The sequence below is a fragment of the Panulirus ornatus genome, chromosome 4 (assembly GCF_036320965.1).
Source record: "Panulirus ornatus isolate Po-2019 chromosome 4, ASM3632096v1, whole genome shotgun sequence".
Lineage (NCBI taxonomy): Eukaryota > Metazoa > Arthropoda > Malacostraca > Decapoda > Palinuridae > Panulirus > Panulirus ornatus.
In genome coordinates, this window is record NC_092227.1 from 91,474,125 (window position 1) to 91,583,939 (window position 109,815).

At 41.2% G+C, this 109,815-nt stretch overlaps 2 protein-coding genes across 3 annotated transcripts; one reads left to right on the forward strand and one right to left on the reverse strand.

Annotated features, from left to right (window-relative positions):
- Positions 1 to 15,250: 15,250 nt before the first annotated feature.
- LOC139746320 (DNA primase large subunit-like) lies at positions 15,251 to 26,931 on the reverse strand. The gene is made up of 4 exons (XM_071657457.1): positions 26,753 to 26,931; positions 24,953 to 25,117; positions 21,151 to 21,263; positions 15,251 to 16,136 (listed from the first exon to the last, which is right to left on the reverse strand). The coding sequence occupies exons 2-4, from the start codon at positions 25,101 to 25,103 to the stop codon at positions 15,867 to 15,869; spliced, it is 534 nt and encodes a 177-aa protein (XP_071513558.1). The 5' UTR covers positions 25,104 to 25,117; positions 26,753 to 26,931; the 3' UTR covers positions 15,251 to 15,866.
- Positions 26,932 to 27,071: 140 nt separating this feature from the next.
- Positions 27,072 to 86,804, forward strand: LOC139746325 (MICOS complex subunit Mic10-like). 2 transcript variants are annotated; one of them, XM_071657478.1, is made up of 5 exons: positions 27,072 to 27,183; positions 29,609 to 29,656; positions 30,141 to 30,250; positions 34,558 to 34,631; positions 85,874 to 86,804. In XM_071657478.1, exons 1-4 carry the CDS (start codon positions 27,108 to 27,110, stop codon positions 34,609 to 34,611), a joined length of 288 nt encoding a protein of 95 aa, XP_071513579.1. In that variant the 5' UTR covers positions 27,072 to 27,107; the 3' UTR covers positions 34,612 to 34,631; positions 85,874 to 86,804. The 2 variants fall into 2 exon arrangements, with proteins under 2 accessions (XP_071513579.1, XP_071513571.1); XM_071657470.1 differs by lacking the exon at positions 85,874 to 86,804 and having other exon boundaries at positions 34,558 to 34,879.
- The last annotated feature ends 23,011 nt before the right edge of the window (positions 86,805 to 109,815 follow it).

Sequence of the window (109,815 nt, forward strand, 5' to 3'; positions counted from 1 at the left end):
AGTTAGAAAGAGAAGAAGAGATAAAGAGTATTATATTTATAGGCATCTGATTTTTACAGAGGGAAAACAATGACGAATTGATGTGATGTATGATTTGCAGTAGACATAAGAGAGAAGGTAGGTCTAACTGAAAGGTTAGAGACAAGTATAACAAGAACTAGGGCAAATGCGAAGCAGTTTATGGTTGCAGAGCAGATACTTGCATTACAATATTATTAGGTAAGAATATTTACATAGCATGTTCATGAATGGCAGTTCAATTGAGAGATACTATAGCTAGAGCAAGTGGAGCTAGCGACTCTGGAGTTTGAACCTTTCAGTGAACCGAGGAGCTGCATCTGAACAATGGGAGAATAGGAGAGAGACCATATAGTGGATGAACGAGTCTTACAAGAAATGGAACTAGGAGCATGTCGGAAGTATATATATCGACAGTTTCAAATCTCTAGCTAGCGATTGCTTTTCTGTGATGAGAGTGTGGAAGTTTGTGAGGTTTCGAACTGAGTCAGAGGTGATAGAGTTGTGTCACACAACAGAGTGGATCGGTTTAGAGGGTAAATCATTTTTGACTCAAAACAGAGAGCAGAGATGTCTTAACATTGAAGTACACTTTACAGTGACAGGTCTTGTTGATATAGGAGGAATAGGTCTTGAGTGTTCGTACGTCTGGTACATGTAAAGCAGTGGAGAATTTTGGTCTTAGTATGGCACGGACTTGTGATACAAGAGTACCATGATAGGATTTCTATCTGATGATTGTTGCGAGTCCTACACGCATGGGTAACTTTCGTGATCATAGATCAACGATTGTGCTGTATATTGGGAGGTACGTGACATCGAAGGATTGGCTAGACATCTCATTCTTGAAAACACTACATGAGTTGACGTGTGAACAAATCAGTGGAGAGTACATACGGACAAAGAGGTCGTAGGGTGCGATTGTACAACACAATACAATGGTATAGAGGAGTATATAATGGAATTGGTACGGTATTATCAGCTGAGCCACATCTCTGATTAGACGAGTAGCTCTCTATAATTCCGTATTAACACGATGGGTATAGCATGTGTCTCAGAGACGACAGACTGCATAGCGTATGGCTGGAAGAATAGCTATAAACACTAGAGCGAGCGATAGGAATATGGATGTAAGGGTGAGAAGATAGGATGACACTAGCTGTGGTACATGTGGTGACGCTATGTAGGTACGACTCTCGAGGAGTGCTACTGGTATTTCAGAGGGAGTATAGATTTTGTCTGCGATCGACTAGATATTCACACATTGCTGATGATATGAGTGAGGATCATTAATGAATTTAGATAGAGTGGAGACGACGAGGTAGAGGAATTCGATGAACTGACGGCTGCAATTCATTGTAAGTGTGTTTGAATAGAGGAAATGAGTTATTAGGTTGTGTTAGTGTGGGTGTGGGTTATGGATCTCATATTGTAGGTGACTGTATTGGATGACCAGGAGGTGCTAATTCTAGGGGACAACCTGAGTGTGGCGAGAGACCTTGGTGAATTTTTGAACAGGGCTCTCTTGCGTGTAAGAGTCAGTACGGTAGACAGTTGATAGGGTGGGTCTCATACTTTGCGTTGACGTAGCTGGTGGAGGTGCAAGAGCGCATAAGATGTGTGGTTCGTGGTGTTTAGCGTCTCATACACACTGATAACTATCAGGATTAGGTGTATCTATAATGTGTTCATTACTGGCAATGAGCGTGGATGTGTCTTGAGACATGAGTGGATAATAGGGTTATGCAATGGGCAGACGGTATCTGGTATGATCTCTGCACTTTGTATAGCGTTAGGAACATGAGAGATTAGACAGGTTGAGGCTTCTCTGTGAGGAGTCGTGTAAGGGTAGACAGCTATAGGGACTGACGCGGACGTACGGGTTGGGAGTTATGGTATGGAGGCGTGCGCTGGAGGAGCATCATCTACACGTGATGTTCGATCATATTCTTAAGAGATGATCGACGCGTGGAACGTGTACACAACACTGAATGGATATTCATGAGATAGAGATTTAGGGGGCATGAGGATTACTTTTGGACACTGGGAGTGTTTTTTGGTGTGCGATGTATTTACATTGACACTAGCAAGGTAAGACTTGGGCCTGGATATACTACATTCATATGTTGGTATTGAGAGAGGGGGTACTTGAGTGCGTCTATGTATGTGAGGAGTGGGGCAACTTGACAGCATGTAATATACTGTGTGTCTCTAGATCTAAATGTGTAGCATGTCAGTTATTCGACATTGAGTATCGACGCACACGCAGGTTGGTTAATGAGCAAAGCAGTCTGAGAGAGAACTTAGAGGCACAGCTAGAGTTCTGTGGTTGCTGAATGTGTGGTGGGTTAGTGGGACAGATCTGTATACACAAACGGATAGAGGCAGCTCTGACACAGGTCTCAGTTGGGGGGATCTGGCGACATTGTGTATAGCTATAGATAGCGGGTGGTACATCGGGACTAAGACATGAACACGGTAGGTGTAGGGGGTGATAGTACAGTATTTGTAGTAGTCGCTCAATTCACTGGTATGTGGATTGGTAGAACTTATGAGAGTAGGTACAGCATAGTGTACGTCTACAGAGTGAGTGGTGGGGGAGAGCAGTATAGCTTAGCTTGCTGGTGACAGAGGTCTGGATATGTTGGTAGAGGGCTCTAGTAGTGATATTCTGTGGGTGGAGGAATAGGGGGGTAGGACTCACAGAGATGTCTGGATGGTTACATGCGTGTAGGGACAGCATTGAGATGTGTGATTTTATATGTGAGTGGTTATTGTAGCACGAGAGAGCATACGCAATACTACGGAGGGGTGACTTGCAATTGACATGATCTAGTGTAGAGTTGTGTCGATAGAGAATCGCGAGATATTTGTTACTTGACATCAGAGTATACTTATGTGGAGATGTACACACATGGAGATCAAGGGGATATAGAGTTTTGAATTAGGTAACCACTTGATGTGCGCAGTTACGAATGTTTCTCTTCTGGATAGTGATTCACTGCGTGTGGTCTGAGGAGGACTAAGAGACACTAGTAAGTGTCTAGGTCACTGATAGTATACATGTATCACGATGGTGACTTATCGAGGAGTAGTTCTAAGAGGGTAACTCATAGCAATGCTTAAATGCTGGAGCGGATTGGGGCGAGAGTCAGAGTAGAGGGTAGGTGTAGTTAGTATTATTTCAACAATGGTGACACAGTAGCAACTAGTGAGTGTGCAGTACACTATCTATGGTGCGAGATTATGATGGATAGTGGACACAGGATGATGACTAATATAGATACACTGCGGAGATTATAGACACAACAGATATGTGAGCACGTGGTGTGAAAGTATTTTACAGTGGCACGAACAAGTAGTGGTCAGTCTATCCGACACACTAACTTAGATGTTCGTGAGGTAGAGAGAGACGTCAGCTGGGACAAGAGCTATGGAGGAACAGTCTATTAGTAAGTATAAGAGAGGAAGTAAAATGAAGTCTGAGTGGAGAGCGCGAGTAGTGGAGGAGGTGTCAGGCAATGGCAATGAATACATTTCTTGTGAAACGTGTGTCATAGTGAGGAGATAGGAGATGTAGAATAACATACACTAGCGGACATGGGACACTCATCTTGGTATTGATTACTGAATTGCATTTATTTTGAGGTATAATACACATGATGAATGACAGTAGACACAGCATCCGACGTGTGAAGGGGGTCGGACGGTCATTGTGACACTTGAGTGGATGAGAAGACTATGAGGCTCAGTACACATGAGTACTATCAAGTGCGTGCTATTGATGTGGTTGAGACAGAGATGGGTACTTACTGACGTGTGGGCGAGTGGATGATCTCACATATGGACATGTAATTGGGATAGGAGTGATTTGAAAGATAGAAGGGGCTAGATTGTTAAAGAGGGTCTTTCTATTGTCTGAGGGGCACTCTCGCTACATGATAATTAGACGTAGTGGACAGGGATTAGAGCTGATAGCGTAGGATTCCTGCACAGAATTGACTGTACAGATACAGGGTATGTCTACAATATGACGGATCTTGATTTTTGTTTGTATCATCATCAATAATTCTCAGTACATTAAAAGAGATGTGACAGGGTGGAGACAGTTAAGAGATTCGGGACACGTGTCGAATGGAAGAGAGTTATCAACTTCAAGGATCGGATGGGATGCGTATCTATAGGTATATGAGTGATTTTTGACTAAAGTGACTAAGTCAGAGCATTGACTAGTAAGCTATGTTAGAGGAGAGGGTGTGTGTATGTTAGTGACTACACTGGTATAGTGTGGTGCTCATTAAGTGATATGTAATGGCGAGCACATGTAGTCGGAGGATAGTGTAGCGGGGAGCGGAGTGTATGTAAGTCGACTGTTTGGTGGCAGTGACCTTTAGTGCGACGGAGAGATCTAGTGGAGTGTATAGAGTATGGACTGGGACACAGAACTTATGTAGACTATATGACTGAGGCGTCGATGCAGAATAGCGTGAATTAGGATATATGTACATTAGTTGATCTCAATATTTGAATTGTGGGAGATGTTGTACACACTTGCTGACACGAGTAGGTCTAACAGCAGAACTACGGACAAAGTTAGATAAAAAGGACTGAGTGTCAGAATCCATGGACGTTGGTGCAAACAGAGAGATATTTATGTAGATGGTGATGTATCTTTATATGGGGGTGAAGGCACAAGCACACAGTAAGATATCCAGGAAGAGGAGTAACAGTATTGTTAGGCTGGAACAGTGGATAGTTGGGGACTATTACGTGACAGGGAATGATGGTTTGTGATGGGGAGATACAATGAGTACACATAGTGAGATAGTTGAATCGGTTTAGATGAAAGAGTCACATTATCAAGGAGCGTACACAGCTGAGAGAGAGAGTCGTAATGTCACCACTAACATTGGTGTACCATAACAATAATCTAACAATGGAAGCGGTTACATGTTACTGAAGTGGTTATAGTGCGGTCAGATCTATTGTCATGGGGGGGGGAGTGGTTAGACCACAGGGGAGTGTAATATGATATAGGGAGGTGGATATTATTAGGATGTAGTAAAAGAGAGAATTTAGAGGGATGATAAAAAATTATGAGATTAGACGTGTACTGATTTAAGGTTATCATCACTTGGATATATGAAGTGTACTATTATTAGATCAGTTAGAAGGACAGAGCAGCACAGAGTATTAGGATGAAGATAAATTAATCCATGATACTTCGACAAGCGTGATATGCACATCAAGTGGAGTGATATGGATAATACACTTTATTACACGAGTAGACAGTAGTCTATATACAGACATTCAGTGCACGACGAATGTACATTGATCATGTCTAGTTATCTAATTTGGAGAGAGTGCAAGGGAATCAGTAGGCGATGCAGAGGTGTGATGGTAGTGTGAGGGACACAGATAAGGAGACAACACAGCTATTAGTACAGAAGACAGCATGTTCGAACATTTACGACAGATAGGACTTGAAGCATCTAGACAGTTTGCAATGTCAGCTATAGATCATTTATGAGATTGACACACAAGGATGTAATTGGAGTTTAGGTAGTGGGGAGAGAGAGAGTATGTCATTTGTATGAAATGTATTTCAATGTGATCTCATGGTGAAACAGGAGACTGGACGTCAGTCTTGTCAGCGGGAGAGGTACATGGATTTTATAAAGTCATACGTGATGACACACATAGGACGGGAAAGCTGGTCTTTGTGACAGATGATATGAGTGGTCGTCTGGCATCTCTAGATGGTGAGTGGATTCGGGATCATAGTACAATCAACACAGGGGAAGTTGGTGGTTTGAGGATATCTTGGTGTGAGGACATTGCAGGTCTCCTGATGGAGTGTAGCAAGGTAGGAGGTAATGGGAGCGGACATAGGTGGGGTGTGTAACAAGGGGGTGGACATGGTGGGGTTTGATTGGTGTGTGAGACAGGTGAGGGTATCTACGATTGGAATGATGGAAGGATGGGCTAGGAGAAGAAGAGTGTGGGTGAGTGAGTAGCGAATAGTGATAGGTGGAGGCAAGGGTGAGAGGGTTAGATGGTGATATTTTGAGTGTTAAAACTAGAGGGGGAAAGGGGTGGTTGTTTGGAATAGGATTGTAATTAAGATGATGTAAGTGATGATGTGATGGAGGATGATGGAGAAGAGGGATCTCTGTGGGAGGAGTTGAGAGTTGGAGAGTGAGAGGGGTATGAAGATTGATGGCACATGGAGAGAGGTGGAATAGGATCGTGCGAGGGTATGAGCGGGTGGTAAGGCATTTTTGCAATGTGATATGTAAGTGTTGTGGGGGGGTTACTTAAATTTGAGAGTAGATGTAATAGTGGGTATGGTTGGGTGGGTGGTGGGGTTGTGGGGGGGGACACGGGTGAAGGGGGGGGGGGAATGGATCGTATAGAGTATAAGAGGTTATTAGGAGGTAGAGTTGTTGGAATATGAAGAGGGTGAGAGAGAGAAAGAGATGCGATAGGTAGGATGGGGGTGTGTGTATGACGAGAAGGAGAGTGGTGGTGATGAATCAGAGATGGATGGTAGATAGGGAGACAATGTGATGTGAAGAGGAATGGATGTCTGTGGGTATGTGGAGGTTGATAGGGCGGGTGGGATGATGGGTAAGCGAGGGGAATTTTGGGTGGTGATGAGTGGGGGACAGAAGGAGTTGTTTGAGTGGAGTGGAGTGAGGAGGATGGAAAGAAGAATTAGGGGCGTGCGTGTGGTGCGAACTGAGGGTAGAGAAAAGATTGGATATGGGGAGTTGTTCGGATGGAGAGAGTGGGACATGTGTATGAGAAATAGAGTGGGAGTTGGGGTGACAGGGATGTTGATAATAGTGGAAGTAGGAGAGGAGTGGGATAGTTGTTGATGTGAGGTATGATTTGAAAAGAAAGAGATAGTATAAGTGGAGGTGGAGTTTGTGAGAGAATTGGGGGGTGGAGAATTAGGAGTGGAAGAATTGATGAGGGGGGAGGATTGAATTAAATAGGAAAGGGGTGGTTAGAAATGGAAGGGGAAATATAGAACAAGGGTAGGAAGGTGTGAGTAGAGAGGAGGGTGTGAGATTGAGGGTCGGGAAAGGGGAGAGAGGGTGTAGTGAAGAGATATATGGGTGATGAAGTGGTAATTGAGATGAGGTGAGGAGTGTGATGTAGAGAGGGGGATAAAAGGAGTTGTATAGGAGTGAGGGGAGTGTTTATGATGAGGTGTAGAGGATGAATGAGATATTGTGGAGGATGTGGGTGATTATTAAATAGTTGGGAGAATATATGGGATGGTTAGTGATTTGTGAGAGGATGGGGAAGTTATTGGTTAGAGGGTTGATGTGTTTGACTGAGGAGGGAATGAGATGATATTAGGGATGAGGAGGTGTAGGGTTGGTGTGAGAATAGGTGGTTTATTGTTGGTGAATAGATGATGAAAGGGGGATGAGATGTTTTGAGATGAGAGAGTAGGATGGTGAATGTGGGGTAGGATGAGGTTTAAAATGGTATTTATAGGTGGAAGAGATTAGTAGATGGTGGTAAGAGAGGTGATGGATTTGGTGATAGAGAGGATAGTGTTGAAGTGAAGAGATTATTTTAGTGTAGTTATATAGATATGATGGGAGAGGAAATTTTATAGGAAGGAGAGTGGGAAGATGGGGGATGTGATAATTGGTTTTGATAAAGTGAGGAGAGTAAGAATAGGGAAGTGGTGTGAGAATGTGGGTAGGGAGTGTGGGGTAGGGAGGGTAAGAGTGATATGGTAAAATAATAGATGGGGTGTATTGTGAAATAGAAGTGAGAGGATAGGTGGTGGGAGATAGTTTTATGATATAGGGTAGAAAGTGTATGGAGATTTAATGAGGAAAGGGTAAAGGGTAGGATGATAGATTAATTTTATAAATGGGAAGGGAAAGATTTATGTAGTAAGTAGAGAGGGGGGTAAGATGAGGGGTGTATTATGTAATAGGTAGGATTATTATAAAATTTGGATGTAAGGATTTGGTGGGTGAGATAGAAAGAGGTTAAAGGAGAAGGGAAGAGGGGTGTTTGGGGTTTTGAATTTGTTGGAAGTAAAGAATGAAGAAAAAGGTTTAAAAATTGAAGTGGTAGGTGTGTTTTTATTGTTTTATTTTAGTGGATGTATTATGTGATTGATGAGGGTTAATTTGGAATGGATATTTAGTAGATGGGGTATTTTATTGGAGTGATGGAATGAAAATGATGTGTTGGGGTGTGGAATTTGGAATGATACTCTATTAGTGAAATGGTTGGTGAATGAATAGTGAAATGTTGGGGGGAAATATAGTATAGATAATTGGGTGTTCTGTAACAAAGCACAAATTGAGTAACTCTATGTTGGGAACGAAGGACATGATTGGTGAGAGGTGTGTGAATGTATGAGTTGGTAGTGGAAGATAATAGGTGGTAGGATCTGTAATTTTTTGGAAATAATTGAAAGATCCTATGGGTAGTGATGAATGGTTTTATTGTGAATATTTATGTAATGTGTATGTTGTGGTTGTGTAGTCTAGCAATTTGTTTATGATTATATAGGAATTTGGATAAGTGTAATATGGAATTTGGTTGGGGTATGATATTAATAGGATTTTTGTATTAAGATATGAATGATATTTAAATATATATTCTTATTGGATTCAATATTTGATTAAATGTGGGGATTAATTAACTCTGGTGTTGATGAGTGATAAAGGCTATAGCATGTTGGTTAAATTCGTCGAACAATACCTATAACAGATAACCTACGAAGACGGGTATCACATTAAATTGGTTGTGGGGTATATTGATATTTGACTGAAATGTATAAATAGGGAATTGGGTTTAATGTTTTTTATTGGTATTAATGATCTTGTATAGAGAAATAATCATATTCAATAATAATTACTGAAAATAATAAACGTGCCACAGGAAATTGTACCAAATCAGTTAAGAGTGAGGCCAACTGCAGCAAAGTCACAAGTCTAGAAAAGTTCTTTATAAAAAGTTGAAGTTTTGTTTTTGTTATATCTAAGATATGGATGGTGCATTATCACGAATATTTTTTATAGTATTAGAGGATTATTATACAATAATGATCAAAGTTTAATGTTCGTTATATTTTTTAGTTACGTTCAGCTATCGTAAAGGATAAGTCAGTTTGTATTTTTCATAATTACTTTTACCTTAGGGATATTTAAGGAGTTAGGGACAGAACCTAAATAAGAACCTACCCCTAGGGCTGAATTCTGGGAGTGGGAGGTGGGTTGATTAGAAAGGGTAATGAGTGGTGGGATGAAGAAGTAAGATTATTAGTGAAAGAGAAGAGAGAGGCATTTGGACGATTTTTGCAGGGAAAAAATGCAATTGAGTGGGAGATGTATAAAGGAAAAGAAAGAGACAGGAGGTCAAGAGAAAGGTGCAAGAGGTGAAAAAGAGGGCAAATGAGAGTTGGGGTGAGAGAGTATCATTAAATTTTAGGGAGAATAAAAAGATGTTTTGGAAGGAGGTAAATAAAGTGCGTAAGACAAGGGAGCAAATGGGAACTTCAGTGAAGGGCGCATATGGGGAGGTGATAACAAGTAGTGGTGATGTGAGAAGGAGATGGAGTGAGTATTTTGAAGGTCTGTTGAATGTGTTTGATGATAGAGTGGCAGATATAGGGTGTTTTGTCCGAGGTGGTGTGCAAAGTGAGAGGGTTAGGGAAAATGATTTGGTAAACAGAGAAGAGGTAGTAAAAGCTTTGCGGAAGATGAAAGCCGGCAAGGCAGCAGGTTTGGATGGTATTGCAGTGGAATTTATTAAAAAAGGGGGTGACTGTATTGTTGACTGGTTGGTAAGGTTATTTAATGCATGTATGATTCATGGTGAGGTGCCTGAGGATTGGTTGAATGCGTGCATAGTGCCACTGTACAAAGGCAAAGGGGATAAGAGTGAGTGCTCAAATTACAGAGGTATAAGTTTGTTGAGTATTCCTGGTAAATTATATGGGAGGGTATTGATTGAGAGGGTGAAGGCATGTACAGAGCACCAGATTGGGGAAGAGCAGTGTGGTTTCAGAAGTGGTAGAGGATGTGTGGATCAGGTGTTTGCTTTGAAGAATGTATGTGAGAAATACTTAGAAAAGCAAATGGATTTGTATGTATCATTTATGGATCTGGAGAAGGCATATGATAGAGTTGATAGAGATGCTCTGTGGAAGGTATTAAGAATATATGGTGTGGGAGGCAAGTTGTTAGAAGCAGTGAAAAGTTTTTATCGAGGATGTAAGGCATGTGTACGTGTAGGAAGAGAGGAAAGTAATTGGTTCTCAGTGAATGTAGGTTTGCGGCAGGGGTGTGTGATGTCTCCATGGTTGTTTAATTTGTTTATGGATGGGGTTGTTAGGGAGGTGAATGCAAGAGTTTTGGAAAGAGGGGCAAGTATGAAGTCTGTTGTGGATGAGAGAGCTTGGGAAGTGAGTCAGTTATTGTTCGCTGATGATACAGTGCTGGTAGCTGATTCATGTGAGAAACTGCAGAAGCTGGTGACTGAGTTTGGTAAAGTGTGTGAAAGAAGAAAGTTAAGAGTAAATGTTGAGGGTCAAGTCAATTGGGAGGTAAGTTTGAATGGAGAAAAACTGGAGGAAGTAAAGTGTTTTAGATATCTGGGAGTGGATCTGGCAGTGGATGGAACCATGGAAGCGGAAGTGAATCATAGGGTGGGGGAGGGGGCGAAAATTCTGGGAGCCTTGAAGAATGTGTGGAAGTCGAGAACATTATCTCGGAAAGCAAAAATGGGTATGTTTGAAGGAATAGTGGTTCCAACAATGTTGTATGGTTGCGAGGCGTGGGCTATGGATAGAGTTGTGCGCAGGAGGGTAGATGTGCTGGAAATGAGATGTTTGAGGACAATGTGTGGTGTGAGGTGGTTTGATCGAGTAAGTAATGTAAGGGTAAGAGAGATGTGTGGAAATAAAAAGAGCGTGGTTGAGAGAGCAGAAGAGGGTATTTTGAAATGGTTTGGGCACATGGAGAGAATGAGTGAGGAAAGATTGACCAAGAGGATATATGTGTCGGAGGTGGAGGGAACGAGGAGAAGTGGGAGACCAAGTTGGAGGTGGAAAGATGGAGTGAAAAAGATTTTGTGTGATCGGGGCCTGAACATGCAGGAGGGTGAAAGGAGGGCAAGGAATAGAGTGAATTGGATCGATGTGGTATACCGGGGTTGACGTGCTGTCAGTGGATTGAATCATGGCATGTGAAGCGTCTGGGGTAAACCATTGCAAGTTGTGTGGGGCCAGGATGTGGAAAGGGAGCTGTGGTTTTGCGCATTATTGCTACCTCACACACATGAGGGGGGGAGGGGGATGGTATTCCATGTGTGGCGAGGTGGCGATGGGAATGAATAAAGGCAGACAGTGTGAATTGTGTGCATGGGTATATATGTATGTGTCTGTGTGTGTATATATATGTGTACAGTGAGATGTATAGGTATGTATATTTGCATGTGTGGACATGTACGTATATACATTGTGTATGGGGGTGGGTTGGGCCATTTCTTTCGTCTGTTTCCTTGCGCTACCTCGCAAACGCGGGAGACAGCGACAAAGCAAAATAAATAAATAAATAACCTCTTTACTGAAGTCAAATGAGGTCAGTGGGACAGAACCTAAGGGAAAGGAAGCCTTAACCAATTAACATTCATCCCTGAGCTGGCACGACGCAGGGTTCAAATCAGTTTTGCTGCTGCATCCTACAGATACTGTTCTAGTCCCTACCTCTAAAGTAATTGCCCCTCTAAGGGACCCATTCAATTAAAAGCCTCTCAGAAAGGACAAAAAAATCAAAATGTGGGTAAAAGGGGATATGCTTGGATGAAAAGATGCGGGAAGGGAGGCATAGGTGGAGGAAAAGACATGACAGTCATGATAATATCAGCCATTTACTCAATAATTCTAATATTATTGTAAAATGCCAATTAAAAACTATAGAGAGAACTATCGAACCAACAATCTGAACTCTTCCAGTATTACTGTACATATACCACTAAAAAACAATCAACTAAACAAATGTTACGTAGGGATAAACAAACAGAAATATAATCCTAAAAGTACAAGTCTTTAACACTGGAAAAAATTATTATTCATTTATTATATTTCGTCGCTGTCTCCCGCATTAGCGAGGTAGTGCAAGGAAACAGACGAAAGAATGGCCCAACCCACCCACATACACATGTATATACATACACGTTCACACACGCACATATACATACCTATACATCTCAACGTATACAGATATATACACACAGACTTATTTTTTTTTTTTGCTTTGTCGCTGTCTCCCGCGTTTGTGAGGTAGCGGAAGGAAACAGACGAAAGAAATGGCCCAACCCACCCCCATACACATGTATATACATACACGTCCACACATGCAAATATACATACCTACACAGCTTTCCATGGTTTACCCCAGACGCTTCACATGCCCTGATTCAATCCACTGACAGCACTTCAACCCCGGTATACCACATCGATCCAATTCACTCTATTTCTTGCCCTCCTTTCACCCTCCTGCATGTTCAGGCCCCGATCACACAAAATCTTTTTCACTCCATCTTTCCACCTCCAATTTGGTCTCCCCTTCTCCTCGTTCCCTCCACCTCCGACACATATATCCTCTTGGTCAATCTTTCCTCACTCATTCTCTCCATGTGCCCAAACCATTTCAAAACACCCTCTTTTGCTCTCTCAACCACGCTCTTTTTATTCCCACACATCTCTCTTACCCTTACGTTACTTACTCGATCAAACCACCTCACACCACACATTGTCCTCAAACATCTCATTTCCAGCACATCCATCCTCCTGCGCACAACTCTATCCATAGCCCACGCCTCGCAACCATACAACATTGTTGGAACCACTATTCCTTCAAACATACCCATTTTTGCTTTCTAAGATAATGTTCTCGACTTCCACACATTCTTCAAGGCTCCCAGGATTTTCGCCCCCTCCCCCACCCTATGATTCACTTCCGCTTCCATGGTTCCATCCGCTGCCAAATCCACTCCCACACATCTAAAACACTTCACTTCCTCCAGTTTTTCTCCATTCAAACGTACCTCCCAATTGACTTGTCCTTCAACCCTACTGTACCTAATAACCTTGCTCTTATTCACATTTACTCTCAGCTTTCTTCTTTCACACACTTTACCAAACTCAGTCACCAGCTTCTGCGGTTTCTCACCCGAATCAGCCACCAGTGCTGTATCATCAGCGAACAACAACTGACTCACTTCCCAAGCTCTCTCAACCACAACAGACTGCATACTTGCCCCTCTTTCCAAAACTCTTGCATTTACCTCCCGAACAACCCCATCCATAAACAAATTAAACAACCATGGAGACATCACGCACCCCTGCCACAAACCTACATTCAACGAGAACCAATCACTTTCCTCTCTTCCTACTCGTACATGCCTTACATCCTTGATAAAAACTTTTCACTGCTTCTAACAACTTGCCTCCCACACCATATATTCTTAATACCTTCCACAGAGCATCTCTATCAACTCTATCATATGCCTTCTCCAGATCCATAAATGATACATACAAATCCATTTGCTTTTCTAAGTATTTCTCACATACATTCTTCAAAGCAAACACCTGATCCACACATCCTCTACCACTTCTGAAACCACACTGCTCTTCCCCAATCTGATGCTCTGTACATGCCTTCACCCTCTCAATCAATTCCCTCCCATATAATTTACCAGCAATACTCAAGAAACTTATACCTCTGTAATTCAAGCACTCACCTTTATCCCCTTTGCCTTTGTACAATGGCACTATACAAGCATTCCGCCAATCCTAAGGCATCTCACCATGAGTCATACATACATTAAATAACCTTACCAACCAGTCAATGACACAGTCACCCCTTTTTTTAATAAATTCCACTGCAATACCATCCAAACCCGCTGCCTTGCCAGCTTTCATCTTGTGCAAAGCTTTTACTATCTCTTCTCTGTTTACCAAATCATTCTCCCTAACCCTCTCACTTTGCACACCACCTCGTCCTAAACACCCTATATCTGCCACTCTGTCATCAAACACATTCAACAAACCTTCAAAATACTCACTCCATCTCCTTCTCACATCACCACTACTTGTTATTACCTCCCCATTAGCCCCCTTCACTGATGTTCCCATTTGTTCTCTTGTCTTACGCACTTTATTTACCTCCTTCCAAAACATCTTTTTATTCTCCCTAAAATTTAATGATACTCTCTCACCCCAACCCTCATTTGCCCTCTTTTTCACTTCTTGCACCTTTCTCTTGACCTCCTGCCTCTTTCTTCTATACATCTCCCACTCACTTGCATTATTTCCCTGCAAAAATCATCTAAATGCCTCTCTCTTCTATTTCACTAATAATCTCTCTTCTTCATCCCACCACTCACTACCCTTTCTAACATACCTAACTCCCATGCTTCCCATGCCACAAGCATCTTTTGCACAAGCCATCACTGTTATTCCCTAAATACATCCCATTCCTCCCCCATTCCCCTTACATCCTTCCTTCTCACCTTTTCCCATTCTGTACTAAGTCTCTCCTGGTACTTCCTCACACAAGTCTCCTTCCCAAGCTCACTTACTCTCACCACTCTCTTCACCCCAACATTCTCTCTTCTTCTCTGAAAACCTCTACATATCTTCACCTTCGCCTCCACAAGATAATGATCAGACATCTCTCCAGTTGCATCTCTCAGCACATTAACATCTAAAAGTCTCTCTTTCACGTGCCTATCAATTAACACGTAATCAAATAAGGCTCTCTGGCCATCTCTCCTACTTACATACATATACTTATTTATATCTCTCTTTTTAAACCAGGTATTCCCAATCACCAGTCCTTTTTCAGCGCAAAAATCTACAAGCTCTTCACCATTTCCATTTACAACACTGAACACCCCACTTACACCAATTATTCCCTCAACTGCCACATTACTCGCCTTTGCATTCACATCACCCACCACTATAACCTGGTCACGTGCATCAAAACTACTAACACACTCACTCAGCTGCTCCCAAAACACTTGCCTCTCATGATCTTTCTTCTCATGCCCAGGTGCATATGCACCAATAATCACCCATCTCTCTCCATCCACTTTCAGTTTTACCCATATCAATCTAGAGTTTACTTTCTTACACTCTATCACATACTCCCACCACTTCTGTTTCAGGAGTAGTGCTCCTCCTTCCCTTGCTCTTGTTCTGGAAAAAATACAATACAAATATAAGATATAATATGTTGGAAGAGGGTTTATATATAAAAGTACATCACGGAAATAACTAAATAAATAAAAAGAAAGGATATTGATCAATCAACAAGCCACCTGTCAGAACCAAGCTCACAGTAGCAGTTACTGATTAACTGTGGGGAGTCTGAATAAAAAGCACGCAGCTACAATCACCCTTGTGTTGTTCATAAAGACAGTGAAAGCTGGTGCCTCCTTAGCAGAACTGTGAGGGACGAGTCCTAATCCATGGACTCCCAAGGAATGTATTTCATGCTCATGTAGGACCACAGGAGAAAAACAATTATACTTTTTCATCTTTTTATGAGCTTGTGTTATAGTTAAGAATTAAGAAGGACAGGCCAAACAAGACAACAAACAAACATACACAGTTTTTTCTTATTATGGGCTACTACTGTTACAAGTGAGAGTTAATCATAAAACTGTAACTGAAATTAAACATGAAAAACATAAAACTTCAGCATAAATCTCTAAGTTTCAGAGCAATGTGAAAGGGGCATGGAAATAAACTACAAATAGTGACCCATGTTATATACTCAAATTGATACAAAGGATCATGTGCCAGAACTTTGAAAATAAAAAAAACACAATTCATTACTAACTGGTGTGAAATGAAGATTATTATTCAACATGAAGTTCTTAATGTCAGACCCATTCCTCGAACAGTGGATGAAGCGAGCACGAAATAAATCAGTTTCATGAGCAATGAACCAGCGTCGAAGATCTTCTGTACGACAGTATGCCAAGCGTAAGATAAAATGAGACACATGGTCACGTCTTCTTGCAGCCTCAACTTCATCCCTTTTACTGCTTGAGATCTTCTCCTATCGGGCAATATGAAAAAATATAAGAAAATAATACAGCATTCATGACCCTACAGCTTAATCAAAAGTTTGTTTATCCACTGAGTAAAATACTAAACACTAGTATTTGTTGTACAGACATGTTCTGCTATGAGGTTTCCTAGTATACAAATTTTCACATGCATGTTGTTCAAGAACAATGAGTAAAATGACAGATATGAAAGAATGAAAGTTTCAAAGCTGTATATGGCAGTAGCAAGCAATCATTCTGGAGAGCATTTGTTTTCTCACAAGTGGCAGGATTTTCCCATGCCAGGCAGTTTAACACAAGGTTGTAAAGTGACGATACAACCTACATTCACATATTCTAATATGATATATAACCTCCTCAAACCCCCTAAAACTAGGACAGGGAAGCACCCAAATGAATTTTGTGCTTGTGGTAAGAAGGAGGGAAGGACAAACATTAGTACCCAAAAGTAAAATTTGATGTTTTAAGGCACTCTGATACTAGTGAATGTTGGGATGATATAGTCACTAGTTTCTGACTTGCCCATTATATCATAGGACAATTTGTGAGTATGTAGATAAAGGTGAAGTTATGGAGAACAAAGAGTGAATGTTCATTGTCTTAACTGAAGATCAAAATCAATGTAACATCCTTACGAGTCTGATGGTTATTCAGCAGGGCTAAAAGTGTTTACCTTCATCTGGACAAATTCTTTAAACCTCTACCAAAGAATGGATAGTTCAGCATTCCTGGCCTTTCACCTGCCCTATCTCTCCTTGACAGTCTTGACATGCTGTATCCTTATCCAATTTGTATGAGTTATTATCATTTTCATGTAACCCAAGAACCCCTTTTATGGAGCTCCTGCAGCAACATTACAGCTGGTAGCAAGGAAATGATGGACTCCTTTGTAATAAGAAGTTCCTCAGCTAGATTTTCCTTCTTTCATCTGTAAATGAGAAAACCTTAAAAAGGTGACTTTTCAACTGTGATATAACCCAAGTACTTGGTCTTTTTATTACAAGCCCCTTTGGTCAGCCTTGAACCTAGATGCTTTATTGAGTACACAAAATAAGATACAATGCAAGTTAATCCAAACATGGTGCCAGTTGTTTTAGGTACAGTGCCAGGTGTTTTAATTGTGGTGGTGGTTGATTTAAATATGGTGATGGTTTTAGATAAGATGGCAGTTGTTGGTTGTTCTAGATATGGCACTGGCTGTTTGAGATACTGTGCAGCTCCAGCAGTCCTAGATATGGCACCAGTTATAGGTACAGTACCAGTTGTTCTAAGCTGGGTGTCATTTTCCCAGGTACTGTGCTGGATATTCTATGGAAGCCTGGAATTAATATCAGACACAGGAATACTTGGTTGCTATTTCCCATTTTTGTAAGGTAGCACCAGGAAGAGATGGAATATCAGCTTCATTTGCTCACTTTTGATCTGTCATAAACAATGCCCCTAGACACATTCCAACACCCACAGTTAAGCCCTCCAGACCAATTCCATGCGATGGTTCAACACCGATTACAATGCTCTAATCAACGCACAACTCTCATCCTCCTGAATGTGCAGAAAAAGGTACCTAAACACCTTCCTCCTCCTTCCAGGTCTTCCCTTCGCCTCACTCCTTCCACTTCTGCCACACAGACCTTTATCAGTCTTTCTTCATCCATCCTCTCAATATATTAAAACCATTTCATCACAACCTGGTTAGCTCTTTAAATCAGCCTGTACTTCTACACGTCACTCTCAGTGTCATTCCTTACATGATTAACCCTCTTCACAGCATAAATTGCCATCAGGTGTATCACTTCTAACATATCTGCCTTCTTCCTTTTTTTTGTATTCATGGCCCGAGACTAACATCCCTACAACACCAACAATACTACTACTATACCTTCAAACACTTCCATCTTCGCCCAAATAAACAATGACATGTCCTTCCACACATTCATCACTGTATCTAGGCCATTTGCCCCCTCTCCCTCCCTAACACTCATTTCAGCTTCTATTATAGATGCATTAAAAAAAAAAATACCTAAACAAGGTTCTGGAAACACCAAAAGACTCACTAATTTTTTTTTTTTATTTTGCTTTGTCGTTGTCTCCCGCATTTGCAAGGTAGCGCAAGGTAACAGAAGAAAGAAATAGCCCAACCCACCCCCATACACATGTATATACACACACGTCCACACACGCAAACATACACACCCATACATCTCAATGTACACATATATATACACACACAGACATACATATATACCCATGCACACAATTCACACTGTCTGCCTTTATTCATTCCCATCGCCACCTCGCCACACATGGAATACCATCCCCCTCCCCCTCATGTGTGCGAGGTAGCGCTAGGAAAAGATAACAAAGGCCCCATTCGTTCACACTCAGTCTCCAGCTGTCATGCAATAATGCCCGAAACCACAGCTCCCTTTCCACATCCAGGCCCCACACAATTTTCCATGGTTTACCCCAGACGCTTCACATGCCCTGATTCAATCCACTGACAGCACGTCAACCGCGGTATACCACATCGATCCAATTCACTCTATTCCTTGCCCACCTTTCACCCTCCTGCATGTTCAGGCCCCGATCACACAAAATCTTTTTCACTCCATCTTTCCACCTCCAATTAGGTCTCCCACTTCTCCTCGTTCCCTCCACCTCCGACACATATATCCTCTTGGTCAATCTATCCTCACTCATTCTCTCCATGTGCCCAAAACATTTCAAAACACCCTCTTCTGCTCTCTCAACCACGCTCTTTTTATTTCCACATCTCTCTTACCCTTACATTACTTACTCGATCAAACCACCTCACACCACACATTGTCCTCAAACATCTCATTTCCAGCACATCCATCCTCCTGCGCACAACTCTATCCATAGCCCACGCCTCGCAACCATACAACATTGTTGGAACCACTATTCCTTCAAACATACCCATTTTTGCATTCCGAGATAATGTTCTCGACTTCCACACATTCTTCAATGCTCCCAGGATTTTCGCCCCATCCGCCACCCTATGATTCACTTCCGCTTCCATGGTTCCATCCGCTGCCAGATCCGCTCCCAGATATCTAAAACACTTTACTTCCTCCAGTTTTTCTCCATTCAAACTTACCTCCCAATTGACTTGACCCTCAACCCTACTGTACCTAATAACCTTGCTCTTATTCACATTTACTCTTAACTTTCTTCTTTCACACACTTTACCAAACTCAGTCACCAGCTTCTGCAGTTTCTCACATGAATCAGCCACCAGCGCTGTATCATCAGCGAACAACAACTGACTCACTTCCCAAGCTCTCTCATCCACAACAGACTTCATACTTGCCCCTCTTTCCAAAACTCTTGCATTCACCTCCCTAACAACCCCACCCATAAACAAATAAACAACCATGGAGACATCACACACCACTGCCGCAAACCTACATTCACTGAGAACCAATCACTTTCCTCTCTTCCTACACATACACATGCCTTACATCCTCGATAAAAACTTTTCACTGCTTCTAACAACTTGCCTCCCACACCATATATTCTTAATACCTTCCACAGAGCATCTCTATCAACTTTGTCATATGCCTTCTCCAGATCCATAAATGCTACATACAAATCCATTTGCTTTTCTAAGTATTTCTCACATACATTCCTCAAAGCAAACACCTGATCCACACATCCTCTACCACTTCTGAAACCACACTGCTCTTCCCCAATCTGATGCTCTGTACATGCCTTCACCCTCTCAATCAATACCCTCCCATATAATTTACCAGGAATACTCAACAAACTTATATCTCTGTAATTTGAGCACTCACTCTTATCCCCTTTGCCTTTGTACAATGGCACTATGCACGCATTCAACCAATCCTCAGGCACCTCACCATGAGTCATACACACATTAAATAACCTTACCAACCAGTCAACAATACAGTCACCCCCTTTTTTAATAGATTCCACTGCAATACCATCCAAACCCGCTGCCTTGCCGGCTTTCATCTTCCGCAAAGCTTTTACTACCTCTTCTCTGATTACCAAATCATTTTCCCTAACCCTCTCACTTTGCACACCACCTCGACCAAGACACCCTATATCTGCCACTCTATCATCAAACACATTCAACAAACCTTCAAAATACTCACTCCATCTCCTTCTCACATCACCACTACTTGTTATCACCTCCCCATTTGCGCCCTTCACTGAAGTTCCCATTTGCTCCCTTGTCTTACGCACTTTATTTACCTCCTTCCAGAACATCTTTTTATTCTCCCTAAAATTTAATGATACTCTCTCACCCCAACTCTCATTTGCCCTCTTTTTCACCTCTTGCACCTTTCTCTTGACCTCCTGTCTCTTTCTTTTATACATCTCCCACTCAATTGCATTTTTTCCCTGCTAAAATCATCCAAATGCCTCTCTCTTCTCTTTCACTAATAATCTTACTTCTTCATCCCACCACTCACTACCCTTTCTAATCAACCCACCTCCCACGCTTCTCATGCCACAAGCATCTTTTGCGCAATCCATCACTGATTCCCTAAATACATCCAATTCCTCCCCCACTCCCCTTACTTCCATTGTTCTCACCTTTTTCCATTCTGTACTCAGTCTCTCCTGGTACTTCCTCACACAAGTCTCCTTCCCAAGCATGTTTTTTCCTTCATCTACAGCAGAAAGTTTCATGCAGAATCTTCCCTCAACTGTTTTATTTTCCAGCAAACAACTGTTAAAAGCTTCATCACAGTCTGGCAACTAAAAAACTTACAAAATTGATACAGGTGACACTTGCAGTGATGGGCAAAAAAATGTGAGAATAAAATTAAAGGTACTTTAAAAATATGCAAGAGAGAGATGGGGAAGCACATTTATAAAACTCTCCCCCTTTAACATACAAACAGTAATCACAAAGGTGGAGTAAAGATTTACCCTACAAATTGGAACTTAGTATCCTTAGCAATGTATGGATACAGACATACAAAAACATGCTTTTTCTATTTGTTTACTTACAGCACTGTGAACAAAGTTCTTGTTTTTTGCAAAATCATCATACAGCTTATTCATCCAATCATCAGAACTCTTCACTTGGCCACTGAGGTTCAAACGTTCAACAGTCCTCAAAACTGAAACAATATTTGAGCATATAAGATTATTAGTGAAAGAGAAGAGAGAGGCATTTGGACGATTTTTGCAGGAAAATAATGCAATTGAGTGGGAGATGTAAAAAAGAAAGAGACAAGAGGTCAAGAGAAAGGTGCAAGAGGTGAAAAAGAGGGCAAATGAGAGTTGGGGTGAGAGAGTATCATTAAATTTTAGGGAGAATAAAAAGATGTTCTGGAAGGAGGTAAATAAAGTGCGTAAGACAAGGGAGCAAATGGGAACTTCAGTGAAGGGCACAAATGGGGAGGTGATAACAAGTAGTGTTGATGTGAGAAGGAGATGGAGTGAGTATTTTGAAGGTTTGTTGAATGTGTTTGATGATAGAGTGGCAGATATATGGTGTTTTGGTCGAGGTGATGTGCAAAGTGAGAGGGTTAGGGAAAATGATTTGGTAAACAGAGAAGAGGTAGTAAAAGCTTTGCGGAAGATGAAAGCCGGCAAGGCAGCAGGTTTGGATGGTATTGCAGTGGAATTCGTTAAAAAAAGGGGGTGACTGTATTATTGACTGGTTGGTAAGGTTATTTAATGTGTGTATGACTCATGGTGAGGTGCCTGAGGATTGGCAGAATGCGCGCATAGTGCCATTGTACAAAGGCAAAGGGGATAAGAGTGAGTGCTCAAATTACAGAGGTATAAGTTTGTTGAGTATTCCTGGTAAATTATATGGGAAAGGTATTGACTGAGAGGGTGAAGGCATGTACAGAGCATCAGATTGGGGAAGAGCAGTGTGGTTTCAGAAGTGGTAGAGGATGTGTGGATCAGGTGTTTGCTTTGAGGAATGTATGTGAGAAATACTTAGAAAAGCAAATGCATTTGTATGTAGCATTTATGGATCTGGAGAAGGCATATGGTAGAGTGGATAGAGATGCTCTGTGGAAGGTATTAAGAACATATGGTGTGGGAGGCAAGTTGTTAGAAGCAGTGAAAAGTTTTTATCGAGGATGTAAGGCATGTGTACGTGTCAGAAGAGAGGAAAGTGATTGGTTCTCAGTGAATGTAGGTTTGCGGCAGGGGTGTGTGATGTCTCCATGGTTGTTTAATTTGTTTATGGATGGGGTTGTTAGGGAGGTGAATGCAAGAGTTTTGGAAAGAGGGGCAAGTATGAAGTCTGTTGTGGATGAGAGAGCTTGGGAAGTGAGTCAGTTGTTGTTCGCTGATGATACAGCGCTGGTAGCTGATTCATGTGAGAAACTGCAGAAGCTGGTGACTGAGTTTGGTAAAGTGTGTGAAAGAAGAAAGTTAAGAGTAAATGTGAATAAGAGCAAGGTTATTAGGTACAGTAGGGTTGAGGGTCAAGTCAATTGGGAGGAAAGTTTGAATGGAGAAAAACTGGAGGAAGTAAAGTGTTTTAGATATCTGGGAGTGGATCTGGCAGTGGATGGAACCATGGAAGCGGAAGTGGATCATAGGGTGGGGGAGGGGGGCGAAAATCCTGGGAGCCTTGAAGAATGTGTGGAAGTTGAGAACATTATCTCGGAAAGCAAAAATGGGTATGTTTGAAGGAATAGTGGTTCCAACAATGTTGTATGGTTGCGAGGCGTGGGCTATGGATAGAGTTGTGCGCAGGAGGATGGATGTGCTGGAAATGAGATGTTTGAGGACAATGTGTGGTGTGAGGTGGTTTGATCGAGTAAGTAACGTAAAGGTAAGAGAGATGTGTGGAAATAAAAAGAGCGTGGTTGAGAGAGCAGAAGAGGGTGTTTTGAAATGGTCTGGGCACATGGAGAGAATGAGTGAGGAGAGATTGACCAAGAGGATATATGTGTCGGAGGTGGAGGGAACGAGGAGAAGTGGGAGACCAAATTGGAGGTGGAAAGATGGAGTGAAAAAGATTTTGTGTGATCGGGGCCTGAACATGCAGGAGGGTGAAAGGAGGGCAAGGAATAGAGTGAATTGGATCGATGTGGTATACCGGGGTTGACGTGCTGTCAGTGGATTAAAACAGGGCATGTGAAGCATCTGGGGTAAACCATGGAAAGCTGTGTAGGTATGTATATTTGCGTGTGTGGACGTATGTATATACACGTGTATGGGGGTGGGTTGGGCCATTTCTTTCGTCTGTTTCCTTACGCTACCTCGCAAATGCGGGAGACAGCGGCAAAAAAAAAAACAAAAAAAAAAATTATTTTTCTCATGACCATATAATCACTTTAAAAAAATTCATCTCAATCATTTTTCTACATCGTTAAACATGTTTAATGGTACTCTATGCAAGAAGTGATGAATCTGTAAATACAGAACAGACTATTAATAACATTCTAAAGAATGCTGCATCGAGCCTGTTTAATTTTCATTTAATCTTTTCCTTCTAAAAGTCTCTGTATCATATGATTAGCTGATGTATCATGCCATTACTAAAGTGAAGTAGCTATCTTTGCTTGATATCAAAAGAAGTCTACTTTAAATACACATTCAAAAACATAAACAATGAAGTGTAGGTTACTTGGGTGTCTAAACTTCAAGGCTATCATCTGCCATGGTCATTAAAGCCATCAACATCCAGCTTCATCCACTTACTGAAACATCTCTAAGACTTTCTTCAGATGTTAGGGATAAGTCTAAGATGATATTCATTCACACCATTCATGTGGCAGACACTGAGATGTGTGAATGCATAAAGACTTCAACAGTGGATTGAAAAAGGCAAGTTCCCAACCCATAAATTCTAAGTGGTGTTAGAGAATTAACAGAGGTATCATTTCAAGTGAAGCTTGTGTACAATAAATCCTTACATGCATTAAGTACAAAGTAAGAAAATATTATAAACTCTAAACTTGTTTTGCTCAGAGATAGAATATCCAGATCACTCATATCAAACATAGCACCTATCTCTCCCTTCCTGAGCCTCTGAGGAAAAATTTCAGTTTTTTCTTTCCTCTGTTCCTTCTTTATGAAAATTATAGTACAAAGGGGGAGGGCTTACAGCCTCTCACTCCCACCCATTAGTTGCTGCATGTGACACAGGAGATACAAGGGTGGCATTCTTACCCAATTATCCTCATGGATAAAACAAAATATATGTTTGCTTTAAAAAGTTTCAAGCGTGAAAAATGACTGCAAAAAATTTAAGTTATCTTTCACAAACAAGAACAGAGGCCACTACATCACAAGAAAACAGTAAAAGGAAGTAATCTGTAGAGAATAAATAAGCATGAGTGAAAATGAATGAATGATCCTTACATGTGAATGAGACATATCCAAGATGATAAGCACAAAATCTGGGTTTGAATGAAAAGGGCAGCAACAAGGATGCACATACAAGTCTCATGGATGTACAAATTGAAAATGCTAATAAACTGAGGAAGTACTAGCACAATAAAAACAAGAAATGAGGAATGAAGCTATGTTGATAGATGAGAATACATCCCCATGTGAGAGGAGTTGATGAAGATCAGGTGATCAGTAGAGAGTTCATTATGGCAACACTGGAAGATTTTGAACAATTCATCCACCTGTAATAACAGGAAAGGTTTAACATATATGAAGGAGTACCACTAATTGCAGAAAATGACAATGCTTTGCTTCATTTAACCAATTACATAAAGGCAATGTAGTTTCTAATCAGACATCTTATCATCTCTTTACAAAACTTAAATACTTCTACTGAGTTTATCATTATCATAAGAAAATAATCTCATAAAACTGAACTCACTCTTTAACCTCTCAATGGCCATTTCATCAAATTCAGTGAGAGAGACATTTCCTGTGGGTGGACATGAGTAAAACTGGAGAGGACTTGGATACGAAGTTTCTACTTCTATCCGCCTGCTCCGACGAATTTTCCGACCACCCCCGAATTCCATCCTTCTATTCCAACCTGGCAATGGAAGACAGTGATTATCCATTCAGGAAGATGAAAAAGGTGTAATAATAACAACAAAAAACTACAAACTTTGCACTGCAGAATATCTGATGGTTACAGCCTAAATGCATAATACAAATGCAAGTGAACAGGCTTTAATTAAATTATGGAAATAAATAAATGCATCCTAATGCACACAAATAAAAGGTAAATCAGTATAGGACCAGCTAGCACAGCACTAACCAATAAGAAAATCTTCCTGTACTTAACAACATCTTCTGAAGACATATGCATTAAGGAAATTGGATTAATATTTCACAAGTTCAGAAGTTACAATCAGCAGCCTAAGATTTTCAAATATCACTGCTAACCATGACATGTTTCTGGGCCCTCCTAGACTTGAATCTTTAGTAAAGCACTCAGTCCAAAAGCATTTGCTTCTTCATATATCCTATAAAACATGGTGTTTCTTGTATTTTTTTTTCCTGCTGGTAATTGAACCAGAAGGAGAGGTGATGGTGTCCCTTTTGCTTTAACCCAGTTGTTCATCTTCCCATCAGGGATGGCTCATTAAATTCATATATTCTTCAAACAAAATAACAAATAAGGTTATGATTATGGTTTGGGGTGGTTTCCAGAGATTTTATTGATTTATATAAATGTTTAGCATAATCTTATCTTACACTGATAATTTGCTAATCAAACTCTGTATCATTATTTGCTTTGGACACTTAGCTAATTTGTTTTGTAATGTTGACATAGTGCTTGGAGAATACAAGAACAGTTTCGGACCACGAATTTGAGAATTATATTACCCTGATCAATAATGAAAAGCAATAAAGGCAACATCTATTCATATAAGGGAAAATGAAGGATTTATGATTGTATAAGTAGGCAGTACACTTATGAAAAAAATAATTAAATTTACAAAAACCCCACCTATTAACCAATGACAGGAGAAATATACGAACATGAAATTCGTCTGCCAATGAAAATCATACTGCCATCTGCATACATCTGTTTGAGGACTCATTCCTGAGTGACACGTATATTTTAACTAAAGGTTTCAGGGGTTTTCATATGCAAGTGCATTACTCGTAGTCTTGCATAGAATTTTACACTTCCCTAATATATAATTACTACCTCATCGAATTTTTTTCTATAAATCATAATGCTCCAATTCATGATCTGCAACTATTTTTACATTCTAGCACTACAGAACATTCTCAATATTCAAAGCTAATGACAATGCAGAGCTAAACTATTTATCTCATATTTTCCTTAATTATCACAGCTTTATTATCTCACACACCATAATTCATATAAAGTAGCAATCTAAATCACTTTCTTCAAGAATAAAAGAGTCCGATTTGCGTTTCTTCCGAATCCGTAAATACTTTCATGATGCTCCTACACTAGAACTTTGGGTTTCCTTACGGAATGAGACATTGTGCAAAGCTTTTCACTCTGCCTTACTGCTGTACTTGGCCAGGCGTGCATCAGTCCCTGACAGATTTATTCTGCCCCAAATAAGTTTTATAAATGTCAAGACTGCATCCTCTGATAACTATTTCGTTCAGAATCTCCTTCAATATATTGATATAAAAAAAATGATATAGAGGCACACACTACAACCTACATTCAGCTTACCCAAGGAGAAGTTTTTCTATAAGGATGTTAAAATACACTTAATAACATCAACTTCTCAGGTATCCATTAGTATCACAAATATATATATATCAAGACGGGAAAAGCTTTCGCGCCAAATCCCGTGTTTACAAATATTCAGCGTCAGCCTCTGCAACAACAGAAATCCACAATACATAAACATAATTCATAATAATATTTTACATAAAGATAAAATATCAAATTTATCTTGATCTTAAGAACATAATAGCTATATATATATATATATATGTATTGCAATGGATATGAGGACACGACCACACAACTTTGTTATATAATATTACTTTGATATTTGCCCTTTATTTACCTCTTCACGACAATGGCGACCCCTAAGTCAGAAGACGTTCTTGGGCAGAAATGGGACCGATGTGTGGCAGATACTCTTATTAAAATAGGTTAGGAATATATTTTAATGGTTCACAAGTGTAAATAAGTGTCATAGATTAGTATAGCACGAGGATTTGAACATTGTAAGTTACAGGCGTTCCATTTTTTTCAACAGGTTCAAAGATTAGACCGGCTGAATGAGCCTTTTATTTGTATAGTGTCTGTTGTAGTGACAGTTTGTTCACTACATATGAAACTAATCAAGGTAATGAGTTTTACATTAATAGTAGGTTTACAGACGTGTTTCTTAGCGAAAATTTGGTTAAATTATATAGTTCAGCCACGCATTGATCTAGCGAAAATTTGGTTAAATTACATAGTTCAGCCACGCATTGAATCTACCTGGGTTTGATTTAATTTGCATTACCAAACATGATGAGTGTTTTGTTTTATTAAATTCTATTATATAAGTGGACAATGGTGATTTACGTTTTGTCAAGAAAATGTGGGGTATATTTGTATACATATTCGATCCTTGGTGAAATTTGTTTATGTGGTAATTATGTATGAGGCCACATGTCTTATAGAGTTATGTGTTAAATTCTCTATGGAATCGTTATTGCTGCTGGAAAGAGTAATGCAAGAATGTGGCTTTTCCCTTCTTTTTTTTTATTACCCTTAAAACATCTTTTGATGGTAAGGTGCTTGTTAGTTGTTAGATTATGAGGAAGATAGAAAAAACATGGGGTTAAGTGTTAAATATGTATTTTAGAATTATAGGGTACATTTTTTCACTATTTACATAATATTTAGTGTATTTTTCCCCATTATAAACAAATGGTGTATAACCCCACATTTTCATGGAAATGAATGTCACAGTATTGTGCGATTTGATACTGCATGAGCCACAATACCATCCAGACACTTTCTGGTTTCTTTTCCTTCCTTCTAATATTATTCCCACTGGAAAAACTAGGTTTGGTCAACCTTGAAGGACCAGAAAGGTAACATTGCCTAATAGGGATGAGGTTTTTAGTGCCTCAGATTTTATTAGGTTATTAGTCTTTTTCTTCTTCTTAGGTCAACCAGACTCATTCTGTTTGAGGTGGGATGATATTAGAATGAAGCAAAAAAATGTTTAGGTGGTAATCTTGGTCCTACAAGTGTGTCTTGTAATCTTGCTTGTAGACACATTTTCTTGCTTCTCCAAGCAAGATTATGAGACGTCTCTTCCTGGGACAACTCCATGGAACCCATTGTTAATTACTGATGGAGGAAGAATATCACTAAACAGAAATGGCAAAAAAATATCACTAAACACAAGGATAGTGAGCAAAGTTTGCATTCCTAAGACTGTACCATTCTGCATAACATTTGCAGAGATCATATACACAATTGGTACATTTCTAGGTAGCACTTGTGTAACGCAAGTTTAATTTTTTTCCATTGTTTAGTTTTAGTGTATGCTAATGACTAGATAATGTATCAGTTTTGAAAGAGCTATAGCTTTAGGATTTGCTGCTAAATGATATCATCCCAGTTCTCAGCCACAGATCTGTTCATTCACAAAGATCTGTTTGCAGTAGGCTCAAACTGTTAAGGGAGAAGTATTTATCCAGCCCCAGGAATGGTTGTAATGTCTTATTCTTGTCATGTTGATTGTAAGAACTTTTGTCATAACTAGCATCAAAAAACGTATTTACTGAATTGAAATGGTCTATAGCAGCTGTCTTAGTTATGAATTGTAAGGCCTTGGTTTGGTGTCACCAGTGCATTTACTTACCACTATGAGGCACCTTGGTTCAGGTCCTGTAAAGCTCAGTTAACTGTGATCCTTTATGGCTGTATTTTCAGTGTAGAGATAGACATTGGCTGAAATAACCAAAACATGTACACTGGAGTTTGATGTATTTAATTTCATTGCCAAAGTACTACACTATGAGAGGCCTTTGATTCACTCAACCCTAAAACATGTCTTTGCTGTCATCTGTAATTAAGGCAAGTTTAGTAGAGTGCTACAGTATAGTCATCAGTCTTAATCCTTATTAACTTTTTGTAATTAAGCATGCTTACCATAGATGTCAAGTCAAAGGATGATCCTTCAGAACAGCATGGAGGCTAGTAACCCTAAAATGAGCATTTGGTAACAGTAAGTGAGTAATAGGTAAAGTTCTTTTTTTAAGACTGAATGCTACACCCTAATTATGCTTTACACACTTTTGTAGATTCTCTTATATACCACCCTGTCACATATTTCCTTATTGTCCAATTGCTAATTCTTTGATGTTTTTCCGAGTCCTCAGTTATTTTCTTTGGAATATAAGATTATGAAGAGTAATTGTAATTAAATGCATAGTAATTAATACAAATCAGTGTAGAGACCATCGTCTTCCTAGTTAGAGTGATGTACCTGCTTCAGAATTGCTAATGTTGGGTTTAAGTTTCCAGACATATTTCCAGGCCTGTGATGGTATTATCCTTTTCCTTTAACAGGTGGAGGCCTGACACTGGGAATAGTATTTTCTGCCATTGTCTTTAAAAGTGAGTAAAATGTGCTTTCATAAGATAACAATAGTAAATATGATGAACAGACATTGAATGTACTGAGAATTATATCAGAAAACAAATAGATGAGACTAATTTGCATTAAGCGAGCTGTAGAATATTAGGTTTATTATAACAGCTGTCATATTTATTGCTTAGGTTTTTAACACTGGAATTTTAGTTTTATTATTTTTGCACACGTCTAGAAATTAGAATAGTACAGAATATTAATTCTGTTATCTTCACAATGGCATGTGATATTTTCAATGAATAATTTCATGATTCCTTTTGTTTGAAGTTATTGAGCTGGTTGTACGTTGTACCATACAATTTGTTTGCTGTGTAAAGTTTTGATAATTACACATGAGTATTTATGATACTGATGTTCTCATTGAAAAGTGTGTATGTATGAGTATGTTAGCTAAGTTCAAACTCTACAAGATTATAGGAACTAATGTAATGTGCTCAATGTTAATTACAGGACGGCCATGGCCTCTCATCTTTGGACTGGGTGCTGGTACAGGAATGGGATATTCTAATTGTCAGCATGAGTTCAATGAACCATTCCTCATAAAAGCAGATAAAATAATAGTAAGTAACTTTTTTTCCACCTAGGTAAGAGATAGTTGAATCTATCCTTGTGTGTGTGCTTATTGTTTGCATGTTCAGGAGAGAGAGTTTTATATTTGTGTTGTCCTGTCCTGTCTCTTCCTTTATCCTGTGCACACACACACACACACACACACACACACACACACACACACACACACACATTTTATCGTCCAGCCTCTTGCAGAGGATGAACAACTGGGTAGACTGTAGACTGGCTGCCATGACCAGGATTTGAACCTATGTGGGTTTGTTCCCAATCACCCCATGCATGCATAACGGTCAGTAATGCTGACCACTACACCAGGGAGGTCCATGCGTGTGTGTTATTTTATTTTATATTATTCATTTTACTTTGGAATAAATCTCCACAAGCATTAGAGAAGGAATCTGCTTACTAGGATTAAAACACCTTTACTTCCCCCATTACATGATATATCCACCAGGATATAACTATCTTTGTCTTCCATAATCACTATAATGCATATTCATAGAAACTCAGCAACTGTATATTGACCTGCCCAAATCTCCAATGTAATAGCACTTTGATGAGATGATACTTTGTAACCTCCAACCTGCCTCTCACTTGCTTGCTCTTTACTGAGTAGATCATAGTGTGGTTCTTTGTGCTTTTCTCTTCATGGAATTTTTACCTAATGATCTTTGTGCTCCAGGCCTGAATACATATCAGATTTTTATGTTTTCATGCTTTTTATTTAGATTTCAGGAATTCAGTTTGGATTGGCACTTTTTTATACTTTTCAGTCCAACACACGTATGTTGATGTGCCCATCCCACCATTAGCACCCTATAACTCCTCAAACCCAAAGCACCCCATAACTACCAACTCCTGTGTAGAAATAAAAAGCTTACTTCTGCCTTATACTTCAGCAGCCTTTACTCACAAATCACCCCACCACCAGCAAACTTGTCACTGACAAAACACAAAAACTTTGACCTGACCAGCATCCCACCAACCTGAAACCAAATTCCTCAGACAAACACAAGTCCCTTTTCTGTCTACTTTCTGGATATTACCTATCCCTACATTACTGCAAACACTATTTTAGCACATTCCAGGGCCCTTCATCCTCATGATGCAACTACCACTGTGAAGACATTGAACATGTAATGCTCATTTGCCCAGCACTCTTCCCCACATAGATACACACAACATCACTACACTTTTGACCTGTGGTCCTGCCAGGTGGACATGGCCAGCTTCTTGAGAGCTGCTGTAGTTTCATAAGAACAGAAAGAATTCCTGAGGTAGGAAATAGGTGTAGACACATTTTTTTAACAGGTGTTTGCTATTTCCCTCATTTTTTCCTTGCCTATATTTTTTTTTGTGTGTGTGTGTGTGCAAACAATGTAATTGCAATTGTTTTTACACTCATATTCCACAGAATGCCACTTACCGGGAAATCTCATCCATTGAATTGATTTTTCTCATTTGATTTGTAATTAACTGGATTTATCTTTTTTTCTTATTGACATTTAGATTACTTTCTTATTAGACCTTGGAGTGCTCACTTGCCCTGAAGCTCAGCATTCCCAGGGAAGTCATTGGGTGGCTCTAATCTTTCCTCCTAATTTGTGATTTGTTGATGGTAGAGATTTAGGTAGTATTCAGTGGCTTTTAGATGGAGTTCTAGTGCCCCCTGAATATCTGTTTTTTCAGAACTTTGTTCTGGTTATTTCCTGAGTATTGTAAATGCCATGTTACATGAAGACACTGTGCTTTTTAGCAAGCATTATCGATAATACCAGTAACTTTCATCTTTGAGCTTGGTCTTCATATAGATAAAGGGACTCACGTTTATTGAGGAGTATCTGGAAGGAGGTAAATAAAGTGCGTAAGACGGGGGAGCAAATGGGAACTTCAGTGAAGGGCGCAAATGGGGAGGTGATAACAAGTAGTGGTGATGTGAGAAGGAGATGGAGTGAGTATTTTGAAGGTTTGTTGAATGTGTTTGATGATAGAGTGGCAGATATAGGGTGTTTTGGTCGAGGTGGTGTGCAAAGTGAGAGGCTTAGAGAAAATGATTTGGTAAACAGAGAGGAGGTAGTGAAAGCTTTGCGGAAGATGAAAGCCGGCAAGGCAGCAGGTTTGGATGGTATTGCAGTGGAATTTGTTAAAAAAGGGGGTGACTGTATTGTTGACTGGTTGGTAAGGTTATTTAATGTATGTTTGACTCATGGTGAGGTGCCTGAGGATTGGCGGAATGCGTGCATAGTGCCATTGTACAAAGGCAAAGGGGATAAGAGTGAGTGCTCAAATTACAGAGGTATAAGTTTGTTGAGTATTCCAGGTAAATTATATGGGAGGGTATTGATTGAGAGGGTGAAGGCATGTACAGAGCATCAGATTGGGGAAGAGCAGTGTGGTTTCAGAAGTGGTAGAGGATGTGTGGATCAGGTGTTTGCTTTGAAGAATGTATGTGAGAAATACTTAGAAAAGCAAATGGATTTGTATGTAGCATTTATGGATCTGGAGAAGGCATATGATAGAGTTGATAGAGATGCTCTGTGGAAGGTATTAAGAATATATGGTGTGGGAGGAAAGTTGTTAGAAGCAGTGAAAAGTTTTTATCGAGGATGTAAGGCATGTGTACGTGTAGGAAGAGAGGAAAGTGATTGGTTCTCAGTGAATGTAGGTTTGCGGCAGGGGTGTGTGATGTCTCCATGGTTGTTTAATTTGTTTATGGATAGGGTTGTTAGGGAGGTGGATGCAAGAGTTTTGGAAAGAGGGGCAAGTATGAAGTCTGTTGGGGATGAGAGAGCTTGGGAAGTGAGTCAGTTGTTGTTCGCTGATGATACAGCGCTGGTGGCTGATTCATGTGAGAAACTGCAGAAGCTGGTGACTGAGTTTGGAAAAGTGTGTGGAAGAAGAAAGTTAAGAGTAAATGTGAATAAGAGCAAGGTTATTAGGTACAGTAGGGTTGAGGGTCAAGTCAATTGGGAGGAAGTGAAGTGTTTTAGATATCTGGGAGTGGATCTGGCAGCGGATGGAACCATGGAAGCGGAAGTGGATCATAGGGTGGGGGAGGGGGCGAAAATCCTGGGGGCCTTGAAAAATGTGTGGAAGTCGAGAACATTATCTCGGAAAGCAAAAATGGGTATGTTTGAAGGAATAGTGTTTCCAACAATGTTGTATGGTTGCGAGGCGTGGGCTATGGATAGAGTTGTGCGCAGGAGGATGGATGTGCTGGAAATGAGATGTTTGAGGACAATGTGTGGTGTGAGGTGGTTTGATCGAGTGAGTAACGTAAGGGTAAGAGAGATGTGTGGAAATAAAAAGAGCGTGGTTGAGAGAGCAGAAGAGGGTGTTTTGAAGTGGTTTGGGCACATGGAGAGGATGAGTGAGGAAAGATTGACCAAGAGGATATATGTGTCGGAGGTGGAGGGAACAAGGAGAAGAGGGAGACCAAATTGGAGGTGGAAAGATGGAGTGAAAAAGATTTTGTGTGATCGGGGCCTGAACATGCAGGAGGGTGAAAGGAGGGCAAGAAATAGAGTGAATTGGAGCGATGTGGTATACCGGGGTTGACGTGCTGTCAGTGGATTGAAGCAAGGCATGTGAAGCGTCTGGGGTAAACCATGGAAAGCTGTGTAGGTATGTATATTTGCGTGTGTGGACGTATGTATATACATGTGTATGGGGGGGGTTGGGCCATTTCTTTCGTCTGTTTCCTTGCGCTACCTCGCAAACGCGGGAGACAGCGACAAAGTATAATAAAGAAAAATAAAAAATAATATCATGAATCGTAGCTTATATAACTCACATCTCAGTAAGGCATCTTCTTTTCCATTTAAATGGGTAGCATTGAAATTTATTTCTTTTATACTTTATACATGTATTTCCTGAAACCCAGCTAATTAAAGTAGATATTAGATAACCATTTTAGTTTTTAATAAAATCATTGATTTGATGTCAGTAGTGAAATGCATCCTAAATTTGTGGTTAACTAATATTAATTTCAAATTTGCATTCATCATTTTTAACTAAGCAAACTTGTGTTCATATTCTCACAATTTATACATTACCTAGTTTTGCCATTTGGCATAGATGCAGTTTTAGTGATCTGATTGTTCATGTTTAAATAGCAAGTCCATTCTTTGTACACACTGACTTCTGAAGAATGGAAAAAAAGATGAAATTAGTGTTAGCCATCAATTTTTTTTTTTTTTTGTATGTGTGTGCTCTTTCACTCTTTAGTGTCTGTAAAAAATTTCTCTAGAACTTATAATACTGTAGTATCATTTGAAAATTTTTCTATCTTTCACAGGTGAAACCCAAAACTCCTGCAGTGCCTGAGGTTGCTACCACAGAGGCGCAGTAGTGCCGTGGATCCCCATAATTGTAAATTTCTTTTAAGTCCTTTATGTCTGTTGAGCATTTATAGTATATGTTATAAGTGCCGTGGCCACCTCCTTGGGGGAGTTCCTGAAGGGAACAGGTGTCAGAGATATAGATAGGTAGATTGGAGTTGATGCATAGAACTATCTCTTCTAAAAAGCTTTTCTTAGAAATTTGATGTTGAAACAATGGTATGTATTGCTGCCTTGTATAAATTTTTCATTCCTTTGTAAATAACATCATCACAGACATTTGAATTTTTATTTCCTTACTGTTGTACATAGAATTGTAGGTTATTGGACAAGACTGCTGTAAGTTATTGTGGTTAGGTTCAGTAGCCTTTCATAAATTTTTCAGTTCCAGAACAAGTTATATTTATGTGAGCTCATCCGCCCCACCCCATCATCCATTCCTAGTTTAGGAGAAATTTTATTCACTGGATATTGGCTTGTTATCTCAAGTAAACAAACAACTTGTAACTTTTTATGGATATGATTATCATCATTAGGTTCACTAAAAATAAAAACATTATTTTCTTATGAATTACAGAGGTAAACACATAATTTAGAAAATTTGTCAATATTAAGTACAAACATTGGTGGGCAATAATGGCAGTAGGAGCATATCAGTGGATGACAGTTACAGCAAGTGCCAGGAGGTACTTGTTTGTTTACCATGGTTACAAGTATGTTACCAAGGTCCTCAGGCAGCTTTGGTGACTTGTCATTTGTTTTGGTTGCCATCTATGGTCAGCCAACAGTCTTCAGTGTATGGAGAATTCAGCTTGTGGCAGGAAATTGTATGTATATTGACATCAATAGCACCCTCCTATATAAGCATAGGTTGACACCAATAGCACTGAAAGGGTTAAAGAATATGTGGAAGAAAAGGTAAGTGTCTTTTAGGGGAAATATAGGTACATTTGAAAGTATAACAGTTGTAACAGTGTTTTATGGAACCTATAAGGATCTATGACAAGATATAGCCAATTGGCAGGGCTAGTGTGAAGAGCTCGCTTCATTCCTTACTTGATGTATAAGACTAATCTCAACTGAAGCATGCATTTCATGATTCTTGGTATATCTTGGAATGATTCCATCCTTATGTTTTCTTATAAATGTGTCTTTAGTTGTTCCTTGCATGTTTCTTATTTCTTTTGACAGTTCGATAAATAATCTAGCCTTCTGGTTTGGTTGTCATGTATTTTGACTAATTTATTTGGTATGATCCATGGTGTTCTTGGTGACAATAATTGTGTATCTTCCCTTTGAAGGGCTTTTAGGTTTAACATTTTCTTTTATACCTTCAGTTTGTCAAGCATAGATTATCATGTATCTTTGTCTTCTCTCTGGGCTATATAGTGGTAGTCCTTTCAGCCCTTCATGGTAGTCTAAGTCTTCCATCCCCTGAGTTTTGGTTTTGAAGTGGACATGTTGGAAATAAAATGCCTGAGGCTGAAATGCGATGTGGGATGGGTTGAGTACGTATAAGGGAGAGGAAATTGTTTGAACATATGGAAAAGATGAGGAAAGACTGGCTGACTAATGGGATCTCTGTCAGACGTGGAGGCAGCAATGGAGGGAAGGGGGGAGAGAGAGAGGAAAGAGAAAAGGATGGCATGAAGGGATCATTGGAGTATTGGGGCCTTAACATTCAGGAGGACTAAATGATGGAAGAAGGTAAAGTGAAATAGAAAAATGTAGTATATAGTGGGTATGTGCTTTCACTGGGCCAAACCAGTATGGTAGGCCTAGCTATGGACGGTAGGTGCTGGTTTTCATACATTATAAGTGGCAACTTGGGAGTAGATGTGTTCAAATGAGGTCATTTGTTTGTATATTCTTCACACCATTGCTATTGCTAGAGGGGTAATTCTGTATAAGTTTATATTATTTTCATGCTTGTTTACTGTTTCCCACATAGTGAGATAGTGCCAGAAACAGATAAGGAAATGGCCTCATTTGCTCATAACTAAGTGCCAGAAATAAAGGAAATGGCATCATTTGCTCATACCCATTCTCTAGCTGTTGTGTATAATGCACCAAAACCAGTGCCCTTCTCATCCACAGCCAAGCCCCATAGACCTTCCCATGGTTCAGTCTGTTGGCAGCACTTTGCTCCCAGTTTACCACATCACTTCAGTTTGCTTTATCCCTTGCATGCCTTACAACCTTTGGCATGTTTATACCCCAAAACCTCAAAGCATCTTTTACTCCATCCTTCTAGCACTTCCTCAGTTTCCCCTTGTTCCATTCAACCTTTCCCCACTCTTCCTCTCCATATGTCCAAACCATTTCATCACACCCCTTTCACCTCTGTCATACAATCTCTTCTACTACCACACCTTTATCTTACCCTATTACATCTCATTTTGTCGTTGAATATTTCACTTCCAATGCAACCGCCCTGTTCTGTACTTTTACATCAAGGGCCCATGCTTCACATCCACACAACAGTATTGATATGTACTGTATCATCATGTAATTTGTTTGATGAAAAAAAACATCAAAAAATGCAGTATTGTTAAAAGTTGAGATTTATTATATGAAATGAAACTCAGAAAGCATTCCTCGCTGTACATAAAATAAACTGTGTGTAGTGGCCTTACTCATGCACATTCTAGTGCTTTGTTCTGACAACTAATGCTGCAGCCTAAATGTTCCTACCTATTGTGTCTACTGCTCCCACTGTTTTCCCATATCACATAGTGCTCATTGTGTTATGTACGATGAGGAGAGAATGTAGGTTTGTGGACAGAATAATAGTAGTCCATGTGTTAGTGAGGCAGAAAAAAAACGCTACCTGGGTCAGGGGAGCGCAACTTGACATCCAGTGAAGTGCTTGCTCATTCAGCAGACGTCACTAACCCTCCTGATACCCATATTTGCCTTTTCCTGCATTAGCGAAGTAGTGTTAAGGAAAAAGGACTGAGCCTTAGAGTGAAAATCCACACTTAGCCCCCTTCTCAGGTGTTAAGGAGTTAATGGATTGTATTCTACCTTGGAACTGTATAGGAATGTGATGACAATTGGGAAATCTTGAAGTTTTATTAAATGAAAAATCATATGCCTGCAAAAAACTAAGCTAGGAATTGACAGCATAAGCCTTGCATATGACTATGAATTTTATAAATCTTCTATCTAATGCTGCAGCCTAAATATTCCTACCTATTGTGTCTACTGCTCCCACTGTTTTCCCATATCACATAGTTCTCATTGTGTTATGTATTACGAGGAGAGAATGTAGGTTTGTGGACAGAATAATAGTAGTCCATGTGTTAGTGAGGCAGAAAAAAAAACGCTACCTGGGTCAGGGGAGTGCAACATGACATCCATTGAAGTGCTTGCTCATTAAGCAGACGTCACTAACCCTCCTGATACCCATATTTGCCTTTTCCTGCATTAGCGAAATAGTGTTAAGGACAAAGGACTGAGCCTTAGAGTGAAAATCCACACTTAGCCCCCTTCTCAGGTGTTAAGGAGTTAATGGATTGTATTTTACCTTGGAACTGTATAGGAATGTGGTGACAATTGGGAAATCTTGAAGTTTTATTAAACAAAAAATCATATGCCTGCAAGAAACCAAGCTAGGAATTGACAGCATAAGCCTTGCATATGACTATGAATTTTATAAATCTTTTATCTAATGCTGCAGCCTAAATGTTCCTACCTATTGTGTCTACTGCTCCCACTGTTTTCCCATATCACATAGTTCTCACTGTGTTATGTATTACGAGGAGAGAATGTAGGTTTATGGACAGAATAATAGTAGTCCATGTGTTAGTGAGGCAGAAAAAAAAACGCTACCTGGGTCAGGGGAGTGCAACTTGACATCCATTGAAGTGCTTGCTCATTAAGCAGACGTCACTAACCCTCCTGATACCCATATTTGCCTTTTCCTGCATTAGCGAAGTAGCGTTAAGGACAAAGGACTGAGCCTTAGAGTGAAAATCCACACTAAGCCCCCTTCTCTGTTCCTTTTTTAGAAAAGTAAAATCTGGAGGGGAGGATTTCTAGACTGCCGATTTCTCCCCTTTTAGTCGCCTTTTCCGACATGCAGGGAATACATGGGACCTATTCTTTCTCCTACTTTCCCCAGGGTTAGTAGAACTATCCGAAGACCATCAATGACAGAAAGAGGACATAGCAATAATAACAATAGAGCTCTCTCTGTTCAACACAACTGACATGAGTTTCCAAGCTTTCTTGACTGACAAGCTGCCACATGAACAAAATTGAACAATTATAGAAATATGAAGAGCATTACAAGAACATTCAACATTTACAGTCAAATTGGAAAAAGAGAATCAACATCAATAACAAAAATTGAGCTTATTAGAGCAGAAGGAGCAGTAGAACTATCTGAAGACCATCAATGACAGAAAGAGTATATAACAATAGAGGTGATACGAACAGCATTGATAACAATTAAGTGAAAAGAACATGAGGAAAAGATATCCCTTAATGAAAAGAACTTTGTGTCATGTTTAGTAAAAACAAAATTTTCATTTTATATATATATATATATATATTGACGTGCTGTCAATGGATTGAACCAGGGCATGTGAAGCGTCTGGGGTAAACCATGCAAAGTGTGTGGGGCCTGGATGTGGAAAGGGAGCTGTGGTTTCGGTGCATTATTACATGACAGCTAGAGACTGAGTGTGAACGAATGGGGCCTTTGGTGAGGGGGTTGTTATTCCATGTGTGGCGGGGTGGCAATGGGAACAAATAAAGGCAGACAGTATGAATTATGTACATGTGTATATATGTATATGTCTGTGTGTGTATATATATGTGTACATTGAGATGTATAGGTACGTATATTGTGCGTGTGGACATGTATATATATACATGTGTATGTGGGTGGGTTGGGCCATTCTTTTGTCTGTTTCCTTGCGCTACCTCGCTAACGCGGGAGACGGCAACAAAGCAAAATAAATAAATAAATGAATATATATATATATATATATATATATATATATATATATATATATATATATATATATATATGCTCTGTGGAAGGTATTAAGAATATATGGTGTGGGAGGAAAGTTGTTAGAAGCAGTGAAAAGTTTTTATCGAGGATGTAAGGCATGTGTACGTGTAGGAAGAGAGGAAAGTGATTGGTTCTCAGTGAATGTAGGTTTGCGGCAGGGGTGTGTGATGTCTCCATGGTTGTTTAATTTGTTTATGGATGGGGTTGTTAGGGAGGTGAATGCAAGAGTTTTGGAAAGAGGGGCAAGTATGAAGTCTGTTGGGGATGAGAGAGCTTGGGAAGTGAGTCAGTTGTTGTTCGCTGATGACACAGCGCTGGTGGCTGATTCATGTGTGAAACTGCAGAAGCTGGTGACTGAGTTTGGTAAAGTGTGTGGAAGAAGAAAGTTAAGAGTAAATGTGAATAAGAGCAAGGTTATTAGGTACAGTAGGGTTGAGGGTCAAGTCAATTGGGAGGTGAGTTTGAATGGAGAAAAACTGGAGGAAGTGAAGTGTTTTAGATATCTGGGAGTGGATCTGTCAGCGGATGGAACCATGGAAGCGGAAGTGGATCATAGGGTGGGGGAGGGGGCGAAAATTCTGGGGGCCTTGAAAAATGTGTGGAAGTCGAGAACATTATCTCGGAAAGCAAAAATGGGTATGTTTGAAGGAATAGTGGTTCCAACAATGTTGTATGGTTGCGAGGCGTGGGCTATGGATAGAGTTGTGCGCAGGAGGATGGATGTGCTGGAAATGAGATGTTTGAGGACAATGTGTGGTGTGAGGTGGTTTGATCGAGTGAGTAACGTAAGGGTAAGAGAGATGTGTGGAAATAAAAAGAGCGTGGTTGAGAGAGCAGAAGAGGGTGTTTTGAAGTGGTTTGGGCACATGGAGAGGATGAGTGAGGAAAGATTGACCAAGAGGATATATGTGTCGGAGGTGGAGGGAACAAGGAGAAGAGGGAGACCAAATTGGAGGTGGAAAGATGGAGTGAAAAAGATTTTGTGTGATCGGGGCCTGAACATGCAGGAGGGTGAAAGGAGGGCAAGGAATAGAGTGAATTGGAGCGATGTGGTATACCGGGGCTGACGTGCTGTCAGTGGATTGAATCAAGGCATGTGAAGCGTCTGGGGTAAACCATGGAAAGCTGTGTAGGTATGTATATTTGCGTGTGTGGACGTATGTATATACATGTGTATGGGGGGGGTTGGGCCATTTCTTTCGTCTGTTTCCTTGCGCTACCTCGCAAACGCGGGAGACAGCGACAAAGTATAAAAAAAAAAAAAATACATATATATTTTCTTTCTTTCATACTGTTCGCCATTTCCCGCATTAGCGAGATAGCGTTAAGAACAGAGGACTGGGCCTTTGAGGGAATATCCTCATCTGGCCCCCTTCTCTGTTCCCTCTTTTGGAAAATTAAAAAAAAATAATGAGAGGGGAGGATTTCCAGCCCCCCGCTCCCTTCCCTTTTAGTCGCCTTCTACAACACGCAGGGAATAAGTGGGAAGTATTCAGGGATATATATATATATATATATCCCTGGGGATAGGGGAGAAAGAATACTTCCCACTTATTCCCTGCGTGTCATAGAAGGCGACTAAAAGGGGTGGGAGCGGGGGGCTGGAAATCCTCCCCTCTCATTATTTTTTTTTAATTTTCCAAAAGAAGGAACAGAGAAGGGGGCCAGGTGAGGATATTCCCTCAAAGGCCCAGTTCTCTGTTCTTAACGCTACCTCGCTAACGCGGGAAATGGCGAATAGTTTAAAAAAAAAAAATATATATATATATATATATATATATATATATATATATATATATTATTATTATTATTATTATTATTATTATTATTATTATTTTGCTTTGTCACTGTCTCCCGCATTTGCGAGGTAGCGCAAGGAAACAGACGAAAGAAATGGCCCAACCCACCCCCATACACATGTATATACATACACGTCCACACACGCAAATATACATACCTATACATCTCAATGTACACATATGTACATACACACAGACTCATACATATATACCCATGCACACAATTCACACTGTCTGCCTTTATTCATTCCCATCGCTACCTCGCCACACATGGAATACCATCCCCCTCCCCCCTCATGTGTTCGAGGTAGTGCTAGGAAAAGACAACAAAGGCCCCATTCGTTCACACTCAGTCTCTAGATGTCATGCAATAATGCCCGAAACCACAGCTCCCTTTCCACATCCAGGCCCCACACAACTTTCCATGGTTTACCCCAGACGCTTCACATGCCCTGATTCAATCCACTGACAGCATGTCAACCCCGGCATACCACATCGATACAATTCACTCTGTTCCTTGCCCGCCTTTCACCCTCCTGCATGTTCAGGCCCCGATCACTCAAAATCTTTTTCGCTCCATCTTTCCACCTCCACTTTGGTCTCCCTCTTCTCCTCGTTCCCTCCACCTCCGACACATATATCCTCTTGGTCAATCTTTCCTCACTCATTCTCTCCATGTGCCCAAACCATTTCAAAACACCCTCTTCTGCTCTCTCAACCATGCCCTTTTTATTTCCACACATCTCTCTTACCCTTACATTACTTACTTGATCAAACCACCTCACACCACACATTTTCCTCAAACATCTCATTTCCAGCACATCCACCCTCCTGTGCACAACTCTATCCATAGCCCACGCCTCGCAACCATACAACATTGTTGGAACCACTATACCATCAAACATACCCATTTTTGCTTTCCGAGATAATGTTCTCAACTTCCACACATTCTTCAAGGCTCCCAGGATTTTCGCCCCCTCCCCCATCCTATGATTCACTTCCGCTTACATGGTTCCATCCGCTGCCAGATCCACTCCCAGATATCTAAAACACTTTACTTCCTCCAGTTTTTCTCCATTCAAACTTACCTCCCAATTGACTTGACCCTCAACCCTACTGTACCTAATAACCTTGCTCTTATTCACATTTACTCTTAACTTTCTTCTTTCACACACTTTACCAAACTCAGCCACCAGCGCTGTATCATCAGCGAACAACAACTGACTCACTTCCCAAGCTCTCTCATCCCCAACAGACTTCATACTTGCCCCTCTTTCCAAAACTCTTGCATTCACCTCCCTAACAACCTCATCCATAAACAAATTAAACAACCATGTAGACATCACACACCTCTGCCGCAAGCCTACATTGACTGAGAACCAATCACTTTCCTCTCTTCTGACACGTACACATGCCTTACATCCTCAATAAAAACTTTTCACTGCTTCTAACAACTTGCCTCCCACACCATATATTCTTAATACCTTCCACAGAGCATCTCTATCAACTCTATCATATGCCTTCTCCAGATCCATAAATGCTACATACAAATCCATTTGCTTTTCTAAGTATTTCTCACATACATTCTTCAAAGCAAACACCTGATCCACACATCCTCTACCACTTCTGAAAACACACTGCTCTTCCCCAATCTGATGCTCTGTACATGCCTTCACCCTCTCAATCAATACCCTCCCATATAATTTACCAGGAATACTCAACAAACTTATACCTCTGTAATTTGAGCACTCACTCTTATCCCCTTTGCCTTTGTACAATGGAACTATGCACGCATTCCGCCAATCCTCAGGCACCTCACCATGAGTCATACATACATTAAATAACCTTACCAACCAGTCAACAATACAGTCACCCCCTTTTTTAATAAATTCCACTGCAATACCATCCAAACCTGCTGCCTTGCCGGCTTTCATATAACGCAAAGCTTTTACTACCTCTTCTCTGTTTACCAAATCATTTTCCCCAACCCTCTCACTTTGCACACCACCTCGACCAAAACACCCTATATCTGCCACTCTATCATCAAACACATTCAACAAACCTTCAAAATACTCACTCCATCTCCTTCTCACATCACCACTATTTGTTATCACCTCCCCATTTGCCCCCTTCACTGAAGTTCCCATTTGCTCCCTTGTCTTATGCACTTTATTTACCTCCTTCCAGAACATCTTTTTATTCTCCCTAAAATTTAATGATAGTCTCTCACCCCAACTCTCATTTGCCCTCTTTTTCACCTCTTGCACCTTTCTCTTGACCTCCTGTCTCTTTCTTTTATACATCTCCCACTCAGTTTCATTTTTTCCCTGCAGAAATCGTCCAAATGCCTCTCTCTTTTCTTTCACTAATGATCTTACTTCATCCCACCACTCACTACTTTTTCTAATCAACCCACCTCCCACGCTTCTCAGGCCACAGGCATTTTTGCGGAAGCCATCACTGCTTCACGAAATACATCCCATTCCTCCCCCACTCCCCTCACATCCTTTGTTCTCACCTTTTTCCATTCTGTACTCAGTCTCTCCTGGTACTTCCTCACACAAGTCTCCTTCCCAAGCTCACTTACTCTCACCACTCTCTTCACCCCAACATTCTCTTCTTTTCTGAAAACCTCTACAAATCTTCATCTTTGCCTCCACAAGATAATGATCAGACATCCTTCCAGTTGCACCTCTCAGCACATTAACATCCAAAAGTCTCTCTTTCGCACGCCTGTCAATTAACACATAATCCAATAACGCTCTCTGGCCATCTCTCCTACTTATATACGTATACTTATGTATATCTTGCTTTTTAAACCAGGTATTCCCAATCACCTGTCCTTTTTCAGCACATAAATCTACAAGTTCTTCACCACTTCCATTTACAACACTAAACACCCCTTGTATACCAATTATTCCCTCAACTGCCACATTACTCACCTTTGCATTCAAATCACCCATCACTACAACCCGGTCTCGAGGATCAAAACCACTAACACACTCACTTAGCTGCTCCCAAAACACTAGCCTCTCATGGTCTTTCTTCTCATGCCCAAGTGCATATGCACCAATAATCACCCATCTCTCTCCATCAACTTTCAGTTTTACCCATATCAATCTAGAATTTACTTTCTTACACTCTATCACATACTCCCACAACTTCTGTTCCAGGAGTAGTGGTACTCCTTCCCTTGCTCTTGTCCTCTCACTAACCCCTGACTTTACTCCCCAGACATTCCCAAACCACTCTTCCCCTTTACCCTTGAGCTTCGTTTCACTCAGAGCCAAAACATCCAGGTTCTTTTTCCTCAAACATACTATCTCTCCTTTTTTCTCATCATGGTTACATCCACACACATTTAGACACCCTAATCTGAGCCTTCAAGGAGGGTGAGCACTCCCTGCATGACTCCTTCTTCTGTTTCCCCTTTTAGAAAGTCAAAATACAAGGAGGGGAGGGTTTCTGGGCCCCCCGCTCCCGTCCCCTTTAGTCGCCTTCTACTACACGTGAGGAATGTGTGGGAAGAATTCTTCCCCCTCTATCCCCAGGGATATATATATATATATATATATATTATCCCTGGGGATAGGGGAGAAAGAATACTTCCCACGTATTCCCTGCGTGTCGTAGAAGGCAACTAAAAGGGGAGGGAGCGGGTGGCTGGAAATCCTCCCCTTTCTTGTTTTTTTTTAATTTTCCAAAAGAAGGAACAGAGAAGGGGGCCCGGTGAGGATAATCCCTCTAAGGCCCAGTTCTCTGTTCTTAACGCTACCTCGCTAATGCAGGAAATGGCAAATAAAATGAAAAATATATATATATATATATATATATATATATATATATATATATATATATATATATATATATATATCTTTCTTTCATACTATTCGCCATTTCCCGCATTAGCGAGGTAGCGTTAAGAACAGAGGACTGGGCCTTTGAGGGAATATCCTCACCTGGCCCCCTTCTCTGTTCCTTCTTTTGGAAACTTTAAAAAAAAAAAAAAAAAAAAAAAAAAAATATATATATATATATATATATATATATATATATATATATATATATATATATATATATATATATATTATTTATTTTCAATTATTTTGCTTTGTCGCTGTCTCTCGCGTTCGCGAGGTAGCGCAAGGAAACAGACGAAAGAAATGGCCCAACCCACCCCCATACACATGTATATACATACATGACCACACACGCAAATATACATACCTATACATCTGAATGTACACATATATATACACACAGACATATACACATGTACATAATTCATACTGTCTGCCTTTATTCATTCCCATCACCACGTCGCCACACATGGAATAACATTCTCCTCCCCCTCATGTGTGCGAGGTAGTGCTATGAAAAGACAAGAAAGGCCCCATTCGTTCACACTCAGTCTCTAGCTGTCATGTAATAATAAGGCATGTGTACGTGTAGGAAGAGAGGAAAGTGATTGGTTCTCAGTGAATGTAGGTTTGCGGCAGGGGTGTGTGATGTCTCCATGGTTGTTTAATTTGTTTATGGATGGGGTTGTTAGGGAGGTGAATGGAAGAGTTTTGGAAAGAGGGGCAAGTATGAAGTCTGTTGGGGATGAGAGAGCTTGGGAAGTGAGTCAGTTGTTGTTCGCTCATGATACAGCGCTGGTGGCTGATTCATGTGAGAAACTGCAGAAGCTGGTGACTGAGTTTGGTAAAGTGTGTGAAAGAAGAAAGTTAAGAGTAAATGTGAATAAGAGCAAGGTTATTAGGTACAGTAGGGTTGAGGGTCAAGTCAATTGGGAGGTGAGTTTGAATGGAGAAAAACTGGAGGAAGTGAAGTGTTTTAGATTTCTGGGAGTGGATCTGGCAGCGGATGGAACCATGGAAGCGGAAGTGGATCATAGGGTGGGGGAGGGGGCGAAAATTCTGGGAGCCTTGAAGAATGTGTGGAAGTCGAGAACATTATCTCGGAAAGCAAAAATGGGTATGTTTGAAGGAATAGTGGTTCCAACAATGTTGTATGGTTGCGAGGCGTGGACTATGGATAGAGTTGTGCGCAGGAGGATGGATGTGCTGGAAATGAGATGTTTGAGGACAATGTGTGGTGTGAGGTGGTTTGATCGAGTAAGTAACGTAAGGGTAAGAGAGATGTGTGGAAATAAAAAGAGCGTGGTTGAGAGAGCAGAAGAGGGTGTTTTGAAATGGTTTGGTCACATGGAGAGAATGAGTGAGGAAAGATTGACCAAGAGGATATACGTGTCGGAGGTGGAGGGAACGAGGAGAAGAGGGAGACCAAATTGGAGGTGGAAAGATGGAGTGAAAAAGATTTTGTGTGATCGGGGCCTGAACATGCAGGAGGGTGAAAGGAGGGCAAGGAATAGAGTGAATTGGAGCGATGTGGTATACCGGGGTTGACGTGCTGTCAGTGGATTGAATCATGGCATGTGAAGCGTCTGGGTAAACCATGGAAAGCTGTGTAGGTATGTATATTTGCGCGTGTGGACGTATGTATATACATGTGTATGGGGGTGGGTTGGGCCATTTCTTTCGTCTGTTTCCTTGCGCTACCTCGCAAATGTGGGAGACAGCGACAAAGCAAAAAATATATATATATATATATATATATATATATATTTTTTTCATACTATTCACCATTTCCCGCGATAGCGAGGTAGCGTTAAGAACAGAGGACTGGGCCTTTGAGGGAGTATCCTCACCTGACCCCCTTCTCTGTTCCTTCTTTTTCAGCTCCATCTTTCCACCTCCACTTTCGTCTCCCTCTTCTCCTCGTTCCCTCCACCTCCGACACATATATCCTCTTGGTCAATCTTTCCTCACTCATTCTCTCCATGTGCCCAAACCATTTCAAAACACCCTCTTCTGCTCTCTCAACCATGCCCTTTTTATTTCCACACATCTCTCTTACCCTTACATTACTTACTTGATCAAACCACCTCACACCACACATTTTCCTCAAACATCTCATTTCCAGCACATCCACCCTCCTGTGCACAACTCTATCCATAGCCCACGCCTCGCAACCATACAACATTGTTGGAACCACTATACCATCAAACATACCCATTTTTGCTTTCCGAGATAATGTTCTCAACTTCCACACATTCTTCAAGGCTCCCAGGATTTTCGCCCCCTCCCCCATCCTATGATTCACCTCCGCTTACATGGCTCCATCCGCTGCCAGATCCACTCCCAGATATCTAAAACACTTTACTTCCTCCAGTTTTTCTCCATTCAAACTTACCTCCCAATTGACTTGACCCTCAACCCTACTGTACCTAATAACCTTGCTCTTATTCACATTTACTCTTAACTTTCTTCTTTCACACACTTTACCAAACTCAGCCACCAGCGCGCTGTATCATCAGCGAACAACAACTGACTCACTTCCCAAGCTCTCTCATCCCCAACAGACTTCATACTTGCCCCTCTTTCCAAAACTCTTGCATTCACCTCCCTAACAACCTCATCCATAAACAAATTAAACAACCATGTAGACATCACACACCTCTGCCGCAAGCCTACATTGACTGAGAACCAATCACTTTCCTCTCTTCTGACACGTACACATGCCTTACATCCTCAATAAAAACTTTTCACTGCTTCTAACAACTTGCCTCCCACACCATATATTCTTAATACCTTCCACAGAGCATCTCTATCAACTCTATCATATGCCTTCTCCAGATCCATAAATGCTACATACAAATCCATTTCCTTTTCTAAGTATTTCTCACATACATTCTTCAAAGCAAACACCTGATCCACACATCCTCTACCACTTCTGAAAACACACTGCTCTTCCCCAATCTGATGCTCTGTACATGCCTTCACCCTCTCAATCAATACCCTCCCATATAATTTACCAGGAATACTCAACAAACTTATACCTCTGTAATTTGAGCACTCACTCTTATCCCCTTTGCCTTTGTACAATGGAACTATGCACGCATTCCGCCAATCCTCAGGCACCTCACCATGAGTCATACATACATTAAATAACCTTACCAACCAGTCAACAATACAGTCACCCCCTTTTTTAATAAATTCCACTGCAATACCATCCAAACCTGCTGCCTTGCCGGCTTTCATCTTCCGCAAAGCTTTTACTACCTCTTCTCTGTTTACCAAATCATTTTCCCTAACCCTCTCACTTTGCACACCACCTCGACCAAAACACCCTATATCTGCCACTCTATCATCAAACACATTCAACAAACCTTCAAAATACTCACTCCATCTCCTTCTCACATCACCACTATTTGTTATCACCTCCCCATTTGCCCCCTTCACTGAAGTTCCCATTTGCTCCCTTGTCTTATGCACTTTATTTACCTCCTTCCAGAACATCTTTTTATTCTCCCTAAAATTTAATGATACTCTCTCACCCCAACTCTCATTTGCCCTCTTTTTCACCTCTTGCACCTTTCTCTTGACCTCCTGTCTCTTTCTTTTATACATCTCCCACTCAGTTTCATTTTTTCCCTGCAGAAATCGTCCAAATGCCTCTCTCTTTTCTTTCACTAATGATCTTACTTCATCCCACCACTCACTACTTTTTCTAATCAACCCACCTCCCACGCTTCTCAGGCCACAAGCATCCTTTGCGGAAGCCATCACTGCTTCTCGAAATACATCCCATTCCTCCCCCACTCCCCTCACATCCTTTGTTCTCACCTTTTTCCATTCTGTACTCAGTCTCTCCTGGTACTTCCTCACACAAGTCTCCTTCCCAAGCTCACTTACTCTCACCACTCTCTTCACCCCAACATTCTCTTCTTTTCTGAAAACCTCTACAAATCTTCATCTTTGCCTCCACAAGATAATGATCAGACATCCTTCCAGTTGCACCTCTCAGCACATTAACATCCAAAAGTCTCTCTTTCGCACGCCTGTCAATTAACACATAATCCAATAACGCTCTCTGGCCATCTCTCCTACTTATATACGTATACTTATGTATATCTTGCTTTTTAAACCAGGTATTCCCAATCACCTGTCCTTTTTCAGCACATAAATCTACAAGTTCTTCACCACTTCCATTTACAACACTAAACACCCCTTGTATACCAATTATTCCCTCAACTGCCACATTACTCACCTTTGCATTCAAATCACCCATCACTACAACCCGGTCTCAAGGATCAAAACCACTAACACACTCACTTAGCTGCTCCCAAAACACTAGCCTCTCATGGTCTTTCTTCTCATGCCCAAGTGCATATGCACCAATAATCACCCATCTCTCTCCATCAACTTTCAGTTTTACCCATATCAATATAGAATTTACTTTCTTACACTCTATCACATACTCCCACAACTTCTGTTCCAGGAGTAGTGGTACTCCTTCCCTTGCTCTTGTCCTCTCACTAACCCCTGACTTTACTCCCCAGACATTCCCAAACCACTCTTCCCCTTTACCCTTGAGCTTCGTTTCACTCAGAGCCAAAACATCCAGGTTCCTTTCCTCAAACATACTATCTCTCCTTTTTTCTCATCATGGTTACATCCACACACATTTAGACACCCTAATCTGAGCCTTCAAGGAGGGTGAGCACTCCCTGCGTGACTCCTTCTTCTGTTTCCCCTTTTAGAAAGTCAAAATACAAGGAGGGGAGGGTTTCTGGGCCCCCCGCTCCCGTCCCCTTTAGTCGCCTTCTACTACACGTGAGGAATGTGTGGGAAGAATTCTTCCCCCTCTATCCCCAGGGATATATATATATATATATATATATATATATATATATATATATATATATATATATATATATATATATATATTATCCCTGGGGATAGGGGAGAAAGAATACTTCCCACGTATTCCCTGCGTGTCGTAGAAGGCAACTAAAAGGGGAGGGAGCGGGTGGCTGGAAATCCTCCCCTTTCTTGTTTTTTTTTAATTTTCCAAAAGAAGGAACAGAGAAGGGGGCCCGGTGAGGATATTCCCTCTAAGGCCCAGTTCTCTGTTCTTAACGCTACCTCGCTAATGCAGGAAATGGCAAATAAAATGAAAAATATATATATATATATATATATATATATATATATATATATATATATATATATATATATATCTTTCTTTCATACTATTCGCCATTTCCCGCATTAGCGAGGTAGCGTTAAGAACAGAGGACTGGGCCTTTGAGGGAATATCCTCACCTGGCCCCCTTCTCTGTTCCTTCTTTTGGAAACTTTAAAAAAAAAAAAAAAAAAAAAAAAATATATATATATATATATATATATATATATATATATATATATATATATATATATATATATATTATTTATTTTCAATTATTTTGCTTTGTCGCTGTCTCTCGCGTTCGCGAGGTAGCGCAAGGAAACAGACGAAAGAAATGGCCCAACCCACCCCCATACACATGTATATACATACATGTCCACACACGCAAATATACATACCTATACATCTGAATGTACACATATATATACACACAGACATATACACATGTACATAATTCATACTGTCTGCCTTTATTCATTCCCATCACCACGTCGCCACACATGGAATAACATTCTCCTCCCCCTCATGTGTGCGAGGTAGTGCTATGAAAAGACAAGAAAGGCCCCATTCGTTCACACTCAGTCTCTAGCTGTCATGTAATAATAAGGCATGTGTACGTGTAGGAAGAGAGGAAAGTGATTGGTTCTCAGTGAATGTAGGTTTGCGGCAGGGGTGTGTGATGTCTCCATGGTTGTTTAATTTGTTTATGGATGGGGTTGTTAGGGAGGTGAATGGAAGAGTTTTGGAAAGAGGGGCAAGTATGAAGTCTGTTGGGGATGAGAGAGCTTGGGAAGTGAGTCAGTTGTTGTTCGCTCATGATACAGCGCTGGTGGCTGATTCATGTGAGAAACTGCAGAAGCTGGTGACTGAGTTTGGTAAAGTGTGTGAAAGAAGAAAGTTAAGAGTAAATGTGAATAAGAGCAAGGTTATTAGGTACAGTAGGGTTGAGGGTCAAGTCAATTGGGAGGTGAGTTTGAATGGAGAAAAACTGGAGGAAGTGAAGTGTTTTAGATTTCTGGGAGTGGATCTGGCAGCGGATGGAACCATGGAAGCGGAAGTGGATCATAGGGTGGGGGAGGGGGCGAAAATTCTGGGAGCCTTGAAGAATGTGTGGAAGTCGAGAACATTATCTCGGAAAGCAAAAATGGGTATGTTTGAAGGAATAGTGGTTCCAACAATGTTGTATGGTTGCGAGGCGTGGACTATGGATAGAGTTGTGCGCAGGAGGATGGATGTGCTGGAAATGAGATGTTTGAGGACAATGTGTGGTGTGAGGTGGTTTGATCGAGTAAGTAACGTAAGGGTAAGAGAGATGTGTGGAAATAAAAAGAGCGTGGTTGAGAGAGCAGAAGAGGGTGTTTTGAAATGGTTTGGTCACATGGAGAGAATGAGTGAGGAAAGATTGACCAAGAGGATATACGTGTCGGAGGTGGAGGGAACGAGGAGAAGAGGGAGACCAAATTGGAGGTGGAAAGATGGAGTGAAAAAGATTTTGTGTGATCGGGGCCTGAACATGCAGGAGGGTGAAAGGAGGGCAAGGAATAGAGTGAATTGGAGCGATGTGGTATACCGGGGTTGACGTGCTGTCAGTGGATTGAATCATGGCATGTGAAGCGTCTGGGGTAAACCATGGAAAGCTGTGTAGGTATGTATATTTGCGCGTGTGGACGTATGTATATACATGTGTATGGGGGTGGGTTGGGCCATTTCTTTCGTCTGTTTCCTTGCGCTACCTCGCAAATGTGGGAGACAGCGACAAAGCAAAAAATATATATATATATATATATATATATATATATTTTTTTCATACTATTCACCATTTCCCGCGATAGCGAGGTAGCGTTAAGAACAGAGGACTGGGCCTTTGAGGGAGTATCCTCACCTGACCCCCTTCTCTGTTCCTTCTTTTTCACTCCATCTTTCCACCTCCAGTTTGGTCTCCCACTTCTCCTCGTTCCCTCCACCTCCGACACATATATCCTCTTGGTCAATCTTTCCTCACTCATTCTCTCCATGTGCCCAAACCATTTCAAAACACCCTCTTCTGCTCTCTCAACCACGCTCTTTTTATTTCCATACATCTCTCTTACCCTTACATTACTTACTCGATCAAACCACCTCACACCACACATTGTCCTCAAACATCTCATTTCCAGCACATCCACCCTCCTGCGCACAACTCTATCCATAGCCCACGCCTTGCAACCATACAACATTGTTGGAACCACTATTCCTTCAAACATACCCATTTTTGCTTTCCAAGATAATGTTCTCGACTTCCACACATTCTTCAATGCTCCCAGGATTTTCGCCCCCTCCCCCACCCTATGATTCACTTCCGCTTCCATGGTTCCATCTGCTGCCAGATCCACTCCCAGATATCTAAAACACTTTACTTCCTCCAGTTTTTCTCCATTCAAACGTACCTCCCAATTGACTTGACCCTCAACCCTGCTGTACCTAATAACCTTGCTCTTATTCACATTTACTCTAAACTTTCTTCTTTCACACACTTTACCAAACTCAGTCACCAGCTTCTGCAGTTTATCACATGAATCAGCCACCAGCGCTGTATCATCAGCGAACAACAACTGACTCACTTCCCAAGCTCTCTCATCCACAACAGACTTCATACTTGCCCCTCTTTCCAAAACTCTTGCATTCACCTCCCTAACAACCCCATCCATAAACAAATTAAACAACCATGGAGACATCACACACCCCTGCCGCTAACCTACATTCACTGAGAACCAATCACTTTCCTCTCTTCCTACACGTACACATGCCTTACATCCTCGATAAATACTTTTCACTGCTTCTAACAACTTGCCTCCCACACCATATATTCTTAATACCTTCCACAGAGCATTTCTATCAACTCTATCATATGCCTTCTCCAGATCCATTAATGCTACATACAAATCCATTTACTTTTCTAAGTATTTCTCACATACATTCTTCAAAGCAAACACCTGATCCACACATCCTCTACCACTTCTGAAACCACACTGCTCTTCCCCAATCTGATGCTCTGTACATGCCTTCACCCTCTCAATCAATACCCTCCCATATAATTTACCAGGAATACTCAACAAACTTATACCTCTGTAATTTGAGCACTCACTCTTATCCCCTTTGCCTTTGTACAATGGCACTATGCACGCATTCCGCCAATCCTCAGGCACCTCACCATGAGTCATACATACATTAAATAACCTTACCAACCAGTCAACAATACAGTCACCCCCTTTTTTAATAAATTCCACTGCAATACCATCCAAACCTGCTGCCTTGCCGGCTTTCATATAACGCAAAGCTTTTACTACCTCTTCTCTGTTTACCAAATCATTTTCCCTAACCCTCTCACTTTGCACACCACCTCGACCAAAACACCCTATATCTGCCACTCTATCATCAAACACATTCAACAAATCTTCAAAATACTCACTCCATCTCCTTCTCACATCACCACTACTTGTTATCACCTCCCCATTAGCGCCCTTCACTGAAGTTCCCATTTGCTCCCTTGTCTTATGCACTTTATTTACCTCCTTCCAGAACATCTTTTTATTCTCCCTAAAATTTAATGATACTCTCTCACCCCAACTCTCATTTGCCCTCTTTTTCACCTCTTGCACCTTTCTCTTGACCTCCTGTCTCTTTCCTTTATACATCTCCCACTCAATTGCATTTTTTCCCTGCAAAACTCGTCCAAATGCCTCTCTCTTCTCTTTCACTAATAATCTTACTTCTTCATCTTACCACTCTCTACCCTTTCTAATCAACCCATCTCCCACGATCCTCATGCCACAAGCATCTTTTGCGCACTCCATCACTGATTCCCAAAATACATTCCATTCCTCCCCCACTCCCCTTACTTCTATTGTTCTCACCTTTTTCCATTCTGTACTCAGTCTCTCCTGGTACTTCCTCACACAAGTCTCCTTCCCAAGCTCACTTACTCTCACCACCCTCTTCACCCCAACATTCACTCTTCTTTTCTGAAAACCCATACAAATCTTCACCTTATCCTCCACAAGATAACATAACATCCAAAAGTCTCTCTTTCGCGCGCCTGTCAATTAACACGTAATCCAATAACACTCTCTGGCCATCTCTCCTACTTACATACATATACTTATGTATATCTCGCTTTTTAAACCAGGTATTCCCAATCACCAGTCCTTTTCCAGCACATAAATCTACAAGCTCTTCACCATTTCCATTTACAACACTGAACACCCCATGTATACCAATTATTCCCTCAACTGCCACATTACTCACCTTTGCATTCAAATCACCCATCACTATAACCCAGTCTTGTGCATCAAAACCACTAACACACTCATTCAGCTGCTCCCAAAACACTTGCCTCTCATGATCTTTCTTCTCATGCCCAGGTGCATATGCACCAATAATCACCCATCTCTCTCCATCAACTTTCAGTTTTACCCATATTAATCGAGAATTTACTTAAAAAAAAACCAAGAGGGGAGGATTTCCAGCCCCCTGCTCCCTTCCCTTTTAATCGCCTTCTACGACACGCAGGGAATACGTGGGAAGTATTCTTTCTCCCCTATCCCCAGGCCCCCGTGTGAACGAATGGGGCCTTTGTTGTCTTTTCCTAGCACTACCTTGCACACATGAGGGGGAAGGGGTTGTTATTCCATGTGTTGCGGGGTGGCGATGGGAATAAATAAAGGCACACATTATGAATTATGTACATATGTATATATGTATATGTCTGTGTGTGTATATAAATGTGTCCATTGAGATGTATAGGTATGTATATTTGCATGTGTGGACGTTTATGTGTATACATGTGTATGTTGGTGGGTTGGACCTTTCTTTCATCTGTTTCCTTGCGCTACCTCACTAAGGCAGGAGACAGCCACAAAGCAAAATAAATAAATAAATAAATAAATAAATATATATATATATATATTTTTTTTTTGCTTTGTCGCTGTCTCCCGCGTTTGCGAGGTAGCGCAAGGAAACAGACGAAAGAAATGGCCCAACCCACCCCCATACACATGTATATACATACACGTCCACACACGCAAATATACATTCCTACACAGCTTTCCATGGTTTACCCCAGACGCTTCACATGCCTTGATTCAATCCACTGACAGCACGTCAACCCCGGTATACCACATCTATCCAATTCACTCTATTCCTTACCCTCCTTTCACCCTCCTGTATGTTCAGGCCCCGATCACACAAAATCTTTTTCACTCCATCTTTCCACCTCCAATTTGGTCTCCCACTTCTCCTCGTTCCCTCCACCTCCGACACATATATCCTCTTGGTCAATCTATCCTCACTCATTCTCTCCATGTGCCCAAACCATTTCAAAACACCCTCTTCTGCTCTCTCAACCACGCTCTTTTTATTTCCACACATCTCTCTTACCCTTACGTTACTTACTCAATCAAACCACCTCACACCACACATTGTCCTCAAACATCTCATTTCCAGCACATCCACCCTCCTGCGCACAACTCTATCCATAGCCCACGCCTCGCAACCATACAACATTGTTGGAACCACTATTCCTTCAAACATACCCATGTTTGCTTTCCGAGATAATGTTCTCGAATTCCACACATTCTTCAAGACTCCCAGGATTTTCGCCCCCTCCCCCACCCTATGATTCACTTCTTGCTTCCATGGTTCCATCCGCTGCCAGATCCACTCCCAGATATCTAAAACACTTTACTTCCTCCAGTTTTTCTCCATTCAAACTTACCTCCCAATTGATTTGACCATCAACCCTACTGTACCTAATAATCTTGCTCTTATTCACATTTACTCTTAACTTTCTTCTTTCACACACTTTACCAAACTCAGTCACCATCTTCTGCAGTTTCTCACATGAATCAGCCACCAGCGCTGTATCATGAGCGAACAACAACTGACTCACTTCCCAAGCTCTCTCATCCACAACAGACTTCATACTTGCCCCTCTTTCCAAAACTCTTGCATTCACCTCCCTAACAACCCCATCCATAAACAAATTAAACAACCATGGAGAAATCACACACCCCTGCCACAAACCTACATTCACTGAGAACCAATCACTTTCCTCTCTTCCTACACGTACACATGCCTTACATCCTCGATAAAAACTTTTCACTGCTTCTAACAACTTGCCTCCCACACCATATATTCTTAATACCTTCCACAGAGCATATATATATATATATATATATATATATATATATATATATATATATATATGGATTTGTATGTAGCATTTATGGATCTGGAGAAGGCATATGATAGAGTTGATAGAGTTGCTTTGTGGAAGGTATTAAGAATATATGGTGTGGGAGGCAAGTTGTTAGAAGCAGTGAAAAGTTTTTATCGAGGATGTAAGGCATGTGTACGTGTAGGAAGAGAGGAAAGTGATTGGTTCTCAGTGAATGTAGGTTTGCGGCAGGGGTGTGTGATGTCTCCATGGTTGTTTAATTTGTTTATGGATGGGGTTGTTAGGGAGGTGAATGCAAGAGATTTGGAAAGAGGGGCAAGTATGATCTCTGTTGTGGATGAGAGGGCTTGGGAAGTGAGTCAGTTGTTGTTCGCTGATGATACAGCGCTGGTGGCTGATTCATGTGAGAAACTGCAGAAGCTGGTGACTGAGTTTGGTAAAGCGTGTGAAAGAAGAAAGTTAAGAGTAAATGTGAATAAGAGCAAGGTTATTAGGTACTGTAGGGTTGAGGGTCAAGTCAATTGGGAGGTAAGTTTGAATGGAGCAAAACTGGAGGAATTAAAGTGTTTTAGATATCTGGGAGTGGATCTGGCAGCAGATGGAACCATGGAAGCGGTAGTGGATCATAGGGTGGGGGAGGGGGCGAAAATCCTGGGAGCCTTGAAGAATGTGTGGAAGTCGAGAACATTATCTCGGAAAGCAAAAATGGGTATGTGTGAAGGAATAGTGGTTCCGACAATGTTGTATGGTTGCGAGGCGTGGGCTATGGATAGAGTAGTGCGCACGAGGATGGATGTGCTGGAAATGAGATGTTTGAGGACAATGTGTGGTGTGAGGTGGTTTGATCGAGTAAGTAACGTAAGGGTAAGAGAGATGTGTGGAAATAAAAAGAGCGTGGTTGCGAGAGCAGAAGAGGGTGTTTTGAAATGGTTTGGGCACATGGAGAGAATGAGTGAGGAAAGATTGACCAAGAGGATATATGTGTCGGAGGTGGAGGGAACGAGAAGTGGGAGACCAAATTGGAGGTGGAAAGATGGAGTGAAAAAGATTTTGCGTGATCGGGGCCTGAACATGCAGGAGGGTGAAAGGAGGGCAAGGAATAGAGTGAATTGGATCGATGTGGTATACCGGGGTTGACGTGCTGTCAGTGGATTGAATCAGGGCATGTGAAGCGTCTGGGGTAAACCATGGAAAGCTGTGTATGTATATTTGCGTTTGTGGACATAAGCATCTACATGTGTATGGGGGTGGGTTAGGCCATTTCTTTCGTCTGTTTCCTTGCGCTACCTCGCAAACGCGGGAGACAGCGACAAAGCAAAAAAAGAAAGAAAAATATATATATATATACATATATATATATATATATATATATATATATATATATATATATATATATATATATTATATATATAAAAGCATGTCATAGAAGGTGACTAAAACATGAGGGAGTGGGGGGCTGGAAATCCTCCCTTCCCGTTTTTAATTTTTCCAAAAAAGAAGGAATAGAGAAGGGGTCCAAGTGAGGATTTTCCCTCTAAGGCTCATTCCTTTGTTCTTAATGCTACCTCACTAACGTGGGAAATGGCAACTATGTATGAAAAAATATATTTATTATTATTATTATTATTATTATTATTATTATTATTATTATCATTATTATTATTATTATATTTATTATACTTAATCGCTGTCTCCTGCATTAGCATGGTAGCGCAAGGAAACAGATGAGGAATGGCCCAACCCACCCACATAGACATGAATGTACATAAATGCCCACACACACACACACACACACACACACGTATACATACATATACATTTCAACACATACATATATACACATGTACATATTTGCACTTGCTGCCTTCATCCATTCCCATCACTACCCTATCACATATGAAATAGCATCCCCCTCCCGCCTCCAGCGAGGTAGCGCTTGGAAAAGACAAAAAAAGGCTACATTCGTTCGCATAGTCTATAGCTGTCATGTGTAATGCACCGACACCACAGCTTTCTTTCCACATCCAGTTCCCAGAGACCTTTTCATGGTTTTCCCCAGATGCTTTACATGCCCTGGTTCAACTGAAGTGGTAGAGGATGTGTGGATCAGGTGTTTGCTTTGAAGAATGTATGTGAGAAATACTTAGATATACAGATGGATTTGTATGTAGCATTTATGGATCTGGAGAAGGTATATGATAGGGTGGATAGAGATACTTTGTGGAAGGTCTTAATGTGGAAGGTCTTAAGAGTATATGGTGTGGGAGGTAAAGTGCTAGAAGCAGTGAAAAGTTTTTACCAAGGATGTAAGGCATGTGTACGAGTAGGAAAGAGGAGAGTGATTGGTTTCCAGTGAATGTCGGCTTGCGGCAAGGGTGTGTGATGTCCCCATGGTTGTTTAATTTGTTTATGGATGGGGTGTTTTGGGAGGTAAATGCAAGAGTTTTAGTGAGAGGGGCAAATAGGTAGTCTGTTGTGGATGAGAGGGCCTATGAAGTGTCAGCTGTTGTTCGCTGATGATACAGCCCTGGTGGATGATTTGGTTGAGAAATTGCAGAAGTTGTTGACTGAGTTAGGTTAAGTGTGTGAAAAGAGAAAGTTGAGAGTAAATGTGAATAGAGCAAGGTATTAGGTTCAGTAGGGTTAAGGGACAGATTAACTGGGATGGAAGTTTGAATGGAGAAAAACTGGAGGAAGTGAAGTGTTTTAGATAAATCTGGAAGTGGACTTAGCAGCTGATGGAAGTAGAAGTGAGTCACAGGGTGGGGAAGGGGGTAAAGGTTCTGGGAGTGATGAAGAATGTGTGAAAGGAGAGAACATTATCTCTTAGAGCAAAAATGGGTATGTTTGAAGGAATATTAGTTTCAACAATGTTATATGGTTGCGAGGCATGGGCTGTAGATAAGGTTGTATGGAGGACGGTGGATGTGTTTGAAATATGTTTGAGGACAATATATGTTGTGAGGTGGTTTGATCAAGTATGTGTGGTAATAAAAAGAGTGTGGTTGATATAGCTGAAGAGGGTGTGTTGAAATGGTTTGGACATACAGAGAGAATGAGTAAGGAAAGATTGACAAAGAGGATATATGTGCCACAGGTGGAGGGAAGAATGAAAAGTGGGAATCCAAATTGGTGGTGGATGGGATGGAGTGAAAAAACTTTGAGTGATCAGGGCCTGAACATACCGGGGTCAGCATGCTGGCAATGGACTGAACCAGGGCACATGAAGCGTCTGGGGTAAACCATGGAAAGGTCCATGGGGCATGGATGTGGATAGGGAGCTGTGGTTTCAGTGCATTACAAATGACAGCTAGAGACTAAGTACGAAGAAGTGTGGCCTTTTTTTTTTTCCTGGTACTACCTCACTGAAGTAGGGAGTAGTGATGCTGTTTCCTTTGGGGCGGAGTGGCACCGGGAATGGATTGAAGGCAAGCACATATGAATATTTACATGTGTGTGTGTGTGTGTATATATATATATATATATATATATATATATATATAAAAAAAGAGGGGAGGATTTCCAGCCCCCCGCTCCCTCCCCTTTTAGTCGCCTTCTACGACACGCAGGGAATACGTGGGAAGTACTCTTAATCCCCTATCCCCAGGGATATATATATATATATATATATATATATATATATATATATATATATATATATATATATATATATATATATATATGTATTTCTTCATCATTCTTTCTATGGCACATCAGTCTTTCCTTAGATTTGGATATTGAACATGACAGTCACATTAGAACATCTGGACTTTAAACTGACGAAATTGTCCAGTTGCTGGTGAATTATGAGGGATTCCCCAAAATTGTAAGTGCTAAATGTGATAAGCTTTACACATTGGACCTGACTCGTACAGCTTCATCTTAGTTGGAGGAAGACTCTAGAAAGTGGGATGTTTGCCATAGGCTCAACCCAGCACAAGTCAGGGCATGAGGAAAAATCTTCCTGCCTGCCCTTCAACATCTGAACTTAAAGAAAATTAAACACAATAGGAAAGAACCTTGACTTACTACCGCACAGTAAATAGGACTAAAGGTAGCCCATGTGTATTTTTGAATATCCGTTGAAGAATGCTAATGCTGGCTACAGAAGGTGGTTAAAGTCACTATCAGCCTAAATTTTCACTATGAATTTTTTCTAAAACTGAATGACAACAGTAAAAATTGAACGATTCTATTAAAGAAGACTTCTCTTAAACATATATATATTTCACAGCTAAAAGGCTTCAAGTAAGGCACATGGTTTCATTTCATATATATATATATATATATATATATATATATATATATATATATTCTGTTTCCCATTTTAGAAAGTTAATACAAGGAGGGGAGGATTTCTGGCCCCCCGCTCCCGTCCCCTCTAGTCGCTTTCTAAATGTGATAAGCTTTACACATTGGACCTGACTCGTACAGCTTCATCTTAGTTGGAGGAAGACTCTAGAAAGTGGGATGTTTGCCATAGGCTCAACCCAGCACAAGTCAGGGCATGAGGAAAAATCTTCCTGCCTGCCCTTCAACATCTGAACTTAAAGAAAATTAAACACAATAGGAAAGAACCTTGACTTACTACCGCACAGTAAATAGGACTAAAGGTAGCCCATGTGTATTTTTGAATATCCGTTGAAGAATGCTAATGCTGGCTACAGAAGGTGGTTAAAGTCACTATCAGCCTAAATTTTCACTATGAATTTTTTCTAAAACTGAATGACAACAGTAAAAATTGAACGATTCTATTAAAGAAGACTTCTCTTAAACATATATATATTTCACAGCTAAAAGGCTTCAAGTAAGGCACATGGTTTCATTTCATATATATATATATATATATATATATATATATATATATATTCTGTTTCCCATTTTAGAAAGTTAATACAAGGAGGGGAGGATTTCTGGCCCCCCGCTCCCGTCCCCTCTAGTCGCTTTCTACGACACGCGAGGAATACGTGGGAAGTATTCTTTCACCCCTATCCCCAGGGATAATATACATATATATATACATATACACATACACACACATACACATACACATACATACGCACATATACACCCACACACACATACATATATATACATATGAAAAATGTAAGAAACAATTTAGAAAACTGAAACTTCTAGCTTGAAATGAATAGAGTGAATTGGAGCGATGTGGTATACCGGAGTTGACGTGCTGTCAGTGGATTGAATCAATGCATGTGAAGCGTCTGGGGTAAACCATGGAAAGCTGTGTAGGTATGTATATTTGCGTGTGTGGACATATGTATATACATGTGTATGGGGGGGGTTGGGCCATTTCTTTCGTCTGTTTCCTTGCGCTACCTCGCAAACGCGGGAGACAGCGACAAAGTATAAAAAAAAAAAATATATATATATATATATATATTTTTTTTTTTTTCAAACTATTCGCCATTTCCCGCGTTAGCGAGGTAGCGTTAAGAACAGAGGACTGGGCCTTTGTGGAATATCCTCCCCTGGCCCCCCTCTGTTCCTTCTTTTGGAAAATTAAAAAAAAAACGAAAGGGGAGGATTTCCAGCCTCCCGCTCCCTCTTCTTTTAGTCGCCTTCTACGACACGCAGGGAATACGTGGGAAGTACTCTTAATCCCCTATCCCCAGGGATATATATATATATATATAAATGGGGAGGTGATAACAAGTAGCGGTGATGTGAGAAGGAGATGGAATGAGTATTTTGAAGGTTTGTTGAATGTGTCTGATGACAGAGTGGCAGATATAGGGTGTTTTGGTCGAGGTGGTGTGCAAAGTGAGAGGGTTAGGGAAAATGATTTGGTAAACAGAGAAGAGGTAGTAAAAGCTTTGCGGAAGATGAAAGCCGGCAAGGCAGCAGGTTTGGATGGTATTGCAGTGGAATTTATTAAGAAAGGGGGTGACTGTATTGTTGACTGGTTGGTAAGGTTATTTAATGTATGTATGACTCATGGTGAGGTGCCTGAGGATTGGCGGAATGCGTGCATAGTGCCATTGTACAAATGCAAAGGGGATAAGAGTGAGTGCTCAAATTACAGAGGTATAAGTTTGTTGAGTATTCCTGGTAAATTATATGGGAGGGTATTGATTGAGAGGGTGAAGGCATGTACAGAGCATCAGATTGGGGAAGAGCAGTGCGGTTTCAGAAGTGGTAGAGGATGTGTGGATCAGGTGTTTGCTTTGAAGAATGTATGTGAGAAATACTTAGAAAAGCAAAGGGATTTGTATGTAGCATTTATGGATCTGGAGAAGGCATATGATAGAGTTGATAGAGATGCTCTGTGGAAGGTATTAAGAATATATGGTGTGGGAGGCAAGTTGTTAGAAGCAGTGAAAAGTTTTTATCGAGGATGTAAGGCATGTGTACGTGTAGGAAGAGAGGAAAGTGATTGGTTCTCAGTGAATGTAGGTTTGCGGCAGGGGTGTGTGATGTCTCCATGGTTGTTTAATTTGTTTATGGATGGGGTTGTAAAGGAGGTAAATGCAAGAGTCCTGGAAAGAGGGGCAAGTATGAAGTCTGTTGGGGATGAGAGAGCTTGGGAAGTGAGTCAATTGTTGTTCGCTGATGATACAGCGCTGGTGGCTGATTCATGTGAGAAACTGCAGAAGCTGGTGACTGAGTTTGGTAAAGTGTGTGGAAGAAGAAAGTTGAGAGTAAATGTGAATAAGAGCAAGGTTATTAGGTACAGTAGGGGTGAGGGTCAAGTCAATTGGGAGGTGAGTTTGAATGGAGAAAAACTGGAGGAAGTGAAGTGTTTTAGATATCTGGGAGTGGATCTGTCAGCGGATGGAACCATGGAAGCGGAAGTGGATCATAGGGTGGGGGAGGGGGCGAAAATTTTGGGAGCCTTGAAAAATGTGTGGAAGTCGAGAACATTATCTCGGAAAGCAAAAATGGGTATGTTTGAGGGAATAGTGGTTCCAACAATGCTGTATGGTTGCGAGGCGTGGGCTATGGATAGAGATGTGCGCAGGAGGATGGATGTGCTGGAAATGAGATGTTTGAGGACAATGTGTGGTGTGAGGTGGTTTGAGCGAGTAAGTAACGTAAGGGTAAGAGAGATGTGTGGAAATAAAAAGAGCGTGGTTGAGAGAGCAGAAGAGGGTGTTTTGAAATGGTTTGGGCACATGGAGAGAATGAGTGAGGAGAGATTGACCAAGAGGATATATGTGTCGGAGGTGGAGGGAACGAGGAGAAGAGGGAGACCAAATTGGAGGTGGAAAGATGGAGTGAAAAAGATTTTGTGTGATCGGGGCCTGAACATGCAGGAGGGTGAAAGGAGGGCAAGAAATAGAGTGAATTGGAGTCATGTGGTATACAGGGGTTGACGTGCTGTCAGTGGATTGAAGCAAGGCATGTGAAGCGTCTGGGGTAAACCATGGAAAGCTGTGTAGGTATGTATATTTGCGTGTGTGGACGTGTGTATGTACATGTGTATGGGGGGGGGGGGTTGGGCCATTTCTTTCGTCTGTTTCCTTGCGCTACCTCGCAAACGCGGGAGACAGCGACAAAGTATAAAAAAAAAAAAAAAAAAAAAAATATATATATATATATATATATATATATATATATATATATATATATATATATATATATATATATATATATGTATTTCTTCATCATTCTTTCTATGGCACATCAGTCTTTCCTTAGATTTGGATATTGAACATGACAGTCACATTAGAACATCTGGACTTTAAACTGACGAAATTGTCCAGTTGCTGGTGAATTATGAGGGATTCCCCAAAATTGTAAGTGCTAAATGTGATAAGCTTTACACATTGGACCTGACTCGTACAGCTTCATCTTAGTTGGAGGAAGACTCTAGAAAGTGGGATGTTTGCCATAGGCTCAACCCAGCACAAGTCAGGGCATGAGGAAAAATCTTCCTGCCTGCCCTTCAACATCTGAACTTAAAGAAAATTAAACACAATAGGAAAGAACCTTGACTTACTACCGCACAGTAAATAGGACTAAAGGTAGCCCATGTGTATTTTTGAATATCCGTTGAAGAATGCTAATGCTGGCTACAGAAGGTGGTTAAAGTCACTATCAGCCTAAATTTTCACTATGAATTTTTTCTAAAACTGAATGACAACAGTAAAAATTGAACGATTCTATTAAAGAAGACTTCTCTTAAACATATATATATTTCACAGCTAAAAGGCTTCAAGTAAGGCACATGGTTTCATTTCACTGTATATGATAAATGGATGGAATGCTTATAATCTAAGAAGCTTAATGATCTTCCTGAGCCAATAAATTTATACAGTCAAAAGCTTTGAGCTAGCAGTCCTGTGCAAACTAGGATGCTGGTTTTATTTTCATTTATATTAATTCCAAGACCAATTTCTATGAAAGAGTCCTGGTTTTGCCCAAAACATTTCTAAAGGATCCTGCAGTCCAAGGCTGCACTACTTCCAGAAGCAGGGAAATCCTTTGGAGTGAGAAGTTTTTTGTTGAGAATGCACTCCCAAAGTACAAGCCACACTGATGGTCGTTTCACTTGTGGTATTACCTCCTGAAGATGGAGCCAGTAGCACTGAACTCTGATTCAGGACTTGTATTCCATCTGTTACATTCTTTTAATACTGAGGAACTGATATTATCAATGGGTTCCTATATGACTACCAAGATGTAAAGAATAACGTCATTCATGTGAAAAAGGCAGTAATAGAACTGTAACGATAAATTGTACTGTAACGGTAAATAAAACATGATGAAAATGAATATGGTAAAAATCTACTTTACAAGCACAAACTTATTGCTGATAACTTTGAAATAAGAAAAGGTTTTTAATGATGCTGATCCTATTTCTGGTATAAAAGGTTTTTAATGATGCTGATCCTATTTCTGGTATTGGGAAATACAGTACAGTTGTGTTGCAATATAACGTAATTCGATATAATGACCTCAATAGAGATTGGGCATCTGAGTTAATCCCAGTGTTTCATTGTAACACAAACTGTTATGATATAATGCGAGCTCAGCTGGCTGAGTGCCATGGGGTATCCATGCTGCCCACAGTGTCAGTAAGGGCACATCATTTGCCACTTATATATTTTTATATGTCTGCTTCCCACTTGGACCAGTCATCACTAAGTATACAGTAAATACTCCTACTACAAGTAAGCCTGTTCAAGATACATAGACCTCTTTCAATGGAACTTTTTGTAATGGACTGCTGTGTAACAGATATGATAAAATATTCATTTACTATCTGTTCCAAGTCATCCTGCATTTAATGCGCTGAAGTTTAGATCTAAAATGGCTATAGCACTGGCATTAGCTTGAATTTCAAGCACCAGCATATATGTAATCTCATAACATTTAAATCCTTTTAAGTGTTCTTGTATAATTTATTGTACACAATGGGGTTACCACAGGATTCTTGATGGTACACAGACCGTGCAATGCTCTAGACGCTACAAAGATTGATCCAGTAAATTCCTCTTCAGTACCTGAGGAACAAGTCTAAAGCTCCTCACTTTCCCCACCAGTATCTGAAGAACAAATCTCATTTCCCCTACCGGTATCAGAGGACAAAGTGCTTCGGCTCTCACACCAGTACCTAAGGAACGAAATTCCTTGCCTCTCCCTCCTGTGCCTAAGGATCAAATTATCTTGCCTCCCTCATCAGTTCCTGAGGGACAAGACTCCTTTCCTCCCCCACCAGTAACTGACAAACATGGCTCTTCACCTCTTCCACTAGTACCTAAGAATGAGGCTCCTTGCCTCTCCCACCAGTACCTGAGGAACAAGGCTCCTCACCTCCCCCATCATTACCCTAGGAACAAGGTTCTTTGCCTCTCCCACCAGGACTTGGAGGACAAGGCTCTTTGCCTCTCCCACCAGTACTTGAAGGACAAGGCTCTTTGCCTCCTCCACCAGTACTTGAGGGACAAGGCTCCTTGCCTTCCCCACCAATACTTTAGGAACAAGGTTCCTCGCCTCTCCCACTAATAACTGAGGAATAATGCTCCTTGCTTTCCCTGTCAGTATCAGAGGAATAAGGCTCTTAACCTTCAACAACAACCGGAGAAACAAGGCCTCCCCCACAAGTATCTGAGAAACAAGGATCCTTGCTTCCCCACCAGTACCTGAGGAACAAGGATCCTCTCTTCCCCCACCAGTAATTGAGGAACAAGGCTCCTTGTTTCCCCACCAGCACCTGAGGAACTAAGCTCCTTGCCTCCCCCCCTGTATATATATATATATATATATATATATATATATATATATATATATATATATATATATATATATATATTATCCCTGGGGATAGGGGATTAAGAATACTTCCCACGTATTCCCTGCGTGTCGTAGAAGGCGACTAAAAGGGGAGGGAGCGGGGGGCTGGAAATCCTCCCCTCTCGTTTTTTTTTTAATTTTCCAAAAGAAGGAACAGAGGGGGCCAGGTGAGGATATTCCAAAAAAGGCCCAGTCCTCTGTTCTTAATGCTACCTCGCTAACGCGGGAAATGGCGAATAGTTTGAAAAAAAAAAAAATATATATATATGTAAGTGTGATCCGTTTCCGCCATTATCCATCACCGTGAGGAAAGTCGTCACACATCTTCCATGAATTAATCTCAATTCATCATCCATCATCGCCTCCCTGAATTGGTACTGGACTCTTTACGACACTCCTCTGCCAATTTCATATATACCACGGAAGCCCGAGGAGTGTGACGAAATCACATCGATTACCTTGTGATGAATGGCAGAAACTGTGGAGCGCGCGGGTACTCACGCTGCTGCATGTCTCGTGTCGGCTCAATTCAAAATGCTTCTCAATGGATGTGAGAGTCGCCAGTCAAGACATGTTAACCCCTCACCCTGTACAACGAGTTGGCAACATCTTGCTAGCTGCCTCAGTCTACACATAACAGGAATATGACAAGAAAAATAAAAAAAGTGATGCTACTACGTTTGTGAATCAAGAACCATTGCAACACAAACCTCGCCAGGTGGTAGAGTGTCCCGCAGTGTATCGAGACAGACTTCCCCAGAACTTTTTTAAAGGGGGAAGTAAATGTTTATAGTTGTGTTACTGGAGTGATAGTTTTCATACATGGTGCTTTGACAAGAAAATAGTGAAATTGGAAAAAATGTAGCTTAGACATTGAAGCTTATTGATACAGTGATTAAACTGATGAGAACTGCTATTGACGTTTGTGTAAATAAATTATACATTTCCCTTTTCCATAGCCAGAGGTTGAACCATTATGTGACATTCATTTTTTCATTTCATTTCAAGCTAGAAGTTTCAGTTTTCTAAATTATTTCTTACATTTTTCATATGTATATATATGTATATGTATGTGTGTGTGTATATGTGCGTGTGTGTGTGTATGTATATATATATATATATATATATATATATATATATATATATATATATATATATATATATTTTTTTTTTTTTTTTTTTTTTTTTTATACCTTGTCGCTGTCTCCCGCGTCTGCGAGGTAGCGTAAGGAAACAGACGAAAGAAATGGCCCAACCCCCCCCATACACATGTACATACACACGTCCACACACGCAAATATACATACCTACACAGCTTTCCATGGTTTACCCCGGACGCTTCACATGCCTTGATTCAATCCACTGACAGCACGTCAACCCCTGTATACCACATCGCTCCAATTCACTCTATTTCTTGCCCTCCTTTCACCCTCCTGCATGTTCAGGCCCCGATCACACAAAATCCTTTTCACTCCATCTTTCCACCTCCAATTTGGTCTCCCTCTTCTCCTCGTTCCCTCCACCTCCGACACATATATCCTCTTGGTCAATCTTTCCTCACTCATTCTCTCCATGTGCCCAAACCATTTCAAAACACCCTCTTCTGCTCTCTCAACCACGCTCTTTTTATTTCCACACATCTCTCTTACCCTTACGTTACTTACTCGATCAAACCACCTCACACCACACATTGTCCTCAAACATCTCATTTCCAGCACATCCATCCTCCTGCGCACAACTCTATCCATAGCCCACGCCTCGCAACCATACAACATTGTTGGAACCACTATTCCTTCAAACATACCCATTTTTGCTTTCCGGGATAATGTTCTCGACTTCCACACATTCTTCAAGGCTCCCAAAATTTTCGCCCCCTCCCCCACCCTATGATCCACTTCCGCTTCCATGGTTCCATCCGCTGACAGATCCACTCCCAGATATCTAAAACACTTCACTTCCTCCAGTTTTTCTCCATTCAAACTCACCTCCCAATTGACTTGACCCTCAACCCTACTGTACCTAATAACCTTGCTCTTATTCACATTTACTCTTAACTTTCTTCTTCCACACACTTTACCAAACTCCGTCACCAGCTTCTGCAGTTTCTCACATGAATCCGCCACCAGCGCTGTATCATCAGCGAACAACAACTGACTCACTTCCCAAGCTCTCTCATCCCCAACAGACTTCATACTTGCCCCTCTTTCCAAAACTCTTGCATATATATATATATATATATATATATATATATATGCAAGTATGGGTTTTCAGAAAAGAGGAGTGAATGTTGGGGTGAAGAAGGTGGTGAGAGTAAGTGAGCTTGGGAAGGAGACCTGTGTGGGGAAGTACCAGGAGAGACTGTGTACAGAATGGAAAAAGGTGAGAACAATGGAAGTAAGGGGAGTGGGGGAGGAATGGGATGTATTTAGGGAATCAGTGATGGATTGCGCAAAAGATGCGTGTGGCATGAGAAGAGTGGGAGGTGGGCTGTTTAGAAAGGGTAGTGAGTGGTGGGACGAAGAAGTAAGAGTATTAGTGAAAGAGAAGAGAGAGGCATTTGGACGATTTTTGCAGGGAAAAAATGCAATTGATTGGGAGAAGTATAAAAGAAAGAGACAGGAGGTCAAGAGAAAGGTGCAAGAGGTGAAAAAAAGGGCAAATGAGAGTTGGGGTGAGAGACTATCAGTAAATTTTAGGGAGAATAAAAAGATGTTCTGGAAGGAGGTAAATAGGGTGCGTAAGACAAGGGAGCAAATGGGAACTTCAGTGAAGGGCGTAAATGGGGAGGTGATAACAAGTAGCGGTGATGTGAGAAGGAGATGGAATGAGTATTTTGAAGGTTTGTTGAATGTGTCTGATGACAGAGTGGCAGATATAGGGTGTTTTGGTCGAGGTGGTGTGCAAAGTGAGAGGGTTAGGGAAAATGATTTGGTAAACAGAGAAGAGGTAGTAAAAGCTTTGCGGAAGATGAAAGCCGGCAAGGCAGCAGGTTTGGATGGTATTGCAGTGGAATTTATTAAGAGAGGGGGTGACTGTATTGTTGACTGGTTGGTAAGGTTATTTAATGTATGTATGACTCATGGTGAGGTGCCTGAGGATTGGCGGAATGCGTGCATAGTGCCATTGTACAAAGGCAAAGGGGATAAGAGTGAGTGCTCAAATTACAGAGGTATAAGTTTGTTGAGTATTCCTGGGAAATTATATGGGAGGGTATTGATTGAGAGGGTGAAGGCATGTACAGAGCATCAGATTGGGGAAGAGCAGTGCGGTTTCAGAAGTGGTAGAGGATGTGTGGATCAGGTGTTTGCTTTGAAGAATGTATGTGAGAAATACTTAGAAAAGCAAATGGATTTGTATGTAGCATTTATGGATCTGGAGAAGGCATATGATAGAGTTGATAGAGATGCTCTGTGGAAGGTATTAAGAATATATGGTGTGGGAGGCAAGTTGTTAGAAGCAGTGAAAAGTTTTTATCGAGGATGTAAGGCATGTGTACGTGTAGGAAGAGAGGAAAGTGATTGGTTCTCAGTGAATGTAGGTTTGCGGCAGGGGTGTGTGATGTCTCCATGGTTGTTTAATTTGTTTATGGATGGGGTTGTAAGGGAGGTAAATGCAAGAGTCCTGGAAAGAGGGGCAAGTATGAAGTCTGTTGGGGATGAGAGAGCTTGGGAAGTGAGTCAGTTGTTGTTCGCTGATGATACAGCGCTGGTGGCTGATTCATGTGAGAAACTGCAGAAGCTGGTGACTGAGTTTGGTAAAGTGTGTGGAAGAAGAAAGTTGAGAGTAAATGTGAATAAGAGCAAGGTTATTAGGTACAGTAGGGGTGAGGGTCAAGTCAATTGGGAGGTGAGTTTGAATGGAGAAAAACTGGAGGAAGTGAAGTGTTTTAGATATCTGGGAGTGGATCTGTCAGCGGATGGAACCATGGAAGCGGAAGTGGATCATAGGGTGGGGGAGGGGGCGAAAATGTTGGGAACCTTGAAAAATGTGTGGAAGTCGAGAACATTATCTCGGAAAGCAAAAATGGGTATGTTTGAGGGAATAGTGGTTCCAACAATGTTGTATGGTTGCGAGGCGTGGGCTATGGATAGAGATGTGCGCAGGAGGATGGATGTGCTGGAAATGAGATGTTTGAGGACAATGTGTGGTGTAAGGAGGTTTGATCGAGTAAGTAACGTAAGGGTGAGAGAGATGTGTGGAAATAAAAAGAGCGTGGTTGAGAGAGCAGAAGAGGGTGTTTTGAAGTGGTTTGGGCACATGGAGAGAATGAGTGAGGAGAGATTGACCAAGAGGATATATGTGTCGGAGGTGGAGGGAACGAGGAGAAGAGGGAGACCAAATTGGAGGTGGAAAGATGGAGTGAAAAAGATTTTGTGTGATCGGGGCCTGAACATGCAGGAGGGTGAAAGGAGGGCAAGAAATAGAGTGAATTGGAGTCATGTGGTATACAGGGGTTGACGTGCTGTCAGTGGATTGAAGCAAGGCATGTGAAGCGTCTGGGGTAAACCATGGAAAGCTGTGTAGGTATGTATATTTGCGTGTGTGGACGTGTGTATGTACATGTGTATGGGGGGGGGTTGGGCCATTTCTTTCGTCTGTTTCCTTGCGCTACCTCGCAAACGTGGGAGACAGCGACAAAGTATAAAAAAAAAAAAAAAAAAAAAAAAAAATATATATATATATATATATATATATATTATATATATATATTATCCCTGGGGATAGGGGTGAAAGAATACTTCCCACGCATTCCTCGCATGTCGTAGAAGGCGACTAGAGGGGATGGGAGCGGGGGGCCAGAAATCCTCCCCTCGTATTTTTTTAACTTTCTAAAATGGGAAACAGAAGAAGGAGTCACGCGGGGAGTGCTCATCCTCCTCGAAGGCTCAGACTGGGGTGTCTAAATGTGTGTGGATGTAACCAAGATGTGAAAAAAAGGAGAGATAGGTTGTATGTTTGAGGAAAGGAACCTGGATGTTTTGGCTCTGAGTGAAACGAAGCTCAAGGGTAAAGGGGAAGAGTGGTTTGGGAATGTCTTAGGAGTAAACTCAGGGGTTAGTGAGAGGACAAGAGCAAGGGAAGGAGTAGCAGTACTCCTGAAACAGGAGTTGTGGGAGTATGTGATAGAATGTAAGAAAGTAAATTCTCGATTAACATGGGTAAAACTGAAAGTTGATGGAGAGAGATGGGTGCATATGCACCTGGGCATGAGAAGAAAGATCATGAGAGGCAAGTGTTTTGGGAGCAGCTGAATGAGTGTGTTAGTGGTTTTGATGCATGAGACCGAGTTATAGTGATGGGTGATTTGAATGCAAAGGTGAATAATGTGGCAGTTGAGGGAATAATTGGTATACATGGGGTGTTCAGTGTTGTAAATGGAAATGGTGAAGAGCTTGTAGATTTATGTGCTGAAAAAGGACTGGTGATTGGGAATACCTGGTTTAAAAAGAGAGATATACATAAGTATACGTATGTAAGTAGGAGAAATGGCCAGAGAGCGTTATTGGATTACGTGTTAATTGACAGGCGCGCGAAAGAGAGACTTTTGGATGTTAATGTGCTGAGAGGTGCAACTGGAGGGATGTCTGATCATTATCTTGTGGAGGCTAAGGTGAAGATTTGTATGGGTTTTCAGAAAAGAAGAGTGAATGTTGGGGTGAAGAGGGTGGTGAGAGTAAGTGAGCTTGGGAAGGAGACTTGTGTGAGGAAGTACCAGGAGAGACTGAGTACAGAATGGAAAAAGGTGAGAACAATGGAAGTAAGGGGAGCGGGGGAGGAATGGGATGTATTTAGGGAATCAGTGATGGATTGCGCAAAAGATACTTGTGGCATGAGAAGAGTGGGAGGTGGGTTGATTAGAAAAGGTAGTGAGTGGTGGGATGAAGAAGTAAGATTATTAGTGAAAGAGAAGAGAGAGGCATTTGGACGATTTTTGCAGGGAAAAAATGCAATTGAGTGGGAGATGTATAAAAGAAAGAGACAGGAGGTCAAGAGAAAGGTGCAAGAGGTGAAAAAGAGGGCAAGTGAGAGTTGGGGTGAGAGAGTATCATTAAATTTTAGGGAGAATAAAAAGATGTTCTGGAAGGAGGTAAATAAAGTGCATAAGACAAGGGAGCAAATGGGAACTTCAGTGAAGGGGGCAAATGGGGAGGTGATAACAAGTAGTGGTGATGTGAGAAGGAGATGGAGTGAGTATTTTGAAGGTTTGTTGAATGTGTTTGATGATAGAGTGGCAGATATAGGGTGTTTTGGTCGAGGTGGTGTGCAAAGTGAGAGGGTTAGGGAAAATGATTTGGTAAACAGAGAAGAGGTAGTAAAAGCTTTGCGGAAGATGAAAGCCAGCAAGGCAGCAGGTTTGGATGGTATTGAAGTGGAATTTATTAAAAAAGGGGGTGACTGTATTGTTGACTGGTTGGTAAGGTTATTTAATGTATGTATGACTCATGGTGAGGTGCCTGAGGATTGGCAGAATGCGTGCATAGTGTCGTTGTACAGAGGCAAAGGGGATAAGAGTGAGTGCTCAAATTACAGAGGTATAAGTTTGTTGAGTATTGCTGGTAAATTATATGGGAGGGTATTGATTGAGAGGGTGAAGGTATGTACAGAGCATCAGATTGGGGAAGAGCAGTGTGGTTTCAGAAGTGGTAGAGGATGTGTGGATCAGGTGTTTGCTTTGAAGAATATATGTGAGAAATACTTAGAAAAGCAAATGGATTTGTATGTAGCATTTATGGATCTGGAGAAGGCATATGATAGAGTTGATAGAGATGCTCTGTGGAAGGTATTAAGAATATATGGTGTGGGAGGCAAGTTGTTAGAAGCAGTGAAAAGTTTTTATCGAGGATGTAAGGCATGTGTACGTGTAGGAAGAGAGGAAAGTGATTGGTTCTCAGTGAATGTAGGTTTGCGGCAGGGGTGTGTGATGTCTCCATGGTTGTTTAATTTGTTTATGGATGGGGTTGTTAGGGAGGTAAATGCAAGAGTTTTGGAAAGAGGGGCAAGTATGAAGTCTGTTGGGGATGAGAGAGCTTGGGAAGTGAGTCAGTTGTTGTTCGCTGATGATACAGCGCTGGTGGCTGATTCATGTGAGAAACTGCAGAAGCTGGTGACTGAGTTTGGTAAAGTGTGTGAAAGAAGAAAGTTAAGAGTAAATGTGAATAAGAGCAAGGTTATTAGGTACAGTAGGGTTGAGGGTCAAGTCAATTGGGAGGTAAGTTTGAATGGAGAAAAACTGGAGGAAGTAAAGTGTTTTAGATATCTGGGAGTGGATCTGGCAGCGGATGGAACCATGGAAGCGGAAGTGGATCATAGGGTGGGGGAGGGGGCGAAAATCTGGTAGCCTTGAAGAATGTGTGAAGTCGAGAACATTATCTCGGAAAGCAAAAATGGGTATGTTTGAAGGAATAGTGGTTCCAACAATGTTGTATGGTTGCGAGGCGTGGGCTATGGATAGAGTTGTGCGCAGGAGGATGGATGTGCTGGAAATGAGATGTTTGAGGACAATGTGTGGTGTGAGGTGGTTTGATCGAGTAAGTAACGTAAGGGTAAGAGAGATGTGTGGAAATAAAAAGAGCGTGGTTGAGAGAGCAGAAGAGGGTGTTTTGATAGTGGTTTGGGCACATGGAGAGAATGAGTGAGGAAAGATTGACCAAGAGGATATATGTGTCGGAGGTGGAGGGAACGAGGAGAAGAGGGAGACCAAATTGGAGGTGGAAAGATGGAGTGAAAAAGATTTTGTGTGATCGGGGCCTGAACATGCAGGAGGGTGAAAGGAGGGCAAGAAATAGAGTGAATTGGAGTCATGTGGTATACAGGGGTTGACGTGCTGTCAGTGGATTGAAGCAAGGCATGTGAAGCGTCTGGGGTAAACCATGGAAAGCTGTGTAGGTATGTATATTTGCGTGTGTGGACGTGTGTATGTACATGTGTATGGGGGGGGGTTGGGCCATTTCTTTCGTCTGTTTCCTTGCGCTACCTCGCAAACGTGGGAGACAGCGACAAAGTATAAAAAAAAAAAAAAAAAAAAAAAAAATATATATATATATATATATATATATATTATATATATATATTATCCCTGGGGATAATAGGGGTGAAAGAATACTTCCCACGCATTCCTCGCATGTCGTAGAAGGCGACTAGAGGGGATGGGAGCGGGGGGCCAGAAATCCTCCCCTCGTATTTTTTTAACTTTCTAAAATGGGAAACAGAAGAAGGAGTCACGCGGGGAGTGCTCATCCTCCTCGAAGGCTCAGACTGGGGTGTCTAAATGTGTGTGGATGTAACCAAGATGTGAAAAAAAGGAGAGATAGGTTGTATGTTTGAGGAAAGGAACCTGGATGTTTTGGCTCTGAGTGAAACGAAGCTCAAGGGTAAAGGGGAAGAGTGGTTTGGGAATGTCTTGGGAGTAAACTCAGGGGTTAGTGAGAGGACAAGAGCAAGGGAAGGAGTAGCAGTACTCCTGAAACAGGAGTTGTGGGAGTATGTGATAGAATGTAAGAAAGTAAATTCTCGATTAACATGGGTAAAACTGAAAGTTGATGGAGAGAGATGGGTGCATATGCACCTGGGCATGAGAAGAAAGATCATGAGAGGCAAGTGTTTTGGGAGCAGCTGAATGAGTGTGTTAGTGGTTTTGATGCATGAGACCAAGTTATAGTGATGGGTGATTTGAATGCAAAGGTGAATAATGTGGCAGTTGAGGGAATAATTGGTATACATGGGGTGTTCAGTGTTGTAAATGGAAATGGTGAAGAGCTTGTAGATTTATGTGCTGAAAAAGGACTGGTGATTGGGAATACCTGGTTTAAAAAGAGAGATATACATAAGTATACGTATGTAAGTAGGAGAAATGGCCAGAGAGCGTTATTGGATTACGTGTTAATTGACAGGCGCGCGAAAGAGAGACTTTTGGATGTTAATGTGCTGAGAGGTGCAACTGGAGGGATGTCTGATCATTATCTTGTGGAGGCTAAGGTGAAGATTTGTATGGGTTTTCAGAAAAGAAGAGTGAATGTTGGGGTGAAGAGGGTGGTGAGAGTAAGTGAGCTTGGGAAGGAGACTTGTGTGAGGAAGTACCAGGAGAGACTGAGTACAGAATGGAAAAAGGTGAGAACAATGGAAGTAAGGGGAGCGGGGGAGGAATGGGATGTATTTAGGGAATCAGTGATGGATTGCGCAAAAGATACTTGTGGCATGAGAAGAGTGGGAGGTGGGTTGATTAGAAAAGGTAGTGAGTGGTGGGATGAAGAAGTAAGATTATTAGTGAAAGAGAAGAGAGAGGCATTTGGACGATTTTTGCAGGGAAAAAATGCAATTGAGTGGGAGATGTATAAAAGAAAGAGACAGGAGGTCAAGAGAAAGGTGCAAGAGGTGAAAAAGAGGGCAAGTGAGAGTTGGGGTGAGAGAGTATCATTAAATTTTAGGGAGAATAAAAAGATGTTCTGGAAGGAGGTAAATAAAGTGCATAAGACAAGGGAGCAAATGGGAACTTCAGTGAAGGGGGCAAATGGGGAGGTGATAACAAGTAGTGGTGATGTGAGAAGGAGATGGAGTGAGTATTTTGAAGGTTTGTTGAATGTGTTTGATGATAGAGTGGCAGATATAGGGTGTTTTGGTCGAGGTGGTGTGCAAAGTGAGAGGGTTAGGGAAAATGATTTGGTAAACAGAGAAGAGGTAGTAAAAGCTTTGCGGAAGATGAAAGCCAGCAAGGCAGCAGGTTTGGATGGTATTGCAGTGGAATTTATTAAAAAAGGGGTGACTGTATTGTTGACTGGTTGGTAAGGTTATTTAATGTATGTATGACTCATGGTGAGGTGCCTGAGGATTGGCAGAATGCGTGCATAGTGCCGTTGTACAGAGGCAAAGGGGATAAGAGTGAGTGCTCAAATTACAGAGGTATAAGTTTGTTGAGTATTGCTGGTAAATTATATGGGAGGGTATTGATTGAGAGGGTGAAGGTATGTACAGAGCATCAGATTGGGGAAGAGCAGTGTGGTTTCAGAAGTGGTAGAGGATGTGTGGATCAGGTGTTTGCTTTGAAGAATATATGTGAGAAATACTTAGAAAAGCAAATGGATTTGTATGTAGCATTTATGGATCTGGAGAAGGCATATGATAGAGTTGATAGAGATGCTCTGTGGAAGGTATTAAGAATATATGGTGTGGGAGGCAAGTTGTTAGAAGCAGTGAAAAGTTTTTATCGAGGATGTAAGGCACGTGTACGTGTAGGAAGAGAGGAAAGTGATTGGTTCTCAGTGAATGTAGGTTTGCGGCAGGGGTGTGTGATGTCTCCATGGTTGTTTAATTTGTTTATGGATGGGGTTGTTAGGGAGGTAAATGCAAGAGTTTTGGAAAGAGGGGCAAGTATGAAGTCTGTTGGGGATGAGAGAGCTTGGGAAGTGAGTCAGTTGTTGTTCGCTGATGATACAGCGCTGGTGGCTGATTCATGTGAGAAACTGCAGAAGCTGGTGACTGAGTTTGGTAAAGTGTGTGAAAGAAGAAAGTTAAGAGTAAATGTGAATAAGAGCAAGGTTATTAGGTACAGTAGGGTTGAGGGTCAAGTCAATTGGGAGTTAAGTTTGAACGGAGAAAAACTGGAGGAAGTAAAGTGTTTTAGATATCTGGGAGTGGATCTGGCAGCAGATGGAACCATGGAAGCGGAAGTGAATCATAGGGTGGGGGAGGGGGCAAAAATCCTGGGAGCCTTGAAGAATGTGTGGAAGTCGAGAACATTATCTTGGAAAGCAAAAATGGGTATGTTTGAAGGAATAGTGGTTCCAACAATGTTGTATGGTTGCGAGGCGTGGGCTATGGATAGAGTTGTGTGCAGGAGGATGGATGTGCTGGAAATGAGATGTTTGAGGACAATGTGTGGTGTGAGGTGGTTTGATCAAGTAAGTAACGTAAGGGTAAGAGAGATGTGTTGAAATAAAAAGAGCGTGGTTGAGAGAGCAGAAGAGGGTGTTTTGATATGGTTTGGGCACATGGAGAGAATGAGCGAGGAAAGATTGACCAAGAGGATATATGTGTCGGAGGTGGAGGGAACGAGGAGAAGTGGGAGACCAAATTGGAGGTGGAAAGATGGAGTGAAAAAGATTTTGTGTGATCGGGGCCTGAACATGCAGGAGGGTGAAAGGAGGGCAAGGAATAGAGTGAATTGGATCGATGTGGTATACCGGGGTTGACGTGCTGTCAGTGGATTGAATCAGGGCATGTGAAGCGTCTGGGGTAAACCATGGAAAGCCGTGTAGGTATGTATATTTGCGTGTGTGGACGTATGTATATACATGTGTATGGGGGTGGGTTGGGCCGTTCCTTTCGTCTCTTTCCTTGCGCTACCTCGCAAACGCGGGAGACAGCGGCAAGAAAAAAATATATATATATATGTATATATATATATATGTATATATATATATATATATATATATGTATATATATATATATATATGTATATATATATATATATATATATATATATATATATATATATATATATATATATATATATATATATATAAATATATATATACATATATATATATATATATAGGGGTGAAAGAATACTTCCCACGCATTCCTCATGTGTCGTAGAAGGCGACTAGAGGGGATGGGAGCAGGGGGCCAGAAATCCTCCCCTCGTATTTTTAACTTTCTAAAATTGGGAAACAGAAGGAGTCACGCGGGGAGTGCTCGTCCTCCTCGTAGACTCAGATTGCGGTGTCTAAATGTGTGTGGATGTAACCAAGATTTGAAAAAAGTAGAGATAGGTAGTATGTTTGAGGAAAGGAACCTGGATGTTTTGGCTCTGAGTGAAACGAAGCTCAAGGGTAAAGGGGAAGATTGGTTTGGGAATGTCTTGGGAGTAAAGTCAGGGGTTAGTGAGAGGACAAGAGCAAGGGAAGGAGTAGCTGTACTCCTGAAACAGGAGTTGTGGGAGTATGTGATAGAATGTAAGAAAGTAAATTCTCAATTAATATGGGTAAAACTGAAAGTTGATGGAGAGAGATGGGTGATTATTGGTGCATATGCACCTGGGCATGAGAAGAAAGATCATGAGAGGCAAGTGTTTTGGGAGCAGCTGAATGAGTGCGTTAGTGGTTTTGATGCACAAGACCGAGTGATAGTGATGGGTGATTTGAATGCAAAGGTGAGTAATGTGGCAGTTGAGGGAATAATTGGTATACATGGGGTGTTCAGTGTTGTAAATGGAAATGGTGAAGAGCTTGTAGATTTATGTGCTGAAAAAGCACTGGTGATTGGGAATACCTGGTTTAAAAAGCGAGATATACATAAGTATAAGTATGTAAGTAGGAGAGATGGCCAGAGAGCGTTATTGGATTACGTGTTAATTGACAGGCGCGCGAAAGAGAGACTTTTGGATGTTAATGTGCTGAGAGGTGCAACTGGAGGGATGTCTGATCATTATCTTGTGGAGGCTAAGGTGAAGATTTGTATGGGTTTTCAGAAAAGAAGAGTGAATGTTGGGGTGAAGAGGGTGGTGAGAGTAAGTGAGCTTGGGAAGGAGACTTGTGTGAGGAAGTACCAGGAGAGACTGAGTACAGAATGGAAAAAGGTGAGAACAATGGAAGTAAGGGGAGTGGGGGAGGAATGGGATGTATTTAGGGAATCAGTGATGGATTGCGCAAAAGATGCTTGTGGCATGAGAAGCGTGGGAGGTGGGTTGATTAGAAAGGGTAGTGAGTGGTGGGATGAAGAAGTAAGATTATTAGTGAAAGAGAAGAGAGAGGCATTTGGACGATTTTTGCAGGGAAAAAATGCAATTGAGTGGGAGATGTATAAAAGAAAGAGACAGGAGGTCAAGAGAAAGGTGCAAGAGGTGAAAAAGAGGGCAAGTGAGAGTTGGGGTGAGAGAGTATCATTAAATTTTAGGGAGAATAAAAAGATGTTCTGGAAGGAGGTAAATAAAGTGCGTAAGACAATGGAGCAAATGGGAACTTCAGTGAAGGGCGCTAATGGGGAGGTGATAACAAGTAGTGGTGATGTGAGAAGGAGATGGAGTGAGTATTTTGAAGGTTTGTTGAATGTGTTTGAAGTGGCAGATATAGGGTGTCTTGGTCGAGGTGGTGTGCAAAGTAAGAGGGTTAGGGAAAATGATTTGGTAAACAAAAAAAGAGGTAGTAAAAGCTTTGCGGAAGATGAAAGCCGGCAAGGCAGCAGGTTTGGATGGTATTGCAGTGGAATCTATTAAAAAAGGGGGCGACTGTATTGTTGACTGGTTGGTAAGGTTATTTAATGTATGTATGATTCATGGTGAGGTGCCTGAGGATTGGCAGAATGCGTGCATAGTGCCATTGTACAAAGGCAAAGGGGATAAGAGCGAGTGCTCAAATTACAGAGGTATAAGTTTGTTGAGTATTCCTGGTAAATTATATGGGAGGGTATTGATTGAGAGGGTGAAGGCATGTACAGAGCATCAGATTGGGGAAGAGCAGTGTGGTTTCAGAAGTGGTAGAGGATGTGTGGATCAGGTGTTTGCTTTGAAGAATGTATGTGAGAAATACTTAGAAAAGCAAATGGATTTGTATGTAGCATTTATGGATCTGGAGAAGGCATATGATAGAGTTGATAGAGATGCTCTGTGGAAGGTATTAAGAATATATGGTGTGGGAGGCAAGTTGTTAGAAGCAGTGAAAAGTTTTTATCGAGGATGTAAGGCATGTGTACGTGTAGGAAGAGAGGAAAGTGATTGGTTCTCAGTGAATGTAGGTTTGCGGCAGTGGTGTGTGATGTCTCCACGGTTGTTTAATTTGATTATGGATGGGGTTGTTAGGGAGGTAAATGCAAGAGTTTTGGAAAGAGGGGCAAGTATGAAGTCTGTTGTGGATGAGAGAGCTTGGGAAGTGAGTCAGTTGTTGTTCGCTGATGATACAGCGCTGGTGGCTGATTCATGTGAGAAACTGCGGAAGCTGGTGACTGAGTTTGGTAAAGTGTGTGAAAGAAGAAAGTTAAGAGTAAATGTGAATAAGAGCAAGGTTATTAGGTACAGTAGGGTTGAGGGTCAAGTCAGTTGGAAGGTAAGTTTGAATGGAGAAAAACTGGAGGAAGTAAAGTGTTTTAGATATCTGGGAGTGGATCTGGCAGCAGATGGAACCATGGAAGCGGAAGTGAATCATAGGATGGGGGAGGGGGCGAAAATCCTGGGAGTCTTGAAGAATGTGTGGAAGTCGAGAACATTATCTCGGAAAGCAAAAATGGGTATGTTTGAAGGAATAGTGGTTCCAACAATGTTGTATGGTTGCGAGGCGTGGGCTATGGATAGAGTTGTGCGCAGGAGGGTGGATGTGCTGGAAGTGAGATGTTTGAGGACAATGTGTGGTGTGAGGTGGTTTGATCGAGTAAGTAATGTAAGGGTAAGAGAGATGTGTGGAAATAAAAAGAGTGTGGTCGAGAGAGCAGAAGAGGGTGTTTTGAAATGGTTTGGGCACATGGAGAGAATGAGTGAGGAAAGATTGACCAAGAGGATATATGTGTCGGAGGTGGAGGGAACGAGGAGAAGTGGGAGACCAAATTGGAGGTGGAAAGATGGAGTGAAAAAGATTTTGAGTGATCGGGGCCTGAACATGCAGGAGGGTGAAAGGCGGGCAAGGAATAGAGTGAATTGGATCGATGTGGTATACCGGGGTTGACGTGCTGTCAGTGGATTGAATCACGGCATGTGAAGCGTCTGGGGTGAGCCGTGGAAGGTTGAGTGGGGCCTGGATGTGGAGGGGGAGCTGTGGTTTCAGACATTATTGCATGACAGCTGGAGACTGAGTGTGAACAAATGGGGCCTTTGTTGTCTTTTCCTAGCGCTACCTTGCACACATGAGGGGGGAGGGGGATGGTATTCCATGTGTGATGAGTTGGCGATGGGAATGAATAAAGGGAGACAGTGTGAATTGTGTACATGGGTATATATGTATGGATCTGTGTGTGTATATATATGTGTACATTGAGATGTATAGGTATGTATATTTGTGTGTGTGGACGTGTATGTATATACATGTGTGTGGGGGTGGGTTGGGCCATTTCTTTCGTCTGTTTCCTTGCGCTACCTTGCAAACGCGGGAGACAGCGACAAAGCAAAATAGATAAATAAATAAATAAAAGAGATGCTCTGTGGAAGGTATTAAGAATATATGGTGTGGGAGGCAAGTTGTTAGAAGCAGTGAAAAGTTTTTATCGAGGATGTAAGGCATGTGTACGTGTAGGAAGAGAGGAAAGTGATTGGTTCTCAGTGAATGTAGGTTTGCGGCAGTGGTGTGTGATGTCTCCACGGTTGTTTAATTTGATTATGGATGGGGTTGTTAGGGAGGTAAATGCAAGAGTTTTGGAAAGAGGGGCAAGTATGAAGTCTGTTGTGGATGAGAGAGCTTGGGAAGTGAGTCAGTTGTTGTTCGCTGATGATACAGCGCTGGTGGCTGATTCATGTGAGAAACTGCGGAAGCTGGTGACTGAGTTTGGTAAAGTGTGTGAAAGAAGAAAGTTAAGAGTAAATGTGAATAAGAGCAAGGTTATTAGGTACAGTAGGGTTGAGGGTCAAGTCAGTTGGAAGGTAAGTTTGAATGGAGAAAAACTGGAGGAAGTAAAGTGTTTTAGATATCTGGGAGTGGATCTGGCAGCAGATGGAACCATGGAAGTGGAAGTGAATCATAGGGTGGGGGAGGGGGCGAAAATCCTGGGAGTCTTGAAGAATGTGTGGAAGTCGAGAACATTATCTCGGAAAGCAAAAATGGGTATGTTTGAAGGAATAGTGGTTCCAACAATGTTGTATGGTTGCGAGGCGTGGGCTATGGATAGAGTTGTGCGCAGGAGGGTGGATGTGCTGGAAGTGAGATGTTTGAGGACAATGTGTGGTGTGAGGTGGTTTGATCGAGTAAGTAATGTAAGGGTAAGAGAGATGTGTGGAAATAAAAAGAGCGTGGTCGAGAGAGCAGAAGAGGGTGTTTTGAAATGGTTTGGGCACATGGAGAGAATGAGTGAGGAAAGATTGACCAAGAGGATATATGTGTCGGAGGTGGAGGGAACGAGGAGAAGTGGGAGACCAAATTGGAGGTGGAAAGATGGAGTGAAAAAGATTTTGAGTGATCGGGGCCTGAACATGCAGGAGGGTGAAAGGCGGGCAAGGAATAGAGTGAATTGGATCGATGTGGTATACCGGGGTTGACGTGCTGTCAGTGGATTGAATCAGGGCATGTGAAGCGTCTGGGGTGAGCCGTGGAAGGTTGAGTGGGGCCTGGATGTGGAGGGGGAGCTGTGGTTTCAGACATTATTGCATGACAGCTGGAGACTGAGTGTGAACAAATGGGGCCTTTGTTGTCTTTTCCTAGCGCTACCTTGCACACATGAGGGGGGAGGGGGATGGTATTCCATGTGTGATGAGTTGGCGATGGGAATGAATAAAGGGAGACAGTGTGAATTGTGTACATGGGTATATATGTATGGATCTGTGTGTGTATATATATGTGTACATTGAGATGTATAGGTATGTATATTTGTGTGTGTGGACGTGTATGTATATACATGTGTATGGGGGTGGGTTGGGCCATTTCTTTCGTCTGTTTCCTTGCGCTACCTTGCAAACGCGGGAGACAGCGACAAAGCAAAATAGATAAATAAATAAATAAAAGAGATGCTCTGTGGAAGGTATTAAGAATATATGGTGTGGGAGGCAAGTTGTTAGAAGCAGTGAAAAGTTTTTATCGAGGATGTAAGGCATGTGTACGTGTAGGAAGAGAGGAAAGTGATTGGTTCTCAGTGAATGTAGGTTTGTGGCAGGGGTGTGTGTTGTCTCCATGGTTGTTTAATTTGTTTATGGATGGGGTTGTTAGGGAGGTGAATGCAAGAGTTTTGGAAAGAGGGGCAAGTATGAAGTCTGTTGGGGATGAGAGAGCTTGGGAAGTGAGTCAGTTGTTGTTCGCTGATGATACAGCGCTGTTGGCTGATTCATGTGAGAAACTGCAGAAGCTAGTGACTGAGTTTGGTAAAGTGTGTGAAAGAAGAAAGTTAAGAGTAAATGTGAATAAGAGCAAGGTAATTAGGTACAGTAGGGTTGAGGGTCAAGTCAATTGGGAGGTAAGTTTGAATGGAGAAAAACTGGAGGAAGTAAAGTGTTTTAGATATCTGGGAGTGGATCTGGCAGTGGATGGAACCATGGAAGCGGAAGTGGATCATAGGGTGGGGGAGGGGGCGAAAATCCTCTTGCATTCACCTCCCTAACAACCCCATCCATAAACAAATTAAACAACCATGGAGACATCACACACCCCTGCCGCAAACCTACATTCACTGAGAACCAATCACTTTCCTCTCTTCCTATATATATATATATATCCTCCCCTCCTTGTATTTTTTTAACTTTCTAAAATGTGAAACAGAATGGAGTGAATTGGAGCGGTGTGGTGTGCCGGGGTTGACGTGCTGTCAGTGGATTGAATCAGGGCATGTGAAGCGTCTGGGGTAAACCATGGAAAGCTGTGTAGGTATGTATATTTGCGTGTGTGGACGTATGTATATACATGTGTATGGGGTGTGGGTTGGGCCATTTCTTTCGTCTGTTTCCTTGCGCTCCCTCGCAAACGCGGGAGACAGCGACAAAGCAAAAAAATATATATATATATATATATATATATGTGTGTGTGTGTGTGTATGAGTGGATGGGTTGTTGTTCTGTTTCCTGGTGCCACCTCGCTGATATGGGAAATGGCGATCAAGTATAATATATGAAATGAATAATATTTATTATACTTGATTGCCATTTCCCACGTCAGTGAGGAAGTGCCAGGAAACAGGCAAAGAAACACCCATTCACTCAGATACACACAAATATACATACATGAATATAGTACATGTGAATGCCCACTTCCATATTACATACAAACCTCCAACAGCTAGGATCAAACCTGGGACCCCTGCATGGCAGGCAGGAGTGCTACTGCAAGGCTATGATCGAACTCATAGTTGTGACAGAGTCAATAATATGCTGTTAGAGATAGAAAAGCTCTGAGAGGGACAAGTAAAAATATCCCCCAACAGTTGCTAGTTTACAATCAAGGAATTAGTGGAGATGGTCATGAGCATAGATGAGCTTTTTGCCCGCACTAATGATGCAGTATATATGGAGGTATGCCACAAGGTTACCATTATGTAGCTTTTTCAAAAGGCCCATGGAAACTTCTCTTTCCCTACTTCCATTGGAAAGATTGATTACATAGAATTTCCTGCCACATCAGCAGCAAGGGTTCATGAACACAGTAGCTGAATCAGACATTTAGGAGAGATGAAGAGAACCTGAGATCCTCACTTCTCATTCATAGCAACCCTCACTGCTCTAGCACCTCAAGCTCTATTGCCACATTTTCTAGGAAATTTCCATGGAATATTACTAAATAAAAAAATAAGATGTTACAAAACTTGTTCTTAGGTTGCTGGATGAATATTTTCATACTTAAGTGTTAAGTGTGGAAAATCACTGCTGAGGAACACTTCCTCAACCTCCTCCTGGATATTGGATTTCAATAGTTTAACATTTCTTATAGCCACATGTTTTCCTAGAATATAACTCTGGCGCCAAGCAGGGGGGGTTCCCTATATAGATATGAAGCATAGGATATTATGACTGTACTTTAGTGGATAACTTCATCATCAACCATCAGGTATTCTGTTGCCACACTCCTGTAATCCTCCCCTTGCCCATATTCCAATCCTTCCTTCCCTCCCTTTCTGTCCTTCTCCTCATGTTACTTTTTCTCTCATCCTCAACTCTTACCATTCTCCTTTACTAATGTCTCACTCTCCTTCCACTCTGTCTTCTTTCACTCATTCATTCTTTTGTACTTGTTCCCCATTTTCCACTTTAGCAAGGTAGCACATAAAGAAAATCTTAGACAATACATAATGTTAGTTTGTATAAGTGTGAAATTAATTCGTTTCTTTTTCAGGGTGGATTAATTCATCATGCAAAGACTGGTCACTTCCTGCAGAGGCCAGATACTCAGGGAGTTACTCTTCCTGTCTTGTGATGGTATAGTGAGTCAGCAGTAGATCATGAACGGTTCTTTAAAGTGGTAATCCAGCTCTCCAGCATCAGTGTTTGTTTTATAATGAACTGATCTTTGGGAAAAGTTAGTGGAGAAAATTTATTTCTTTATGATTATCCTAGCACCCCTTTCTAAGAAAGGGTCCTGCTGTTATCCAAGACCACCTTTCCAGAGGCTCCTGCTGTCCAAGGCTGTGCTACTTTGAGTAGCAGGGATATGATGGACTTCTTTGGTGTGAGTTATTTGACAAGATTGTACTTCCAGTGACACACCTTTGCCAAAGGTAACTTTTCACTCCTGGTGTGACCTCATGTAGGCAGTCTTTGTTGAACATCCATTTGTATTAGAATTATATGATATTTGCTGTTTTTAGCAACATAAAAATTTTAAAGCTAGCAATGTAACAATTTTAAGATCCATTAAAAATTATACATTACATTGAAATGCTTTTCATGTTAATATTTTAGAAGTTCAGAGCTAGACTTGTTTTTTCTATTGTTATAAATTACAGATAATCCTGCTAACTCCCCATTAGATGTTTTATTAAGTTTTCTTGCTGGCTACTAAAGTTACCATTCTACTATGCTGAGTTATTTTTTTATCCAGGTCCTTAATATGCATTATTAATGATGGTCAGAAGTGCACCTTGACATTGTGCTGCTTGTGGATAAGCTTGGAAACCATGTTTTGTAAAAAATGCAGAAGTCCACTTCTATGATGTTTAAATATACTACTTTAAAGCACTCTTAACACATTGTACATTTTCACATGTTCGCATAAGCTGTATATGAAGGTATGTAATGGAACTGCTTTTATTAAAATGGAAATTGATTCTGGAAATATTTTATTTACCAGGTAAAAATTTAAAGTTTTAGACAAGAGCATCCCATGCATCAGGCAAGCATTGCAAACTGTTAGGAAAAAATTGGTAAAAAAAAAAAAAAGTGATACTAGGATTAGCACACTGTGACATATCATTCTGTTCTAACATTTTTCTTCCAAGTAAAATAAATATTGCATGTACAATACAACACCCATACAGTAGACTGAAAATGTGTGTCCTGAAACCTTTAATCTTATTTTTCGAGTTGAAAATGTACAACCAGTGGCTTTTCAAGAAAATCCAGACTTTTTTCTTTTCTTTTGAGAAAGAGAAACATGCTGATACAACCATTATTGATGGTAATTTCATATCATAGTAGAGCCATTTTGGTGATAAAGTAGTAGTCTAAACATAAGTTTCATACCTATTTTTGTATTTTTTATTATAACTTAATTGCCATCTCCTGTGTCAGTGAGGTAGCGTAAGGAAACAGACGAAAGAATGGCCCAACCCATCCACATACGCATGTATATACATAAATGCCCACACACGCATATATACATTTCAACGTATACATACATATACATATATACATTCCTGTCGCCACCCCATGAGGTAGCGCTAGAAAAAAGAAAAAAAAGCCACATTCGTTCACACTCACTCTCTAGCCGTCATGTGTAATGCAATGAAACCACAGCTCCCTTTCCACATCCAGGCCCCATAAAACTTTCCATGGTTTACCCCAGATGCTTCACATGCTTTGGTTCAATCCATTAACAGCACATCAGCCCCTGTATACCACATCGTTCCAATTCACTCTATTCCTTGCACGCCTTTCACCCTCCTGTATGTTCAGGCCCCAATCACTCAAAATCTTTTTCACTCCATCCTTATGTTGGAATAAAGTGAAAGCTGCATATTTTTTAACATTCATGAAATATCTGACTATGTACAGTGATGATTTACATGATTTCTGTTGTGCATGTATTCCTTGCATTTGAGAATGCATCATTGATCACAGGTCTAGGCAGGGTTGGATGGCCTACTATTATTCAGTGTTGCTCTGTCAAGCTTAGACCCTGAGACTATGTAATGCTGATCAGGAAGATTTTACGTGTTTGAGTGGGTAAAGGATATCATTTTAAGCTCAACCTAGAAATCCAATATACCAGTGATTATGTGATGTGCGGTGTGGTATTCATATTTTTTGTTTTGTTTTGGTGAAGTGATTATTATTTTCTTGCATTGGCAGCATACTATATGTTCTTAATTTTAACCACATGACACACATCACCCAATTCTGGCAAATGTTAAAGATTCTGGCTTAGGCTAGGGTATGTTTGTGTAAACACTTGTAGGAATAAGACACTGTCCATATATGTGAGGTCAAGAGGGTGAGCAATGAGTGTAAAACTCACCCACTGTAACACAAAAATGGTAATCATAAAAACAGAAATCCATACTTGTTGCACTAATCCCATTCCAAAGATGTCCCCTCTTTCAAACACACACAAACATACTCATGACACTAAAAATATCAGCCACACACTAATATTACCCCTAAACAGGAGAGTCATGAAAAACATATACAAAAAACAACCAAAAACAATTGCCTACCCATGTCATGTAATAAAAACCTTAAAAATTCTGATGCAACAGGCCCTTAGAACATATAAAACTTTCACATAAAACAATTTGGCCCAGTTGCAGTTCTAGCCTTTTATGACATATTCAACTACCTTTAGTAAGATAAAATTCTTGACATCTCGCAACTTGCTAACATAATGCCAATCCCAAATCCCATCAAACTACCCAACTCTTCCTCTGACTACCAGGCTATATCATTTCTGTCTTAAAAGAGAGAGAGAGAGAGAGAGAGAGAGATTGACAGCAGAATGAAGCAAATTATCCCACTTACCTTCACAGCATGGCTTCAGACTCATCCACTACACTAGTATTTTACATCCTGACCTCAAGCAACAAATCGTAGAGGGTTCAACCAACCACAAATCCTGTCCCCCACAATACTAGTGACAATAAACATCAACAAAGCATTTGACACTGTTCCCCTGACATATCTCCACACAAATATCACCCTCCACAACAATGTTAAAAAGTGGTTGGCCTGCTTAATAGCTGTTCACCTGGTCAGAGTCATGCACAATGGCATTTGCCTCTAAAAGTCTCAAAGTCTAAAATGGAGTTCTCCAAGGAGCAGTTCTTTTTCCATCACTCTTCAGTATCTTCCTAAATTACCTCCAGCATACTACATGAAAGTCTTCTAGTTTACAGATGACCTCACATTCCCAACACCATGACACCAGAGTAGTAACAACAAATATGCATTAAAGTAGGGTTATGATAAAGCACAAGATAGGTTCCAAAATAATTTGTGCAGTAGTGAATTGTGCCATATTGTCATTAATTTCCATGTAAATAAGGGATTAAGGATAGTATGGTGAAATAGTTTGGACATATGAAGAGAACGAGCGAGGAAAGGTTGACAAAGAGGATGTATATGTTAGAAGTGAAGGGAACAAGGAGAATAGGGAGACCAAATGGTAGAAGGATGAAGTGAAAAAGGTTTTGAGCGATCATGTTCTCAACATGCAGGAGAGTGAAAGGCATGCTCAAAATAGAGTGAATTGGAATGATGTGTGTGGTGGTATACTGGGGTCAATATGCTATCAATGGATTTGAAACAAGGCATATGAAAGCATTCATGGTAGGGTATTTGGGGCCTGGATGCGGATAGGGAGCTGAGGTTTCAGAGCATTACACAACATGACCACTAGGGAATGGATTTCAGCAGATATGGCCTTTCTTCTGTTCTTGGTGCTACCTGCTAATGCAGGAAATCAAGTATGTGCATTCCACATGACAGCTAGAAACAGACTTTGAACGAATGTGGCCTTTTTTGTCTGTTTTCCTGGTGCTTCCTCAATGAAGCATGGGGTAGTGATGCAGTTTCCTTTGGGATGGGGTAGCGACAGGAATGGATGAGGGCAAGCGAGTATGAATATGTACATGTATATGTCTGTTTCTATGTATGTATATGTGTTTAAGTTCATATATATATATGTATGTGTATGTGTATAAGTTGATATATACATGTATGTATATGTGCGTGTATGGGTGTTTATGTATATATATATGTGTGTGTGAGTGGATGGGCCACTCTTCATCTGTTTCATGGTGTTATCTTGTTGATCCAGGAAAAATAAATAATTGTATATATATATATATATATATATATATATATATATATATATATATATATGTGTTTGATGATAGAGTGGCAGATATAGGGTGTTTTGGTCGAGGTGGTGTGCAAAGTGAGAGGGTTAGGGAAAATGATTTGGTAAACAGAGAAGAGGTAGTGAAAGCTTTGCGGAAGATGAAAGCCGGCAAGGCAGCAGGTTTGGATGGTATTGCAGTGGAATTTATTAAAAAAGGGGGTGACTGTATTGTTGACTGGTTGGTAAGGTTATTTAATGTATGTATGACTCATGGTGAGGTGCCTGAGGATTGGCGGAATGCGTGCATAGTGCCATTGTACAAAGGCAAAGGGGATAAGAGTGAGTGCTCAAATTACAGAGGTATAACTTTGTTGAGTATTCCTGGTAAATTATATGGGAGGGTATTGATTGAGAGGGTGAAGGCATGTACAGAGCATCAGATTGGGGAAGAGCAGTGTGGTTTCAGAAGTGGTAGAGGATGTGTGGATCAGGTGTTTGCTATGAAGAATGTATGTGAGAAATACTTAGAAAAGCAAATGGATTTGTATGTAGCATTTAAGGATCTGGAGAAGGCATATGATAGAGTTGATAGAGATGCTCTGTGGAAGGTATTAAGAATATATGGTGTGGGAGGAAAGTTGTTAGAAGCAGTGAAAAGTTTTTATCGAGGATGTAAGGCATGTGTACGTGTAGGAAGAGAGGAAAGTGATTGGTTCTCAGTGAATGTAGGTTTGCGGCAGGGATGTGTGATGTCTCCATGGTTGTTTAATTTCTTTATGGATGGGGTTGTTAGGGAGGTAAATGCAAGAGTTTTGGAAAGAGGGGCAAGTATGAAGTCTGTTGGGGATGAGAGAGCTTGGGAAGTGAGTCAGTTGTTGTTCGCTGATGATACAGCGCTGGTGGCTGATTCATGTGAGAAACTGCAGAAGCTGGTGACTGAGTTTGGTAAAGTGTGTGGAAGAAGAAAGTTAAGAGTAAATGTGAATAAGAGCAAGGTTATTAGGTACAGTAGGGTTGAGGGTCAAGTCAATTGGGAGGTGAGTTTGAATGGAGAAAAACTGGAGGAAGTGAAGTGTTTTAGATATCTGGGAGTGGATCTGGCAGCGGATGGAACCATGGAAGCGGAAGTGGATCATAGGGTGGGGGAGGGGGCGAAAATTCTGGGGGCCTTGAAGAATGTGTGGAAGCCGAGAACATTATCTCGGAAAGCAAAAATGGGTATGTTTGAAGGAATAGTGGTTCCAACAATGTTGTATGGTTGCGAGGCGTGGGCTATGGATAGAGTTGTGCGCAGGAGGATGGATGTGCTGGAAATGAGATGTTTGAGGACAATGTGTGGTGTGAGGTGGTTTGATCGAGTGAGTAACGTAAGGGTAAGAGAGATGTGTGGAAATAAAAAGAGCGTGGTTGAGAGAGCAGAAGAGGGTGTTTTGAAGTGGTTTGGGCACATGGAGAGAATGAGTGAGGAAAGATTGACCAAGAGGATATATGTGTCGGAGGTGGAGGGAACGAGGAGAAGAGGGAGACCAAATTGGAGGTGGAAAGATGGAGTGAAAAAGATTTTGTGTGATCGGGGCCTGAACATGCAGGAGGGTGAAAGGAGGGCAAGGAATAGAGTGAATTGGAGCGATGTGGTATACCGGGGTTGACGTGCTGTCAGTGGATTGAATCAAGGCGTGTGAAGCGTCTGGGGTAAACCATGGAAAGCTGTATAGGTATGTATATTTGCGTGTGTGGACGTATGTATATACATGTGTATGGGGGGGGGGTTGGGCCATTTCTTTCGTCTGTTTCCTTGCGCTACCTCGCAAACGCGGGAGACAGCGACAATATAAAAAAAAAAAAAATATATATATATATATATATATATATATATATATATATACATATATATATATATATATATATATATATATATATATATATATATATATATATATATATATATATATATATATGAATGTAGGTTTGTGGCAGGGGTGTGTGATGTCTCCATGGTTGTTTAATTTGTTTATGGATGGGGTTGTTAGGGAGGTGAATGCAAGAGTTTTGGAAAGAGGGGCAAGTATGTAGTCTGTTGGGGATGAGAGAGCTTGGGAAGTGAGTCAGTTGCTGTTCGCTGATGATACAGCGCTGGTGGCTGATTCATGTGAGAAACTGCAGAAGCTGGTGACTGAGTTTGGTAAAGTGTGTGAAAGAAGAAAGTTAAGAGTAAATGTGAATAAGAGCAAGGTTATTAGGTACAGTAGGGTTGAGGGTCAAGTCAATTGGGAGGTGAGTTTGAATGGAGAAAAACTGGAGGAAGTGAAGTGTTTTAGATATCTGGGAGTGGATCTGGCAGCGGATGGAACCATGGAAGCAGAAGTGGATCATAGGATGGGGGAGGGGGCGAAAATTCTGGGAGCCTTGAAGAATGTGTGGAAGTCGAGAACATTATCTCGGAAAGCAAAAATGGGTATGTTTGAAGGAATAGTGGTTCCAACAATGTTGTATGGTTGCGAGGCGTGGGCTATGGATAGAGTTGTGCGCAGGAGGATGGATGTGCTGGAAATGAGATGTTTGAGGACAATGTGTGGTGTGAGGTGGTTTGATCGAGTAAGTAACGTAAGGGTAAGAGAGATGTGTGGAAATAAAAAGAGCGTGGTTGAGAGAGCAGAAGAGGGTGTTTTGAAATGGTTTGGGCACATGGAGAGAATGAGTGAGGAAAGATTGACCAAAAGGATATATGTGTCGGAGGTGGAGGGAACGAGGAGAAGAGGGAGACCAAATTGGAGATGGAAAGATGGAGTGAAAAAGATTTTGTGTGATCGGGGCCTGAACATGCAGGAGGGTGAAAGGAGGGCAAGGAATAGAGTGAATTAGAGCGATGTGGTATACCGAGGTTGACGTGCTGTCAGTGGATTGAATCAAGGCATGTGAAGCGTCTGGGGTAAACCATGGAAAGCTGTGTAGGTATGTATATTTGCGTGTGTGGACTTATGTATATACATGTGTATGGGGGTGGGTTGGGCCATTTCTTTCGTCTGTTTCCTTGCGCTACCTCGCAAACGCGGGAGACAGCGGCAAAAAAAAAAAAAAAATATATATATATATATATATATATATATATATATATATATATATATATATATAAATATATATATATATATATATATATATATATATATATATATATATATATATATATATATATAATTTTTTTTTTATTATACTTTGTCACTATCTACCGCGTCAGTGAGGTAGTACAAGGAAACAGACAAAAGAATGGCCCAACCCACCCATATACACATACACATACACCCATATATACATACACATCCACACACGCACATATACATACCTATATATTTCAACATATACATATATAAACATAAACAGACATATACATATATACACATGTACATAATTCATACTTGCTACCTTTATTCATTCCCGTCGCCACTCCGCCACACATAAAATGACACCCCCCCCATGCACGCGAGGTAGCGCTATAAAAAGACAACAAAGGCCACATTCGTTCACACTTGGTCTCTAGCTGTCATGTATAATGCACTGAAACCACAGCTCCCTTTCCACATCCAGGCCCCGCAAAACTTTCCATGGTTTACTCCAAACGCTTCACATGCCCTGGTTCAATCCATTGACAGCACATCGACCCTGGTATACCACATCATTCCAATTCACTGTTCCTTGCACGCCTTTCACCCTCCTGCATGTTCTGGCCCCGATCGCTCAAAATCCTTTTCACTCCATCTTTCCACCTCCAATTTGGTCTCCCACTTCTCCTCGTGTATATATATATATATATTCTTTCAAACTATTCGCCATTTCCTGCATTAGCGAGGTAGCGTTAAGAACAGAGGACTGGGCCTTTGAGGGAATACCCTCGCCTGGCCCAATTCCCTATTCCTTCTTTTGGAAAATTGAAAAAAAAAAGAAAAAAAAAAAAACCGAGAGGGGAGGATTTCCAGCCCCCCCGCTCCCTCCCCTTTTAGTCGCCTTCTACGACACGCAGGGAATACGTGGGAAGTATTCTTAATCCCCTATCCCCAGGGATAATATATATATATATATATATATATATATATATATATATATATATATATATATATATATATACCACTCTATCATCAAACACATTCAACAAACCTTCAAAATACTCACTCCATCTCCTCACACCACCACTACGTGTTATCACTTCCCCATGAGCCACTTTCACTGAAGTTCCCATTTGTTCCCTTGTCTTTCGCACTTTATTTACCTCCTTCCAAAACATCTTTTTGTTCTCCCTAAAATTTAATGATACTCTCTCACCCCAACTCTAAGTTGCACTCTTTTTCACCTCTTGCACCTTTCTCTTGACCTCCTGCCTCTTTCTTTTATATATCTCCCACTCATTTGCATTATTTCCATGCAAAAATCTTCCAAATGCCTCTCTCTTCTCTTTCACTAATAATCTTACTTCTTCATCCCACCACTCACCACCCTTTCTAATCTGCCCACCTTCCACGCTTCTAATGCCACAAGCATCTTTTGTGCAAGCCATCACTGCTTCCCTAAATACATCCCATTCCTCTCCCACTCCCCTTACCTCCTTTGTTCTCACCTTTTTCCATTCTGTATTCAGTCTCTCCTAGTACTTCCTCACAAAAGTCTCCTTCCCAAGCTCACTTACTCTCACCACTCTCTTCACCTCAACATTCTCTCTTCTTTTCTGAAAACCTCTACAAATCTTCACCTTTGCCTCCACAAGATAATGATCAGACATCCCTCCAGTTGCACCTCTCAGCACATTAACATCCAAAAGTCTCTCTTTCACGTGCCTATCAATTAACACGTAATCCAATAACGCTCTCTGGCCATCTCTCCTACTTACATACGTATACTTACGTATATCTCTCTTTTTAAACCAGGTATTCCCAATCACCAGTGCTTTTTCAGCACATAAATCTACAAGCTCTTCACCATTTCCATTTACAACACTGAACACCCCATGTATACCAATTATTCCCTCAACTGCCACATTACTCACCTTTGCATTCAAATCACCCATCACTATAACCCGGTCTCGTGCATCAAAACCACTAACACACTCATTCAGCTGCTCCCAAAACACTTGCCTCTCATGTTAAACAGAGAAGACGTAGCAAAAGCTTTGCGGAAGATGAGAGCTGGCAAGGCAGCGGGTTTCGATGGTTTTGCAGTGAAATTTATTAAAAAAGGGGGTGACTGTATTGTTGACTGGTTGGTAAGGTTATTTAATGTATGTATGATTCATGGTGAGGTGCCTGAGGATTGGCGGAATGCTTGCATAGTGCCATTGTACAAAGGCAAAGGGGATAAGAGTGAGTGCTCAAATTACAGAGGTATAAGTTTGTCGAGTATTCCTGGTAAATTATATGGGAGGTTATTGATTGAGAGGGTGAAGGCATGTACAGAGCATCAGATTCGGGAAGTGCAGTGTGGTTTCAGAAGTGGTAGAGGATGTGTGGATCAGGTGTTTGCTTTGAAGAATGTATGTGAGAAATGGATTTGTATGTAGCATTTATGGATCTGGAGAAGGCATATGATAGAGTTGATAGAGATGCTCTGTGGAAGGTATTAAGAATAGATGGTGTGGGAGGCAAGTTGTTAGAAGCAGTGAAAAGTTTTTATCGAGGATGTAAGGCATGTGTACGTGTAGGAAGAGAGGAAAGAGATTGGTTCTCAGTGAATGTAGGTTTGCAGCAGGGGTGTGTGATGTCTCAATGGTTGTTTAATTTGTTTATGGATGGGGTTGTTAGGGAGGTGAATGCAAGAGTTTTGGAAAGAGGGGCAAGTATGCAATCTGTTGTGGATGAGAGAGCTTGGGAAGTGAGACAGTTGTTGTTCGCTGATGATACAGTGCTGGTGGCTGATTCATGTGAGAAACTGCAGAAGCTGGTGACTGAGTTTGGTAAAGTGTGTGAAAGAAGAAAGTTGAGAGTAAATGTGAATAAGAGTAAGGTTATTAGGTACAGTAGGGTTGAGGGTCAAGTCAGTTAGGAGGTAAGTTTGAATGAAGAAAAACTGGAGGAAGTGAAGTGTTTTAGATATCTGGGAGTGGATCTGGCAGCGGATGGAACCATGGAAGTGGAAGTGAATCATAGGGTGGGGGAGGGGGCGAAAATTCTGGGAACCTTGAAGAATGTGTGGAAGTCGAGAACATTATCTTGGAAAGCAAAAATGAGTATATTTGAAGGAATAGTGGTTCCAACAATGTTGTATGGTTGCGAGGCGTGGGCTATGGATAGAGTTATGCGCAGGAGGGTGGATGTGCTGGAAATGAGATGTTTGAGGAATATATGTGGTGTGAGGTGGTTTGATCGAGTAAGTAATGTAAGGGCAAGAGAGATGTGTGGTAATAAAAAGAGTGTGGTTGAGAGAGCTGAAGAGGGTGTTTTGAAATGGTTTGGTCACATGGATAGAATGAGTGAGGAAAGATTGACAAAGAGGATATATGTGTCAAAGGTGGAGGGAACGAGAAGTGGGAGACCAAATTGGAGGTGGAAAGATGGAGTAAAAAAGATTTTGAGTGATCAGGGCCTGAACATGCAGAAGGGTGAAAGGCGTGCAAGGAATAGAGTGAATAGGAACGATATGGTATACCAGGGTCGACGTGCTGTCAATGGATTGAACCAGGGAATGTGAAGCGTCTGGGGTAAACCATGGAAAGTTGTGTGGGGCCTGGATGTGAAAAGGGAGCTGTGGTTTCAGTGCATTATTACATGACAGCTAGAGACTGAGTGTGAACGAATGGGGCCTTTGTTGTCTTTTCCTAGTGCTACCTCGCACACATGAGGGGGGAGGGTGGTGTTATTCCATGTGTGGCAGAGTGGCGATGGGAACAAATAAAGGCAGACAGTATGAATTATGTACATGTGTATATATGTCTGTGTGTATATATATGTGTACAATGAGATGTATAGGTATGTATATTTGCGTGTGTGGACGTGTATGTATATACATGTGTATGTGGGCGGGTTGGGCCATTCTTTCATCTGTTTCCTTGCGCTACCTCGCTAACGCGGAAGACAACGACAAAGCAATATAAAATAAATGGAAAAAGGTGAGAACAATGGAAGTAAGGGGAGTGGGGGAGGAATGGGATGTATTTTGGGAATCAGTGATGGATTGCGCAAAAGATGCTTGTGGCATGAGAAGAGTGGGAGGTGGGTTGATTAGAAAGGGTAGTGAGTGGTGGGATGAAGAAGTAAGATTATTAGTGAAAGAGAAGAGAGAGGCATTTGGACGATTTTTGCAGGGAAAAAATGCAATTGAGTGGGAGATGTATAAAAGAAAGAGACAGGAGTTCAAGAGAAAGGTGCAAGAGGTGAAAAAGAGGGCAAATGAGAGTTGGGGTGAGAGAGTATCATTAAATTTTAGGGAGAATAAAAAGATGTTCTGGAAGGAGTTAAATAAAGTGCGTAAGACAAGGGAGCAAATGGGAACTTCAGTGAAGGGCGCAAATGGGGAGGTGAGAACAAGTAGTGGTGATGTGAGAAGGAGATGGAGTGAGTATTTTGAAGGTTTGTTGAATGTGTTTGATGATAGAGTGGCAGATATAGGGTGTTTTGGTCGAGGTGGTGTGCAAAGTGAGAGGGTTAGGGAAAATGATTTGGTAAACAGAGAAGAGGTAGTAAAAGCTTTGCGGAAGATGAAAGCCAGCAAGGCAGCAGGTTTGGATGGTATTGCAGTCGAATTTATTAAAAAAGGGGGTGACTGTATTATTGACTGGTTGGTAAGGTTATTTAATGTATGTATGACTCATGGTGAGGTGCCTGAGGATTGGCGGAGTGCGTGCATAGTGCCATTGTACAAAGGCAAAGGGGATAAGAGTGAGTGCTCAAATTACAGAGGTATAAGTTTGTTGAGTATTGCTGGTAAATTATATGGGAGGATATTGATTGAGAGGTTGAAGGCATGTACAGAGCATCAGATTGGGGAAGAGCAGTGTGGTTTCAGAAGTGGTAGAGGATGTGTGGATCAGGTGTTTGCTTTGAAGAATGTATGTGAGAAATACTTAGAAAAGCAAATGGATTTGTATGTAGCATTTATGGATCTGGAGAAGGCATATGATAGAGTTGATAGAGATGCTCTGTGGAAGGTATTAAGAATAGATGGTGTGGGAGGCAAGTTGTTAGAAGCAGTGAAAAGTTTTTATCGAGGATGTAAGGCATGTGTACGTGTAGGAATAGAGGAAAGTGATTGGTTCTCAATGAATGTAGGTTTGCGGCAGGGGTGTGTGATGTCTCCATGGTTGTTTAATTTGTTTATGGTTGGGGTTGTTAGGGAGGTGAATGCAAGAGTTTTGGAAAGAGGGGCAAGTATGAAGTCTGTTGGGGATGAGAGAGCTTGGGAAGTGAGTCAGTTGTTGTTCGCTGATGATACAGCGCTGGTGACTGATTCATGTGAGAAACTGCAGAAGCTGGTGACTGAGTTTGGTAAAGTGTGTGAAAGAAGAAAGTTAAGAGTAAATGTGAATAAGAGTAAGGTTATTAGGTACAGTAGGGTTGAGGGTCAAGTCAATTGGGAGGTAAGTTTGAATGGAGAAAAACTGGAGGAAGTAAAGTGTTTTAGATATCTGGGAGTGGATCTGGCAGCGGATGGAACCATGGAAGCGGAAGTGGATCATAGGGTGGGGGAGGGGGCGAAAATCCTGGGAGCCTTGAAGAATGTGTGGAAGTCGAGAACATTATCTCGGAAAGCAAAATGGGTATGTTTGAAGGAATAGTGGTTCCAACAATGTTGTATGGTTGCGAGGTGTGGGCTATGGATAGAGTTGTGCGCAGGAGGATGGATGTGCTGGAAATGAGATGTTTGAGGACAATGTGTGGTGTGAGGTGGTTTGATCGAGTAAGTAACGTAAGGGTAAGAGAGATGTGTTGAAATAAAAAGAGCATGGTTGAGAGAGCAGAAGAGGGTGTTTTGAAATGGTTTGGGCACATGGAGAGAATGAGTGAGGAAGGATTGACCAAGAGGATATATGTGTCGAGGTGGAGGGAACGAGGAGAAGTGGGAGACCAAATTGGAGGTGGAAAGATGGAGTGAAAAAGATTTTGTGTGATCGGGGCCTGAACATGCTGGAGGGTGAAAGGAGGGCAAGGAATTGAGTGAATTGGATCGATGTGGTATACCGGGGTTGACGTGCTGTCAGTGGATTGAATCAGGGCATGTGAAGCGTCTGGGGTAAACCATGGAAAGCTGTGTAGGTATGTATATTTGCGTGTGTGGACGTATGTATATACATGTGTATGGGGGTGGGTTGGGCCATTTCTTTCGTCTGTTTCCTTGCGCTACCTCGCAAACGCAGGAGACAGCGACAAAGCAAAAAAATATATATATATATATATATATATATATATATATTATCCCTGGGGATAGGGGAGAAAGAATACTTCCCACGTATTCCCTGCGTGTCGTAGAAGGCGACTAAAAGGGGAGGGAACGGGGGCCTGGAAATCCTCCCCTCTTTTTTTTTTTTTTTTTTTTTTTCCAAAAAAAGGAACAGAGAAGGGGGCCAGGTGAGGATGTTCCCTCAGAGGCCCAGTCCTCTGTTCTTAACGCTACCTTGCTGATGCGGGAAATGGCGAATAGTTTGAAAAAAAAAAAAATATATATATCTTTCTTTCTTTCATACTATATATATATATATATATATATATATATATAAATCCCTGGGGATAGGGGTGAAAGAATACTTCCCACGTATTCCCTGCGTGTCGTAGAAGGCGACTAAAAGGGGAGGGAGCGGGGGGCTGGAAATCCTCCCCTCTCATTTTTTTTTTTTTTTTTTTTTTTTTTTTTTTTTTTAATTTTCCAAAAGAAGGAACAGAGAATTGGGCCAGATGAGGGCATTCCCTCAAGGCCCAATCCTCTGTTCTTAACGGTACCTCGCTAATGCGGGAAATGGCGAATAGTTTGAAAAAAGAAAAGAATATATATATATATATATATATATATATATATATATATATATATATATATATATATATATATATATATATTCCCTGGGGATAGGGGAGAAAGAATACTTCCCACGTATTCCCTGCGTGTCGTAGAAGGCGACTAAAAGGGAAGGGAGTGGGGAGCTGGAAATCCTCCCCTCTCAGTTTTTTTTTAATTTTCTAAAAGAAAGAACAGAGAAGGGGGCCAGGTGAGGATATTCCCTCAAAGGTCCAGTCCTCTGTTCTTAACGCTACCTTGCTAACGCAGGAAATGGCGAATAGTGTGAAAAAAAAATATATATATACATATATATCCCTGGTGATAGGGGAGAAAGAATACTTCCCACGTTTTCCCTGCGTGTCGTAGAAGGCGACTAAAAGGGAAGGGAGCAGGGGGCTGGAAATCCTCCCTCTCGTTTTTTTTTTTTTTTTTTTTTTTTTCTCCAAAAGAAGGAACAGAGAAGAGGGCCAGGTGAGGATATTCCCTCAAAGGCCCAGTCCTCTGTTCTTAATGCTACCTCGCTATCGCGGGAAATGGCGAATAGTATGAAAAGAAAAAAAAATATATATATATATATATATATATATATATATATATATATATATATATATATATATATATATATATATTTATATATATATATATATATATATATATATATATATATATATATATATATATATATATATAAGAATACTTCCCACGTATTCCCTGCGTGTCGTAGAAGGCGACTAAAAGGGGAGGGAGCGGGGGGCTGGAAATCCTCCCCTCTCGTTTTTTTTTAATTTTCCAAAAGAAGGAACAGAGAATTGGGCCAGGTGAGGGTATTCCCTCAAAGGCCCAGTCCTCTGTTCTTAACGCTATCTCGCTAATGCGGGAAATGGCGAATAGTTTGAAAGAAAGAAAGATATATATATATATATTCTTTATTTTGCTTTGGTCGCTGCCTCCCGCGTTAGCAAGGTAGAGCAAGGAAACAGGCAAAATAATGGCCCGACCCACCTACATACACATATACATACACGTCCACACACGCAAATATACATACCTATACATCTCAACGTATACATATATATACACACACAGACATATACATATATACACATGTACATAATTCATACTGTCAACCTTTATTCATTCCCATCGCCACCTCGCCACACATGAAATAACAACCCCCTCCCCCCTCATGTGTGCAAGGTAGCGCTAGGAAAAGACAACAAAGGCCCCATTCGTTCACACTCAGTCTCTTGCTGTCATGTAATAATGTACCATAACCACAGCTCCCTTTCCACATCCAGGCCCACAGAACTTTCCATGGTTTACCCCACACGCTTCGCATGCCCTGGTTCAATCCATTGACAGCACGTCGACCCCGGTACACCACATCGTTCCAGTTCACTCTATTCCTTACACGCCTTTCACCCTACGGCATGTTCAGGCCACGATCACTGAAAATCCTTTTCACTCCATCTTTCCACATCCAATTTTGTCTCCCACTTCTCCTCATTCCCTCCACCTCTGACACATATATCCTCTTGGTCAATCTTTCCCCACTCATTCTCTCCATGTGACCACACCATTTCAAAACACCCTCTTCTGCTCTCTCATCCACACTCTTTTTACTACCATGCATCTCTCTTACCCTATTATTTCTTACTCGATCAAACCACCTCACACCACATATTGTCCTCAAACATCTCATTTCCAGCACATCCACCCTCCTGTGCACAACTCTATCCATAGCCCATGCTTCACAAACATACAACATTGTTGGAACCATTCCTTCAAACATACCCATTTTGCTTTCCGAGGTAATGTTCTCGACTTCCACACATTCTTCAAGGCTCCCAGAATTTTCCCCCCTCCCCCCACCCTATGATTCATTTCCACTTCCATGGTTCCATCCGCTGCCAAATCCACTCCCAGATATCTAAAATACTTCACTTCCTCCAGTTTTTCTCCATTCAAACTTACCTCCCAAATGACTTCACCCGCAACCCTACTGTACCTAATAACTTTGCTCTTATTCACATTTACTTTCACTCTCAACTTTCTTCTTTCACACACTTTACCAAACTCAGTCACCAGCTTCTGCAGTTTCTCACATGAATCAGCCACCACGAACAATAACTAACTCACTTCCCAAGCTCTCTCATCCACAACCACACACCCCTGCCGCAAACTTACATTCACTGAGAACCAATCACTTTCCTCTCTTCCTACACGTACACATGCCTTCTAACAACTTGCCTCCCACACCATATATTCTTAATACCTTCCACAGAGCATCTCTATCAACTCTATCATATGCCTTCTCCAGATCCATAAATGCTACATACAAATCCATTTGCTTTTCTAAGTATTTCTCACATACATTCTTTAAAGCAAACACCTGATCTACACATCCTCTACCACTTCTGAAACCACACTGCTCTTCCCCAATCTGATGCTCTGTACATGCCTTCACCCTCTCAATCAATACCCTCCCATATAATTTCCCAGGAATACTAAACTAACTTATACCTCTGTAATTTGAGCACTCACCTATGTCCCCTTTGCCTTTGTACAATGGCACTGTGCAAACATTCCGCCAATTCTCAGTCACCTCACCATGAATCATACATACATTAAATAACCTTACTAACCAGTCAACAATACAGTCACCCCCTTTTTTAATAAATTCCACTGCAATACCATCCAAACCTGCTGCCTTGCCGGCTTTCATATAACGCAAAGCTTTTACTACCTCTTCACTGTTTACCAAATCATTTTCCCTAACCTTCTCACTTTGCACACCATCTCGACCAAAACACCCTATATCTGCCACTCTATCATCAAACACATTCAACAAACCTTCAAAATACTCACTCCATCTCCTCATATCACCACATTCAACAAACCTTCAAAATACTCACTCCATCTCCTCACATCACCACATTCAACAGACCTTCAAAATGCTCACTCCATCTCCTCACATCATTTGAGCATAATTTGAGCACTCACCTTTGTCCCCTTTGCCTTTGTACAATGGCACTATGCAAGCATTCCGCCAATCCTCAGTCACCTCACCATGAATCATACATACATTAAATAACCTTACCAACCAGTCAACAATACAGTTACCCCCTTTTTTAATAAATTCCACTGCAATACCATCGAAACCCGCTGCCTTGCCGGCTTTCATCTTCCGCAAAGCTTTAACTACCTCTTCTCTGTTTACCAAATCATTTCCCTAACCCTCTCACTTTGCACACCACCTCAACCAAAACACCCTATATCTGCCACTCTTATCATCAAACACATTCAACAAACCTTCAAAATACTCACTCCATCTCCTTCTCACATCACCACTACTTGTTATCACCTCCCCATTAGCCCCCTTCCCTGAAGTTCCCATTTGTTCCCTTGTCTTACGCACTTTATTTAACTCCTTCCAAAACATCTTTTTATTCTCCCTAAAATTTAATGATACTCTCTCACCCGAACTCTCATTTGCCCTCTTTTTCACCTCTTGCACCTTTCTCTTGACCTGCTGCCTCTTTCTTATATACATCTCCCACTCATTTGCATTATTTCCCTGCAAAAATCGTCCAAATGCCTCTCTCTTCTCTTTTACTAATAATCTTACTTCTTCATCCCACCATTCACTACCCTTTCTAATCAACCCACCTCCCACGCTTCTCATGCCACAAGCATCTTTTGCGCAATCCATCACTGATTCCCTAAATACATCCCATTCCTCCCTCACTCCCCTTACCTCCTTTGTTCTCACCTTTTTCCAATCTGTACTCAGTCTCTCCTTGTACTTCCTCACACAAGTCTCCTTCCCAAGCTCACTTACTCTCACCACTCTTCACCCCATCATTCTCTCTTCTTTTCTGAAAACCTCTACAAATCTTCACCTTCGCCTCCACAAGATAATGATCAGACATCCCTCCAGTTGCACCTCTCAGCACATTAACATCCAAAAGTCTCTCTTTCGCACGCCTATCAATTAACAAGTAATCCAATAACGATCTCTGGCCATCTCTCCTACTTACATACGTATACTTATGTATATCTCTCATTTTAAACCAGGTATTCCCAATCACCAGTCCTTTTTCATCACATAAATCTACAAGCTCTTCACCATTTCCATTTACAACACTGAACACCCCATGTATACCAATTATTACCTCAACTGCCACATTACTCACCTTTGCATTCAAATCACCCATCACTATAATCCGGTCTCATGCATCAAAACCACTAACCCACTCATTCACCTGCTCCCAAAACACTTGCCTCTCATTATCTTTCTTCTCATGCCCAGGTGCATATGCACCAATAATTACCCATCTCTCTCCATCATCTTTCAGTTTTACCCATATCAATCTAGAGCTTACTTTCTTACACTCTATCACATACTCCCACCACTCTGGTTTCAGGAGTAGTGCTACTCCTTCCTTTGCTCTTGTCCTCTCACTAACCCCTGACTTTACTCGTAGGACATTCCTAACCCACTCTTCCCCTTTACCCTTGAGCTTTGTTTCACTCAGAGCCAAAACATCCAGGTTCGTTTCCTCAAATATACTACCTATCTCCTTTTTCCTCATCATGGTTACATCCACACACATTTAGACACCCCAATCTGAACCTTTGAGGAGGATGAGCACATCCCGCATGACTCCTTCTTCTGTTCCCCTTTTAGAAAGTTAATATACAAGGAGGGGAGGGTTTCTAGCCCCCCGCTCCCGTCCCTTTTAGTCGCCTTCTACGATATGTGAGGAATGCGTGGGAAGTATTCTTTCTCCCCTATCCCAGGGATATGTATATATATATTTATATATATATATATATATATATATATATATATATATATATATATATATATATATATATATATATATACACATATTTATATTCATTTTGCTTTGTCACTGTCTCCCGCGTTAGTGAGGTAGCGCAAGGAAACACATGAAAGAATGGCCCTACCCACCCACATACACATGTATGTACATACACGTCCAAGCACGGAAATATACATACCTATACATCTCAACGTATACATATATATACACACACAGACATATACATATATACATATGTACATAATTTATACTGTCTCCCTTTATTCATTCCCATTGCCACCCCGCCACACATGAAATAACAACCCCCTCCCCCTGCATGTACACGAGGTAGTGCTAGGAAAAGACAAGAAAGGCCCCATTTGTTCACACTCAGTCTCTGGCTGTCATGTATAATGCACTGAAACTACAGCTCCCTTTCCACATCCAGGCCCCACACAACTTTCCATGGTTTATCCCAGACACTTCACACGCCCTGGTTTAATCCATTGACAGCACATCGACCCCAGTATACCTCATTGTTCCAATTCACTCTATTCCTTGCACGCCTTCCACCCTCCTGCATGTTCAGGCCCTGGTCACTCAAAATCTTTTTCACTCCATCTTTCCACCTCCAATTTGGTCTCCCACTTCTCCTCGTTCCCTCCACCTCTGACACATATATCCTCTTGGTCAATCTTTCCTCACTCATTCTCTCCATGTGACCAAACCATTTCAAAACACCCTCTTCTTCTCTCTCAACCACACTTTTTATTACCACACATCTCTCTTACCCTATTATTACTTACTTGATCAAACCACCTCACACCACATATTGTCCTCAAACATCTCATTTCCAGCACATCCACCCTCCTCCGCACAACTCTATCCATAGCCCACGCCTCACAACCATATAACATAGTTGGAACCACTATTCCTTCAAATATATCCATTTTTGCTTTCTGAGATAATGTTCTCGACTTCCACACATTCTTCAACACTCCCAGAACTTTCGACCCCTCCCCCACCCTGTGATTCACTTCCGCTTCCATGGTTCCATCTGCTGCCAAATCCACTCCCAGATATATACAACACTTCACTCCCTCCAGTTTTTCTCCATTCAAACTTACCTCCCAATTGACTTGTCCCTCAACCCTACTGTACCTAATAACCTTGCTCTTATTCACATTTACTCTCAGCTTTCTTCTTTCACACACTTTATATTATCCCTGAGGATAGGGTAGAAAGAATACTTCCCACATATTCCCTTCGTGTCGTAAAGGACACTAAAAGAGGAATGAGTAGAGGGCTGGAAATCCTCCTCTCTCGTTTTTTTTTTAGTTTTCTAAAAGAAGGAACAGAGAAGGGGGCCAGCTGAGGATATTCCCTCAAAGGCCCAGTCCTCTGTTCTTAACGCTACCTCGCTAACGCGGGAAATGGCGAAGTTTAAAAATATATGTATGTATGTATATGTGTATATATATATATATATATATATATATATATATATATATATATATATATATATATATATATATTTTTTTTTTTTTTCTTTATCTTTGCTTTGACGCTGTCTCCCGCGTTTGCGAGGTAGCGCAAGGAAACAGACGAAGGAAATGGCACAACCCACCCCCATACACATGTATATATATACATCCACACACGCAAATATACATACCTACACAGCTTTCCATGGTTTACCCCAGACACTTCACATGCCCTGATTCAATCCACTGACAGCACATCAACCCCGGTATACCACATCGATCCAATTCACTCTATTCTTTGCCCTCCTTTCACCCTCCTGCATGTTCAGGCCCCGATCACACAAAATCTTTTTCACTCCATCTTTCCACCTCCAATTTGGTCTCCCACTTCTCCTTGTTCCCTCCACCTCCGACACATATATCCTCTTGGTCAATCTTTCCTCACTCATTCTCTCCATGTGCCCAAACCATTTCAAAACACCCTCTTCTGCTCTCTCAACCACGCTCTTTTTATTTCCACACATCTCTCTTACCCTTATGTTACTTACTCGATCAAACCACCTCACACCACACATTGTCCTCAAACATCTCATTTCCAGCACATCCATCCTCCTGGGGATAGGGGTGAAAGAATACTTCCCACGCATTCCTCACGTGTCGTAGAAGGCGACTAGAGGAGACGGGAGCAGGGGGCCAGAAATCCTCCCCTCCTTGTATTTTTAACTTTCTAAAAAATGGGAAACAGAAGGAGTCACGCGGGGAGTGCTCATACTCCTCGTAGACTCAGGTTGGGGTGTCTAAATGTGTGTTGATGTAACCAAGATGTAAAAAAAGGAGAGATAGGTAGTATGTTTGAGGAAAGGAACCTGGATGTTTTGGCTCTGAGTGAAACGAAGCTCAAGGGTACAGGGGAAGAGTGGTTTGGGAATGTCTTGGGAGTAAAGTCAGGGGTTAGTGAGAGGACAAGAGCAAGGGAAAGAGTAGCACTACTCCTGAAACAGGAGTTCTGGGAGTATGTGATAGAATGTAAGAAAGTAAATTCATGATTAGTATGGGTAAAACTGAAAGCTGATGGCGAGAGATGGGTGATTATTGGTGCATATGCACCTGGGCATGAGAAGAAAGATCATGAGAGGCAAGTGTTTTGGGAGCAGCTGAATGAGTGTGTTAGTGGTTTTGATGCACAAGACCGGGTTACAGTGATGAGTGATTTGAATGCAAAAGTGAGTAATGTGGCAGTTGAGGGAATAATTGGTATACATGGGGTGTTCAGTGTTGTAAATGGAAATGGTGAAGAGCTTGTAGATTTATGTGCTGAAAAAGGACTGGTGATTGGGAATACCTGGTTTAAAAAGCGAGATATACATAAGTATACGTATGTAAGTAGGAGAGATGGCCAGAGAGCGTTATTGGATTACGTGTTAATTGACAGGCACGCGAAAGAGAGACATTTGGATGTAAATGTGCTGAGAGGTGCAACTGGAGGGATGTCTGATCATTATCTTGTGGAGGCTAAGGTGAAGATTTGTATGGGTTTTCAGAAAAGAAGAGTGAATGTTGGGGTGAAGAGGGTGGTGAGAGTAAGTGAGCTTGGGAAGGAGACTTGTGTGAGGAAGTACCAGGAGAGACTGAGTACAGATTGGTAAAAGGTGAGAACAATGGAAGTAAGGGGAGTGGGGGAGGAATGGGATGTATTTAGGGAATCAGTGATGGATTGCGCAAAAGATGCTTGTGGCATGAGAAGCGTGGGAGGTGGGTTGATTAGAAAGGGTAGTGAGTGGTGGGATGAAGAAGTAAGATTATTAGTGAAAGAGAAGAGAGAGGCATTTGGACGATTTTTGCAGGGAAAAAATGCAATTGAGTGGGAGATGTATAAAAGAAAGAGACAGGAGGTCAAGAGAAAGGTGCAAGAGGTGAAAAAGAGAGCAAATGAGAGTTGGGTGAGAGAGTATCATTAAATTTTAGGGAGAATAAAAAGATGTTCTGGAAGGAGGTAAATAAAGTGCATAAGACACAGGAGCAAATGGGAACTTCAGTGAGGGGCGCTAATGGGGAGGTGATAACAAGTAGTGGTGATGTGAGAAGGAGATGGAGTGAGTATTTTGAAGGTTTGTTGAATGTGTTTGATGATAGAGTGGCAGATATAGGGTGTCTTGGTTGAGGTGGTGTGCAAAGTGAGAGGGTTGGGGAAAATGATTTGGTAAACAGAGAAGAGGTAGTAAAAGCTTTGCGGAAGATGAAAGCTGGCAAGGCAGCAGGTTTGGATGGTATTGCAGTGGAATTTATTAAAAAAGGGGGTTACTGTATTGTTGACTGGTTGGTGAGGTTATTTAATGTATGTATGACTCATGGTGAGGTGCCTGAGGATTGGCGGAATGTGTGCATAGTGCCATTGTACAAAGGCAAAGGGGATAAGAGTGAGTGCTCAAATTACAGAGGTATAATTTTGTTGAGTATTCCTGGTAAATTATATGGGAGGGTATTGATTGAGAGGGTGAAGGCATGTACAGAGCATCAGATTGGGGAAGAGCAGTGTGGTTTCAGAAGTGGTAGAGGATGTGTGGATCAGGTGTTTGCTTTGAAGAATGTATGTGAGAAATACTTAGAAAAGCAAATGGATTTGTGTGTAGCCTTTATGTATCTGGAGAAGGCATATGATAGAGTTGATAGAGATGCTCTGTGGAAGGTATTAAGAATATATGGTGTGGGTGGCAAGTTGTTAGAAGCAGTGAAAAGTTTTTATCGAGGATGTAAGGCATGTGTACGTGTAGGAAGAGAGGAAAGTGATTGGTTCTCAGTGAATGTAGGTTTGCGGCAGGGGTGTGTGATGTCTCCATGGTTGTTTAATTTGTTTATGGATGGGGTTGTTAGGGAGGTGAATGCAAGAGTTTTGGAAAGAGGGGCAAGAATGAAGTCTGTTGTGGATGAGAGAGCTTGGGAAGTGAGTCAGTTGTTGTTCGCTGATGATACAGCGCTGGTGGCTGATTCATGTGAGAAACTGCAGAAGCTGGTGACTGAGTTTGGTAAAGTGTGTGAAAGAAGAAGTTAAGAGTAAATGTGAATAAGAGCAAGGTTATTAGGTACAGTAGGGTTGAGGGTCAAGTCAATTGGGAGGTAAGTTTGAATGGAGAAAAACTGGAGGAAGTAAAGTGTTTTAGATATCTGGGACTGGATCTGGCAGCGGATGGAACCATGGAAGCGGAAGTGAATCATAGGGTGGGGGAGGGGGCAAAAATCCTGGGAGCGTTGAAGAATGTATGGAAGTTGAGAACATTATCTCGGAAAGCAAAAATGGGTATGTTTGAAGGAATAGTGGTTCCAGCAATGTTGTATGGTTGCGAGGCGTGGGCTATGGATAGAGTTGTGCGCAGGAGGGTGGATGTGCTGGAAATGAGATGTTTGAGGACAATGTGTGGTGTGAGGTGGTTTGATTGAGTAAGTAATGTAAGGGTAAGAGAGATGTGTGGAAATAAAAAGAGCGTGATTGAGAGAGCAGAAGAGG

Coding starts and splice junctions, on each gene's coding strand:
- LOC139746320 (XM_071657457.1), bottom strand. CDS start 25,103: ATGGAATTCGGGGGTGGTCGGAAAATTCGTCGGAGCAGGCGGATAGAA. Junction 21,264..24,952: donor GGCCATTGAGAGGTTAAAGA/GTGAGTTCAGTT, acceptor ATATTGTTTCAG/TTTTGAGGACTGTTGAACGT. Junction 16,137..21,150: donor AGAACTTTGTTCACAGTGCT/GTAAGTAAACAA, acceptor ATTGCCCGATAG/GAGAAGATCTCAAGCAGTAA.
- LOC139746325 (XM_071657478.1), top strand. CDS start 27,108: ATGGCGACCCCTAAGTCAGAAGACGTTCTTGGGCAGAAATGGGACCGA. Junction 27,184..29,608: donor AGATACTCTTATTAAAATAG/GTTAGGAATATA, acceptor TTCCTTTAACAG/GTGGAGGCCTGACACTGGGA. Junction 30,251..34,557: donor TAAAAGCAGATAAAATAATA/GTAAGTAACTTT, acceptor TATCTTTCACAG/GTGAAACCCAAAACTCCTGC.